The 144,179-nt window shown below is 40.5% G+C and overlaps 2 protein-coding genes and 1 pseudogene across 4 annotated transcripts; 2 read left to right on the top strand and 1 right to left on the bottom strand.

The window, feature by feature from the left end:
- The first annotated feature begins 20,758 nt into the window (after positions 1-20,758).
- Positions 20,759-70,142, top strand: LOC100581461 (zinc finger protein 43). 3 transcript variants are annotated; one of them, XM_030809422.1, is made up of 4 exons: positions 20,759-20,922; positions 55,494-55,620; positions 56,744-56,842; positions 65,268-70,142. In XM_030809422.1, the coding sequence occupies exons 1-4, from the start codon at positions 20,893-20,895 to the stop codon at positions 67,466-67,468; spliced, it is 2,457 nt and encodes an 818-aa protein (XP_030665282.1). In that variant the 5' UTR covers positions 20,759-20,892; the 3' UTR covers positions 67,469-70,142. The 3 variants fall into 3 exon arrangements, with proteins under 3 accessions (XP_030665282.1, XP_030665284.1, XP_030665283.1); XM_030809424.1 differs by lacking the exon at positions 20,759-20,922 and adding an exon at positions 36,858-37,107; XM_030809423.1 differs by lacking the exons at positions 20,759-20,922; positions 55,494-55,620 and adding an exon at positions 36,957-37,107.
- An 11,315-nt stretch (positions 70,143-81,457) lies between these two features.
- ZNF100 (zinc finger protein 100) lies at positions 81,458-138,185 on the top strand. The gene is made up of 5 exons (XM_030809433.1): positions 81,458-81,641; positions 83,301-83,393; positions 108,314-108,440; positions 109,269-109,367; positions 135,068-138,185. The coding sequence occupies exons 1-5, from the start codon at positions 81,639-81,641 to the stop codon at positions 136,372-136,374; spliced, it is 1,629 nt and encodes a 542-aa protein (XP_030665293.1). The 5' UTR covers positions 81,458-81,638; the 3' UTR covers positions 136,375-138,185.
- LOC101176736 lies at positions 101,795-102,863 on the bottom strand (annotated as a pseudogene).
- Positions 138,186-144,179: the final 5,994 nt, after the last annotated feature.

The following is a 144,179-nucleotide window of genomic DNA, read 5'->3' as shown; positions in this document are numbered from 1 at the left end:
TAAATGGGCTAAATGCTCCAATCAAAAGACACAGACTGGCAAATTGGATAAGGAGTCAGGACCCATCAGTATGCTGTATTCAGGAAACCCATCTCACGTGCAGAGACACACATAGACTCAAAATAAAGGGATGGAGGAAGATCTATCAAGCAACTGGAAAACAAAAAAAGGCAGGGGTTGCAATCCTAGTCTCTGATAAAATAGACTTTAAACCAACAAAGATCAAAAGAGACAAAGAAGGCCATTACATAATGGTAAAGGGATCAATTCAACAAGAAGAGCTAACTATCCTAAATATATATGCACCCAACACAGGAGCACCCAGACTCATAAAGCAAGTCCTGAGTGACCTACAAAGGGACTTAAACTCCCACACAATAATAATGGGAGATTTTAACACCCCACTGTCAGCATTAGACAGATCAACGAGACAGAAAGTTAACAAGGATATCCAGGAATTGAACTCAGCTCTACATAAAGTGGACCTAATAGACATCTACAGAACTCTCCACCCCAAGTCAACAGAATATACATTTTTTTCAGCACCACACCACACCTATTCCAAAATTGACCACATAGTTGGAAGTAAAGCTCTCCTCAGCAAATGTAAAAGAACAGAAATTATAACAAACTGTCTCTCAGACCACAGTGCAATCAAACTAGAACTCAGGATTAAGAAACTCACTCAAAACCGCTCTACTACATGGAAACTGAACAACCTGCTCCTGAATGACTATTGGGTACATAATGAAATGAAGGCAGAAATAAAGATGTTCTTTGAAACCAACGAGAACAAAGACACAACATACCAGAATCTCTGGGACACATTCAAAGCAGTGTGTAGAGGGAAATTTATAGCACTAAATGCCCACAAGAGAAAGCAGGAAAGATCCAAAATTGACTCCCTAACATCACAATTAAAAGAACTAGAAAAGCAAGAGCAAACACATTCAAAAGCTAGCAGAAGGCTAGAAATAACTAAAATCAGAGCAGAACTGAAGGAAATAGAGACACAAAAAACCCTTCAAAAAATTAATGAATCCAGGAGCTGGTTTTTTGAAAAGATCAACAAAATTGATGGACTGCTAGCAAGACTAATAAAGAAGAAAAGAGAGAAGAATCAAATAGATGCAATAAAAAATGAAAAAGGGGATATCACCACCGATCCCACAGAAATACATTCTACCATCAGAGAATACTACAAACACCTCTATGCAAATAAACTAGAAAATCTAGAAGAAATGGATAAATTCCTCGACAAATACACCCTCCCAAGACTAAACCAGGAAGAAGTTGAATCTCTGAATAGACCAATAACAGGTTCTGAAATTGTGGCAATAATCAATAGCTTACCAACCAAAAAGAGTCCAGGACCTGATGGATTCACAGCTGAATTCTACCAGAGGTACAAGGAGGAACTGGTACCATTCCTTCTGAAACTATTCCAATCGATAGAAAAAGAGGGAATCCTCCCTAACACATTTTATGAAGCCAGCATCGTCCTGATACCAAAGGCTGGCAGAGACATAACCAAAAAAGAGAATTTCAGACCAATATCCTTGATGAACATTGATGCAAAAATCCTCAATAAAATACTGGCAAACCGAATCCAGCAGCACATCAAAAAGCTTATCCACCATGATCAAGTGGGCTTCATCCCTGGGATGCAACGCTGGTTCAACATACGCAAATCAATAAATGTAATCCAGCATATAAACAGAACCAAAGACAAAAACCACATGATTATCTCAATAGATTCAGAAAAGGCCTTTGACAAAATTCAACAACCCTTCATGCTAAAAACTCTCAATAAATTAGGTATTGATGGGACGTATCTCAAAATAATAAGAGCTATCTACGACAAACCCACAGCCAATATCATACTGAATGGGCAAAAACTGGAAGCATTCCCTCTGAAAACTGGCACAAGACAGGGATGCCCTCTCTCACCGCTCCTATTCAACATAGTGCTGGAAGTTCTGGCCAGAGCAATCAGGCAGGAGAAGGAAATAAAAGGTATTCAATTAGGAAAAGAGGAAGTCAAATTGTCCCTGTTTGCAGATGACATGATTGTATATCTAGAAAACCCCATTGTCTCAGCCCAAAATCTCCTTAAGCTGATTAGCAACTTCAGCGAAGTCTCAGGATACAAAATTAATGTACAAAAATCACAAGCATTCTTGTACACCAATAACAGACAAACAGAGAGCCAAATCATGAGTGAACTCCCATTCACAATTGCTTCAAACAGAATCAAATACCTAGGAATCCAACTTACAAGGGATGTGAAGGACCTCTTCAAGGAGAACTACAAACCACTGCTCAATGAAATAAAAGAGGATACAAACAAATGGAAGAACATTCCATGCTCATGGGTTGGAAGAATCAATATCGTGAAAATGGCCATACTGCCCAAGGTAATTTATAGATTCAATGCCATCCCCATCAAGCTACCAATGACTTTCTTCACAGAATTGGAAAAAACTACTTTAAAGTTCATATGGAACCAAAAAAGAGCCCGCATCGCCAAGTCAATCCTAAGCCAAAAGAACAAAGCTGGAGATATCATGCTACCTGACTTTAAACTATACTACAAGGCTACAGTAACCAAAACAGCATGGTACTGGTACCACAACAGAGACATAGATCAATGGAACAGAACAGAGCCCTCAGAAATGATGCCGCATAGCTACAACTATCTGATCTTTGACAAACCTGACAAAAACAAGAAATGGGGAAAGGATTCCCTATTTAATAAATGGTGCTGGGAAAACTGGCTAGCCATATGTAGAAAGCTGAAACTGGATCCCTTCCTTACACCTTATACAAAAATTAATTCAAGATGGATTAAAGACTTATATGTTAGACCTAAAACCATTAAAATCCTACAAGAAAACCTAGGCAATAGCATTCAGGACATAGGTGTGGGCAAGGACTTCATGTCTAAAACACCAAAAGCAATGGCAACAAAAGCCAAAATCGACAAATGGGATCTCATTAAACTAAAGAGCTTCTGCACAGCAAAAGAAACTATCATCAGAATGAACAGGCAACCCACAGAATGGGAGAAAATTTTTGCAACCTACTCATCTGACAAAGGGCTAATATCCAGAATCTACAATGAACTCAAACAAATTTACAAGAAAAAAACAAACAACCCCATCAAAAAGTGGGCAGAGGACATGAACAGACACTTCTCAAAAGAAGACATTTATGCAGCCAGAAAACACATGAAGAAATGCTCATCATCACTGGCCATCAGAGAAATGCAAATCAAAACCACAGTGAGATACCATCTCACACCAGTTAGAATGGCCATCATTAAAAAATCAGGAAACAACAGGTGCTGGAGAGGATGTGGAGAAATAGGAACACTTTTACACTGTTGGTGGGACTGTAAACTAGTTCAACCATTGTGGAAGTCAGTGTGGCGATTCCTCAGGGATCTCGAACTAGAAATACCATTTGACCCAGCCATCCCATTACTGGGTATATACCCAAAGGACTATAAATCATGCTGCTATAAAGACACATGCACACGTATGTTTATTGCGGCACTATTCACAATAGCAAAGAGTTGGAACCAACCCAAATGTCCAACAACGATAGACTGGATTAAGAAAATGTGGCACATATACACCATGGAATACTATGCAGCCATAAAAAATGATGAGTTCGTGTCCTTTGTAGGGACATGGATGAAACTGGAAAACATCATTCTCAGTAAACTATCGCAAGGACAAAAAACCAAACACCGCATGTTCTCTCTCATAGGTGGGAATTGAACAATGAGAACTCATGGACACAGGAAGGGGAACATCACACTCCGGGGACTGTTGTGGGGTGGGGGGAGGGGGGAGGGACAGCATTAGGAGATACACCTAATGCTAAATGACGAGTTAATGGGTGCAGGAAATCAACATGGCACATGGATACATATGTAACAAACCTGCACATTGTGCACATGTACCCTAAAACCCTAAAGTATAATAAAAAAAAAAAAAAAAACCAAAAAAAAAAAAAAAAAAAAAAAAAAAAAAGAAAAAAAAGCTAAAAAAAAAAAAAAAAATATGATGTAGAAATGAAGAAGCTCAACAAACAGACTAGGATACACACAAAGATACTAATTTTTTGAAACCGAGTTGTGCCCTTATTGCCCAGGCTGGAGTGCAGTGGCACGATCTCCACTCACCGCAACCTCCACTTCCTGGGTTCAAGCGATTTTCCTGCCTCTTCCTGAGTAGCTGGGATTACAGGCATGCGCCAGCAGGGCCGGCTAATTTATATATGTATATATTTTTAGTAGAGACAGGGTTTCTCCATTTCGGTCAGGCTGGTCTCTACCTCCCGAACTCAGATGATCAGCCCACCTTGGCCTCCCAAAGTGATGGGATTACAGGCTGAGCCACCGCACCCAGCCACATAAAGATATTTCTAACAAACACATATATAGGCACAATTTTTTTTTTTTTGAGACAGAATCTTGCTCTGTTGCCCAGGCTGGGGTGCAGTGGCTCAATCTCGGCTCACTGCAAGCTCCGCCTCCCGGGTTCACGCCATTCTCCTGCCTCAGCCTCCCGAGTAGCTGGGACTACAGGCGCCCACCACCACGCTGGGCTAATTTTTTTGTATTTTTAGTAGAGACCGGGTTTCACTGCGTTAGCCAGGATGGTCTCGATATCCTGACCTCGTGATCCGCCCACCTCGGACTCCCAAAGTGCTGGGATTACAGGCTTGAGCCATCACGCCCGGCCCAATAGGCACAATTTTTAAAGTCACAGACAATGAGAGAATCTTGAGAGCTTCAAGTAAAAGTGATGTGTCATTCAAAAGCATAGTCTGATGAGATAAACAGTAAATTTGTCGATAAAAATTTTGCAGGCTAGAAGGAACCTGTGTGATGTAGTCAAAGTCCTAAAGAAAATAGTTGTCAAGTGAGAATAATACTATCAGCAAAACTGTCCTAACAAATAAAAAGAAAAAGACCTTGCAAAGTAACCAAATTCAGAAAAAGTATATTGGCACTGCATATGCCCTACATATTAAAGATGCTGAAAGGAGTTCCTTCCACTGAAAAGAACATGATGAAGGAGAATAACACATAATTTTATAAAAATACGTAACTTTCTGAAAAACTTACGCACATACACAAAACCGAATTCCTTAGCATTATCAAAATGGTGGAAAAATCATTTTCAATTATTCTACAAAATGGGAAAGATAAAAGCATAGAAATTATGATAAACACCTGTTAATGAATATGCAACATAAAAAGATAATTAGCAACATTAATAACAAGGTTGAGGGCACAAGTAATGAGGAAGAAATTTTACATGCAACTGAAGTTAATTTTTTACTAGATTATATATATATTTTTGTATCTTTTGAAGGTTTTATGTAATTCCCAAGGTACCATAGAAAAAACCTGTATAGGGCTGGGCGCGGTGGCTCACGCTTGTAATCCCAACACTTTGGGAGGCCGAGGCGGGTGGATCACGAGGTCAGGAGATCGAGACCATCCTGGCTAACACGGTGAAATCTCGTCTCTACTAAAAATACAAAAATTAGCTGGGCGTGGTGGCAGGCGTCTGTAGTCCCAACTACTCGGGAGGCTGAGGCAGGAGAATGGCGTGAACCCAGGAGGCGGAGCTTGCAGTGAGCCGAGATTGAGCCACTGCACTCCAGCCTGGGTGACAGCGAGACTCCGTCTCAAAAAAAAAAAACAAAAAACAAAAAAAAAAAAAAAAGAAAAAACCTGTATAGACACACAAAAAAATAAGAAAGAAGTGAAAGTATATTAATACAAAAATAAAGCAGACACAAAGACAAAAACAGAGAAAATGAGAGACAAAGATACAAGAATCAACTAATTTAATTAATAAAATAACACTAGTCAGTGTTTCTCTTTCAGAAAATTATTTAAATATATATAAAACTAACTTTCCAATCAAGAAACATATTTCTTTGTATTTTTTAAATTTTCTTATTTTATGAGACATACTTTCAATAAAATAATTTATTAAAAAAATTAAAAACCAAGATCCAACTTGCCTTTCCACAAGAGTTAGTTGAGATTAAATGATAAAAGAAGACTAAACGTGGCAAGAGTGTTCGGCTTTCCCTGCTAAAAGTGGCAAGAGTGAAGTAGGCATTCCATGTAAACACTAACCTTATGAGAGCAGGAGAGGTCAAAATAATATCATATAAGCTACATCTTAAGTAAAAAACTGTCATATTTTACAAAATGTACTTTAAGTCAAAAGTTAAAGGAGACAAGTAGGACATTCAACAATAATAGGTTTGTTTTTTGTTGTTTTTTTTTCCTAAGACGGAGTCTCACTTTGTCGCCCAGGCTGGAGTGCAGTGGCACAATCTCAGCTCACTGCAACCTCCACCTCCTGGGTCCAAGTGATTTTCCTACTTCAGCCTCCCGAGTAGCTGGGACTACAGGCTCATGCCACCACGCCCAGCTACTTTTTTTTTTCTATTTTTAGTAGAGACGGGGTTTCACCGTGTTAGCCAGGATGATCTGGATCTCCTCACCTTGTGATCTGCCCGCCTCTGCCTCCCAAAGTGCTGAGATTACAGGTGTGAGCCACCGTGCCCGGCCAACGATAATAGATTTCTGCACTGGGAACCTATGACAAATTTTTACGTAAGTTTGTGTGTGTCTGTGTGTGTGTGTGTGTGTGTGTGTCTCACATTATGCTTCCGAATATAAAAAGCAAATATTGAAAGAACTGATGAAACATATAGAAAGCAATATAATTACAGTAAGATATTTCAATACCCTATGTTCAGTGATAAAAATAAAACAAAGCAGAATGTTAGTAAGGGAACATAAGATTTGCAGGAAGTATAAAACAATGATTCCTGGCCGGTCGAGGTGGCTCACGCTTGTAATCCCAGCACATTGGGAGGCTGAGGCCGGCAGATCACGAGGTCAGGAGATCGAGACCACGGTGAAACCTCGTCTCTACTAAAAATACAAAAAAATTAGCCGGACGTGGTGGCAGGCGCCTGTAGTCCCAGCTACTCAGAGACGCTGAGGCAGGAGAATGCCATGAACCCGGGAGGCGGAGCTTGCAGTGAGCCGAGATTGCGCCACTGCACTCCAGCCTGGGCAACAGAGCGAGACTCCGTCTCAAAAAAAAAAAAAAAAAAAAAAATGATTCCTAAGAAAGATATAGAGAATACTCCTCAACAACATAAAGACACACATCCTTTGCAGTAGCTCATAACATTCTCTTTGATAGACCACCTGTTAGGCCAAAAAAGAAGTCTTAACAAATTTTTAAAACTAAAATTGTATGGATTACTTTTTATAAGCAAAATTGAATAAGAATATATAAACAATAGAAGAAACCTGAAAAATTCACAATTATCTACAAACTAAACAATACTCTTGAGCATGCTCCTGGTGAAAAGTTGAAATAATTAATATTGTGAAGATGTTCATACTGCTCAATATAATCTACAGATTTAATGCAATGATTTTAAAATTTCTCATTGCATTTTTAAAGAAATAAAAACAGTAAATGCAAAATTATATGAAATTGCAAGAAACAATAAAGTACCAAAAAATATTCAAAAAAAAAGAACAAGTTGGAGGTATTACAGTTCCTGATTTCAAAACACATTATAAAACTAAAGAATTCAAATAATTTGGTATGAATATAAAGGTTAAAAAGTAGACTAATAAAATAAAATGAAACACATAAACTTTCACATATGTGGAAATACAAAGAGTTAGTTGCATACCCATAATTATTGCAGCATTGTTATTGTAAGCCAATAGGAGAAAACAATGCAAATTTCTGTCATCAAATCATTCAGTAGCTATAATTCTAAATATAAATATATTGAAAATTCACTGTTTTCAAAAATAAGGAAATATTCTAACAAACAAAAAGATAAGTTTTTTTTTGGTTTTTTTTTGAGACGGAGTCTTGCTCTGTCACCCAGGCTGGAGTGCAGTGGCGCGATCTCGGCTCACTGCAAGCCCCGCCTCCCAGGTTCACGCCATTCTCCTGCCTCAGCCTCTCCGAGTAGCTGGGACTACAGGTGCCCGCCACCACGCCCGGCTAATTTTTTGTATTTTTAATAGAGACGGGGTTTCACCATGGTCTCGATCTCCCGACCTCGTGATCCGCCCGCCTCGGCCTCCCAGAGTGCCGGGATTACAAGCGTGAGCCACCGCGCCCAGCCATAAAAGATAAGTCTTGATGACATTATGCAAAATGAAATAAATCAGCCACAAAAAGATAATGTATGAGATATATAAAGCAGTTACGCTCTTAGAAACAGAAAACAGAGTGACGTTTGAAAAGTGCCAGAAAATAAAAAAAGTTAGTTGTTTAATATGTATTGAGATTTAGCTTTGCACGATAAAAAGACTGTAGAGATATGCTGCATAACAATATCAATATAATTAATATAACTAAACTAAATATTTAAAAATATTTTATTGTAAATTTTGTTATGTGATTTTGGCAAGTAAAAATGAATAATACTTAAAAGAGATACAGAGTTATGGTAGTTTTAAAATTACCTTCAAATCCAATAGCATGTCTCTCACACAAAAATAATACAGGTTCACATATAAATAGGCTGTTGAAATTAGAATAATTTTTATGACTACTCACCTACAGAGGATTAAACAACCATTCACAACAAACCTACACCACAAATGTACAAGTTATAGGCCGGTCACGGTTGCTCACGCCTGTAATCCCAGCACTTTGGGAGGCCGAGGTGAGTGGATCACGAGGTCAGGAGTTCAAGACCAGCCTGGCCAAGATGGTGAAGCCTCGTCTCTACTAAAATTACAAAAAAATTAGCAGGGCGCAGTGTCTGGCGCCTATAATCTCAGCTACTCGGGAGGCTGAGGCAGGAGAATCTCTTGAACTCAGAGGACGGAGGTTGAAGTGAGCCGAGATTGCGCCACTGCACTCCAGCCTGGGCGACAGAGCAAGACTCCATCTCAAAAAAGAAAAAAAAAAAGCTGAGAACTTCCCAAATTTTGATGTAATAAAATAAAAAATATTCTTAACCAGTAATACCTGATTAGGAATTATTATATTTTAAAACAAGAAAAAATAAAGACTTTCCACAATCAAAGGTAACAGTGTTCATCAGCACTAACACAGTTCTAAAAGAAATGCTGGCTGGGCGCGGTGGCCCATGCCTGTAATCCCAGCACTTTGGGAGGCCAAGGAGGGTGGATCACTTGAGGTCAGGAGTTCAAGACCAGCCTGGCCAACACGGTGAAACCCCGTCTCTACTAAAAATACAAAAAATTAGCCGGGCGTGGTGGCACGCACCTGTAGTCCCAGCTACTTGGGATGCTGAGGCAGGAGAATCACTTGAACTTGGGAGGCAGAGATTGCGGTGAGCTGAGACTGCGCCACTGCACTCCAGCCTGGAAGAAAAAGCAAGACTCCGTATCAAAAAGAAAAACAAAAAAAGCTACATGGTACCGAGGCACAGTGGCTCATGCCTGTAACCCTACACCTTTAGGAGGCCAAGGCAGTCAGCCTTTAAATTGAAAAATAAAACGATGCTGGACAGCATCATAAGACCATATATAAATATAAAGCCCTCTATTAAATGTAAAATTTTATCTATTTATTTATTTTGAGATGGAGTCTCGCTCTGTCGCCCAGGTTGGAGTGCAGTAGCACAATCTTGGCTCACTGCAACCTCTGCCTCCCGGGTTCAAGCAATTCTCCTGCCTCACCCTCCCGAGTAGTGCGACTACAGGCCGGTGCCACCAAGCCCGGCTAATTTTTTATATTTTTAGTAGAGATGGGTTTTCACCCTGTTAGCCAGGATGGTCTCCATCTCCTGACCTCATGATCCGCCCACCTCGGCCTCCCAAAGTGCTGGGATTACACACATGAGCCACTGTGCCAGGCCTATTAAATGTAAACATACAGAGACATATAGAATTCTTTACTATCATAATGGTGGTGCATAAAACCCTTAAAATTTTTCTATAGAATATAAAAAACAAAATATAAATCTGCATAAATCTGTGGATACACAATATAAAATAGTATGCTTTGTAATATTAAAACATTAATAAAACTAGAAAATATAGAGGTATAGTTTTTGTATTCAATTGAAGTTATGAGATTAAAACATATTGTTTTAAGATGTTTTATATAATGTCCATTTTTCAAGATGTTTACAAACTTTTGTTTGTTTTGTTTTGTTTTGTTTTTTTTGAGACGGAGTCTTGCTGCTGTCTCCCAGGCTGGAGTGCAGTGGCGCGATCTCGGCTCACTGCAAGCTCCGCCTCCCAGGTTCATGCCATTCTCCTGCCTCAGCCTCCCGAGTAGCTGGGACTACAGGCACCCACCACCGCGCCCAGCTAATTTTTTTTATTTTTAGTAGAGACGGGGTTTCACCGTGGTCTCGATCTCCTGACCTCATGATCTACCCGCCTCGGCCTCCCAAAGTGCTGGGATTACAGGCGTGAGCCACTGCGCCCGGCCGTTTTGTTTTGTTTTTGAGATGAAGTCTCACTCTGTTGCCTGGGCTGGAGTGCAGTGATGAGATCTCAGCTCAATGCTCACTGCAACCTCCTCATCCCAGGTTCAAGCAATTCACCTCAGCCTCCCGAGTAGCTGAGACTACAAGCACATGCCGCAACTACCAGATAATTTTTTGTGTTTAAGACGGGGTTTCACCGTGTTGCCCAGGCTTGATCTCAAACTCCTGAGCTCAGGCAATCTGCCTGCCTCCGCCTCCCAAAATGCTAGGATTACAGGCATGAGCCACTGTGACCTGCTGATTACAAACATTTTGTAGAAACTGTGCAAAATAAAATGAAGGAACAAGCAAAGCATGTCGCCACAAAATTAAACAAAAATATAGCAATATAGCAGGAAATGAGAAAAAACTTATCTACAAAAAACACAAAACAATAACAATAAACCTGGAAATAGTAACTTCATTTTTTTAAGAAATAATTTTAAATAAAAATTAATTAAACAACTTAATAAAATGAAATGTAATCACAGGACTTTGGGAGGCCAAGGTGGGCTGATCACTTGATCCCAGGAGTTTAAAACCAACCTGGGCAACTTGAAAAAACTCAGTCTCTACAGAAAACTAGCTGGGCATGGTGGCACATGCCTGTAACCCAGCTACTTGAGAGGCTGAAATGAGAGGATAATCTGAGTTTGAGAGGTTGAGGCTGCAGCTCACAGCCATGTTCACACTATTGCAAACCAGCCTGGTTGATAGAGTGAAACCCTATTTTATAAATTAATTAATTAAAAGGAAAAGAAATAAGATGCTTGAGTGGCTTCAGAATAAAACCATACAATATGTTCTCTATAAGAGACCCATTTTAGCACTTAGTCAACTAGGCTGTAAGTAACGGAATAAAAAAATCTGTATTTCATGCAAATAGCCACAATTTGGTGAAGTGGTCATAATTATGTTGGACACTATATGCTTTAAGTCAAGTACTAGTATGAAACAAAGATTGATATTATATAATGGTAAAATGGGTCAATTTACCAGGAATTTATTTATTTATTTATTTATTTATTTTTTGGGAGTATGTCTTTTTTTTTTTATTATTATACTTTAGGGTTTTAGGGTACATGTGCACAATGTGCAGGTTTGTTACATATGTATCCATGTGCCATGTTGATTTCCTGCACCCATTAACTCGTCATTTAGCATTAGGTGTATCTCCTAATGCTGTCCCTTACCAGGAATTTATAACTATTATATCCATCTATCTATCTATATATATATATATATATTTTTTTTTTTTTTTTTTTTTTTTTGAGACGGAGTTCCGCTCTGTCACCCAGGCTGGAGTGCAGTGGCGCGATCTCTGCTCACTGCAACCTCCGCCTCCCGGGTTCACACCATTCTCCTTCCTCAGCCTTCTGAGTAGCTGGGACTACAGGCGCCCGCCACCACGCGCGGCTAATTTTTTTGTATTTTTAGTAGAGACGGGGTTTCACTGCGTTAGCCAGGATGGTCTCAATCTCCTGACCTCGTGATCCGCCCGCCTCGGCCTCCCAAAGTGCTGGGATTACAGTCATGAGCCACCACGCCCGGCTATTATATCTATTTATATGTATATCTATGCATAAAAACGGTTCTCCAAAATATATAAATATTGACAAAGGTGAAGCAAGAAATAAATTGCAACATAAAAGTTGTAGACATCAAGACCCCATTTTCAATAAATAGAAACTTCAGATAAAAGATTAATAAGAAAACAGAAAATGTGGACAACATTATAGACTTTATTAATTGTTTTGCATATAGAGAAATACCTGAGAGTGGATAATTTATAAAGAAAAAAGGTTTATTTGGCTCACAGTTTGGCAGACTGTATAAGAAGTGTGTGCCATTGTCTGCTTCTAGTGAGGGTCTCAGGAGGCTTACAATCATGGTGGAAGGCAAGAGGAACTGAACATATCACATGGTAAGAGAGCAATTGTTAAGGTGAAGAAGCCAGTTTGTTTTTTTTAACATAGAGTTTCTCAAAACTATGCAGATATTTATGTATCCCCAATAACAATGGAAAAGCAGTCAGATTGTGCAGCTTCTTCTATGCCATGAAGACATCTTTGGCTGTCACTGTAAAGTTGAAGAAAGATCATTGAAGGGAAAGTAGAACCCCTGACCTCAGGTGATCCACCCGCCTCCTACCAGCAATTTCTTCTACAATAATGGTAATATGAGCCACACTGACCTGTCCCTACCTAATCCAAACAAAATAAACCCTGTGACCACCCTTTAGTGCAAAGATGAAACTTAACACTTAACATGTATCTTGAACCCCTCATACTTGATTCTGACATCACCTTAGAGTAACATGAAGCCTTTAATTAAAAAAAAAGAATACTTCCAGAGCAATAAATAGAGCCTGTGGGGAGGGCAGAAGTAGAGATTTCTGCAAATTGGCTATGTAATCCTAATTAGAAACCAGAGCTGATAAGCACTTAGCTAAGCACTGCCTCTGAAGCTTTAATGAGCTTCTAAATCACTTGGTGATTTTGGCCCTACTATATGTAATATGAATCTGCGGGTCAGGAAAGGGTCCGTGAATGGGTGTTTTAAATAAGTTTATTGACAATGCTAATGCTGATGTTGTTCTCCTGGGCTTATTATCAGCATTACTTAGAGAAAGCAGGCACAGCACAGAGTCCCTTACACTCAGCACTTTTGTCACAACACAAACATTTTTGGTACAAATGAAGACAATCTCTATCCAAAAGTATCACATTTTTTCTGGTTCTTTAAAGTTTACAGAGAAAACAGAAGGCAGTAATGTCGAAGAAGTCTGTATTAATCCTAGCATTTTTGAGGCAGAGGTAGGCGGATCACCTGAAGTCAGAAGTTCAAGACCAGCCTGACCAATATGATGAAATCCCATCTCTACTAAAAATACAAAAATTAGCCAGGCATGGTGGCATGTGCCTGTTATCCCAGCTTCTTGGGAAGCTGAGATGGTTGAACAGCTTGAACCCAGGAGCGGGAGGTTGCAGTGAGCCGAGATCGCGCCACTGCACTCCAGCCCGGGTGGCAAGAACAAAACTCCATCTCAAATAAATAAATAAAGTAATGGCTCTGTACTCCCTAAGCACTGATCTAAAGAACTCCTGCTTGCCCTCTCCTGATGGCTAGTGTCTTCTCTTGACTCCTACTACATGCCACTGAGTAACAGCCCACATCACACAGCTCACAGCTGGCAGCTCACTTCTTACATGAACCCCAATTGCCACAGCAGCACTTCAGTGCCACATCAGAGTGAGGCCTGAGCTGCAGGAGGAGAGCCTGCAGGCCTCCTGGGTAGAATTGTACTTTCACAATAATGGGACTGGGTGCAGTGTTTCAGCCTCAGTTTCTATGTATAATAGTAACATTAAAATATACTGCTGAATTTCCAGCATGAGTCCAGATAGACATGGCTCTAGGAGTTATCATTGTGTCGGTCCACCTCATTCAAACAAACCACGGGATACTAATAAGACTTCTGAAACAGACATATAAAGCTTTGAAAAGAAAAATGGCTCTGTCTGAGCAAGATTATATTGAGAGAAAAAAAGAAGTTAGGCCGGGCGCGGTGGCTCACGCTTGTAATCCCAGCACTTTGGGAGGCCGAGGCGGGCGAATCACGAGGTCAGGAGATCGAGACCACGGTGAAACTCCATCTCTACCAAAAAAATACAAAAAATTAGCCGGGCGTGGTGGCGGGCGCCTGTAGTCCCAGCTACTCGGAGAGGCTGAGGCAGGAGAATGGCGTGAACCCGGGAGGCGGAGCTTACACTGAGCCGAGATGGCGCCACTGCACTCCAGCCTGGGCGGCAGAGCGAGACTCCGTCTCAAAAAAAAAAAAAAAAGAGAAAAAAAGAAGTTAAAGGCATCTTACGAAAAAACTCAGATAAAGATTGATGAAGTCAGCAAAATAAATATTCCCTTTAAAAGAATTTCTTGGCCAGGCACGGTGGCTCACGCCTGTAATCCCAACACTTTGGGAGGCTGAGGCGGGCAGATCACCTGAGGTCAGGAGTTCGAGACCAGCCTGCCCAACATGCAGAAACCTCGTCTCTACTAAAAATACAAAACGTAGCCAGATGTGGTGGTGGGCGCCTGTCATCCTAGCTACTCAGGAAGCTGAGGCAGGAGAATTGCTTGAACTGGGAGGCGGAGGTTGCAGTGAGCCAAGATCTCACCACTGCACTCTAGCCTGGGTGACAAGAGTGAAACTCCATCTCAAAAAAAAAAAAAAAGTGTCTGGGCGCCGTGGCTCAGGGCTGCAATCCCAGCACTTTGGGAGGCCAAGGCGGGTGGAACACGAGGTCAGGAGATCGAGACCATCCTGGCTAACACAGTGAAACTCCATCTCTACTAAAAATACAAAAACAAAATTAGCCAGGACTGGTGGCGGGTGCCTGTAATCCCAGCTGCTCAGGAGGATGAAGCGGGAGAATGGCGTGAACCCGGGAGGTCGAGCTTGCAGTGAGCAGAGATCGCGCCACTGCACTCCAGCCTGGGCGACAGAGCAAGACTCTGTCTCAAAAAAAAAAAAAAAAAAAAATTTATCTGGACCGGGCGCAGTGGCTCACACCTGTAATCTCAGCACTTCAGGAGGCCAAGGTGGGCAGATCACCTGAGGCCTTGAATTCGAGATCAGCCTGACCCACGTGGAGAAACCCCAACTCTACTAAAAATACAAAATTAGCCAGGCATAGTGGCTCATGCCTGTAATCCCAGCTACTCTGGAGGCTGAGGCAGGAGAATTGCTTGAACCTGGGAGGCAGAGGTTGCAGTGAGCCAAGATCATGCCATTGCACTCCAGCCTGGGCAACAGCGTGGGCAACAAGAGCAAAACTTCGCCTCAAAAAAAATAAAAAAGTTTCCTCTGGAAACACTCAAACAGCAAACCTACTCTCAGCGTGAGAAACATGAATGTTATGAAGAAAGTGCAGAATTTTAGGTTTCTCCTCCATCTCTTTTGCTCTCTCATCTCCTAGCCATTGAATGAGAAATCTACGTTGAAATACATCTAACAACTTCCACCAGCACTTTCTGATAAAGTATTGGAATCTGACTTTGTTCATATAGTGAAATATATTTGAGTTTGCAACATAGCTAACATAAAAACTGTTATGGTTTTGGGGTGGCCACATCACCTTTGTTTATTTGTCCTGTAATAGCAGCATTCCAATTTAGTGACATGAAAGACACAAATCGGCCAGGTGCGGTGGCTCACGCTTGTAATCCCAGCACTTTGGGAGGCCGAGGCGGGCGGATCACGAGGTCAGGAGATCGAGACCACAGTGAAACCCCGTCTCTACTAAAAATACAAAAAAAAATTAGCCGGGCGTGGTGGCGGGCGCCTGTAGTCCCAGCTACTCGGAGAGGCTGAGGCAGGAGAATGGCGTGAACCCAGGAGGCGGAGCTTGCAGTGAGCCGAGATTGCGCCATTGCACTCCAGCCTGGGCGATAGAGCAAGACTCTGTCTTAAAAAAAAAAAAAAAAAAAAAAAGAAAGACACAAATTATGCTTACATATAATTATCCCTATTGGATTAATTAATAAACATATCAGAGTAATATCTATTGTAACAATTTAGTAGTCTTTTTTATGTTAGCTGGAAATATCTAAGTATAAATAATTTCAATTTACTAGTCATAAAGCACATAGGATTAAAAAAAGTCTGTAACCATAATTCAGTTAAAATACTTTATTTATTTATTTATTTATTTTGAGAAAGAGTCTCACTCTGTTGCCCAGGCTGGAGTGCAGTGGCACAATCTTGGCTCAGTGCAACCTCCACCTCCCGAGTTCAAGCAATTCTCCTGCCTCAGTCTCCTGAGTAGCTGGGACTACAACCGCCCACCATCATGCCTGGCTAATTTTATTTTACTTTTTTGTAGTTTTAGTAGAGACAGGGTTTTGCCATGTTGGCCAGGCTGGTCTCGAATGCCTGACCTCATGATCCACCCGTCTTAGCCCCCAAAGTGCTGGGATTACAGGCATGAGCCACCGTACTCAGCCTAAAATACTTTATATTACCAAAGTATGAATAACAATATTAAAATGATTTAAGATATTAATTTAATATAAATATTGTGGCCTTATATTTATACTATTGTAAAAAATACTGTTTAACTTATATGAATATGGGTTGTCTACGAAACACTACAGATAGCTATGTTAATTGTTTTGAACTAATAAATAGAAACCAAAATACAACTACAGACCCCCTGGTTCAGTTTATACACTGAACCTTGCTTTTGCAGTGTAAGTACTTCGGCCTGCAAATGTTAGATAATTACCTTGGATAATTAGTTTTCTGTCAAAAAAAAAATACTCAGTATTTTCTAGGCTTCATCATTCTGTATTGTGAAATTTAATCCCACTTTTGTCCTCAACATTTGTGTGCTCTCAAAATGAGCTTAAATCTAATCAAATCTGTTTCTACATTAAAAGACTAAAAGTCAAAGGCTAGGCATGGTGGCTCACACCTGTAATCCCAGCACTTTGGGAGGCTGAGGCAGGCGGATCACAAGGTCAAGAGTTCAAGACCAGCCTGGCCAAGAGACCAGCCTGGCCAATATGGTGAAACTAAAAGTACAAAAAAAAACTCTACTAAAAATACAAAAAAAAATTAGCCAGGCATGGTGGCAGGCACCTGTAATTCCAGCTACTCAGGAGGCTGAGGGAGGATAATTGCTTGAACCTGGGAGGCAAAGTTTGCAATGAGCCAAAGATCACGCAATTGCACTCCAGCCTGGGCGACAGAGTGAGACTACAACTCAAAATAAATAAATAAATAAGACTAAAAGTCAAAAAGAAAAGAAAAACCTTTGCCAAAGCAAAAAAAAAAAAGCAATAAATCTGAGGTCCTAGATAAAGACAATCCTGAGTCAAAAATAATGACAAAAGGTTTATTTAGCTATTAATATCATATACATGTGTTTCAAAACAACAAAGAAAAAATATACATATAATCTAAATGCCTTAAGGAAAAATAGAAAAATGCCCTCTTTTATTTTCAGGTGGGAGAATTAAGCCTCTTATTTGTTATTTATATTTTATCCTACAACAACTAGGCCTCTGGACATGTTCTTAAACTTTTGGACATTTGATTTTCAGTAGACAGTGGATTCAGGAATCTAAGGTGTAGCCTTGGGCATACTGTGTGCACTTGGAAGATTGTTTATGAAAAAAAAACCAACAAAGAAGAAACATGTTATAAAAATCCATGGTGCACATGAATAAAGCAAGTTCTTAGAGACCAATGAAGAAACTTAGATTCTTGCCACTCACAGTGGCTCACATCTATAATTTCAAAACTTTGGGAGGCCAAGGCGGGCAGTTCACTTAAGTTCAGGAGATCAAGACCAGCCTGGCCAACATAGTGAAATCCTGTCTCCAATAAAAATACAAAAATTAGGCCGGACATGGTGGCTCATGCCTGTAATCCCAGCACTTTGGGAGGTCAAGGCAGGCAGATCATTTGAGGTCAGGAGTTTGAGACCAGCGGGGCCAACATGGTGAAACCCCACCTCTACTAAAAATACAAAAATTAGCCAGGCGTGGTAGTGCACACCTGTAGTCCCAGCTGCTCAAGAAGCTGAGGCAAGAGAATCACTTGAACTTGGGAGGTGGACGTTGCAGTGAGCCAAGATTTTTCCACTGCACTCCAGCCTGGGTGACAGAGCAAGACATCTCAAAAAAAAAAAAAAAAAAAAAATTAACCAGGCCTGGTGGCATGCACCTGTAATCCTATCTACTTTGGAAGCTGAGGCAAAACAATCACTTGAACCTGGGAGGCAGAGGTTGCAGTTAGCTGAGATCGTGCCACTGCACTCAAACCTGGGTGACAGAGTGAGACTATGTCTCAAAAAAAAAAAAAAAAAAGAGATAGTTAGATTCTAACACAATAAGAGTGGGAGACTACAACATTCTACAGACACTATTATATCAGTGAGGCAGAAAATTAACAAGACATCAGAACCTAAACTCAACACTTGACCAAATAGTCCTAACAGACATCTACAGGACTCTCCATCTAAAAACAACATAATATACACTCTTCTCATCACCACGTGGCAAATACTCTAAAACTGACCACACAATCAGAAATCAAACAATACTCAACAAATTCAAAAATCTCCAAATTATCTCAATCACACTCAGACCACAGCTTGATAAAAATATAATTCAAATGAAGAAAATAACCTGACAACATGTACTTACGTGGAAATTAAACAACATGGACCTGAATGACTTTTGGGAAAACAACAAAATTAATGCAGAAATCAAGGGGTTCTTTGAAACAAATAAGAACAAAAATACAACATACTGAATCTCTGCAACACAGCGAAGGCAGTGTTAAAAGTAAAATTACAGCACTAAATGCTTACATCAGAAAATTAGAAAGATCTCAATTTAACAACCTAAATTATAAATAAAAGGACAAGATAAGCGAGAGGAAGCCAACCTTTAAGATAGCAAAAGGCAAGAAATAACCAAAATCAGATCTGAACTGAAGATTTAGACATGATAAACTATAAAATAGATCAAGAAATCTAGAAGTTAAATCTTTAAAAAACTAAATAAGATAAACAAACTACTAGCTAGATTCATGAAGAAAGAAGAGAATAACCAAATAAACACAATTAGAAATGACAAAAGGGCAAGAAATCGAGACCATCCTGGCCAACATTGTGAAACCCTGTCTCTACTAAAAATACAAAAATTAGCTGGGCGTGGTGGTGCGCACCTGCAGTCCCAGCTACTTGGGAGACTGAGGCAGGAGAATCGCTTGAACCCAGGAGGCAGAGGTTGCAGTGAGCTGGTATCGCACCACTGCACTCCAGCGTGGTGACAGAGCTAAACTCTGTCTCAAGAAAAAAAAAAATGACAAAAGGGACATTACCAGTGACCCCCACAAAAGTACAAATAACACTTGAAGTCTACTATGAACATCTCTATGCACAGAAACTAGAAAATCTAATAGAAAGAGATGTATAGAAAAGATCAATATTATTAAAATGGTCATACTGTCCAAAGAAATTTACAAATCTAATGCTACACCTATCAAACTACCAAAAACATTCTTTTTTTTTTTTGAGACGGAGTCTCGCTCTGTGGCCCAGGCTGGAGTGCAGTGGCACAATCTCGGCTCACTGCAAGCTCCGCCTCCCAGGTTCAAGCAATTCTCCTGCCTCAGCTTTTCCAAGTAGCTGGGACTACAGGCGCCCGCCACCACGCCCGGCTAATTTTTTTGTATTTTTAGTAGAGACGGGGTTTCACCGTGGTCTCGATCTCCTGACCTTGTGATCCGCCCGCCCCGGCCTCCCAAAGTGCTGGGATTACAAGCGTGAGCCACCGTGCCGGCAACAAAAGTGAACTTCTAAGGTTGTGTCATCTGTTTCCCCTCTCTGCCCTCCAAGCTATCACTGTTAAATATAATGGGTATTGAGAAAACTGTTAGATATTATTAAGGAATTCCTATATATCCTCCAGTTGAGTTAGGTGTTCTGATACAGCTCAAGTATTTTCTTGTCCCTACGTCCAGGGTCTAAACTAGCAAATCACATCAGGACACCTACAGAGGACAATTGGTGATTTTCCAATAGACAGTGGAATAACCCCGTTAATGAGAGTAATGCAGTAATTTTTAAAAAGAGAAGTCAGATTGAGATGTAGCACAGTCAGGGCACAATCACCCTGATAATAGCCACTTCACACAGATTGGTTTAGATGTTTTTCTAAAATGAGCAAATTTAGGCAACATAATTCATGTTTATCTATCCCCAGCCCCAGCTTCTTCCACATTCCTACTGGTCATCCCAAGTTGTGTACAGCAGTGTGGTACAGCACGGTGAGAGAGAGCCTCAGGGATGGGATGAGGGTCTTTGCTGCATTGTCAAAATAACTAAAAAGTTGTTTAAAGGGTATCCAAATGTTCTGTTTCTTCCCCTTAAGTAGCCACTAAGATGCACTATACAAGCTGACCCAGGTAAGGAAAAGAGCAAGTGCATTTCAAGGCTCAGATCACTTGAGCTTACAGCTAATCAAGCTGTAATTCCCTGGGCATGTGACCCCGCCTACTTGAGCCCGTTCCCCTGTCCATAAAATGCGCAAATGCTGGGGAGGGTGGGTCCTGGAGCTTTATCCAATCAGTGGCGCTGGCGTGGGAACCACCCAATCAGACGCGCAGTTGGAGAGGGGGCCGTGGCTTCCGGCTTTTGGCGGGGCCTTTGTCTCCGGCTCCCGCCAGAGCTTGGGACCCGCCTCTGCTTTTCCGCGTCCTCCAACTCGGGAGCCCCCGGTGACTTTGTCTCAGCCTCCGTTACCTTGTGATCTGCAGGTCCTGGGAGACGCACAGCTAAGATGCCCGGACATCCTGGAAGCTGGGAAATGGTGAGTGTGCGGGGTTAGGCATCCCGAGAGGGAAGAGCGGGCTGTAAAAGTGGCGGGACCGGCCTCCTCACAGTCGGCTCCTGAGTCCTGGTCGCTGGCGCAGTTCCGCCCCAGGCCCCTCTGGCCGCAAGATGGCGGCTGGGCCCGCCGCCGAGACTCCCGCGTCCCGCCCCATTCCTGCGCGGTACCCTGTCTGGAGCTCTCTGGTCAGCTCTGCACCGGCAGCCCCGAGTATTTCCCAGATTTTTCAGGGATGCCCGGCGGATGATCGGGGCAGAATCCCGACTCGGTGTGTGCGCAGGAAGGGCTGCGGCCCTGGGGTCTTCAGTTTCTGTTGTTAATTTTTTTTTTTTTTTGAGAGGGAATCTTGCTATGACGCCCAGGCTGGAGTGTAGTGGCGCGATCTCGGCTCACTGCAACCTCACCTCCAGGTTTAAGCGATTCTCCTGCCTCAGCCTTCCGAGTAGCTGGGATTACAGGTGCGCACCACCAGGCCTGGCTAATTTTTATTTATTTATTTTTTATTTTTACTAGAGATGGGGTTTCACCATGTTGGCCAGGCTGATCTCGAACTCCAGACCTCAGGTGATCCGCCCGCCTCGGCCTCCCAAAAGTCCTGGGATTACAGGCGTGAGCCACCGCGCCCGGCCTCTTAGGAACATTTCTGAATCTCACACTCGGAGGCTGTCAAAAGTTGGATAATTGACTCTCATATGTGGGCCTGGTCCACAGGTGGATTGGTTACTCTCAGACCAAGATTCAGTACACATGTGAGGCTGTGACTGCACTGAAAAGCACAGTCCGCAGACAAAATTGTGGCTCTCTTGCAATACTGTCAACCATTGAGATTGTGACTCACGTACTTAGACCCAACATACAGGAGGTGTTGACCCTCATACCTGGAACCTGGACGTGTGTGGAATTTCTAATCTCATTCCTGGACTTTCCTGCAGGTAAGATTGTATGCCTCTACTAAGCACCTTAGTGATTTGACTCTCCTGCCTTGGCCCAGCCCACAGATGGAGATTGTGACATATCGCTTGACTTTGCACCTTGAAGATGTGACTTTTTTCCAGCTTTGGTGATGCCCACAGATGGCATTGTGACACACAGCTGGGCCTTTCACTGAGGTGATGGGAGTCTTTTTTCTTGCCTTGGCACTGTCCACAAGGTGCATTGTTACATATTGCTAAGCCCTGCACTCAGGTTATGTGACTCTCTCCTTTTTTCCCTAGTCCCTGAATATTTTGGACGTTAGGACATGTTACTAGGTCCAACACCTATAAAATAAGAGGCTCCCGCCCAGGCCCTTTCTTTTTCTTTTTTCTTTCTTTTTTTTTTTTTTTGTTTGTTTGTTTGTTTGAGACAGAGTCTCTCCTTGTCTCCCAGGCTGGAGTGCAGTGGTGCGATCTCGGCTCACTGCAACTTACGCCTCCCAGGTTCAAATGATTCTCCTGCCTCAGCCTCCTGAGGTGCTGGGATTACAGGTGCCTGCCACCATGCCTGGCTAATTTTTGTATTTTTAGTGGAGACGGGATTTCACCATGTTGGCCAGGCTGGTCTGAACTCCTGACCTCGTGATCCTCCCTCCTCGGCCTCCCAAAGTGCTGGGATTACAGGTGTGAGCCACCGTGTCTGGCCCTGCCCAGGCCCTTTCTACAGAGGGCCTTGTGACGTATCTCTGCATCAATCACCTAGGAGAGTGACTCTCCATTTTTGCCTGCACTCTGCCTACAGGAAAAATTGTGACTTATCACTAGACTCAGGTAATGTGTCTCCCCTGCCTGGGCCTGGACCACAGAGAGCATTGTTATCCATTGCTGGGCTCAGCACCCAGGTGATGTGACTGCTGCCTATGTCCTGCTTTCAGGGGAAGTTTGTAACATATTCCTGGCTAAATATTCAGGTGAGGGCCGGGCGCGGTAGCTCACGCTTGTAATCCCAGCACTTTGGGAGGCCGAGGCGGGCAGATCACGAGGTCAGGAAATCGAGACCACGGTGAAACCCCGTCTCTACTAAAAATACAAAAAATTAGCCGGGCGTGGTGGCAGGCGCCTGTAGTCCCAGCTACTTGGAGAGGCTGAGGCAGGAGAATGGCGTGAACCCGGGAGGCGGAGCTTGCAGTGAGCCGAGATTGCACCACTGCACTCCAGCCTGGGCGACAGAGCGAGACTGTCTCAAAAAAAAAAAAAAAAAAATTCAGGTGATGTGATACTCCTGTCTGGTCTCTGCCCTCAGAAAAGACTGTGACATATTCCTGGCCCAAAACCCACGTGATGCGACTCCTCTCTCCCTGTTCACAGGTGGGATTGTGAAATATAGCTTGGCCCAGTTCGCAGGTGCAATTATGACTCTTCTACTTTCAATCTGCCAGTAAGAGAGATGCTGCCTCTTATAGCTAAGCTTAGGGTTATGAGTATTATTCTGGGTCTCTTTCTTGTACAAATGTCATAGAGGATTACTTTTTTTTTTTCTTTTTTTTGAGGCGGAGCTTCGTTCATGTTGCCCAGGCTGGAGTGTAGTGGTGCAGTCTCGGCTCACTGCATCCTCCACCTCCTGGGTAATTTTTATATTTTTAGTAGAGATAGGATTTTGCCATGTTGGCCAGGCTGCTCTTGAACTCCTGACCTTAGGTGATCCACCCACCTTGGCCTCCCAAGGTGTTGGGATTACAGGCATGAGCTACCACGCCCAACTGAGAATTACCACTTTTTTTTTTTTTTTTTTTTTTGGGGGACAGGGTTTCGCCCTTGTCGCCCAAGGCTGGAGTACAATGGCGAGATCTTGGCTCATTGCAGCTTCCGCCTCCTGGGTTCAAGTGATTGTCCTGCCTCAGTCTCCTGAGTAGCTGGGATTACAGGCATGTGCCACCATACCTGGCTAATTTTGTATTTTCAGTAGAGACGGGGTTTCTCAGTGTTGGTCAGGCTAGTCTAGAACTCCCGACCTCAGGTGATCCGCCTGCCTCGGCCTCCCAAAGTGCTGGGGTTACAGGCGCCAGCCACCATGCCCAGCCAAATTACCACTGTTTTGAATACTATGTAAATCTCTCGTGGTACAGAGAGTGTCATTGTAGAGTTCAGCAAGCAGGTAAGATTGTGTTTCTTCTTTGCCCACCTCACCAACTGTTAAAATTGTCACCCTCACACAGTGATGGAGCCCACTGGTGAGGTCCTGAATCTCATGCACAGACACAGTCCACAGTTAAAATTGTGGCTGTTATATGTGAACATTCTGCAGGAGTTTGAATAATGACTTATTTCTAAATCTAATTCATAGGTGAGAATTTTTCAATCTGAACCAATGAGAAGTCTACTGACTTCCTGAGGACATGTTGACTCATACCTGGGCTGAGTGCCAGAGCGAACACAGCTCACAAGAGAGATGGAGGCTCTTATGCACAGGTTCAGTTCGTTGGTGAAATTGTCACTAGCATACTTAGACCCAACATAGAGAACGTGGTGACTCTCATACCTAGAACTGGGACCTGTACGGGATTAATTCGTCACTGGACCTTCCTGCAGGTGTGGTTGTGACATTGGCCAGCACCTGAGTGATAGCAGTTTCCTGTCTGGTCCCAGCCCAAAGGTAAAATTGTAATATATCAGTGGTCCCGGCACCTAGGTGATATGACTCTCCTCTTTTTATGGGACCCTACAAGTTTTGGGTATTGTAAAATATTACTGAATCCTGCACACATGTTATGTGACTCTCCCACCTGTGCCCTACATGTTGTGCCATATTATGGCACAATATGTCACATTAGAAATTGTTACATATGGCTGGGCATGGTGGCTCATGCCTGTAATCCCAGCACTCTGGGAGGCTGAGATGAGCAGATCACTTGAGGTCAGGAGTTCAAGACCAGCCTGGCCAACATGGTGAATCCCCATCTCTACTAAAACAATAAAAAAATTAGCCTCGTGTGGTGGTACATGCCTGTAATCCCAGCTACTTGGGAGGCTGAGGCAAGAGAATCACTTGAATCCAGGAGGCAATGGTTGCAGTGAGCCGACATCACACCACTGCACTGCAGCCTGGGCAACAGAGCAAGACTGTCTCAAAAACAACAACGACAACAACAAATTGTTACATATAAGGCCGGGCACAGTGGCCTCACGCCTGTAATGCCATCAGTTTGGAAGGCTGAGGCGGGTGCATCACCTGAGGTCAGGAGTTCAAGACCAGTCTGATCAATATGGTGAAACGTCTCTACTAAAAATACAAAAATTAGCCGGGCATGGTGACGTGCGCCTGTAGTCCCAGTGACTCGGGAGGCTGAGACAGGAGAATTGCAGGACATGGAGGTTGCAGAGCCAAGATGCGCCACTACACTCCAGCCTGGGCAACAGAGCGAGACTCTGTCTCAAAAAATAAAAACAAAAAAGAAATTGTTCCATATTGTTGGTTCCAACACCCAGGGGATGTAACACCTTTTCTCTGGACCCTGCCTACATGGAGCTTTGTGACGTAACTCAATGATGCCCGTCACCATGGTGATGTTACTATCTTTTTTTTTTTTTTCCGGAGACAGAGTCTCGCTCTGTTGCACAGGCTGGAGTGCAATGGTGTGATCTTGGCTCATTGCAACCTCCACCTCCCAGGTTCAAGCGATTCTTCTGCATTGGCCTCCTGAGTAGCTGGGACTACAGGCATATGCCACCACACCCAGCTAATTTTTGTATTTTTAGTAGAGATGGGGTTTCAGCATGTTGGCCAGGCTGGTCTCGAATTCCTGGCTTCAAGTGATCCACCCTCCTCAGCCTCCCAAAGTGTTGGGATTACAGGTGTGAGCCACTGCGCCCGGCCAATAATATTACTTTCTTCTCTTGCCTGGTCTCTGCTCACAGAGACCTAGCATCAAGGTGATGTGACTCTTATTTTTCTTAGGCCCTTCATATTTGTGTATTGTGACATACTGCTCAGCTGAACACCTAAAGGTTGGGAGTCTCCTACCTGGGCCCTTCCTACAGGGAGCATTGTGACATGTCCCTGCATTCATCATCTAGGAGATGTGACTCTCCTCTTCTGCCTGCACCCTGCCTACAGGGAAAATTGAGGCACATTGCTGTGGCCAGCAACCAGATGCTGTGTTTTTTCTGCGTGGGTCTTTATTACAGAAATGATGGTTGACATATCGCTGGGCCCAGCATCCAGGTGATGTGACAGTCTTCTTCTGTCTGGTCCCTGCTTACAGGAACATTGTAGCATATTGCTACGCCCAGCACCTACCTGATGGGATTTTTCCCTGGTTTTAGGTTTTGCCTGCAGCAGACACTGAAATATTGCTAGGCCCTGCACTGACATGTGAGTCTTCTGCCTATGATTTGGCCACTTGGGCCATTGTGACATATTGCTGGGTCCAACAGCCAGGTGATATAACTTTTATGCCTGGACCGTGCCTACGGGTGGCATTTTGAAATGTCTTCGCACCAGTCACACAGGTGATTTGACTCTCTTGTCTTACCTGGTTTCTGCTCACAGGAAGTTTTGCGACATTTTGCAGCACATAACTGATTCGATTTTTTTTGTCTTAGTTTTTCCTCCAGGGAAGATTGTGAAATATTGATGAACCCAGCACCAAAGTGATGTTACTCTATTTTTTTCTTGGCCCTGCTCACATAAGACATTGTGACATGTTGCTGGGTTTTACACCCAAGTGATGTGAGTTTCCTGCCTGGACCGTGCTTACAGAAAAAATTTTAACACATCTAAGCTCATCAACTATTTTATGTGACTCTCCTCTTTTATCTGGGCTTTGTCCATAGGTCAGATTGTAATATATCTTTGATCCTGCGTTGTGCTAACAGAAAAGAGAGTGACTTATTGTTTGGCCCAGCACGCAGGTGATGTGATTCTTATGCTTGGTCCCTGTTAAAGTGGTCATTGTGACATAACTTTGGGCCAATCACCTAAATAATAGGTCTCATTTTTATTTCTGCATCTGTCCACAGTAAGAAATGTGAGACATTGCTTGGCCCAGGACCCATGTGATGTGACTCTCCTCTCATGCCTAGGCCCTGCCCACTGTAGTGATTGTGCTACCAGCTCCTACGTTATCTGACTCTTGCCTTCTTCCTGAGCCCTGCAAACAGGTAGCACTAGGAAATATCCCTGGGCCTTTCACCTAGGTGATGTGACTTTTCTGCCTGGGCTCCCCTTATCCGGGTATTGTGACATGTTGCTGGATGCAGAATTTAGGTAATGTGACTTCTTCTCTATTGCTTGGACTCTGAACAAAAAAAGATTTAGATGTATCACTGGGCCCAGCACCTACATGATTGGACTCTTCTCTTGTCTGGGCCCTGCATACTTTTTTTTTTTTTTTTCTTGAGACGGAGTTCAGCTCTTGTTGCCCAGACTGTAGTGCAATGGCATAATCTTGGCTCATCGCAACCTCCGCCTCCCGGGTTCAAGCGACTGTCCTGCCTCAGCCTCCTGAGTAGCTGGGATTACAGGCAAGCACCACCACACCCGGCTAATTTTGTATTTTTAGTAGAGACAGGGTTTCTCCATGTTGGGCAGGCTGGTCACAAACTCCCGACCTTAGGTGATCTGCCCACCTCAGCCTCCCAAAGTGCTGAGATTACAGGCGTGAGCCACTGCGCCTGGCCCCTGCATACATATTGTGACATGTACCTGGGTCTGTCACCAAGGAGTCTCCTACATAAGCCCTGGTCACGAGAGTATTATGACATATCTTTTCATTCATCACCTACGTGATGTGACTGTTCTTCAGCCTGCACCCTGCCAAAAGAGGATTGTGATATATCACTGGACCCAGCACCTAGATGATGTAACTCTCATCTTTTGCCTGGACCTTGCATATTTTGTGTATTGTTACATATTACTGGGTCTGACATTAGGGGATGGGAGGTCCCTGCCTGGGCCTGCCCACAGGGGGCCCTGTGACATATTTTGACATCCATCAATTATAATATGTGACTTTTCTCACCTACATGCACCATGCCCCCCAAAAACATTGTAACATACCACTGGGATCAGCAACCAGATAATGTGTCTCACCTCTCAGGGTGTTGCTCATAGAGAGCACTGTAACATATTGTTGGGCCCTGCACCCATGTGATGTAACTTGCTGCCTGTGCCCATCTTACAGGAAGAGATGTTAAGGCATCCCTGGCCAAGCACCCAGGTGATGTGACTCTCCTGTCTCGTCCTTGCCCTCAAAAAAGATTGTGACATATTTCTAGACCAGCCCTAGGTGATGTGACTCTCCTGCTCACTCCTTACCCATAGGTGTAATTGTAACATTGTAACATATATATATATATATATATATATATATATTTTTTTTTTTTTTTTTTTTTTTTTTTTTTTTTTTGAGATGGAATCTTGCTCTGTCGCCCAGGCTGGAGTGCAGTGGAGCAATCTCAGCTCACTGCAAGCTCCGCCTGCCGGGTTCATGCCATTCTCCTGCCTCAGCCTCCCAAGTAGCTGGGACTACAGGTGTCTGCCACCATGCCCGGCTAGTTTTTTGTATTTTTAGTAGAGTCGGGGTTTCACCGTGTTAGCCAGGATGGCCTCGATCTCCTGACCTCATGATCTGCCTGCCTCAGTCTCCCAAAGTGCTGGGATTACAGGTGTAAGCCACCTTCCCGGCCCTTGTCACATATATTTTGCCTGAGCTTACGAATTACTATGATGATTCTCATACCTTGAACCAGGCAATAAAAGAGATACACCTTGCCTAGCTAGGCTTGGGAAAACAAACATGATTCTAAGTTTCCTTTTTTTTGCAAAGGTCATGGAGAATTACCACTCTTTCAGGTATTATAAAAACCTCTCAGGTGGCACAGAGAGTGTCATCACAAGCCAAAAACACAGATGAGATTGTGTTTTGTGTATCTTTTTTTTTTTTGAGACAGTCTCCCTTTGTCACCCAGGCTGGTGGAGTACAGTGGCACGATCTCAGCTTACTGCAACCTCCACCTCCCAGGTTCAAGTGATTCTCCTGCCTCAGCCTTCTAAGCAGCTGGGATACACCCGGCTTTTTTGTATTTTTAGTAGAGATGAGGGTTTACCATGTTGGTCAGGCTGGTCTCGAACTACTGACCTCATGATACACCTGCCCCAGTCTGGGCCTAGGGCCACAGGTACAATCATGGGTTTATACAATGACAAAGATCTCAGAGTGGATTTGACTCTCCTGTATATTGTATAAAGCCCTCGGGTAATACACTGAATGCTTTTACATGGCCCAGCACACACGTGACATTGTTATATGCGCAACCAGCCAACAGTAAATATTGTCATCCCTTAACATAAACATAACCTACTTCTGAAGTTCTGAATGTCACACCTGGAGGCAGTGGAAAATTGCAAAATTGACTCTTATAGGGGAATCTGGTCCACAGGTGGATTGGTGACTCAGGTCAAGATTCAGCACACCTGTGAGGCTGTTTTTTTTGGTTTGTTTTTTGTTTGTTTGTTTGTTTTTGAGACCGAGTTTCGCGCTTGTTGCCCAGGCCGGAGTGCAATGGCATGATCTCGGCTCACTCCGCCTCCCGGGTTCAAGTGATTCTCCTGCCTCAGCCTCCCAAGTAGCTGGGATTACAGGTGCCTGCCACCATATCCGGCTAATTTTTGTATTTTGAGTAGAGATGAGATTTTGCCATGTTAGCCAGGCTGGTCTCTACTCCTGACCTCAAGTGATCCACCTGCATTGGCCTCCCAAAGTGCTGGGGTTACAGGTGTGAGGCACCGAGGCTGTGATTTTACTGAAGAGACAGTCTGCAGAAGAGATTGAGGCTGTTATGCATGGATTCATCTACATTGAGATGGTGACTTGTGTACTGAGACCCAATATCCAAATGGTATTGACTCATACCTAGAATGAAGACGTGAAGAATTGTTTTATCTCATTTCTGGGTCTTTCTGCAGGTGTGATTGTGACACATACCTCTGCTCAGAATGTGAGCGATTTGACTCTCCTGCCTGGGCCCACTACACAGATGGGATTGTGACATATCGCTGGACCCAGCATGTAAATCATGTGATCCTATACTCTTGCCTTGGTGCTGTCACAGAGGGCATTGTGACATATCACTGGTCCCTGCACCCAGGTAATGTGTTTCTCTTTTCTGTGCACTGCCCAAATGGGCTATTGTAACATATTACTGGGTCTAACACCCAGATGATAATGAATCTCCTACCTAGACCCTGGCTTCAGGGGACATTTTGCCATATTTCTGGACCCATCTATTTGATGTTACTCTCCACCTTTACGTGGGCTTTTCCCTAGGAGATGTTGTAACATATCTGTGCCAAGCACCTACATGATCTCACTCTTCTTTCCTGCCTGGGCCCTGACCACAGAAGAGGGGATGACGTATCACTAGGCCCTGACCACAGGTTATGTGATTTTTCTGCCTGGTCCCTGTCCAGAGAGGACATTATGACATTTGCCTGGGCCCATAAACTAGATTATATGACTCTCCTTTTGTCTCTGAAACTTGTCCACAGTGGGGATTTTGACATATCACTTGTCTCAGGATCTGCATAATGTGAATTTTGTTCCATGCCTCAGTCCTGCCCACTGGGGTGATTGTGCCATATAACTAGTCTCAATTCCTAGGTTATGTGACTCTTCTTTATGAGCCTTACCCACATAGGGCATTTTGACATATCTCTGGAGCACTCTCTTAGATGAGGTGACTCTGCTGCATGGGCCCCTTTTTTTCAGAAAATAGTGTGCCACATTTTTGGATCTAGTAACAAGGTGATGTGACCCTCGTCTACTGCTTGGTTTCTGCCCAAGGCGGGATTGTGATTTTATTTTATTTTTTTTTTTTGAGATGGAGTCTCACTTTGTTACCAGGCTGGAATGCAGTGGCACGATCTCAGCTCACTGCAACCTCTGCCTCCCGGGTTCAAGCAATTCTTCTGCCTCAGCCTCCCAAGTAGCTGGGGCTACAGGCACACACCACCCATACCCAGCTAATTTTTGTATTTTTAGTAGAGACGGGATTTCACCATGTTGTCCAGGATGCTCTCGTTCTCTTGACCTGGTGAACTGCCAGCCTCTGCCTCCCAAAGTGCTGAGATTACAGGTGTGAGCCACCGCGCCTGGCCAGGGATTGTGATTTATCACTGGGCTTAGCACCTTGGTGATGTGACTCTCCTCTCCTACTACAGGTTTCAGGTAGAAAAGGAGAGTCACATCACTTAGGTGATAAACAGAAAGATAATGCCATAATTCTCCTATTAGCAGGGCCCATGCAGGAGAGTCACATCACCTAGTCGTTGGACCCTGCCATATTTCAATATAGACAATCCATTTCACCTAGGTGTTGGTGAATTGTGTATTGTATATATTAAAATACGGCTAGTCCAACACCTAGGTGATGGGACTCTCTCCACCTGCTAATAGAGGAATTATGACATGTCATTTGTTTATCACCTAAGTGATGTAACTCTTCTACCTGAACCCTATAAAGGGGGAGGATTGTAACATATCACTGGACTCTGCATCTAGGTGATATCACTCTCTTTAACCTGGGCCCCTTGTATTTTGGGTATTATGACACATCGCTGGGTCAAACCAAATGGGTAAAGAGCTCTTGCATGGGCCCTGTCTATGGGAAGCACCTTGTGACATATCTGTGCATCCATTACTTTGGAGGTGTGACTCTCCTCTTCCATCTGCACCATGCCCACAGAAAGATTGTGTCGCATCTCTGGGTTCAGTAACCAGGTGCTGTGTTTTTGTGCCCAGGCCTTGCCTGCAGAGAGAATTGTGACATAGCTGGGTCCGGTATCCAAGTAACGTGACTTTATTGTCTGTGCCTTGCTTTCGATAAGGAATTGTAACATAACCCTGGACAGGCAACCAGGTGATAGACTCTCCTGCTTGGTCCTTGTCCTGAAAAATTGTGACATATTCCCGACTCAGCATGCAGGTGATGTTACTCTCCCGTTTGTTTTCTACTCACAGGTTAGATTGTGACATACACTTTAGCCCAGTTCACAGTTGCGATGATGATACTCATACCACAAACCAGTCCGTAGCAGAGATGCTGGTGCTGGTAGCTAGACTTAGAGAAACAGGTAAAGTCCTGGATTACCATTCTTTCACATTTTGTTTAGTCTTTGGATGGTACAGAGAGTGTTATCATAGGGCCAAGCACACAGGTGAGACTGTTTCTCAAATGCACAACCTACCAAATGTTGGCATTGTCACCCTCACAGATGGACAGACCCCACTGGAGAGATCCTGAATTTCACACATGAATGGAGTCCACCTAAAAATTGTGACTGTCATATGTAATCATGTGATAACAGTTAAGATGGTGACTCATTTCTAAACCCAGCTCATAGGCAGGTGAGAACTCTTTTCTCTAGACCCAGCCAATTGGAGAGGTGTTGACTGTAATGCATGAGCCTAGGTCCACAGGTATGATTATGAGTTTGTATTAGAAAAAAAAGTCTCAGAGCAAGTTGTGACTATCATGGATATTGTATAAAGCCCTCAGGTAGTACAGAGAGTTCTATAACGGCCTAGCACACAGGTGACATTTTGACACTCGGTATGCAAACCCAGCCAACAGTAAAAATTGACAACTTTCCACATGAACACAGCTCACTGTTGAAGTTCTGAATCTCACACCTGGAGGTGGTTGGAAAATTGACTCTCAAATGTGGATTCGGTTCACACGTGGGCTGGTGACTCTCAAACCAAGATTCAGCATACCTGTGAGGCTGTGACTCCACTAAGGGGACACAGTCCACAGCAAAGATTGAGGCTCTGATGGATGTATCCAGTCCACCATTGAGATTGAGACTCGTGTACTTGGACTCAACATACAACATGTGTTGACTCTAATACTTAGAAATGGGATGTGTGAGATTGTTCATTCCTACATTTTTTTGCGACTGTGATTGTAACATACACCTTTGCCCAGCACCTGAGTGATTTGACTCTCCTGCCTGGTGCCTAGTGCACAGATCGGATTGTGACACATTGCTGAATCCAACACCTAGGTGGTGTGACTCTGTACTTTTGCCTCAGCACTGCCCACAGGGGGGCATTGTGACATATCACTGGACCCCACACCCTTGTTATGTGACTCTCCTGCCTGTGCCCTGTCTTCATGGGCCACTGTGACATTGCTATGTGCAACATCCAGGTGATGTAACTTTCCTTGCTGGGTCCTGCTTGCAGGAAGCATTATAATCTGTCTGTGCATCCATCACCCAAGTAATGTGACTCTCTCTCTACCAGGATGCTGCTTACAGAAAGAATTGTTACCTATCACTGGGCCAGCACCTAGCTGTTGTGATGCTTCTTTTTCTACCTACATTCGGCTCACAATGTAGATTTTGACATACTGCAGGGCTAAACACCAAAAATGAAGTTACATTTTTCCTCAGCATTTTCCTCATCAGGCATCGTGACATATTGTTTGGCCCAGAACTAAGGTAATGTGAGCCTCCTGCCTGAACCCTGCCCATAGTGGGCATAGTGACATATTTGTGAACCCATCATCCATATAATGTGACTTTCTTACTTGGCTTTTCCCTATAGGAGAGATTGTGACATATATTTGAGCCCAGAACCCAAAAATTTGACCCTTCTTTCCTGCTATGGCCATGCTCCCATAAAAGAGAGTGACTTATCACTGCGATTAGCACACAGGCTATGTGATTCTTCTGCCTGGTTCCTCTCCACAGGGGTTACTTTGACATATCTCTGGGCCCATTACTTAGATGATGTGACTCTTATTCCTGGGATGTGTTCACAGTTTGGATTGTAACATACTGCTTAGTCAAGCACTTATGTGATGTGACTCTTTTCTCATGCTTTGGCCTTGTCCACTGGGGTGCTTGTGATATGTAGCTGGGCCCAGCTCTTAGGTTATGTGATCTCTGGTTTTTTTTTGTTTTTTTTTTGTTTTTTTTTTGCCTGACCTCTGCATATATTTTGTATTGTGATATATATGGCTGGGTCCAACACCTAGATATGAGTCTCCTGAATGGGCTCTGTTCAGAAATGTGTTATGACATACTCTTTTTTCTCCTTTTTTGACTAGAACCTGCTACAAAGGATAATTGTAAAATATCACTGGACCCAGCACCTAGGTGATGTGACTCCTTTTTTCCTGGGTCTCACATAATTTTGGTATTGTGATATATTGCTGAGACCAACATCTAGGGGATTGGAAGCTCCTTTCTTGACCCTAACCACAGGAGCTTTGTGACATATCGCTGCATCCATGACCTAAATATGTGATTCTATGTTTCTGCCTGCACCCTGCTAACAGAGAAGATTATGACAAATTGCTAAGTGCAATGCATCTTGTTTATCTTGTGCTGACCTCCTATCTCATCCTGTGACTAAGAATGCCTAACTTGGGGAGGCAGCCAAGAAGGTTTCAGCATATTTCACACAGCTGCTATTCAAGATTAAGTTGCTCTGGTTTGAATGCCTCCAACATTAAGATCCACTATAAAATTATGAAAAAAGTCTATAGTAAATGAGAATTAAATTAGGATGGGCTATTCTAGCCTGGGTGCAGTGGCTTACTCCTGTAATCCCAGCACGTTGGGAGGCCCAGGCGGGTGAATCACCTGAGGTCAGGAGTTTGAGACCAGCCTGGCCAACATTGGGAAACCCCGTCTCTACTAAAAATACAAAACTTACCCAGGCGTGGTAGCACACATCTGTAATCCCAGCTACTCGGGAGGCTGAGGCAGGGGAATTGCTTGAAACCAGGAGGCGGAGGTTGCAGTGAGCTGAGATTGCACCACTGCACTCCAGCCTGGGTAACACAGCGAGATTGTATCTCCAAAAAAAAAAATTTAGAATGGGCTATTCTGAAAGATGTAGCAATAATTATATTTGTGTTTATGAGTTTTTTTTATTAACCTCTATACTTGATAATGAAAGAGGTTTCCACTGTTAAAGGAAAATAAGTCTCTTGATGCCAAAATTAGTAAGCCACTAGAAAAGTCAAGTTGGGAACTATGTCAGGCAAACCTGCCTCCCATTTTATTTCTAAATAAGATAACTACAAAGATAAAAAAGCTACATACTTTATGATTAGCCAACAAGGAAATTCCTTGAGAACAAAAGACAGAACTCAGGGTCATTTCTCTGAGCCTTGCCTGAGACAAATGCACATCTGATTGCTTCCTCTGCACTGCTGTTAATTTAGATATGCAGATTCACTGAGCCAGACTAAATTGTGTATTCAGTTGAATGCTTATCAAGGACTCAAAATAATCCAGACTTATCTCTTATTTACTTATGATCTGGAAGCCCTCAACTCAAGTTGTCCTGCATTACTGGATCAAACCAAGAAAGAAAGAGAGAGAGGGAGGAAGGAGGAGGAAGAGGAGTAAAAAGGGAGGGAAGGAAGGTCTTATACATATTGATTGATGTCTCATGCTTTCCTAAAATGTTTAAAAGCTGCTGGGCACGGTAGCTCATGCCTGTAATCCCAGCACTTTGGGAGGCCGAGTCGGGCAGTTCACCAGGTCAGGAGAAATCCTGGCTAGCAGGGTGAAACCCTGTCTCTACTAAAAATACAAAAAATTAGCTGGTATTCTTAGAAAATATAATTCTTAATTATTGAGTAATCTGAATAAATGGATATATCATAAAAAAAAAATTAGCTGGGCGTGGGGGGCATGTGCCTGTAGTCCCAGCTACTCGGTAGGCTGAGTCAGGAGAATCGCTTGAACCCGGGAGGTGGAGGTTGCAGTGAGCCAAGATCATGCCACTGCACTCCAGCCTGGTAGACAGAGCAACACTCCGTCTCAAAAAAAAAAAAAAAAAAAAAAAATATATATATATATATATATATAAGTAAGTAGGCAAATGTAGATGCAAATACATATCTGTTTAGACAAATTTCTACTTTCAAAATCACAGAGAATGGTCGCTTTTTAGCCTTTTTGTGAATAAAATCCTGGATTCCATTATTATTCTATTAGAACTTCTGCAGCTGTTTTGAAACTTGAGATTAAATTGTCTTTTGCTGAGTTTACCCAGTTTATATTTCAAGTAACGCTATAGCATGGGAACACGTTAGCGATTTTCTATATTTTTATGTTTTGCATCAGTTTCTAAAACCTGGAAATTATCTTGTTTTGAATTTCTTATGAAAATAGAATACTGTCCACTAAGAATATTCCATTAGCATACTGCAACATAAAGTCAGGAGATCTAAACTTTTTCTGGTAATATTACCTATATAATTAGCTTTTTAAAAATTTTTCTCTCTTTTTGTATATGCTTTTTAATTTACTTTTAAAAATGTGCATAACATATCCTTGAATTCTATCAATGGACCTCAATGCTTTAAAAAATTTTTTTGATAAAAAACTCAGTGTGAATGTGATGGTTCATGCCTATAATCCCACTACTTTGGGAGGCTGACTTTGTAGGATTCATTGAGCTCAAGAGTTTGAGACCATTCTGGGCTATCTAGTTAGGCTTCATCTCTACAAATAAAAATATGATAACAAATTAGCTGAGCATGGGGGCACATGCTAGTGGTCCCAGCTACTCAGAAGGCTGAGACAGGTAAATTGCTGAGGCTGCAGTGAGCTGCAGTCATGACACTGCACTCCAGCCTGGGTAACAGAGAGAGGGTCCCTCTCAAGAATAAGAAAAACAAACCCCACAGAGGATAAATAATAAAATATTCAATGTTTGTAATACTTGCTACTCAAAGGACCAGAAGCCAAGAAGGTCATAAAAGGTGAAATTTAAAAACAATTATTTTCATTTTTTACTAGCCATATAGTATAAGTGCAGATGACCTTATACACAAGGTTAAAGGCAAATACCCTCTGGGTTGGGCCTGCTCAGCTCAGGGAGGAAGCCCTGCCTGAAAAGGCTGCTGCTGTCACTCTTTCTTCTTTCAGCCCAGCGTCTGATCACATCTTTCACTCAAGGTTTGCGGGGGCAGGACCTTAGAAGTTATCCAATCAGGGACGCTGGGCTGGAAACCGTCCAATCAGGCACGGGGCAGGAGAGGACAGGGCGGCTTCCGGGATGTGGCGGGGCCTTTGTCTCTGGCTGCAGTTGGAGATTCGCGTCTCGTTTCCACTCTTCTGTGTCCTCTGCTGCTAGAGGTCCAGCCTCTGTGGCTCTGTGACCTGCAGGTATTAGGGGATCCAACAGCTAAGATGCCAGGACCCCCCGGAAGCCTAGAAATGGTGAGAGTGCCGGTCCGACATCCCGAGAGGGGGAAGGGGCTGTGGCGTGACTCAGGCCTTCCCGCAGTCAGCTCCACAATTTTCGCGTGCCGGAGGTCTTGCCCAGCTCGGCCTCAGTTCCTTCAGTCATAAGATGGCGGCTGCGCTGGCAGCCGGCCCCGGGCGTCCTGTCTCTTCTCTGCGCAGTGACTGCGTCCCGGCCTGGAGCCCTCTGTAGGCAGCTCTGCAGCCGCAACGCGGCGTCTCTCTGAAATTGTGCAGGGGCCACAGGAGGGTCGTCAGGGGAGAATCCTGACTCGTGATGCAGTTTCATGAATAGGAAGAGCTTTGGTCTGTGGCATTTCCAGTCCCTCTTTTGGTCTATTAGTAACTTAGGAGAGTCGGCCGGGCGCGGTGGGTCACGCCTTTAATCCCAGCACTTTGGGAGGTCGAGGCGGGCGGATGACGAGGTCAGGAGTTCGAGAGCAGCCTGGCTAATATGGTGGACCCCGTCTCTACTAAAAATACAAAAATTAGCTGGGCGTGGTGGGCGCCTGTAATCCCACCTGCTCGGGAGGCTGAGACTGGAGAATCGCTTGAACCCAGGAGGCGGAGGATGCAGTGAGCCGAGATCGCGCCATTGCACTCCAGCCTGGACATCGTAGTGAGACTCCGTCTCAAAAAACAAAAAAAAATGAGAGTCACCACAAAAATATTAATCAAAGAGTAATTTAAGACTGTAAGGTTTGTACTTTGGGGTCCATGGGGAATGAAGGAATTTTTTTTTTTTTTTTTTTTTTGAGACGGAGTCTCGCTTTCTGTCGTCCAGGCTAGAGTACAGTGGTGCAATCGGGTCACTGCAGCCTCCCTCTCCCAGGTTCAAGTAATTCTCCTGCTTCAGCCTCCTGAGTAGCTTGGAAATACAGGCGCGCACCACCACGCCTACCTAATTTTTTCTGTTTATTAGTAGAGACCGGATTTCACCGTGTTGCCCAGGCTGGCCTCGAACTCCTGAGCTCCGGCAGTCCGCCTGCCTCGGCCTCCCGAAGTGCTAGGATTACAGGCGTGAGTCACTGCGTCCGGCCGGGAAAGACTTTTAGAAGGCGCATGATGAAGAAAACCAAATTCAGTACTTTGTTAGGTAGAGTTATATAGTTTTTTAATTTGTACGATTAAGGTGGAAATTTCCTGGTTATATAATCGGGTTAATTGGCAGTTTATAGTTGTTTAAAGGCTGAATTTGTTTTCCTCAGTGTAGCAATTTACAAAATGTACATTTGAGTTAGATTTTTATAAGGTAGAAACCCTAGCATTAGAGTGAGCTCAGTCTAATTGCCTGCCACTTAATTATTTTCACACTCCACAAAAGAGTGATTTTCCTCTGCATTTTTCTCATATGTTTCAAGCAGGGTCTGAAGTCTACACCCGACTCCCCATTCCTCCAGCCTAATGGGTTTGAGTAAAATACTAAATTTTCAGTCCAGGCACGGTGGCTCCCGCCTGTAATCCCAGCACTTTGAGAGGCCAAGGTGGGTGGATCACGAGGTGAGGAGTTCGAGACCAGCCTGGCCAACATAGTGAAACCCCGTCTCTACTAAAAATACAAAAATTAGCTGGGCATGGTGGTGCGTGCCTGTAGTCCTAGCTGCTCGGGAGGCTAAGGCAGGAGAATCTCTTGAACCTAGGAGGCAGAAGTTGCAGTGAGCCAAGATTGCACCACTGCACTCCAGCCTGGGCAACAGAGCGAGACTCTGTCTCCAAAAACAAAAAAAATTAGCAAGGTGTGGTGGCGGGCACCTGTAATCCCAGCTACTTGGGAGGCAGGAGAATCACTTGATCTCGGGACGCGGAGGTTGCAGTGAGTCGAGACTGCACCACTACACTCCAGCCTGGGCCACAGAGCGAAACTCCCTCTGGAAAAAAAAAACAAACAAAAAAAAACTAAATTAAATTTTCCTTTATTTCTGACGTTCCCAAATGCCACCTTCTTCTCTGCAATTCACGTTATCAACTATTTTTTTTGTTTTTTTGTTTTTTTGTTTTTTTGTGATAGAGTTTCGCTTTTGCTGCCCAGGCTGGAGTGCAATGGTGCTATCTCGGCTCCCTGCAACCACCATCTCCCGGATTCAAGCGATTTTCCTGCCTCAGCCTCCTTAGTAGCTGGGATTACAGGTGCCTGCCACCACGCCCAGCTAATTTTTTTATATTTTTAGTAAAGATGGGATTTCACTATATTGGCCAGGTGGTCTCGAACTCCTGAGCTCAGATGATCCACCCACCTCAGCCTCCCAAAGTGCTAGGATTACAGCACTTAAAAATAGCCACCGTGCCAGGCTATTTTTTTTGTGTGTATGTGTACATTTTAGATGCAGAGATACATTTTAGATAAAGATATTTCAGATATCTGTACCTTTTTGATACAAATATTTTAATCATTTTTTGAAAAATCATTGGATGGACTTAAATTTTCCTTCCTTCTTTCCTTCTTTCTTTCCTTCCTTCCTTCCATCCTTCCTTCCATCCTTTCTCTCACTTTGTTTCCTAGGCTGGAGTGCAATGGTGCAATCTCAGCTCATTGCAACCTCCTGGGTTCAACCGATTCTCCTGCCTCAGCCTCCCAAGTAGCTGGAATTACAGGCACCTGCCACCGTGCCCGGCCAATTTTTTTGTATTTTTAGTTGAGACAGGGTTTCACCTTGTTGGCCAAGCTGGTTTCGAACTGCTGACCTCGTGATCCACCTGCCTTGGCCTCCCAAAGTGCAAGGATTACAGGCGTGAGCCACCGAGTCCGGCATAAATTTTGTTTTCTATTTGAAAATATTTTCCATATTGAAAAAGCAAAAAATAATCCCCTTACACTCTGTAAAAAATAAAAATCTCTGTGCCTCTTTTCCTTTTCTTTACTTCTTTACTTTTTTTTTTTTTTTTGAGACAATGTTGCTTTGCTTCCCAGTCTGGAGTGCAGTGATGTGATCTCCGCTCACTGCAACCTCTCCCTCCCTGGTTCAAGCGATTCTTTTGCTTCAGCCACTCCAGTGGCTGGAACTACCGGCACCTACCACCATTCCCAGCTAATTTTTGTATTTTTGTTAGAGACAAGGTTTTTCCATGTTGACCAGGCTGGTCTCGAACTCCTAACCTCAAATGATCCACCTGCCTCCGCCACCATGCCTGGCCTCTTTTTTCGTTTTGTTTTCCCTAGGCACAGGACTGTTTTTTTTTCCCCCCTCTTGAGATGAAGTTTAGCTCTTGTTGCCCAGGCTTGACTGCAGTGAAGCCATCTCAGCTCACTGCAACCTCTGCCTCCTGGGTTCAAGCGATTCTGCTGACTCAGCCTCCTGAGTAGCTGGGACTACAGGGATGCACCACCATGCCTGGATAATTTTGTATTTTTAGTAGAGACGGGGTTTCTCCATGTTGGTCACGCCGTTCTCAAACTGCCCACCTCAGGTGATCCACCCGCCTCGGCCTCCCAAAGTGCTGAGATTATAGGCATGAGCCACCACGCCCAGCCAGAGACTTTCTCAGAATGTTTTTAGGTCAAGTTTTTCCTTTCGAAAAATGTGGGTGATTTTTCCTCAGCCACACATCATTTTGTTGTTGTTGTTTTTTTCTGGTCCTGGGTTTCAGTACTGTCTAGGGATAAACCAAGATAACCACAATGGCTATGTGTGCTACAGTGTCACAGGCCAGGTGCAGTGGCTCATGCCTGTAATCCTAACACTTTGGGAGGCCGAGGTAGGTGAATCACCCGAGGTCAGGAGTTCGAGACCAGCCTGACCAACATGGTGAAACCCCGTCTCAACTAAAAATACAAAAAAATTAGCTGGGTGCAGGGGCAGGCGCCTGTAATCCCAGCTACTTCGGAAGGCTGAGGCAGGAGAATCACTTGAACCTGGGAGGCGGAGGTTGCAGTGAGCCGAGATTGCGTGAGCCAAGATCGCGCCATTGTACTCAGCCTGGGTGACAACAGGGAAACTCTGTTTAAAAAATAAACAAATAAAATTAAAAAAATTTATCATTTACCTTTCTGTTTCCCAGAGTTTAGGAATCTTCTCAGGTGTGTTTTATTTTACGGCTGGATGATTTTCAACAGAATTCCAAGGCTTAGCTTTTAGAATGCTACCAAGGAAAAGAATAGGGAAAATCTCTTTTATTTGGCTGTACAAAATTAATACATTTTTATAAGAAAACGTGGTATATAAGTGGTGAGTTACACAGATTCATAAAAACATCAGTTACTCTTTTTGCGGGGTAAATTTGTAAAGGTGATTATCTGTATTCTATATCCTGTCATCTTGATTTCTCAGTTTAATGCTAAATTTTATGAGATGAAACTTGGTACCTCCTAGAAGTGTTTTCATATGACTAATTGTTTACCACATAATTTTTTTTTTTTAATTGAGACGGAGTCTCACTCTGTTGCCCCGCTAGAGTACAGTGGCACAATCTCGGCTCACTGCACCCTCCATCTCCCAGGTTCAAGCAATTCTCCTGCCTCAGCCTCTCGAGTAGCTGGGATTACAGGCGTGTGCCACCACGCCCAGCTAATTTTTGTATTTTTAGTAGAGATGGGGTTTCACCATATTGGCCAGGCTGGTCTCGAACTCCTGACCTTGTTATCTGCCTGCCTTGGCCTCCCAAAGTGCTGGGATTACAGGCATGAGCCACCGCGCCTGGCTGGTTGTCTGGTTTAGTTAGTCTGTTCATAGTTTTCTTTGCTATGCAGAAGCTCTGTAGTTTAATTAGGTCCCATTTGTCAATTTTTCCTTTTGTTGCAATTGCTTTTGGTATCTCTATCATGAAATCTTCTGGTTCTTATATCTAGGATGATTTCCTAGGTTACCTTCCAAAGTTTTTTTTTTAAATGATTTTACATTCTAAGTTTAAGACTTTAATTCACTCTGAGTTGATTTTTGTATATGGTGTAAGAAAAGGGTCCAGTTTCAGTTTTCTACATAGTAGTAGCTAGTTATTTTAGCAAATTTATTAAATAGAAATTTTTTTTTACATTTCTCTTGTAAGCTTTGTTGAAGATTAGATGGTTGTAGGTGTGTGGCATTATTTCTGGGCTCTCTATTCTGTTGCATTGGTCTATGAGTTTGTTTCTATAATAGTACCATGCTGCTTTGGTTACTGTAGCCCTTTGGTATAGTTTGAAGTCAGGTAATGTAATGCTTCCAGTTTTGTTCTTTTTGTTTAGGAATGCCTTGGGTATTTAGGCTCTTTTTTAGTTCCACATTTATTTTAAAATAGTTATTTTTAGTCCCGTTAAGAATGTTTTTGCTTGTTTGGTAGAAACAGAATGAAGTCTGTACATTTCTTTGGGCAGTTTGGCCATTTTAATGATACCTTTTCTATTCATGAGCATAAAAGGGTTTTCCATTTGTTTGTGTCATCTCTTACTTTTTGAAGCAGTTTTAAAATTCTTGTCATAGAGATCTTTCACCTCCCTGGTTAGCTGTATTTCTGGATATTTGATTCTTTTTGTGGCAAATAGGATTGTGTTTTTGATTTGGCTTTTGTCTTCAATATTGTTGATGTACAGAGATGTTACTGATTTTTGTGCATTTATTTTGTATTCTAAAACTTTGCTGAAGTTGTTTGTCAGTTTAAAAGCTTTTCTGGGGCCGGGCGTGGTGGCTCATGCCTGTAATCCCAGCAATTTTGGGAGGCTGAGGTGGGCGGATCACAAGGTCAGGAATTCGAGGTCAGGCTAGCCAACATGGTGAAACCCCGTCTCTATTAAAATTACAAAAATTAGCTGGGCGTAGTTGTGTGGCCTGTAATCCCAGCTACTCAGGAGGCTGAGGCTGGAGAATTGCTTGAAACTGAGAGGTGGAGGTTTCAGTGAGCCGAGATTGTGCCACTGCACTCCAGCCTGGGTGACAGAGCAAGACACCATCTCAAAATATAAAATAAAAATTAAAAAAAAAAAATTTCCGTTGAGGCTATAGGGTTTTCTAGGTGTAGAATCATGCCACCTGCAAACAAGAGTAGTCTGACTTTCTTTCTCTTTCTCTTGCCTGATTGCTCTGGCCAGTACTTCCAATGCTATGTTGAATAGGAGTGATGAGAGAAGGCATCTTTGTCTTGTGCCAGTTTTCAAATAGAAATGCTTCCAACTTGTGTGTGTCCATTCAGTATGTTGGCTTTGAGTTTGTGACAGTAACTCATTATTTTGAAGTATGTACCTTCAATGCCTAGTTCGCTGAGGGTTTTAACATGAAGAATGTTAAATTTTCTTGAAAGATTTTCCTGCATCTATTGAGATAATCTTGTGGTTTTGGTCTTTAGTTCTGTTTATGTGATTAATCACATTTATTGATCTGTGTATGTTGAAATAACCTTGCATCCCACAGATATAGGCTACTTGATCATAGTAGATTAGCTTTTTGATGTACTGCTGGATTCGGTTTGCCAGTATTTTGTTGAGAATTTTTCCATCATTTTATATTAAGATCATTGGCATGAAGTTTTCTTTTTCTGCTTTATACCAGGTGTTGGTATCAGGATAATGCTATTATATAATGATTTGGGGAAGAGTTCCTTCTCAATTTTTTGGAATGGCTCTAGTAAGAATGGTATCAGCTTTTTTTTGTACATCTGGTAGAATTCTTCTGTGAATATGTCTGGTCCTGAGTTTTTATTGGTTTCTAGGCTATTTATTATACTTCAATTTTGAATCTTGTTAGTCTCTTCAGGGATACTTTTTTTTTTTTTTTTCAGTCTTTGGAGGATGTATGTGTCTAGGAATCGATCTATTCTAGATTTTCCAGTTTGTTTACATAAGGGTGTTCGTTACAGACTTGAATAATTATTTTGTTGTTGTTGGGTCAGTGTTAATGGCCATTGTCATTTCTAATCATGTTTATTTGGATCTTTTCTTCATTAATCTCTCTAGAGCGCTATTTTTTTTTTTTTTTTTTTTTTTTTTTGAGCAGGTCTCGCTTCCCACTGGAGTAGTGGCGATCTCCTCACTCAGCTCCCCCCCGTTCACGCCATTCTCTCTCAGCTCGGAGTACTGATACGCCCCATGCCTAATTTTTTGTTTTTTTTTTTTTTTTAGAGACGGTTTACTGTTTACCATGGTCTCACCTCCTGACCTCGTATCCCCCCTTGCCTCCAAGTGCTGGTTCCGTGAGCCCCGCCCGCTATTTATCTTATTAATTCTTTCAAAGATTTTACTCCTGGATTTCTCCTTTTTTTTTGTTTTGTTTTGTTTCATTTTGTTTTTGAAACAGAATCTCGCTCTATTGCCCAGGCTGGAGTGCAGTGGCACAACCTTGCCTCACTGCAACCTCTGCCTCCCTGGTTCAAGCAATTCTCCTCCCTCAGCCTCCCGAGTAGCTGGGATTACAGGTGCCCACCACTACACATGGTCAATTTTTGTATTTTTAGTAGAGACCGGGTTTCACTATTTGGCCAGGCTGGTCTCGAACTCCAGACCTCAAGTGATCTGCCCACCTCGGCCTCCCAAAGTGCTAGGATTACAGGGGTGAGCCACTGTGCCCAGCCTTCTCCATATTTTTATAATTTTTTGTCTAACTCTCCAGTTCAGATCTGATTTTCATTATTTCTTGTCCTCTGTTAGCTTAGAGGTCAGTTTGCTTTTTCTTCCCTTGTTCTTTTATGATGTCAGGTTTTGTGTTTTTTTGTTTTTTGAGACGGAGCTCAATGAATCCAATGTCTACTGAAATTCAGATGTTCAAGAGTTCAATATGTCCAGAGACCTGGCTGTTGTAAAAGAAAATATAAATTATAAATCAGAGCCTTTATTATCCTCCCTGAAAATAAGAGAGAATATCTTGTTCAACTTTTTTCTTAAAGCATTTAGATTATATGGAGATATTTTTGTTGCTTTTCTGAAATATATTTAAATCATATTAACATCCAAATAAACCTTTTGGCTTCGTTTTGACTCATGATTGTCTTTATTTAAGACCTCAGATTCATTGCTTAACCTTGATTTGGGAAAATTTAATTTTTTTTTAGTCTTTTAAAATAGACACAGATTTGTTTAGATTAAAGCTCATTTTAAGAGCACACAGAAGTTTAGTATGAAGAAAGAATTAAATTTACAAATACAGAATGATAAAAACTAAAAAATACTGAATAAATTTCTTTGACAGAAAACTGATAATCCAAGATAATTATCTAATATTTGCAGGCTGAAGTACTTGCACTGCAAAAGCAAGAACAGTTCAGTGTGTAAACTCAACCGTGGAGTCTGTGTAGTTTTTTTTGTGTGTGTGGTGTTTTTTTTGTTTTTTTTTTTTGAGATGGAGTCTCACTCTGTCGCCCAGGCTGGAGTGCAGTGGCACGATCTTGGTTCACTGTGACCTCTGCCTCCCAGGTTCAAGCGATTCTCCTGCCTTAGCCTCCTGAGTAGCTGGGACTACAGGCATGTGCCACCACGTCCAGCTAATTTTTTGTATTTTATTTTTTGTTTTTTGAGACAGAGTCTCACTCTTTCACCCAGGCTAGAGTGCAGTGGCGCTATCTTGGCTCACTGCAATCTCCGCCTCCTGGGTTCACGCCATTCTCCTGGCTCAGCCTCTCAAGTAGCTGGGACTATAGGCGCCCGCCACGGCGCCCGGCTAATTTTTTGTATTTTTAGTAGAGACAGGGTTTCATCGTGTTAGCCAGGATGGTCTCAATCTCCTGACCTCGTGATCCACCCGCCTCAGCCTCCCAAAGTGCTGGGATTACAGGCGTGAGCCACAGTGCCCGGCTGTATTTTTTTTTTTCCTTAAATTTACTTTTTTTGAAACGGAGTTTCACTCCTGTTGCCCAGGCTGGAGTACAATCGCACAGTCTCAGCTTACTGCAACCTCCGCCTCCTGGGTTCAGGTGATTCTGCTGCCTCAGCCTCCTGAGTAGCTGGGAGTACAGGCATGCACGACCATGCCTGGCTAAATTTTGTACTTTTAGAGTAGAGACAGGGTTTCTCCATGTTGGTCCGGCTGGTCTCGAACTCCTGACCTCAGGTGATCCACCCGCCTCAGCCTCCCAAAGTATTGGGATTACAGGCATGAGCCACTGCGCCTGGCCTAATTTTTTGTATTTTTATAAGAGATGGGGTTTCACCATGTTAGTCAGGGTGGTCTCAATCTCCTGACCTTGTGATCTGCCCACCTTGGCCTCCCAAAGTGCTGGGATTACAGGCATGAGCCACCATGCCTGGCCTAAATAGTTATTTTAATATTCTTACTCATACTTTGAAATATAAAGTGGTTTTAACTGAAATATGGTTACAGACAATTTTTTAAAAATACTACATACATTATGACTAGTACATTAAAGTTGGTTATACTTAGATATTTATATCTAATATCCAAAGAAAAGTCACTACCAAATTGTTACAATAGATGTTAGTCTGACATGCTTATTAATTTATCCAATTGGATAATTACAGGGAAGCTTAATTTTAGTGTATTTCATTTAACTAAATTGGAATGCTGCTATTACAGGACAAATAAAAACAGGTCAGGTGGCCACTCAAAAAACATAGTAGCTCTTCAGAGGCTGGGTACGGTGCCTTACACCTGTAATCCCAGCACTTTGGGAACCTGAGGCAGGTGGATCACCTGAGGTCAGGATTTCAAGGCCAGTCTGACCAACATGGAGAAACTCCATCTCTACCAAAAATACAAAATTAGCCAGACATGGTGGTGCATGCCTGTAATCCCAGCTACTTGGTAGGCTGAGACAGGAGAATTGCTTGAACCTGGGAGGCGGAGGTTGCAGTGAGCCAAGATCGCACCATTGCACTCCAGCCTGGGCAACAAGAGGGAAACTCCATCTCAAAAAAAAAAACCCTCATAGTAGCTCTTCAGTTAGCAGTGTTTGCAAACTTGAGTATATTACACTATATGAATAAACTCAAGATTTCAATACTTCATCGAAAGGTGCATGTGGAAATTGTGAGATGTATTCCAATATGGAACTACCATCCAATGGCTAGGAGATGAGACAGCAGCAGACATGGAAGAGAAACCTTAGAAAATTCTGCTGAGAATATATATATGTTTTTCATAATGCTCATGTTTCTTGTGCTGAGAGTAGCTGTGCACTTCGTTTAGAGAGAAATTTCTTTAAGGGGAATTTTTTGGCTGACTTGATCAATCTTATATCTAATCTGAGTTTTTTCTTAAGATGCTTTGAACTTCTTTTTTTTTTTTTTTTTCTCAATACAGTGTTACTCAAATGGAGAGCTGTTTCTCTTTCTAATGCTTTGGGTGTCTGTTTCAGAAGCTCTGTTAGTGTCCCGTGGTGCCTGTGAATGTGCGATGAAAACTCTTGGAGTTACCATCATCTGAATTCATGCTGAAAACCCAAGCTTTTTGTTGTTGTTGTTGTTGTTGTTGTTGTTGTTGTTGTTTGAGACAGAGTCTCACTCTGTCACCAGGCTGAAGTGCAGTGGCATGATCTCAGCTCACTGCAACCTCCGCCTCCTGGTGTCAAGTGATTCCCCTGCCTCAGCCTCCTTAGTAGCTTGGAGTACAGGCATGCACCACCACACCCAGCTAATTTATGTATTTTTAGTATAGATGGGGTTTCACCATGTTGGCCAGGATGGTCTCGATCTCTTGACCTAGTGATCTGCCCGCCTCCTTCCCAAAGTGCTGGGATTATAGGTGTAAGCCACTGCACTCAGCCAAACCCAGCAGTATTTTTTCCATGTCACCATTGTAAGTAGAAACTGAGCCTGAATCACTGCCCAGGCTTAGTGAGCCTGCTGAACTGTCTTTTGGTCTTTGCAATCTCTTAAGCAGATTTACTGTGATGTCGCTCACATTCTGGTTTAATTGTGTAATAAACAATTTTATTTCTGTTCTATCATTTTGGAGTTTCTCTGGGGCTGTAGAAATTTTTTTTAAATTCCATTTCCAGACACTGTCTTGAATTACCAGACATAATATAAACACATAAGGTGCCAACCAAGCTTTAATCTAGAGGAAACTTTTCCTTTCAGGCTTCCAGTCTATTCACAATTGTGCTGCAAAGTGTATGATGTCCCCTAAATATGCAGGTGGAATTGTTTTTTTGCCTATTTGGTATATGTAATTAACTGTAGTCACTTCTAGAAAGGATAGACAAGATTTCTACAAACTTCACAGAGAAGGAACCAACCATTCTACCTCTTTATTTATTATTTTTTTGAGATGGAGTCTTGCTCTGTTGCCCAGGCTGGAGTGTAGTGGCACCATCTTGGCCCACTGCAACCTCTGCCTCTTGGGTTTAAGCGATTCTTCTGCCTCAGCCTCCCAAGTAGCTGGGACTACAGGTGAGTTCCACCATGCCCAGCTAATTTTTGTATTTTTAGTAGACGAAGTTTCACCATATTGGCCAGATTGGTCTTGATCTCTTGACCTCCTGATCTGCCTGCCTTGGCTTCCCACAGTGCTGGGATTACAGGTGTGAGCCACTGCCCCAGGCTGTTTTACCTTTTTCAATGACTCTTGTATCCTCATACCTGAAAGTGATTCACAGACCATGGGGCCCAGAAACCCAATCAAAGTAATGTGTGCATTGAGTAGACATGTGGATATGAGGATCTCCACTTTCACTTTCTTCCTCTTGCTAAAAATACCCTAAACTGTGTAGGTGAAACCTGCTGCCACTACACCAGATTTAGCTCCACTAAATCTGTGCCCCAAATTCTGATTCTGGGTTTTGAGATTTGAGAAATTAAAAAAAACCTTAATCTGAGGAATGCAAGTCCTTTTTTCAAACTCAGAGACATTAAAATGAGAACACAATTATTTCTCCTCCCTTTGAACTATATATTTATCTCTTGAAACTATTTGCTATTGCCACAAGTAGCTATAAACTAAACTAATAATGCCACACTGGACACTATAACCCATACCTTAAACCTTAACAGTGTATATCCAATCAATAATCAGTGTTATTTCTGTAAATAAATAAGACTTCCTGACAACTTTTTTTTTTTTTTTTGGTTGGTTGGGTTGTTTGATTTTTTGAGACAGTTTCGCTCTTGTTGCCCAGGCTGGAGTACAATGGTGCAATCTAGGCTCACTGCAACCTCCACCTCCCGGGTTCAAGCAGTTCTCCTGCCTTAGCCTCCCGAGTAGCTGGGATTACAAGCATATGCCAACATGCCCAGCTAATTTTTTGTATTAGTAGAAACAGGGTTTTACCATGTTGGCCAGGCTGGTCTCAAACTCAGGTTATCCAGCTGCCTTGGCTTCCCAAAGTGCTAGTATTACAGGCATGAGCCACCGTGCCCAGCCTAAGTGGACCTGACAAACAACTTTGTACCAGTCCACTCTCTGCCCCTCTTTTTTGCCTTTACAAATCTACTTGTAACTGCTGCTAAAGTTTACATTCCAGACAACTTGAATCATTGCTCCCAGGTTATAATCCTCAAGCTTGGCCCAAATAAATGATTTACTTATATTCATGTTGCCTCAGATTTCTTCTTTCTTTCTTTCTTTTTTTTTTTAGGTAAACATATTATTTAAAATGTGCTACAGCAGCCTCTATGAGGGGATTTCTCTTTTGATTATACCCTGCTTGCTTTAACACCCAAGAATGCAGAGCCAGGTTGATCCAACATAGAATCTGCACATATGGTTTGGCCTCTGCCTGGGATTCACAAGACAGGGCCAGGTTTTGGATTGAGAATGTACAGAAAATCAGCAAGAGACATTTTCTGCATTGTGAGAAATCAACATAGACATCTTAAAGACCCCTTTGAGAGTGTGGCTTTTTGAACTTTTCAGATTTTGTTCAGTGACCTGCTAACACTTACGTGAGAGGATCCAGGTATAAATAGAATCTAATGGCAGAATCTGTAAGTGTGAACAAGCATCTTAGGATTGAGAGATCAAGACCATAAAATGTCCAGAGATATGACCACAGCTATACCTACCCATAAAATACGATACTGGAGTAGAGTATTTTTGTCTTTTTTCTTACCTAAGAGCTAGCTAATCAGGACAGGTGATGCAGGTTGTGGCGCTCTACCAGGGCAGTTCTATTTTCTTTTTTTGAGACAGAGTCTCACTGTCACTCAGGCTGGAGTGCAGTGGCATGATCTCAGCGCATGCACGGCAAGCTCCCACCTCCCGGGTTCATGTCATTCTCCCTCAGCCTCCAGAGTAGCTAGGACTACAGGCACCCGCCATCACGCCTGGCTGATTTTTTTTTTTTTTTTTTTTTGTATTTTTAGTAGAAACGGGGTTTCACCGTGTTAGCCAGGATGGTCTCGATCTCCTGACCTCGTGATCCACCCGCTTCAGCCTCCCCAAATGCTGGGATTACAGGCGTGAGCCACCGCATCCGGCCAGGCAGTTCTATTTTCTATTTAGAATCAGCCTGAGGCTGGGTGCGGTGGCTCACACCTGTAATCCCAGCACTTTGGGAGGCCGAGATGGGTGGATCACCTAAGGTTAGGAGTTCGAGATCAGCCTGACCAACATGGTGTAACCCCATCTCTACTAAATACAAAAAAAATTAGCCAGGTGTGGTGGCACATACCTGTAATCCCAGCTGCTTGGGAGGCTGAGGCAGGAGAATCACTTGGAGGTTGCAGTGAGCTGAGATTATGCCATTGCACTCCAGCCTGGGCAACAAGAGCGAAACTCCATCTCACAAAAAAAAAAAAAAAAAAAAAAAAAGGCCTGATTCTTTCTTGCCCAGCTTTTCATTGGGCAGTCAGCTCTGGGTCACTGGGAATCCTCTCACAATCAACTAGACATCTTTGCGACATTTGAAAATGTCCAGAACAGAATTGTGTCAGGCTGACAAGAATGGTTAATTCTGCTCTGTCTCAGTCCAAGATAAATTAGTCATGCTGTTCTTGTTTCTCATCTTATAAAGTTGGTACCCAGATGAGAGTTTTTCCAGTTTTCTTGTCATTGAGTGAAAAACAGGAGATCTGGAGACTCAAACAGATAAACTAATTTCTACCATTTCATATGGCCACTAAAAAAATAGATGAAGCAGTCGTCCCTATCATCCGGGAATTTTTAGTCTAGGCAAGCAGCTGGATACATGGTTGAATTTAGCATTATATGGTTGGTACAATGAGTAAATGTGTGCAAAAAAAAACTTGGGCTTTATTTGTCCACTTTCTTTGTATTGTTCTGACTTCTGATATCATGGCTTAAAGGAATGTTTATTGAAAAAAGTTAATATTACTGTTTCTATTCATCTTACCTTACTAAGAATACATATTTATCTTACAATAATAAATTCCTCTAGAAAACCTTAAGGGATTTGTTTAAATCGCTTATTGGTATATGTTATGAAATTGACAGGGCAGTGGCTAAAAAAGATTAAAATTACACAAACTCTGCAAACTCTGGAATTTAATTTTGTCTTAGGTAAGCTTAGGAAATACCGAACAGGAAATATCCCAGTGACATAGGGAACAGAATTTTTTTTTTTTTTTTTTTTCTGAGATGGAGTCTTGCTCTGTCGCCCAGGCTGGAGTGCAGTGGTGGGATCTCGGCTCATAAGCTCCGCCTCCTGGCTTCACGTCATTCTCCCACCTCAGCCTCTCCAGTAGCTGAGACTACAGGTGCCCACCACCGCGCCTGGCTAAGTTTTTGTATTTTTAGTAGAGACAGAGTTTCACCCTGTTAGCCAGGATGTCTCCTGACCTTGCGATCTGCCCGCCTCGGCCTCCCAAAGTGCTGGGTTTACAGGCGTGAGCTACCGCGCCCGGCCAGGGAACGGAATTCTGCATAGTTCGTCTCTCTGCTTTTTTCTGTTCAGATTCACCCCTTTTGGAGGCCTTATTTAGGTCAGGCCTGCTTATTGTTCTGTTTATAGTTTGGTTCAGATTCTGGGTGGAAGCATCCATGTTGTTTTAATTAAGTGCCTCATGTGACTCTAAAATGAGGCTAGAATCAAGTATAAAAGGTTCAAGATACACAAGAGTTAAGTTTGACTTTTGCACTAAAGGGTGGTTACAGGGCTTGTTCTGTTTGGGTTTGGTAGAGACAGGACAGTGTGGCCCATATTTCCATTACTGTAGCAAAAATTGCTGGTGTCCATGGCAGAGGAGGGCACCTGAGGATAGAAAAGGTGAAACTCATATTAGTATCTCCATGGAGCAGTTCATTCTTGCTGAATCTCTTCTGTTATAAAGGACAAAAATAGGTGAACTTTTTCTGCAGGTCTTGGTCGTTCTGCCTGTGGGTGTGGTCGTAGTAGGCAAACAGTGGTGCTGACAGCTTTAAAGGCATATTCTCAAGATGCAGGTGTAATTTGTCCAAAGAATCTCATCTGGAAAGGATTCCCGGAGATAGAGAAAAAAATGGCTTTTTTTCAACTAAATATGTCTCAGATCAAGAGCTGTGTCCACTCTGCTTCCTGGAATGCCATGTGTTTGGTACTTGCAAACCTGTACTTCGCTACTTTTGTGTTTTTCCTCCCTAATGAGTTTGTTTTAACTGCTTTTTAAATTTTTATGATAGTCAAGGGTCTCTGCAAAATATTTCTTTTCTATATAACAGAGCCTTCTCTACATTCTTTACGTCATGGCTTCTAATATGCCATGCAGAATTCTCACCATGACTTTATGAACTGCAATATTAAAAATGATCCTTTCATGGTTATTGAACATGGGAAAGTGTGGATACTCAAGATTTCTATTGGGGAAAACTGGGGTCCTTACTAAAAATGGAGAATATGTAATGTTGAGTTTCAGTCTGTGTTTTTCATTAGCTCTATGCAGAACAGGATTCAGAAAATGCTTGTTTAAACAAGAAGACATTTATAAAGCAGAAAGTTCTGAAAAATATTATCAGGATATACTTGCTTTATGGGTGCTAGAGGTAGACTACTAAAAATTACTATTAAAAATTACAGCCAGGTTGGCTGGGCGCGGTGGCTCACGCCTGTAATCCCAGCACGTTGGGAGGCCGAGACGGGTGGATCACGAGGTCAGGAGATCGAGACTATTCTGGCTAACACGGTGAAATCCCATCTCTACTAAAAAAAATACAAAAAAAATTAGCCGGGCATAGTGCTGGGTGCCTGTAGTCCCAGCTACTCGGGAGGCTGAGGCAGGAGAATGGCATGAACCCGGGAGGTGGAGCTTGCAGTGAGCCAAGATTCGCGCCACTGCACTCCAGCCTGGGCGACTGAGCGAGACTCCATCTTTAAAAAAAAAAATTACGGCCGGGTGTGGTGGCTCATGCCTGTAATCCCACCACTTTGAGAGGCCAAGGTGGGTGGATCACTGGAGGTCAGGAGTTTGAGACCAGCCTAACCAACAGTGAAACCCATCTCTACTAAAAACACAAGAAAATTAGTCAGGTATGGTGGCACATGCCTGTAATCCTAGCTACTCAGGAGGCTGAGGCAGGAAAATTGCTTGAACCTGGGAGGCAGAGGTTACAGTGGGCCGAGATCGTACCATTGCACTCCAGCCTGGGCAACAAAAGCGAAACTTCATCTCAAAAAAAAAAAAAAAAAAAAGAAATTACAGAGCATGGGAGACATCTGTATCTTGAATTTTGCATAAAACTGATATTTCTTTATGGTTAAATTTAGATTATAATTTACTTTTTGGGGGCAGTATCACAGCAGTGATGCTGTGTCTTTTTGCATGCATCAGCACATCTTAAAATTTGTTCTAGTGCATTTTATGTTAATTATTCACTTGATTATCAAGGGCTCTCTGACAGACTGTTTCCCTAAATAGTTATTTTCCTTTTTTCTTTCTTTTTTTTTTTCTTTTTGAGACAGAGTCTTTCTCTGTCACCCAGGCTATAGTGCAGTGGTGCCATCTTGGCTCACTGCAACCTCTGCCTCCTGGGTTCAAGCAAATCTCCTGCCTCAGCCACCCGAGTAGCTGGGATTACAGGCGCCCGCCACCGGACCCGGCTAATTTTTGTATTTTTAGTACAAACGGGGTTTCACCATCTTGGCCAGGCTTGTCTCGAACTCCTAACCTCATAATCTGCCCACCTTGACCTCCCAAAGTGCTGGGATTATAGGCGTGATCCACCATGCCCCGCCATTTTTCTTTTTATTTTATATATATATATTTATTATATATATATATTTATTATATATATATATTTATTATATATATATATATATTTTTTTTTTTTTTTTTTTTTTGAGATGGATTCTTGCTCTTTGACCCAGGCTGGAATGCAATGATGTGATCTCAGCTCACTGCAACCTCCATCTCTCAGGTTCAAGCGATTCTCTTGCCTTAGCCTCTTAAGTAACTGGGACTACAGGCATGTGCCACCACGCCTGGCTAATTTTTGCATTTTTAGTAGAGATGGGTTTTCTCCATGTTGGCCAGGCTAGTCTCAAACTCCTGACCTCAGGTGATCCACCCGCCTCAGCCTCCCAAAGTGCTGGGATTACAGGTGTGAGCCACCACGCCCGGCCATATTATTAAGAATCTTTATGCAACTGATGTACGTAAACCATCACATTTAATCTGGCAGCTGCTCTTCTTTCTTAGGATTTCTTTGCATTTATCTGTCTTTTGAAAATGAAAGCTCTTAGGCCGGGCACGGTGGCTCAAGCCTGTAATCCCAGCACTTTGGGAGGCCGAGGCGGGCGGATCACGAGGTCAGGAGATCGAGACCATCCTGGCTAACAGGGTGAAACCCCGTCTCTACTAAAAATACAAAAAATTAGCCGGGCGAGGTGGCGGGCGCCTATAATCCCAGCTACTCGGAGAGGCTGAGGCAGGAGAATAGCGTGAACCCCGGGGGGCGGAGCCTGCAGTGAGCCGAGATCGCGCCACTGCACTCCAGCCTGGGCGACAGCGAGACTCTGTCTCAAAAAAAAAAAAAAAAAAGAAAATGAAAGCTCTAATCTTTGTTTACTGGACAGAAAACTAGAAAAAAAAAAACCAGACTTTTCCATTTACTGGATGTTTGACAAAATAGTCTTTCTGGGCCAAAATCATTGTCATTACTGGTAAGCTTGTTAGAAACTTAGAAACTCAGACTTTATTCCAGATCTTCTGAAAAAATAATCTGCATTAACAGGATCCTCAGTTTATTGTACACCTTAATATTTTAAAGGTCCCTTCTAACTCAACATGTCTTTATCTGAAAAATATTCACAACTGATTCTGTATGATGCAAATGGAGAACTCAAAAATTTACATGTTTGTGTTCATGCCCTTAATTTTACAGTTTATCATCCAGAAAAGTATTATCTATACACTGATGTTGTGGATCTTACACCACGTTATTTTCTCAGGGGTAGAAAATACATGGAGAATATTTCCATTTAAAGAATTATTTTATTGGATAATTTCAGTCTCTTCTATAAGTCAGAACCTGTTCTCCTTACTCTCTCATTTTACCTTGAGTCAAATTATAAATTCTGCCTGTGGCCACTTGGTAAATGTGTGTGTTTGTGTGTGTGTGTGTGTGTGTGTTTTTTAGGGACCATTGACATTTATGGATGTGGCCATAGAATTCTGTCTGGAGGAGTGGCAATGCCTGGACACTGCACAGCAAAATTTATATAGGACTGTGATGTTAGAGAACTACAGAAACCTGGTCTTCCTGGGTGAGCATAACTTCAATACTCAATTCCTAATATGCCCTAAAGATTTCATTTTTGTTTTCTGTAGACTGTTTTTTGGTAATTTGTACTTTGCATTCATGAGTTTCAGATTCCTCTTTTCAAAAAAATTGAGGGGATTTGTTGGTGCACTAAAGAAATTTTTTCAAGATGTTTCATCTTGACCTGAACTTTCCACATTTCTGAGCTGATCTGTGTCTTTCACTCCAGATTAGTAGTAATTCCAGAAATTAAGTGGCATAAAATATTGTTGCCCACAACTTAAAATCTAATTGCCAACACTAATTTTTGATTCAGTATTACCAGGTAGTGAAATTAAGAACCTACAAAATAAGATATTTTCTAAATATATACAAATTTTTGTTAAAGGCCAGGCATGGTGGCTCACTCCTGTAATCCCAGTACTCTGGGAGGCTGAGGCAGGCAGATACCTGAGGTCAGGAGTTTGAGACCAGCCTGACCAACATGGCAAAACCGCATCTCTGCTAAAAATGCAAAAATTAGCCGGATGTGGTGGTTCACTCTGGTAATCCCAGCTACTCAGGAGCCTGAGGCAGGAGAATGGCTTGAACCCAGGAGGTGGAGGTTGCAGTGAGCCGAGGTTGTGCCACTGCACTCCAGCCTGGGCAACAGAGTGAGACTCTGTCTCAAACAAGAAGAAATTTTTGTTAAAAATTAGTATTTTGGGGCCAGGTATGGTGGCTCATGCCTATAATCCCAGCACTTTGGGAGGCCAAGGCAGGTGGATCACCCTGAGGTTAGGAGTTTGAGACCAGTCTGACCAACATGGCAAAACCCTGTCTCTACTAAAAATACAAAAATTAATCAGGCATGGTGGCACACGCTTGTAATCCCAGCTACTTGGGAGGCTGAGGCATTGGAATTGCTTGAACCCCAGAGGTGGAGATTGCAGTGAGCCGAGATTGCACCACTGTACTTCAGCCTTGGTGACAGATTGAGACTCCATCTCCAAAAAAAAAAAAAAAAATTAGTATTTTGGGATTAATGATTAGGATATTCTATCACACCCTTAATACTTGACACATTACTAGGTTAATAATCGGAGAATATGAGCAAGATTCATGTAATTTATTTTTTATTGAAACAGGTATTGCTGTCTCTAAGCCAGACCTGATCACCTGTCTAGAGCAAGAAAAAGAGCCTTGGGAGCCTATGAGGAGACATGAAATGGTAGCCAAACCCCCAGGTAGGTGAGAGTGAAAGTGAATACAACAAATACAGATGAGAAGTCCAGAGGTTAAGGGGAAAGCCAGTCCTTAAAATGTGACTTGGGAAGCTATGTTCCAAAGGAAACAGTTTCTGGGAAGCCTGAGTTTTTTCATTTTGCTTTCACATGGGTATCTTTTGTCTTATGCTTTTACATTCTCTCAGGATTCTTATTTCCCTTTGGTGATCTTCCTTCAAGTTTACCGTGAGAGCCAAAGTCCTCTTCATGACATTTAAGAGACTGAACAATCTGACTGCTTTTCCATTCTTTTGGGGGACACATAAATATCTGCATACTTTTGAGAAACTCTATATTAAACTATTTTTTAAGTTCTTTCTTTGCATCGTGTCTGAAATGTGTGAGTAGTGCTTTCTGTTCCATTGGATTTCTTTGTATATTTTCTGCACAGTTCATCCTGTTTTTATTACTATAACCTTTAAATAATTTGAAATTATGAATTATGATGTTTCTTTGCTTTGTTCTTTTTCCTCAAGATGGCTTTGTTCAAAGTTTATTCTAGTTTCATGTATATTTTAGAATTGCATTGTCCATTACTGTGAAAAAAGTCCCACTGGAATTTTGATAGAAAGTTTATTAAAGTTATAGATCACTTTGGATACCATGGCTTTTTTTTTTTTTTTTTTTTTTTTTTAAACACAGAAGTTTGCTCTGTCACCAGGCTGGAGTACAGTGGCACGATCTCAGCTCACTGCAACCTCTGCCTCCTCTCTCAGCCTCCTGAGTAGATGGGATTACAGGCCCGTGCCACCATGCCTGGCTAATTTTTGTGTTTTTAGTAGAGACAGGGTTTCGCCGTGTTTGACCAGGTTGGTCCCAAACTCCTGACCTCAGGTGATCTGTCTGCCTTGGCCTCCCAAACTTTTGGGATTACAGGCATGAGCCACCACACCTGGCCTGTAGTGGAGAGGGGTCGTAGCTTGGTCACAAGGCTGTTGGTTCTGCACTAGGGTCCACTTTTAGTTGGCTTGTTACAAGGGGCTTGGGTAGTTGTAATTTCCATTTTATTTTTGGAGTTTCCTCTGTAGGGCAGAACACTAGGGCAGTTTTTTGCAGTCGGGTCTGCATATGGTGGGCTTTATATCAGGTTGTGGATGAGTGCGGCTTTCACTGAGTACCAGAGAGGATTTCCCCAGGTAACTGTGTGGGTTTCTAGTTAGGCAGAACTGGCCATAAACCGTGGCTCAGGAAGCTGAAACAGTCATTTAAATGCTTCAGGGTCCACAGTAAAGGCCTGCATCGCTATAAACCAGTATCTTCCTCCAGGCCTTTTGAAGAACAGGACCTCTCCCAGACTGTGGCTGGAAGCAGTTTGGGATGGTTACAGAGTAAGTTCAGAATTTTCTGTGGGACCAAGTTGGGTAGGCCATTTTCTGGTCCGTAGTTAAGAACAGGGGTCCCGTAGTTTGCCACCTGAATGAGAGCCTGCCTTCTGAAAAGGAAAACTCCTTAATCTTGGGCTTTATGAGAGTTTTACAACTGCCTCCCTGGATCTCAAAGCTCTTTTAAAGGAACTTATTTTTGAGATGGGGTCTTGCTACATAACCCAGCCTGATCTTAAAATCCTGGCCTGAAGCAATTCTACCTCAACGTACCACGTAGCTGTCATTCCAAGTGTGAGCCATGATACCTGGCTCTCATAAAGGCATTTTTGTCTAGGATGGCTGACAAATTTTCTTGCTCTGCGGGAATAAGCAAGTAGGGCACCTTTTATTTTTCCATCTTACTGTTGTCACTCTCCCTATACGTTTTTAGTTTTTATTTTATTTTTATTTTTTTGAGTCAGAGTCTCACTCTGTTGCCCAGGCTGGAGTGCAATGGCACAGTGTCGGCTCATTGCAACCTCCACTTCCCATTTTCAACCGATTCTGCTGCCTCAGCCTCCCAAGTACCTGAGGTTACAGGTGTCCCCCATCACACCTGGCTAATTTTTTTGTATTTTAAGTAGAGATGGGATTTCACCATGTTGGTCAGGTTGGTTTAAAACTTCTGACCTCAAATGATCCACCCATCTCAGCCTCTCAAAGTGCTGGGATTACAGGCATGAGCCACCGTGCCTGATCCAGTTTCTATTTTTTATTTCCAAATTTGTCTGTAATTTTGGATTCAGACATTTAGAGCAATTATACTAGAATTTACATATTATGTCTGAAGTAAATTAGATAATTAGCACTCCATATTTACTAATATAGTTATAAATTTAAGTTTGCTGTAGGTAAAAGAGAATGATAAGATTTGTACCTACTTTTGTACCCTAATTCTAAATAATATAATTTATTCCCAAATACTTGTTTTATATATCAGAGGCTCTAACCGTATTCTGCAATATATATATATGTAATTTAGTTGTAAGGCTATTCTTTGCCTCTAAAGTTGGATTGCAGCAGTTTCACTTTTTGTAAGTATAGCATCTATTTAAAATATAAAAATTATCTGTAGTTTCTTTTAAATGTTTATTAAAAGTTTCTCATTAGAATCTTGTATTTATGATTATACTGCATTTCCTCTAAAATTTTACTGCTGTACAGTTCATGCCAATGATGCAAAAGTACAAAGTTACTGTCAAATATTGTAGTTATCTAAACAAATTCTTCTTTAATGGTGCATCAATGTTGCATACCAGATTTTTTTTTTTTTTTTTTGAAATGGAGTTTCACTCTTGTTGCCCAGGCTGGAGTGCAATGGCATGATCTCGGCTCACTGCAACCTCTGCCCCTCCAGGTTCCAGCGATTCTCCTGTCTCAGCCTCCTGAGTAGCTGGGATTATAGGCCGTTTGCCATCATGCCCAGCTAATTTTTGTATTTTTAGTAGAGACGGGGTTTCATCATATTGGTCAGGCTGGTCTTGAATTTCTGACCTCAGGTGATCCACCTGCCTCGGCCTCCCAAAGTGCTGGGATTACAGGCATGAGCCACTATGCCTGGCCTTGCATACCAGATTTTATGAGTAAACATTTCTCTTATTATTGTTTTCCAGTTTCATATTAGTGTATTTCTTCAGTGTAGGTTTCTTAACATCAGTTTATTGTGTTTTTTGGTTTTACCTATGTATTATAATTTCAGACAATTTTCAATTCTGTACGCTTTAAGTCAATATGGGATTTAATTAAGAGATAAATCACTGGCCGGGCATGGTGGCTCACGCCCGCAATCCCAGCACTTTGAGAGGCTGAGGCAGGTGGATCACAAGGTCAGGAGATGAGACCATCCTGGCTAACACGGTGAAACCCTGTCTCTACTAAAAATACAAAAAAATTAGCCGGGCGTGGTGGTACATACTTGTAGTCCCAGCTACTCGGGAGGCTGAAGCAGGAGAATCACTCAAACCCGGGAAGCAGAGATTGCAGTGAGCCAGATCATGCCGTTGCACTCCAGCCTGGGCGACAGATCAAGATTCCATCTCAGGAAAGAAAAAAAAAAAAAAAAGATCAATCACCAAATGTCTATCACAATCATATTATATGTGTGTGTGTGTTTATAAATATATGACCCCAATTTTGGTTAAAGCTTATCTTGTATATATTATTTTTTAGCTAATTTTTAATGGTCGTTTTATCTTCTCTAAGTGAGTAGTCATGGAAATAGTCTATTTTCACCATGTGTTTAATGATGAATGTATATTTTCTTTGTATGAGAGAAACACTTTTGTAATTTGAGGGTAATTTTTAAAAAGGTTTATAATGCTGTATTTTTTTGAGTTTTTTTTAATGTTAGGGTGGTAAAAACACGTAACATGAAATTTACCATCTTAAATCTATTGAAGTGTACATTTCAGGCATGGTGGTGACTCACATCTGTAATCCCAGGATTTTGGGAGGCCAAGACAGATGGATTGCTTCAGGCCAAAGTTTGAGACTAGTCTGGGCAATATATGGAGATTCCCTCTCTACAAATAATTTTTGAAAATAGCCAGGCATGGTGGTGTGCACCCATGGTACAAGCTTTTTGGGAGATTGAGGGGGAAGGATTACATGAGCTTTGAAGTTAGAGTCTACAGCAAGCCATAATTGCACCACTGTACTTCAGCTTGGGTGACAAAGTGAGACCCTGTCTTAAAAAAAAAAAAAATGTACATTTCAGGCATGATAAAAATATTTACATTGTTATTCAAAAAACTTCTAGAAATTTTACACCTGTGAAACTAAATACACATTAAGTAACAAGTGCTCATTTTGCCCTCTTTTCAGCCCTTGAGAAACACCCTTTTACTTGCTGATTTTATGAGTGTGACTACTTAAGATATCTCAAATAAGTTGAGTCATATGGTATCTATAATTTTGTTACTTGCTAATTTCAGGTGACATAATATTCTCAAAATTTATCTTAAAATGAGGCAAGATTTTCTATTTGAAGGCTGAATAATATTACATTGTAGGTATATGTTACATTTTTTGATGTATTTATAAAAATCAAGGGACATCTAAGTTTCTTCAGCCTTTTGGCTTTTGTGCATACTGATACAAAAAATATGGATGTTCATATGTCATTCAGGTCCTGCATTTTCTGTTATGAATATAGATTCATAAATGAGATTTTTGTATTTGATGATTTCATTTTTAATTATTTGAGAAACATTTATAACTTTTTTTTTTTTGACACAGAGTTTCGCTCTTGTCGCCCAGGCTGGAGTCCAATGGCATGATCTCAGTTCACTGCAACCTCTGCCTCCTGGGTTCAAGCGATTCTTCTGCCTCAGCTTCCTGAGTAGCTGGGATTACAGGCATCTGCCACCATGCCTGGTTAATTTTGTATTTTTAGTAGAGATGGAGTTATTCCATGTTGGTCAGGCTGGTCTCGAACTTCCGACCTCAGGCGATCTGCCTGCCTCGGCCTCCTTGTTTTCCACCAACAGTCAACATAGTTTTTTTTTTTTTTTAATTTGTAGTTTTTTATTCTTATTTTTTTTTTGAGATGGAGTCTCACTCTGTCACCTAGACTGAAGTGCAGTGATTTGTTCTCGTGTCCCAGGTTCAAACAATTCTCCTGCCTCAGTCTCAGGGTAGCTGAGATTACAGGCACCCACCACTATGCCCGGCTAATTTTTGTGTTTTTAGTAGAGATGGGGTTTTGCCATATTGGCCAGGCTGAGCTCGAACTCCTGACCTATGGTGATTCACCTGTCTCAGCATCCCAAAGCACTGGGATTAAAGATGTGAGCCAATGTACCCACCTGGATGGTTTTATTTTTATTGCATCATCAACTGATTTTGTATTTTTAAAAATTTTATAGTAGCCATTCTAAATGGGTGTAAGGTGATTTTGTTTTTCATTGTGATTTTTACGCATTTTTCTACAAATTGTAATTTCGTGTCTTTTTAAATGCTTCTTCCTATTTGTGTATATTTTTGGTAAAAATTTAGTTCAATTATTTGTCCATTTCCAAATCAGATTATTCAACTTTATTGTTAGTTTTAAGAGTTGTTTATAGGCCAGGCGCAGTGGCTCACGCCTATAATTCCAGCATTTTGGGAGGCTGAGGCAGGTGGATCACGAGGTCAGGAGATTGAGACCATGGTGAAACCCTGTCTCTACTAAAAATATAAAAAATTAGCCGGGTGTGGTGGTACGCGCCTGTAATCCCAGCTACTCGGGAGGCCAAGAAGAAGAATGGTGTGAACCCGGGAGACAGAGTGTGCAGTGAGCCGAGAACGTGCCGCAGCTACTAGGGAGGCTGAGGCAGGAGAATTGCTAGAACCCAAGGCAGAGCTTTCAGTGAGCCAAGATTGTGCCACTGCACTCCAGCCTGGGCGACAGAGTGAGACTCCGTCTCAGAAAAAAAGTTGTTTATATATTATGAATATTAATGAATATCACATGTGATTTACAAATACTTTCACTCATTTTCTAGGAGGCATTGTCTCTCTATTGAATGTTCTTTGATGTACAGAAGTTTCGAGGTATAGTGTAGTTAAATTTTTCTGTTCTTTTCTTTGTTGTTCATGCATTTAAGGTTGTATCTAAGAAAATGGTGCCAAGACCAGTGTCATGTCTTTTCTCCATATTTCTTTTTAAAAGATTTGTTAGTTCCTTTTTTCTGTATATGTGTTTGATTTAAAATATTTGTATATATAATTCAAGAAAATTATCCAGCTTTATTAGTGTTGGTATCCACGTTTCAACATCTTTTTTTTTCTTTTTTTTTGAGACGGAGTCTTGCTCTGTCACACAGGCTGGAGTGCAGTGGCACGATCTTGGCTCACTGCAAGCTCTGCCTCCTGGGTTCACGCCATTCTCCTGCCTCAGCCTCTCCGAGTAGCTGGGACTACAGGCGCCCGCCACCACGCCCGGCTAATTTTTTGTATTTTTAGTAGAGACGGGGTTTCACTGTGGTCTCGATCTCCTGACCTCGTGATCCGCCCGCCTCGGCCTCCCAAAGTGCTGGGATTACAAGCATGAGCCACCATGCCCGGCCTCAACATCATTTTTTGAAGAGATTTTTTTTTTTCTATTGCTTATTCATGGCAACTTTGTAGAAGTTCATTTGATCATATACAGAAGGGTTCATTTTAGGGCTCTTTATTCTGTTCTTTCATCTACTTATCTGTCTTTGTGTCAGTACCACATTGTTATTGTAGCTTTTAATATGTTTTGAAATCAGAAAGTATAATGCCTCTTTATTGTTTTCATATGCTTGGCTATAGTTTTTTTTTTTTGGAGACAGAGTCTCGCTCTGTTGCCCAGGCTGGAGTGCAGTGGCACGATCTTGGCTCACTGAAAGCTCTGCCTCTCGGGTTCTAGTAATTCTCCTGCCTCAGCCTCCCGAGTAGCTGGGATTACAGGCACACACAGCCATGCCCAGCTAATTTTTTGTATTTTAGTAGAGACAGGGTTTCACCATGTTGCCCAGGCTGGTCTCAAACTCCTGAGCTCAGCAGGAAATCCACCCGCCTTGGCCTCCCAAAGTGCTAAGATTACAAGTGTGAGCCACCGTGCCTGGCTTGGCTATAGTTTTTAATCAAATTTTAAAATTGTGAAGCATATTTAAATTGTATTATTGAATTTTATGTAGCGATTATATTGAATTAGTTCACCACTGTAGCTTGTATTGACAACTTTGGAGAAGTTAAATTCTTCAGTCCTTGAGCAAGAATATGTTGAAGAGTGTGTTTTATTTTGATATATTTTTGGATTTGCCAGTTTTGCTTTTAATTCCTAGTTTTATGCAATTTTGGTCGAAAAACACAGTGTATAATTTTGGTCTTCTTAAATGTATTTGTCGTCGTTGTTGTTATTGTTGTTGTTTTGAGACAGGATCTTATTCTTGCCCAGGCTGGAGTGCAGTGACATGATTTAGGCTCACTGCTGCCTCAACTTCCTGGGCTCAAGTCAACCTTAGCCCCTTAAGTAGCTGGGTGTACAGACATGCCCTACCATCCCTGGCTCATTTTTTATTATTATTTGTAGAGACAGTGTCTCACTATGTTGCCCTGGCTGGTCTCAAACTTGTAGCCCCAAGTGATCCTCCTACTTTTGTTTCCAAAATTTTAGGATTATAGGCATAAGCAACTGCACCCAGCTGGTATTCTTAAATTTAATAAGACCTGGTATTTATCCTAGCAGAATACACAAGGTGCAAAGAAGAATATTGTATATTCTCTTGCTTTTTACTGGAAAGGTTTGTATGAGTCTGTTAAGTCTACTTTGTCTGTGATATGGTTTGGATGTCCATGTTTCCAAACCTCATGCTGCAATGTAATCTTCAGTGTTGGATGTGGGACCTGGAAAGAGGTATTTTTGTCATGGAGGTGAATTCCTCATGAATGACTTGGCACCATCGTCTTCGTAATAAGAAAGTTTACACTCTGTTAATTCAAAAGAGAGCTGGTTCATTAAAGGAACCTGGCTCCTTCACCTCACACTTTCTCTGTCTATTACCATGTGATATTTCCAGTTACTCTTTGCCTTCTACCATAACAGTAAGCTTCCTGAGACTCTCACCAGAAACAGATGCTGGCATACACTTCTTGTACAGTCTGCCAAACTGTGAGCAAAGTATGCCTTTTTTCTTTATAAATTATCCACTCTCAGGTATTCCGCTATATGCGAAATAATTGGAGTTGGCAATTTACTTCTAAAGGCACTATGTTATGTTGGAGAGCAGAAAAAGCTGTGTTGGGTAAATGTAACCAATTTATATTTTCCTTCTATGTGGCTTTTTGCATTGGGCTCACCTGGGGCACTGCACACACTTATTTATAAATTTTTCACTGATGCATTTTGATCAGTATGTTTTTGTTACATTTATATGTCTGTAAATAAATTAGGGCCTGTGGTATTTTTCTGTGACATCTTGCTTATGTAGCTTGTGTGATTTTATATGTTATGTAAAGTATATTTATCTCTGAGTCTAGCAAGTGGAATAATTTGTTATTTTTATTTTTTTCAGTTATGTGTTCTCATTTTACCCAAGACTTTTGGCCAGAGAAGCATATAAAAGATCATTGCCAAAAAGTGACACTGAGAAGATATAAAAACTGTGAACATAAAAATGTACATTTAAAAAAAGACCATAAAAGTGTGGATAAGTGTAAGGTGCACAGAGGAGGTTATAATGGATTTAACCAATGTTTGCCAGCTACCCAGAGCAAAATATTTCTATTTGATAAATGTGTGAAAGCCTTTCATAAATTTTCAAATTCAAACAGACATAAGATAAGCCATACTGAAAAAAAACTTTTCAAATGCAAAGAATGTGGCAAATCATTTTGCATGCTTCCACATCTAGCTCAACATAAAATAATTCATACCAGAGTGAATTTCTGCAAATGTGAAAAATGTGGAAAAGCTTTTAACTGCCCTTCAATCATCACTAAACACAAGAGAATTAATACTGGAGAGAAACCCTACACATGTGAAGAATGTGGCAAAGTCTTTAACTGGTCCTCATGCCTTACTACACATAAAAAATTTTATACTGGATACAAACTCTACAAATGTCAGGAATGTGGCAAAGTTTTTAACAAGTCCTCAATCCTTACTACCCATAAGATAATTTGCACTGGAGAGAAATTCTACAAATGTAAAGAATGTGCCAAAGCTTTTAACCAATCCTCAAACCTTACTGAACATAAGAAAATTCATCCTGGAGAGAAACCTTACAAATGTGAAGAATGTGGCAAAGCTTTTAACTGGCCCTCAACTCTTACTAAACATAAGAGAATTCATACTGGAGAGAAACCCTACAAATGTGAAGAATGTGGCAAAGCCTTTAACCAGTTCTCAAACCTTACTACACATAAGAGAATCCATACTGCAGAGAAATTCTATAAATGTACAGAATGTGGTGAAGCTTTTAGCCGGTCCTCAAACCTTACTAAACATAAGAAAATTCATACTGAAAAGAAACCCTACAAATGTGAAGAATGTGGCAAAGCTTTTAGATGGTCCTCAAAGCTTACTGAACATAAGTTAACTCATACTGGAGAGAAACCCTACAAATGTGAAGAATGTGGCAAAGCCTTTAACTGGCCCTCAACCCTTACTAAACATAACAGAATTCATACTGGAGAGAAGCCCTACAAATGTGAAGTATGTGGCAAAGCCTTTAACCAGTTCTCAAACCTTACTACACATAAGAGAATTCATACTGCAGAGAAACCCTACAAATGTGAAGAATGTGGCAAAGCTTTTAGCCGGTCCTCAAACCTTACTAAGCATAAGAAAATTCACATTGAAAAGAAACCCTACAAATGTGAAGAATGTGGCAAAGCTTTTAAGTGGTCCTCAAAGCTTACTGAACATAAGATAACTCATACTGGAGAGAAACCCTACAAATGTGAAGAATGCGGCAAAGCTTTTAACCATTTCTCAATCCTTACCAAACATAAGAGGATTCATACTGGAGAGAAACCCTACAAGTGTGAAGAATGTGGCAGAGCTTTTACCCAATCCTCAAACCTTACTACACATAAGAAAATTCATACTGGAGAGAAATTCTACAAATGTGAAGAATGTGGCAAAGCTTTTACCCAATCTTCAAACCTTACTACACATAAAAAAATTCATACTGGAGGAAAACCCTACAAATGTGAAGAATGTGGCAAAGCTTTTAACCAGTTCTCAACTCTTACTAAACATAAGATAATTCACACTGAGGAGAAACCCTACAAATGTGAAAAATGTGGCAAAGCCTTTAAGTGGTCCTCAACCCTTACTAAACATAAGATAATTCATACTGGAGAGAAACCCTACAAATGTGAAGAATGTGGCAAAGCTTTTAAACTGTCCTCAACCCTTTCTACACATAAGATTATTCATACTGGAGAGAAACCCTACAAATGTGAAAAATGTGGCAAAGCTTTTAACCGATCCTCAAACCTTATTGAACATAAGAAAATTCATACTGGAGAGCAACCCTACAAATGTGAAGAATGTGGCAAAGCATTTAACTATTCCTCACACCTTAATACACATAAGAGAATTCATACTAAAGAGCAACCCTACAAATGTAAAGAATGTGGCAAAGCTTTCAACCAATATTCAAACCTTACTACCCATAACAAAATTCATACTGGAGAGAAACTCTACAAACCTGAAGATGTAACAGTGATTTTGACAACACCTCAAACTTTTTCAAACATAAAATAAATTATACTGGTGAGAAATTCTAGAAATGTAAAGAATGTGACAAAGGCTTTACATGGTTGTCACACTTGATTATAGATAAGATAATTTATATTGGAGTAAACTTCTACAAGTATGAAGAATGTGGCAAAACTTTTAATTAATGCTCATACCTTATTGCACAGGAAAGAATTTTTACTTGGAAAAAACGTGTATACACAAAGAATGTGGAAAAGCCATTAATATGTGCTCATATCTTACTCAACATCAGAGAGTCTGTACTTAATAAAACCATTATAGATGCAACTAGTGTCAAAATATCTTTCAGAAAATAGAAGCCTTTAAAGTGAAGAAGATAATTCATTCTGAAGACAAACATTACAAATATTAAGAGGGTTGTAGTACCATTACTTGCATCGCAGATCTTATTGTACACATTTTGTACTAAAGAAAACCTTGAAGCAGTTGCTCAAATACTGTTCAACATCAGAAAATTTATATTAGAAAAAAACCCTGGAAAATGTAATAAATTTGTAAAAACAGTTTTGAAAAACTACAGCTTGTAAAACATGAGGGTCTATAATACTCGGTTGATAGTACAAAGTTTGTTCAACATCAGGGAATTTATATTGGAGAAAAACCCTACAAATGTAATCAGTTTGGAAAAACATTTTTTTAAAAACCACAGCATAGAAAACACCAGAGTGTTCATATTAAAATATGTTTTCGCAGATGCAGTAAAAATGAAAAAAATTTAATCCGAAATTAAGTTTATGTAAATATCTGAGAATACACAGTAGAAATATCTAAGGCACGGACACTTCAGACATTACACTAAATCAGTGCTAAGTACAGAAAACAACACTAAATAAAACTTGGTGGATAAATTATTTGTATATAACATTAAAAGAAGTAGAAGATTTTCAGAGTTATTACAATTAAAGTATACTTTTATCTTGAAAAAATTACTGATTTTTAAATTAGTGAATAATGATGTAATTAAACTCACATAACTTTATGCTCTTTTTTCATTCCTGCTATATTCACATGTGAAAGCATGTGACCAATTGTTGCTGCATCAAAGATGTGAGAGATTCTTTTATTAGGTGGGCATTATTTAAAACATTTTTTATGGAACAATAAGGATATTAAAGTGTAAGATGCAGCCAGGCATGGTGGCTCATGCCTATAATCCCAGCACTTTGGGAGGCTGAAGCCGGTGGATCACCTGAGGTCAGGAGTTTGAGACCAGCCTGACTAACATGGTGAAACCCTGTCTTTACTAAAAATACAAAAATTTGCCAGGCACCTATAATCCCAGCTACTTCAAAGGCTGGAGCAGGAGAATCACTTGAACCTGGGAAGTGGAGGTCTCAGCCGAAATCATACCCTTGCACTCCAACCTGGGCAACAAAAGTCAAACTCCATCTCAAAAAAAAAAAAAAAAAAAGTAAGATGCATGATGAAAATATAACTGGAGAGGCTCTTTGTGGTTAACTTATAAAGGAGTGATGCAGGAGGTAGGTTTTCAGAGTAATATTCTTCTGCATTATAGTGAGAAAACAAGTTTTTTATTTTAGTTAAAATTGGTTAAATTAGGAAGTCATTTTACTTATTGTAATTTTATGTAATTAAATAAAGTACATTACATTTTTAAATTTTTAGATTACATGGAAACATAACTTTTAAAAAATGTGTTAAGACCATTGTACATTCAATGAAGCATTATTAGGCTTCTAACTTTAACCTATTCCACCTTACTCAAGGGTGTATGTAAAAGATAGTAACAGTATACTATTTGGTAACATAATGGACTAACATTTCTAGTAATCTATTTCACCAGTGGCTTTCAACTGCAAATAAGTTAAAGAATATTTTTCTATAGGTTAAATATTCCTTTTTGTCTTATTTAAACTTACTGTTTTTAATTTCTGTGGGTACATAGTATGATTTTAATTATTTTATTCTTTGTGCTATTCATAATTTTTTTTGTTTGTTTTTTTTTTTGTTTTTTTTTTTTTTTTTTGAGACTGAGTCTCACTCTCGCCCAGGCTGGAGTGCAGTGGCACGATCTCGGCTCATGGCAAGCTCTGCCTCCCAGGTTCACGCCATTCTCCTGCCTCAGCCTCCCAGGTAGCTGGGACTACAGGTGCCCAGTACTTGTTTGGGTTTTTCTTTTGGAGACGGATTCTGGCTCTGTCACCCAGGCTGGAGTACAGTGGCATGATCTCGGCTCACTGCAACCTCCACCTCCCCGGTTCAAGTGATTCTCCTGCCTCAGCCTCCCAAATAGCTGAGATTACAGGTGTCCACCATCACACCAGGCTAATTTTTGTATTTTTAGTAGAGACGGAGTTTCACCATGTTGGCCAGGATGGTCTCGATCTTCTGACCTCGTGATCTGCCTGCCTCGGCCTCTCAGAGTTCTGGAACCACAGGCATGAGCCACTGCACCTGGCCAAATGTGTATATATTTATGCAGTATATGACATGTTTTGATACAGGCATATAACATGTATTAGTCACATCAGGATAAATAAAGTATCCATTACCTTCAGCATTTATCCTTTGTATTACAAGCCAATTCTACACTTAATTATTTTAATGTACAATGATATTGTTATTGGCTACAGGGTCATTTTAATTATAAAAATTATATAGAAGTATAAATAAAATCCATACATTCCTGAGTCATGAATAAACATTGTTATATATTTTTCTTTGAATATGTGGCCACTCTGCCTGAAACACATAGTTTTAGTTTCGACTTACATAGGGTTAAATATACATTACTCTAAAGATAAACCTTAGGTGTAAGAAAATTATGGAGTAAGTAACTGTTCTTGTGAGTATGAGTTTGTACCTATTTTAGGAATAAAAAATCAATATTGAAGCAAAACAAGTAATTTTAATAAGGTGACTAATTTACTAGAAAACTAAAAACCTCAAAAATGCTGAAAGGAAATCTATACTGTCTGCTTTCTATTGAATTCATTGCTGTAAGATCTTATGGTTTGTGGTTCAGAATCTCGCCATGCAAACTTTTTTTTTACTTGCTTGGTACTCATGCTAGACCCATAATTTTTTATTTTTTCTTTTATAGTTCATGAGGTATTAGGTAAGCTCACTGGGGATTATAAGAATGATTTTTATGAAATTTAGTTGTGCACACAAAATAATTTTTAGGTGAAATTCCACAATTAGTGTTTTAAGTTACATTTAGTTAGGACATTCAATTTTGTTTATTTAATTGGAGACTTCTATATAAACCTACTTTAGTTATTGTTCATTTCACTTTCTATAATTGACATATGTAAATTTATTGCGCTAATTAGTTCAGGTAAATACTAGGGAGGCTTCATAAGTTCTGAAGTTTTTTTGTTCCGTTTTGTTTTGAGACAGAGTCTCGCTCTGTCGCCCAGACTGGAGTGCAGTGGCATGATCTCGGCTCACTGCAACCTCCGCCTCCCAGGTTCAAGCAATTCTCCTGCCTCAGCCTCCTGAGTAGCTGAGACTACAGGCACATACCACCATGCCCAGCTAATTTTGTTTTGTATTTTTAGTAGAGATGAGGTTTCATCGTGTTAGCCAGGATGGTCTCTATCTCCTGACCTTGTGATATGCCCACCTCAGCCTCTCAAAGTGCTAGGATTACAGCCATGAGCCACTGCGCCTGGCCTTATGAGGATGTTTCTATACATAAATGTAGCGAACAAGCATGACAGTGCTTGCTGTGTAACAGATTGTCCATAGTAAGCCAAAAATATTTCTGCTGGAGTTAGTTTGTAACTTCAAGTCAGAGACAGAAAATATCAGTGATGAAATAACACTGATTCTTCCTGTGGAGAGAACATTTTCCTCATCTTTAGTAAAAATACAAAAATTAGCTGGTCATGGTGGCACGTGCCTGTAATCCCAGCTACTCAGGAGGCTGAGGCAGGAGAATCACTTGAACCCCAGAGGGAGAGGTTGCAGTGAGCCGAGATCACGCCATTGCACTCCAGTCTGGGCGACAGAGTGAGACTCCATCTCAGAAAAAAACAAAAAACTGAAGTTTTGTAAGCATCCTCAAAGAAATCTACACCTGTTTCCCAAATACTTGCAATTCAAAATTAAATTTCACAGAATCTTTTCACAAGAGTGGGTAGACAGCTGTTTTCTTCAAACTGAGACCTGGACTATAAGGTCTTGATTCTAGCAGATCTGGCAGGACTACCTACAAACCTTCATGCAGGGCTGTGTGAGTGGCTGGTGGAGCACATTGGTGGGCTGAGAAGGGCCATGGAGACATTTATGATCACCAGATGCCTTCAAAGCTGCATTATGCAAATGCTGGGCTTCACTTCCTAATGAGTTCTAGCAGACTAGTGTTTCCACCAGTCCCTGACCCATGCCTTCTGAATCTCCCTTGCCCAGGGTGCCATATTCTAGTTGAACTAATTTGATATTTGTTACAGAAAAAAAGGCAGCAGGTGGATTCCCCTTTCCAGGGCATTAATAATTTGATGCTTGGTGTCTCAGGGTTTATTCTAACCAAGATGACTGACAGTAATGGACACAGTTTTACCTTTGCCCAAAAAAGTTTATTTCAAGTGAAACATTTTTTGTAAGTTTACTTTATTAAATATAACTCTAAGAATATAGAGGTTTTTTTTAATGACTTCTCAAGAACAGGTGTTGGCAAACTTTTTATAAGAAAGCAGAGAGTAAATAATGTATACTGCGCCATGTGGCATTTGCCACATCCACTTACTCAGCCCTGAAGCTCTAAGAGGCTGGAATAAATGAAGGCAGTGAAGGGGTAGCCAGTGGGGCCTCAGCCAGCAGGCCCATGGCTGCTGCTGGTCCCTGATATGGGGGGAGCCACAAGAGAACACAGCAGGTTATGCAGGACACAGACCCTTGAGTTTGCTGAAGTTTCCCATGGGACCAGGCTCTGCCCCAGAAATGCCACTAACAGTACCCACTCATTGTGAGGGCTGTATGCACATCTTTTGCCTGCTCCCACTCTTTGCCCAGACTGGGGCCTGCTGCTGCCACTGCCAGGGGAACATGGCCACCTGCAGATGAGGTCAGGCAGAGGAAACAGTGTAAGAGTCAGGATTTCAGCAGCTCCCCATATTTCTACAGGCAGCTTCTTTTTCCAGGAACAGGGTCCTGTTTCCAAGCTAGCATCTGGGATTGTGAGGGTTCTTATGTGCTGCCTCGAAGGTGCTCTTGGCTGCAATTTTGGGCAAGGGTTTTGGGAGGTCTTCAAAGGCACAGGTCTAAACTTCCAAACATAGCAGCTGTGCCTTGGGGTCTTCATGTCACCATTCTGACTGTGGACATGATAAGATTTCACATTTTTATAACTTTAAAGAATTTTTATTTTTAATTAAAACTTCCATGCCTTCTGTAATATTTTCAGATACTACATTTGAGGCTATCCTGTAAATGTCTTATACTTGTATCTTTTTGTGGCTGTTTGCATGTTGCAATAGTGATGTTTTTATTACTGTAAACATTTTAAGTTTGTGTTTTAGGAGACTTTGACCTATTTGGGGCCTCTTTTTGAGACTCATGTTTATTGTAGAAAGAGGAATCACAGAGATCCATGTTTGAGTCAGATCAATCTCCTTTTGCCATCAAGGATTTAACATCAGAGGCTCCAAAAATGTAAAAGCTGATTTAATCTTGAACAAAAAGTGTATGTATTATTAATACGACACAGTAAAATATTTTTGTTCATATTTTCAATAAATTGAAAAGGAAAAAGAAAAAATAGGATTTTTCTCATACTGGCTTTTTCAGGTCTTTTGATTGAAAAACAGAATCTCCTGTATCAAACAATAAAAGATTATTTCTTTTATTTTATTTTTTTCTGAGGTGGGAGTCTCACTCTGTCACCCAGGCTGGAGTGCAGTAGTGCAATCTCCACCTCCCAGGTTCAAGCAATTTTCCTGCCTCAGCCTCCCAAGTAGCTGGGATTACAGGTGCCCACCACCACGGCTGGCTAATTTTTGGTATTTTTAGTAGAGATGGGGTTTCACCATATTGGCCAGGCTGGTCTCAAACTCCTGACCTTGTGGTCCACCTGCCTTGGCCTCCCAAAGTACTGGGATTACAGGCGTGAACCACTGTGCCCAGCCCAAGATTTTGGTGTTTTTTAAAAAATCTTTTAATTATCACTTTGGCTAAATAAGTGACCATTATTTTATGAGAACTTGGGATTCTGTTTCGGTCAAGTGTTTTAACCCTTTGACATATTTGACAGGCTTTCCAGAATGAAATTTCAGCTTAATAATTGTCTTTTCTTTGACCCTTAACTTTTAGATGTTGCAGAGGGCTAATGCAACATCCAGAAGAGTAATCATCAGAATTATTTGATATGTTAAATTACATGGAAAGCATCATAAAATTAAAAATGATGTCTGACCTTCTTCAACTTATATTTTAATAAATGCTATTAGCATTTATTTGAAAATTGTGTGAAATTTCTGAGTATATGCTATTAGTCATAATTATGGTTATTATGATAGGTTATTGTAGGACACAGATAAAATCAATTTTTTCATTTGTTTATTTTATTTCCACAGTTAATGAATTAATTTTAGCATAGTTTTATGGAAAGATGGAAAGGACTCAGACAAGTTGAGTACAAGTTTCTGATAATTTTACAATCAAACTGTTTAGACTGGGTAAGAAGTGTGAGAATTCTAATGAAGAGAATGACTCTTATGAAACTACTAATCCAGGCAAAACAAAAATTAATTGAACATCATGAAAATACTCTACCACATTTTTATACTAAATTAGCCAGTACTAAAATTGTTTTAGATATGCCATTTGAATAAACTTTGTGGTCCAAGTCAAATTATGTATGATAACTTAGTTATCCGTGCTATGCACCTGAATTGAAGAAACAAACCAGATATTGAAGAGGACGTAAATTTAATGTTATGTGTGGACTCATGGAGAACCTAGACAGCCAACAGCCACTTGTTCATTTCTGAGTTCTTAAAGCTTCCTCTATCAAAATCACTGCATTTAATTACTCATCACAGAAGAGATAAAAAATAAGTTAAATAGAGAGAGAGAGAGAGAGAGTGTGTGTGTGTGTGTGTGTGTGTGTGTGTGTGGTGACTATTCTAATTACTAAAATAGGTTAGGACCAATTTTTTTTTTGTCAAACAGAATCCTGAGAAGACAATCAAAACTTCATGTACATTTCTGCTACCCGATGGGCTATTTAAACATTTGTGAAGAAATTTTAGGCCGGGTGCAGTGGCTCACTCCTGTAATCCCAGCACCTTGGGAGGCAGAGGTGAGTAGATCTCTTGAGGTCAGGAGTTTGAGACCAGCCTGGCCAACATGGTGAAACTCTGTCTCTACTAAAAATACAAAATAGCTGGACATGTTGGCACTCACCTGTAATCCCAGCTACTCAGGAGGCTGAGGCAGGAGAATCGCTTGAACCCAGGAGGCGGAGGTTGCAGTGAGCCGAGATTGTGCCACTGCACTGCAGCTTGGGCAACAGATTGAGGTTCCGCTTTTAAAAAAAAAAAAGGAATTTTATTTGTCATTTTTAATTCATGTCTCTAGAATAAAAGTTTTCTCAGGCCGGGCGTGGTGGCTCACACCTGTAATCCCAGTACTTTGGGAAGCCGAGGCGGGTGGATCACCTGAGGTCGGGAGTTCAAGACCAGACTGACCAACATAGAGAAACCCTGTCTCTACTAAAAATACAAAATTAGCTGGGCATGATGGCACATACCTGTAATCCCAGTTACTTGGGAGACTGAGGCAGGAGAATCGCTTGAACCCAGGAGGCAGAGGTTGTGGTGAGCCAAGATCATGCCATTGCACTCCAGCCTGGGCAACAAGAGTGAAACTTCATCTCAAAAAAAAAAAAAAAAGTTTTCTCATGCAAAAAGTTTGATGTTATAACAGTAGTCAAAATAATATTAGGAAATATGTTTTGCTCATGAAACATTTCTGAAAAAGTCTCCAATAATAAAGATACTTATTTTACTAGACACGTTATAAAACTGTTAAATAAGGTATTACAGAAACAGTAATATTGAGCAAAGCTAACTAAATTGACTGAATTGCTTTTGTAATTGCAGATTGATTACAATCAGGTTAACTGAGAGTGAAAAAATATTATAAAATAGTCTTTGGAAGGCTTATGCACCTGATAATAGAACCGCATGTATCTTCTGCTACTGAAGTCTAATATGACTAAATGCAGCAAAGCTTTAATGCATTATGGCAAAGCATATTTTCACTAGGTAAAGAATACTTTTAATGGTCTACTGATGGAACACTATAAAACCCTTTATAATCTAGAAACCAGAGATTGAGTCTGCCTGCCATCTACATTGCAGCAAGACTTCAGGACTTTAAACCTTGGGTTGATAATCTCATGACTCAGAAGGGCCCCTCCAAACTTGCAATTGTATACCCATCGGAGATCTTAAGGTAAAGCTAACCAGGGAAGCTTCTCCTCAAAAGCAGATGGTAACATTGACATAGATAACTTTTTTTTAACAAGATAAAAAAATCAAGAAAGACATCTCTGCTATCATGACACTCTTAGTCCACTGTTTTTTTCTTATGGCTCTCCATAAATAAAAAAGGGGTCACTTGTGTGCATTCATGAGCTACACTTTCATATGAAAATGATTTTGCAGCCAACCTTCTATATGGACAAACTTACGCCTTGATAGGTAAAAGATGAAGGGCCAATGTGGGTGAGATTTTTTTTTTTTTTTCAGATGGAGTCTCACTCTGTTGCCCAGGCTGGAGTGCAGTGGTGCGATCTCAGCTCACTGCAACCTCCGACTCCGTGGTCCAAATGATTCTCCTGCCTCAGCCTCCCGAATAGCTGGGATTACAGGCACATGCCATCACGCCCAGCTAAGTTTTGTATTTTTAGTAGAGACAGGATTTCACCATATTGGTCATGATGGTCTCTATCTCCTGACCTCGTGATCTGCCCACCTCAGCCTCCCAAATTGCTGGGATTACAGGTGTGAGCCACTGCCCCCGGCCTGGTGAGAATTTTTAATAGGACATCTGTTGCTTCATAATATCAAAAACAGAATATTTGTCCACTGCTCTTCACCTACTTTATAAGTTAAAGAGAACTTGTTCAGAATAGATTATAGAGTGTTGCCAGGAGGCCATTACTCTTCTTAATGGGTATCATTTGTTAGGTCTTCTTTTTCCCCATGGTTTAGAGTAAATGAGGCAATGGTTAAAAATTTATTCCCTATGCTGTGTGCAGTGTCTCATGCCTGTAATCCCAGCACTTTGGGAGGCCGAGGCAGGCAGATCACGAGGTCAGGAGTTCGAGACCAGCCTGGCCAACATGGTGAAACTCCATCTGTACTAAAAATACACAAATTAATAGGGCATGGTGGCATGTGCCTGTAATGCCAGCTACTGGGAAGGCTGAGGCAGAAGAATCGCTTGAACCTTGGAGGCAGAGGTTGCAGTGAGCTAAGATCATACCACTGCACTCCAGCCTGGGCAACAGAGTGAGACTCTGTCTCAGAAAAAAAGAAAAAAAGAAATTTATTCCCCATAATAGGGCTCTATAGCAAATTCTATTGTAAAGGCTATGGTTACACAACAGACTTTAATTTTTCTTAGTAAAATTGTGCTAAATAATAGAATTTCTCTAGATTATTTACTGGATAAACAGAGAAGTATCTGTGAAGTTGCTAATACTTATAGTTGCACATAGAGAAATTCACCAGGTATTACAGAGATTCAGTTGTAGGAGATTAGTGAATAGACTGCTTGTTTGAAATGAGGAGAACATTTATGTAGCTAATTATTTGATCTATTTAATTTTAGTTGGTGGGTTCATGGGACCCTGACTAAAAAGCATACTTGAAACTTTTGATATTATCCCCCGGATAGTCAAAATAGTAGACTCCCTACTGCACTGTATTCTCTCAAAAATTATTGAAGTTTGCATGCAGTTATCTCTAGAATGTCAAATGGTCTCTCTTTAACTGGAACCACAAAAAGTCAAATACATATGTGACCATGAGGACACCATAACCTATGAATGACCTGATAAAAACAAAAACCAAAAATAATGGAACCTGAGAGTGACACTAAGACCCTGAGTTTTAGTCACACTCTGACCTATTTGAGAACTTAACCAAAAGGGGGAAAATTTTTAAACAAAATTATTGGAGGCCATTATTCTGGACTGACCTTGTGCACTAGGCCCAAACAGACCAAATCAAAGTAAATGGAGTCACTCATGCTAAATGCGAAATAATCAAATTAAAAATTTAAGTAAATAGGTAGATTGTAAAACAGGCCAGGTTTTATTTTTATTTTGGAAACAGGAGATTTCAATATAAGATGGTCCCCTCTACTGTAATCCTAAAAAACAAATAACGTGAAGCCCTTGTTTCCACTTTTAAAACCCACAGTTCTGCTATTTCACAGTGGGATTTGAGACTAAATAAGTACACTTTTGATGGTGACAGAGTAATATCAATGTCTAAAGTTTTGGTCTATCTCTCAAAATTGAGAACGTGACCAAAAGGGAGAAATTGTTAAATTAATTATCTCTAAAGCTGCCCCCTTTCCTGTTTAACTTTGGTCACTAGGTTTTTTTGTACACAGTAAACTGAAACCCAACTGGATATATAAATAGACTGTAACCCATTATTGTACCAACCACTGTGCTTTTGCCAATAAAAGAACATCAAGTGTTCAAATCATGATTAAATAAGGCAAATCCCAACCTGTAATCAATCTGGCTGTTTCTGTACCTCACTTTCATTTTCTGTATGTCACGTTGCTTTTGCTGTCTATAAATCTGTTTTCATCATGTGGTTGTGCTAGAGTCTCTCTGCGCCTACCCTGGATCCACAGGCTACCCAATTTGCAAATCATTCCATGCTCAATTGAACTGTTGCTCATGCCTGTAATCCCGCACTTTGGGAGGACGAGGCGGGCAGATCACGAAGTCAGGAATTCGAGAGCAGCCTGACTAACATGGTACAACCCCGTCTCTACTAAAAATACAAAAATTAGCTGGTCGTGGTGGTGCATGCCTATAATCCAGGTACTCAGGAGGCTGAGGCAGGAGAATTGCTTGAACTGGGGAGGCGGAGGTTGCACTGAGCCAAGATCACACTGCTGCACTCCAGCCTGGGTGACAGAACAAGACTCCATCTCAAAAATAAAAAATAAATTAAAAAAATTAATTTCTCTAAAGATTTTTTCTTTTAATGGATTTCAACTATTTTCTATGATGAAAAATAAATAATTGCTGTTGGTCTTTGATTTTCTAAACTCATCCCTCAGCTATTTCCCCAAATTATTTTATATCTTTTCAAAATGCTTCTCCAATTTTTTTCTTTTTCTTTTTCTTTTTTTTGAGACAGGGTCTCACTCTGTCACCCAGTCTTTTTTTTTTTTTTTTTTTTTGAGACAGAATCTTGCTCTGTCACCCAGGCTGGAGTGCAGTGGTGCAATCTTGGCTCACTGCAAGCTCTGCCTCCCGGGTTCATGCCATTCTCCTGCCTCAGCCTCCCGAGTAGCTGGGACTACAGGTGACTGCCACCACGCCCGGCTAATTTTTTTGTATTTTTAGTAGAGACAGGGTTTCACCGTGTTAGCCAGGATGGTCTTGATCTCCTGACCTCATGATCCACCTGCCTCAGCCTCCCAAAGTGCTGGGATTACAGGCGTGAGCCACTGCACCTGGCCCTTGTCACCCAGTCTTGATTGCAGTGGTGTAACTACTCATAGCTCACTGCAGCCTTGACCTTCCAGGCTTAAGCAATCCTCCTGCCTCTGCCATCTAAGTAGCTGGGACTATAGGCATGCACCACCATGGGTGGCTAATTTCTTCATTTTTGTCATGGAAACAGAATCTTATTATGTTGCTCAGGCTGCATTGGAACTCCTAAGCTCACATAAATCTCCCATCTCAGCGTTCCAAAGTGCTAAAAATACAGGTGAGAGCCACCGTGTGTTTCTGCAATTTTTGTGAGGATTATTCCCAATGATAAAAAGTACTCTATGAGCACAAATCTAAAAGGAATCTGACTTCTACTATGGAAATGTCACTCTCCGGGATTTCAATAGTCTAGGGCAGGGCAGCTACTTTAGTTGTGTGATCTATGGAGGTGCATGGGCTTTGGAGTCAGATAAAGTTGATCCTGAGTCTCAGCCCAGCCACTTAGTAGCCTTAGGACTTCGCACAAATTTCTTGATGTGGAAGAGTTCTATATACCACATATGCAAAAAAGGTAGAATGATAGTGATTGCAAAATGACATTTTTTCATCCCTCTTGTATCTATGCCCATAGCCAGGTGCTTTTACAGCTGTTTCCATCAAGATCCGGAATCTGTTTTCGAAACCCTATATCTGGCTGCCCTTATTTGCTCAGGTCAATAGAAACCTGTATACATGACAGTGGGCTAGCTTGGGGCCTAGGCTCAAATGGTATTGAGTGGTTCTGTTTTTCTTTTAGAATGCTGCCATCTCCATGAATAATGCCCATGTTAGCCAGCTGGAAAATAAGATACCATGTGGAGGAGAAGCAAGGTGCCCCTGTTGACAGACCCAGAAGCAGAAGCTCACCCCCAGATTCACAGCTGTCTAGTCAAAAAGCAGGTGATGATACATGTCTGAAGGAGCTCAGCTGAGACCAGAAGAATGGCCCCACTCAGCTTGGCCTAAATGGCTGACCATTTCAATTATAAACTAATAAGTTTTGGATGATTTGTTATGCTGCAATAGCCAACTAATACATGCACCCAGTACAGATAGGATGCCAGGATTCAGTGACAGGTTGACTAAGAGTTGGTTTCTAACAGTGGGCACCCTCTAGGTACTGATTTCTTCCCGTGATTTAAAGTTCAATGTTTTGTAAGAGAATTTTGGGTAATGCAGAAATACTTGTAGACGTGTATGCATGTGATTGGTGCTTAGACTCACATAGTCCCCCACACCACAGGAGAAAACAGATAAACAGAGCCTGACCATTAGGGCCAAGACCATATAGCAAACTATGTTTGTTTTTAATCTATTTTCTCCATCTCTAAAATACTGGAGTTCAAGTGTGTGGACAGAACTGAAGACATGGTTGTTTTTTCTCCTGTGGCCCCATCATCCTTTGTTCACTATCTGGTCTCTAAAAGAAAGGTGGGCAACAGGTGGCCAGCAGTTGTTTACCTGTGGCTATTTTATTCCTACTGCCCTCAGCTCTTTCTGTGGGCACTATCTGGTCCACCCTAGGAACCAAAGAGAGATGTTTGTAGGGAGAGTCTCTTCTTTCACTCTGGCGGAAAAGAGATGTTCAGGCCCTTCACACCGCTGACATCAGAGCTGCACTTCAATGTGACAGCTATTGTCCATGTGTGGCTACTGGGTTCCTACAATGTGCCTAGTCTGAAATGCGATATGCTAGAAAGGTAAAATACAAATTCAGTTTCAAAGATTTAGTTCCAAATATTTATATACTTCATCAATAATTACATATTTCTCACAAATTAAAATGATAATATTTTGAATATAATGGGTTAATTACATTGTTAACAATCAGTTCAACTTGTTTCTTTTTAAAGTTTGGCTACTAGAAAATTTAAAATCCACATGTGGTTTACATTCATTTTAGATGATTTTCTCTTTTCTAAAATCTCAGGCTGCCTCCTCAAAGGGCCAGAAGCCAGGAAGGTCATAAAAGCTGAAATTTTAAAATAATTGTTATATTCTTTTCTTTTGTGTATAGCTATATAATGTATTATTTATTTATGCATATGACCTTATACACAAATTTAAAGGCAAATACTCTCTGGGATGGGCCTGGCTCAGCTGAGGGAGGAAGCCCTGTCAGAAGAGAGGGCAGCCTAGGCTGTCACTCTTTCTTCATTGAGCCCAGCATCTGATCATATCTTCTGTCACTCAAAGCCTGACGGGGCGGGGATTTAAGCATTATCCAACCAGGGACGCTGGGCTGGAAACCGTCCAATCAGGCATGCAGCTGGAGCGGAGTGGACGGCTTCCGGGTTTGGCGGGGCCTTTGTCTCTCGCTGTAGCGGGAGTTCCAGGTTTCGTCCTCATTTCTCTGTGTCTTCTGCTCCTAGGGGCCCAGCCTCTGTGGCCCTGTGACCTGCAGATATTGGGAGATCCACAGCTAAGACGCCAGGACCCCCTAGAAGCCTAGAAATGGTGAGAGTGCCCGGTCCGACATCCCGAGAGACGGCGAAGGGGCTGGTTGGAACTGGTGGGAAGTAGCTGTGGCGGGACTCAGGCCTCTTCGCAGTCAGCTTCACAATCTGCGCCCCGAGTTCTCCTTGCCCAGCTCGGCCTCCGCCCCCTTCAGCCAGAAGATGGCGGCTGCGCTGACAGCCGGGACCCCAGGCGTCCTGTCTCTTCCCTGCGTAGTGACTGTGCCCTGGCCTGGAGCCCTCTCTCGGCAGCTCTGCACCCCGCAGCGCCGAGTCTCTCTCAGATTGTGCAGGGACCACGGGAGGATCGTCAGGGGAAAATCCTGACTCGGGGTGCGGGTTCATGAATGGGAAGAGTTTTGGTTCGTGGCTTTCCCAGTTCCTCTTTTCTCCTATTTAAAAATGTATGGGAGTCACTGCACAAATATTAAAGATTTTTTTTTTTTTTTTTTTTTTGAGACGGAGTCGCTCTGTCGCCCCGGCTAGGGTTCAGTGGCGCGATCTCCCCTCACTGCAACCTCCGCCTTCCGGGTTCTGGAGATCTCCTGGCTCAGCCTCCCGAGTAGCTGGGATTACAGGCGCCTGTCACTGGGCCGGCCTAATTTTTTTGTATTTTTAGTAGAGACAGGGTTTCACCTCGTTGGCCAGGCTGGTCTTGAACTCCTGACCTCGTGATCCGCCCGCCTTGGCCTCCTAAAGTGCTGGGATTACAGGCGTGAGCCAATGCGCCTGGCCTAAAGAATTTAATCAAACAGTGATTCAAGAATCATAGAGTATCCAGCTATGGTTTGTAGTTTGTTGTCTATGGGAGAGGCTTGAAGGAAAATCTTTTATAAAATGCATGATGAAGAAAACTAAATTTAGTAATTGGTTAGTTACAGTAACGTAGTTTCTTAATTTGTACAATACAGGTGAAGATTTCCTGGTTGTGTAATCAGAGGTTAATTAACAGTTTATAGTTGTTTAAGCCTACATTTTCTCTGAATGTAGTAATTTAAAAAAATGCACCTGAGTTAGATTTTTTTTTTTTTTTAAGTAGGAACACAGGGACTAGAGACACCTCAGTCTAATTGCCTGTCACTTAATTATTTTCACACTCCACGGGGAACTGATTTTCTGCTGCATTTTTCACCTGTGCCCCAAGCAGGTTCTTAAGTCTAACCCCCGTCCTCCATTTCTCCAGCCTCACTCTGGCTTGCAGTAAGATACTAAATTTCCAATTTCTTCTGGCATTCCCAAATGCCAACTTTTCCTCCCTAATTCACATTATCACCTATTTGTCTTTTAATGTACTTGTTTATATCATTTTTTAATTGTTTTTGACAAAACATTAAATGGCACTTTTAAGAAGATTTGTTATCCGTTTGTAAGTATTTTCCATGAAAAGGCAACAAAGACTAATCCTCTGACACTGTATTGTAGAAAATCTCTGTGTCTCTTTTCCTTTTACCTTCTCTAGGCACAGAGATCTTATCAGAATGTTTTTGGGTCAAGGTTTTGGTTTGGAAAAATCTGTGCGGTGATGTGTCCTCAGCCACCCTTTAGTTTTTTCCTGGTCCTGGGTTTCAGTACTATCTGTGGATAAACGAAGATAACTGCCATGGTTCTGTCAGCTAGAGTGCCTAGTGAATGTCAGCTTCTGGTTTATTTTCTCCCATAGGATGACCTGAGGTATGGAATGTGCCCTCTCAAGGGAGCAAGTGGATGCCCTGGGGCTGAGAGGAGTCTTCTGGTGCAGTCTTCTTTTGAAAAGGTAAGCCCTTGAGACATTAAAATTGTCTTCACCCAACCCAGCTTTCATTTCTTGGAGACACGTTGCTGGTCACCCAATCAGATGCTGGTATTGAGGGGAAAACACAAAAATAATTTCTGCTCCCTGGATCATCTAAGAGGGGGGCAGAAAAATAGTGAAATAAACATAAAGAAAAATATTGGGATAAAAAGTGAAAATTTTGTTACCAAAAAGTATTCCAAAAGACAGACAACAACAACAGAACTGACCCCAGTGAGATGGTGTAAGAGCTTGCAAAGTAAAATGCACCTGGGGCAGTCACTGGGGCATAGTGCAGTGTCTTCTGAGTGGGTGGTTCTTGAGCACATAAGTGAGCAGGGTGGGTGGAAGAATCTCTCCAGTGATTGAATGACCTGACTTGAAACATGAGTCAGATACATCTATTATTTAATCAGCACTGCCACTACCTAGGTTTGTCACCTTGAAGATATTTATCACTTATTTTGACCTCAGTTTTTTAGCTGTAAATTGCATTATATTAGTAGGGCTTGAAAGGTAGAAAAATATTTACAAATGTCATAAAAGAGGTGGGTTTCAGAAAAAAATATCTGATCATATATTTCATTTGTTAAAAATTTGTTACAAATTCTCATTTACCTTTTTTCCCAGAGTGAGTTAGGAATTTTCTCAGGTGTGTGTTTTTTTTTTTTTTAAAGGCTGGGTGATTTCAAACAGAATTTCAAGGCTTAGCTTTTAGAATGCTACTCCCAGGCAAAATCTCTCCATTTTAGCTGTAGAAAATGAATACATTTCCACAAGAAAATGTGGTGGATAATCGGTGAGTTACATAGATTCATTAAAACATCAGTTTCTTTTTTTTCAGGGTAAATTTGTGACAGTGAATATCTGTGTTCAGATCCTGTTACATTGATTTTTGAGTTTCATGCTAAATTTTATGAGATGAAACTTGGTACTGTCTAGAAGTGCTCCCATATGACTCATTGCTTACAAAATAATTTTAAATGGAATTAATAAAGTAATACATTTATTGTCTGGAAGAAATAGATACTTTTGCTTTTTTTTTTTTTTTTCTTCCTCACACGGAGTCTGGTTCTGTCACCCAGGCTGGAGTGCAATGGCACCATCTTGGCTCACTGCAACCTCCGCCTCCCGGATTCAAGTGATTCTCCTGCCTCAGCCTCCTGAATAGCTGGGATTAGAGGTGCACCACTATGCCTGGCTAATTTTTGTACTTTTAGTAGAGACAGGGTTTCACTATGTTGGTCAGGCTGGTCTCGAACTCCTAACCTCGTGATCCACCCGCCTCGACCTCCCGAAGTGCTGGGATTACAAGCATGAGCTACCACACCTGGCCTGATACTTTTGCTTTTCTTATTGAGGTATAAAATGTAAGCACCTTAAAATTTCCTTCCCTTATATGAACACTGTTTGAATAATTTTGCTGGATTTTTCAGACACTTAGTTTCAACAAGTGAATAACTCTTAACATGGAAATTAGAGCTTGGTCCCAGTGACTCAGAGCTAAGGCTAATATTGAGCCTGCAGAAGGAGTTTATTAATGGCCTTGTTAGTTTTTTCTGGGGAGTCTCTCCTGCAGATGTCCCAGCCTTCTCACTGCAGCCATGGAAGAAGCCTGCTGAGAGAAGCTACAGAGTCCTGGAAAGCTGCGGGCCCACAGGCAGATGCAGTTAAGGTTAACATAAAAGGGGATTGGGAGCGTCTCGCTGATGATGAAGTTGTTATTGTTTTAAGGCAGTTTCTAGACTTTGTAATATATAACCAAGTTTGATTTATTTAAAAAATTTGAATTCCAAAAAAGTATTGGAACAGGAGGAATACCAACTATAAAAACTTTAAGAATTGCCAAGTTTAGGCAGACAAGGGCTTTCTTTCATACAGTGGAGCAAACAAGATTAGAGAGAAGGTGGGAAGGGAATGGCAGTTGGAGATTGAAAAGGTTTGATTTTAGATTAGAGAATGTTTTACCCTGAAGTCAGCATGTTCTTAGGAGGGGCAGAGAATGAAGTTGTAAGTTGGCTCAGATTGAGGGTAGCTCAAAGTTCAGGAGCCCATGTAAAATTTTATTTAGACCACTGAAGATAAATTTAGCTGATTTTTTCCCCCCCGGGATGGAGTCTCACTCTGTCGCCAGGCTGAAGTGCAGTGGCGCAATCTCGGCTCACTACAACCTCCGCCTCCCAGGTTCAAGCGATTCCTTTGCCTCAGCCTCCCAAGTAGCTGGGAATACAGGTGCATGCCACCACACCCAGCTAATTTTTGTGTGTTTTTAGTAGAGACAGGGTTTCACCATGTTAGCCAGGATGGTCTCAATCTTCTTGTGATCTGCCCACCTCGGTCTCCCAAAGTGCTGGGATTACAGGCGTGAGCCACCACGCTCGGCCTTAGCCAATTTTTTTCATGAGAAAAAGAAAAAAATATATGCAGAGATTTTACTGAAAAGGGTCCCAATCCAAACCCCAAGAGAGGGTCCTTGGATTTCACTCAAGAATCAAGGTGTGTCCACAAAGTGAAAGCAAGTTTATTAACAAGAAATAAAAGAATGGCTTACTCTTCAGGCAGAGCAGCCCTGAGGACTGCTGGTTGCCCATTTTTATGGTTATTTCTTGATTATTTGCTAAACAAGGAGTGGAGTATTTATGCCTCCCCATTTTAGACCCTAAAGGGTAACTTCCTGATGTTTCCATGGCATTTGTAAGCTGTCATGGCACTGATGGGAGTATAGCAGTGAGGATGACCAGAGATCACACTCATCACCATCTTGGTTTTGGGGGGTTTTATCCCACTTCTTTACTGCAAGTTGTTTTATCAGCCAGGTCTTTATGGCCTGTATTTTGTGCTGATCTCCTGTCTCATCCTGTGACTTAGAATGGTTAACTATCTGGGAATGCAGGCCAGTAGATCTCAGCCCTGTTTTACCCAGGCCCTATTCAAAATGGATTTGCTTTGGTTCAATATGCCTCTGACATTTTCCCCCTCTATTATTATTTTTTTTAAACAAGGAAACCCTTAATCCTAAGGGTTGTAGTGGGACGAAGATCAATCTTCTGTTACTACTTTCTGCTGAGTAGAGGTGATGATATTCTTGCCTAACTATTAGGGTCTTTTGTATTTGAGGTAGAGAGGAGCTCAATCAGAAAGCATCAGTATGAGGAGGGCCATTCCTAACTCCTAGTTCCAACAATAGGTGATATCTGGAAGATTAGTAAGTGTTCACTTTAAGAAAACACCCAATAAGTTTATTCTGCATTTCTACACAAGGAATACAATGGCAATATATTCTACAACAGTAAAGCAAAATAAGCAAAATTATTCCAAGTAAACTTAAGAAAGCTTTTCATGAACTGGGCATTTGTTGGAACCGAGCTGATAGGAAGTTGGTGGCTGACTGTAATGTCTTCAGAATTCAAACAGTGATCCAGATTTTTACATAACCCATCTTATGACACTATTAGTAGTAGAAAGAGAAAAGCTAAGCTTTGTGACTGTTTTGTTTAGTAGTGCTTTGTTTTTCTTATTTTGAGACATAGTCTTGCTTTGTTCCCCAGGCTGGAGTGCAGTGGCATGATCTTGGCTTACTGCAACCTCTGCCTCCTGAGTTCAAGTGATTCTCCTGCCTCAGCCTCCTGAGTAGCTGAGATTACAAGTGCACACCACCATGCCCAGCTGATTTTGTATTTTCACTAACTCTTAACCTCAAGTGATCTGCCTGCCTTGGCCTTCCAAGTGCTGGTGAGCCACTGTGCTTGGCCTACTGATGCTATTTTAAAAATATCTTTCAGATTCATGCTTTCTGACCAGCTCTAGCCACAGACTGAACTCTGTGAACTGTATTGTCTCCAAGACGTGAGCAAAGCAAGATCAGCAGGATGTAGGTTGGGAGTGGGTGGTAGATATTACCTGTTGTGTTAGCCACCAAATTAACATGAAGAAGTGAACTGCTATGGCTGGAAGGTATGCCATCTTCAAGTTCAAAAATAACTGCAAATAAACATAAGACAATGTGAAGTGTGAACATAAAAAAAAAAAAGTTTTAGTCTTATACTTGGCCCGATTATTTCTATGAAGTGTAGCAAGAATAATTATTTTTCACATAGGCCTTTTAAATTGGCTTTGATGGAACCTTGTTTCATAAAAGGAATCTCAAGATAAGAAATTTTTTTTATTTACAACTAGCCAGGAACCCTGTACAGGGGCTGTGTAGACAAGGTATGATACCAGTTTTCCCATGGAGCTTTATTGGTTCTACAAGTCAGGTTTAGTTCATTAAAGCAAAGTATGTCATTCTAGTCAAAAGCCTTGGTAAAATAACAAGTTTCTCTAATTGTGTCCTGTTGTGAAAGAAAACAGTTTCTTATTGCACTTATATAAATAACTAAATTGTTGTTAAGTTCAGAATACTCACAAATATTTTCCAAATTTTTTTCACAGATGTATACTTTACTCAATTGTTAAAAGGTGTGAATAGTTCAAAAGAATAGTTTTTTTTGACTCTGAAAAACAAAACAAAGGATCAGTGATGTTTTAGGCAAAGTCAAAAAATATTACTTCAGTCTTCTATTAGTTCAGTCCACTCAGTTAATTCCTGTTCTGTTTGATAGTTATGACCATTTTAGTTCTCCATTAGTATTGAAAGTTCTTCCTCAGGCCGGGCACGGTTGCTCACCCCTGTAATCTCAGCACTTTGGGAAGCTGAAGCAGGCAGATCACGAAGTCAGGAGATTGAGACTATCCTGTTTAACATGGTGAAACCCTGTCTCTACTAAAAATACAAAAAAAAATTAGTGGGGCATGGTCGCGGGCACCCGTAATCCCAGCTACTTGGGAGGCTGAGGAAGGAGAGTAGCATGAACCTGGGAAGTGGAGCTTGCAGTGAGCCAAGATCACACCACTGCACTCCAGCCTGGGTGACAGAGTGAGATTCCATCTCAAAAAAAAAAAAAAAGAACTTCCTCTATTCTAATGTCACAATTTCTAATGTTATCAGAAACTTGCATTTAAGAACATCTATCAGTGTCTTATAGTGGACTACAAATCATCTTTTGAAGAGGATCAACACAAGATGATTGTCTGGATGGCAAAGTCTTAGGGCAGTTACGGTAAAAAAAAGATTGACAAGGAAATTTGGTTAGCTTTGTGGCATACAATGATTTTAGGTAACAATTGTAATTATTATTATTATTATTATTTTTTGAGATGGAGTCTTGCTGTGTCCCCTAGGCTGGAGTGTAGTGGCGCAATCTTGGCTCACTGCAACCTCCACCTCTCGGGTTCAAGTGATTCTCCCGCCTCAGCTTCCCAACTAGCTAGGACTACAGGCACCTGTCATCACGCCAGGCTAAGTTTTGTATTTTTAATAGAGACGGGGTTTCACCATGTTGGACAGGCTGGTCTTGAACTCCTGACCTCAGGTGACTCACTAGCCTCAGCCTCCCAAAGTGTAATTATTAATAACATACACTTAGTCATATTAGAATTATAGCAATTTCCTTTTTTTTTTTTTTTTGAGACGGAGTCTCATTCTTTTGCTCAAGCTGGAGTGCAGTGGTGTGATCTTGGCTCACTGCAACCTCTGCCTCTTGGGTTCCAGCGATTCTCCTGCCTCAGCCTCCTGAGCAGCTGGGACTACAGGTGCATGCTACCATGCCTGGTAATTTTTGTATTTTTAGTAGACATGGGGGTTTCACCATGTTGGCCAGGCAGGTCTTGAACTCTTGACCTCAAGCGATCCGCCCATCTTGGCAACCCAAAGTGCTGGGATTACAGACATCAGCCATATTGCCCAGCCGTATAATTTTGAAACACATACCAATAGCATATTTATACAAATATAGTCCAGAAAGAGTAAAACATGATTTCACATTTGACAATGTTTCCTGTATGATTTTTATACTAAATAATCCAAATTTCACCATTATATTTGTGTATTAGTGATGTGAAACCCAGTGGCTTGATCTCGGCTCACTGCAACCTCTGCCACCCACGTTCAAGTGACTCTCCTGCCTCAGCCTCCTGAGTAGCTGGTATTACAGGTGCCTGCCACTCCGCCTGGCTAATTTTTGTATTTTTGGTAGAGACAGGGTTTCACCATCTTGGCCAGGCTGGTCTTGAACTCCTGACCTCGTGATCCACCCGCCTCAGCCTCCGAAAGTGCTGGGATTACAGATGTGAGCCACTGCCCCTGGCCTTAATGAATCTTCAGACAAATTTATCCAGTTTTAATGTTTGACCATAAGGTAATATTCTCATAAAACTTTTATAACTATTTACAGATTTTTTGTTGTTAAAGGGTTGATCAGTGCTTTAAGAGAACGTTGTCATTTTTATCTCAGTGTTCAATATATATTAAAACTGGATAATACCCCTTTAACTTTAGTCAATACGCTCACAGAATCTCTTTTACAATTAAATGTTCAAAAATTATCCACAATTTGTTAAAACTTTCAGTTTTATTCTATCTAATTTAAAACAACCTTTTAATCTAGACAAAGAAATCTACATTTCTATTTTTTATAAACTTTTTATCAAAAACACATTTCATTTTCTTTGCATACCTTGCATGTAAAATTGTTTTATAGTAGTCAAAATTACATGTTACAATGTTAATTCTTAGTAATTTTTACCTATGGTGAAAACCTTGATAAGTAAGGGATTTTAGTCATGTACTAGGTATGGAGTCTAGGACCCAGGCACAAGTGTAGATAAGGTCTGACTCCAGTGTATTAATAGTTAGAGGGTGTAGCTAATTCCATGTGCCCCAGGCCTTACCTAGCTGTCAAGCTGGCAGGTCTTAGTGGCATTTTATGAAGTATTCAGAAGGTCTAATCACCTTTAAATTGTACAACATTTCTTGTATAAAATCCCTTTCATGAATGCTTTCATTTCTTATACAGACTACCTACAATACGTTTGGACTTTCTGATTTGTCCTAAACATCCGTCCTTTTTAAATAACCAGTCATTTTATTTTAGGAAAATAATTTGCTATACAAGATTTTTTTTTAAATATATAACCTTTTTTCTTTATAACCTTCTTTGTATAGTTAGGGGTCATGACTAATTCCATATGTCCCCAGGCCTTATTTAGAATCTAATGGCTTCAAGATAGGAAAATTGAACAATTTTTAAAAGTCAAAGAAGCAGTTTATGACCTTAAAGTATTTGGTAAACCTAATATCTGACCTGTATAATTTTGATCAAATTATATTTTGAAGACATTTTTCCAGTAATCTTTAAAACTGCTTAATTCCCAAAAGATTACTTGTCACATGTACTAAAAGGCATTACACTTTTTACTTTTCTGACAAAATATTTAAGTTCTTATTTTTTTAAACCAATTAATCAGAGCTCTTTTGTATCACACACACAACACAGAAATATACAGACAAAAGATTCAGTAGTTGTAAGGTTTTTCCTTTGTTATTTTCTTTTTTTTTTTTTTTTTTTTTTTGAGACGGACTCTAGCTCTGTTGCCCAGGCTGGAGTGCAGTGGCGCAATCTCGGTTCACTGCAAGCTCCGCTTCCCGGGTTCACACCATTCTCCTGCCTCAGCCTCTCCGAGTAGCTGGGACTACAGGCGCCCGCCACCACGCCCGGCTAATTTTTTGTATTTTTAGTAGAGACGGGGTTTCACCGTGGTCTCGATCTCCTTACCTCGTGATCCGCCCGCCTCGGCCTCCCAAAGTGCTGGGATTACAAGCGTGAGCCACCGCGCCCGGCCCTTTGTTATTTTCTTAATTGAATTACTAGCTTCAGAGTGGATTCCAGGGCCAGGAAAACATGTAGTTCTTACAGCCTAAAAAGTAAACACAGCTGGAAGGCAAAACAGATCCTCTAAAACTAAGGGTTCCATTTTAAAATCAGATCATGGATCCAAAAAAGAATCAGTTCATTCCCATGGAAATCTAATTTCTCAGTTGGGTGTGGGGACATCCCCATACTTTTTATGTGGTCAAGGGTATGTTTCTTTTATCCAAACATGAAGAGCTATTTCCCCATAACTGCTATTAGCCATCCTCAAAGGTATAATTCTTCCCCCTTATTATATACCAAAGTTCTTTCATATGTGAAATAATTTCTGATAACCCCAAAAGTAAAAAATGTGAGATAATGAATGCAAAACACAACAGAAACTCAGATGTTGAGAGAGATCTATCCACTTTCAATTCCTGGGGTTTCATGAGGAGAAAAGGGTGTTTCCCAAACAGGGTCTGTGATACCTCCTCTGTTTTTCCCAAGGAATGTTAGGTCAAACACAATAAAATGGAAGATATTCAATCTTTTTGATGTTTTACTGCATAATAAAATTATCATGCAGTAAAAAGGGGACTTTTGGGGGGCGTCCAGTTCTATGAATTCTAACATATCTGCAGGTTTGTGTAATCCACGATATAATCAGGATGCTCAACGGTTCCAACAGTCCCCACAACAGCCCCAGCCATCCCATCTTGCCATGCTCCCCTCCCCCGACAGGCTGTTAGAGCTTGAATATCTGCTTTTAATTAAGACTGACTTTTAAGCATAGTGCTCTTTTAAATTTCTTATTACCAGACTTTAGTCAGGTCAAACGGCCAATATCTCTGGCTTTTGAACTTACCAAAAGCAACCTCACAGGTATTCTGAGAAAGGAGAACTTAAGAGGGTTCCTAGAAAGAAAGAGAATCTACAAATGGTAAAGGTCACTGAAATATCAAACAAGAAAGTACTCATTCCCTAAGTTGGAAATTGAACCCTGAACCTGGGCCACCATTGTGATGGTGTAGACCAAGAGAAAGTACTGTCACATGGTTACAACGTCAAGCTTCCAAGGACATGACTGACCAGCTTGCTGGGCCATCTTAAACCTATGAGGTCCTAGGCCAGCATTCTATCCTGAGGTACCCGCTCTTAATGACAGAACCATACAGAAAGACATAGCACAAAGTACAACAGATTTGTTATATCTTAACTAGTATCACAAATGCATTTTCCAATTAAAACTTTACAGAGGAGATAAACAGTGACTTTTGCCATTCATTCAATCAGTTTGCATGTATATAGACAGGCCAGAATTTTGTTTGGTGAGAAATTTGTACCCTTCTGCCAGCATGCCAAGCTTCTGGCTTCCTTTTGCCTGAGTGGCCCTAGTGACATGGCTGGCTGCACCACAGCACTGGGGGCCAAGCCACAACACAAAGGAAAATTATCTTTTTTCATTTTGGCCAGAGCAAAATATGTGTGACAAAACATAAATTTTTTGATATTGATTGCCTCTCTACTTAGCAATCAATGTCAAACTGGCACGCCTTAAACTTGCCCCGGGTTGGGCCCTGTTATCATTAATTCAACCTCCACTCAGGAGTTTGAACTTGTGGTCTCTGGGCAAGATGGTCATCCTGAGTAATAGAAAAGATAATAAAGGGAAAGGAGAGAAAAAAGCATTGCCTGTGGCAGGGTAGGGAAGGCAAACAGCTCAGGGAGGCCAGAGAAAGACCCACCAATTGCAGCGACAATGAGAAGTTCATGTGGCTGCTTGTCAGTAGGAAAAGGATTATTTCCACCAGCAATCCCATCAGCTCTCAAGTTTTTCCTTTTGGAGAGGAAAAAAGCTCCCCGTGTTCCATGGTCCTGTAGATGCCTAATTCTGTCACCTGTAGCTACCAGCAAAGAGTACAAGACAGCTTAATAAAAAAAGAATAGCAATTAACATCCCATAGTACCAAACCAGTTCTTAGCTGAGAGGGACTTTACTGAGAGAGGTGTCTAACCTACATCTTAGGAAGGCCTATAACCTTCCTAAGTTGGGCCTCAAATCCAAGTTCAGTCAAGCATCCTTGCCTTTTATTAAGAGGAGCCTTTAACCCACTCTGTCTTAGGAGAGACTGTAACTCCCCTAAGTTGGGCCCCTAACCCAATCCCATCCTTTACCCAGGTGTATGCACGCTACTCACTCAGAGTCAGCCATTAGTGCACACAGATGGTTTTCCTTTGGGTCAGAGGTCTTTTCAATATAGTCCCTTTGTAGTTACTGGAAAAATGTTACCAGAAAGAAGTCCTGACCCATACCCCAAGAGAGGGTTCCTGGATCTTAAGAAAGAATTCAGGGTGAGTCCACAAAGTGAAAGCAAATTTATTTATTTTTTTTGAGATAGAGTTTTGCTCTTGTTGCCCAGGCTAGAGTACAATGGCGCGATCTCGGCTCACTGCAACCTCTGCCTCCCGGGTTCAAGCGATTCTCCTGCCTCAGCCTCCCGAGTAGCTGGGATTGCAGGTATGCGCCACCACACCCAGCTAATTTTATATTTTTAGTAGAGATGGGGTTTCTCCATGTTGGTCAGGCTGGTCTCAAACTCCCAACCTCAGGTGATCCACCTGTCTTGGCCTCCCAAAGTGCTGGGATTACAGGCGTGAGCCACTGCACCTGGCCTGTAAATTTATTAAGAAAGTGAAGATATAAGAGAGTAGCTTTCTCCATAGGCTGGTTGTCCATTTTTATGGTTATTTCTTAATTTTATGGTAAACAAGGGGTGGAATATTTATGCCTCTCCTGTTTAGACCATTATGGTGTAACTTCCTGATGTTGCCATGGCATTTGTAAACTGTCATGGCACCGGTGGGAGTGTAGCAGTGACGATGACCAGAGGACACTCTCATCACCATCTTGGTTTTGGTGGGTTTTATCCCACTTCTTTACTGCACGCTGTTTTATCAGCCAGCTCTTTATGACCTGTATCTTGTGCTGACCTCTAGTCTCATCTTGTGACTTAGAATGCCTAACCATCTGGGAATGCAGTCCAGTGGTCGCAGCCTTATTTTACTCAGCCCCTATTCAAAATCGAGTTGCTCTAGTTCAATAGTCTGTGGCTATGTGATAAAAAAGAAAAGAGAGCACCATGTAAGTCATAATGGAAGAGTGTTTCTTTCCATAAACTGTTCCTGGAGAACACAAAGGATGAAAAATTTTATTAATCACAGCTATTTACCAGGGTTATCTATATGTTTCATCTTTCCCCACCTCTTCTTTTTGTTCTATACATTTCTTCTATTTGATTTTTCCTGGGTTGTATCTTTTATAATTGGTGAACATAGCTGCAGTGTTTTGCTGAGTTCTGTGAGTAGCTCCATCAAATTATTGAACTTGAGGAAGGTTGCAGGAGTCCTCAGTCTTTAAACAGTAGCTCAGAAGCATAGATGGGCCTATGGGGTTTGTGACTGGCAACTGCAAAGAGGGCAATGTTATGAGACTAAGCCCTGAATCAGGGTCTTTGCTGACTCTGCGTGGTGTCAGAATTCAAATGTTAGACATTGAGTTGGTGCTAGAGAATTGCTTGGTGTTCAGCAAACTCTGCAGTTTTGGTGCATGGAGATATCATGGAGACCTGGCCTGGATTGGAACTCTTGTTGTCTTGGAATGGGAGACTCTGTTCTCCTCTGTCTAAAGGAGAACAGAGCCTTTCATTGTCGTGTGATTCCAGATCTCCTAGGGTAAGACAGGATGAAAACTTAGAGGAAAGGAACTCTGATGACAGACCCCCTTGTTCCACAGCTATCACCACAGGATTCTGACCCACTCACAAACATACCCACTAGACATTGATGTGTCCACACCCCTCCCAGGACTAGTCATCACCCTTGGGAATTTCACCACAGCATTGTGGATCCTAGTATTTCTTGCCAAAAACACACAAAAGTGTCTACAAGTCTCCTGGCATATGCCAACCCCCAGACAATGAATCTGCAGCAGCAACCTGTTTTCTCCACCAGCCTAGGGTCCTGGACCACCTGTTCATAATCTTCTCTGCCTGCATGGACCCAGAAATAAATCAGAGTACAGCGCCACCTGAGCCACTACCTGTAGAACAAACAATCCAGTTACATTGCATTCTTCCCCATGCATGGGTTTTCTTTTTCTACACGTGTACATGTGCAGAGTTATTATATGGGTAAAATTGTGTCATGGGGGTTTGGTGTAGATTGTTTTGTCACTGAGGTACTAAGCATAGCACCAAAGAGGTATTTTTTTCTGATCCTCTTTGTCCTTTCATCCTCCATTCTCAACTAGGCCCCGTGACTGTTCCTCCTTTGTGTCCATGTGTTATTATTTAGCTCTTACTTACAAATGATACCATGCATTTGGTTTTGTGTGCTGCATGAGTTTTCTAAGGCTAATGGTCTCCAGTGCCATCCGTGTTGCAGCAGAGATCTTAATCTTAGTGGTGTTTGTTTTGTGGCCACATAGTCTTCCATGATGCTTATGTACCATATTTTGTTTTTATTAAATCTTTTCTTTATTTTTTTTAAGACAGTGTCTCACTGTGTCACACAGGCTGAAGCGCAGTAGTGCAGTCGTGGCTCACTTCAGCCTCAACCTCCAAGGCTCAAGGCGTCCTCCTACCTCAGCCCATTAAGTAGTTGGGACTACAGGCACACACTGCCATGTCCACCTAATTATTTTTATTTTTTGTAGAGATGGGGTTTTGCCATGCTGCCCAGGCTCGTCTTGAACTCTTGAGCTAAGGCAGTCCACCTACCTTGGCCTCCCAAAGTGCTGGGATTACAAGAATGAGCTCTGTCATCTGACCATACCATATTTTTTTCAATCTAGGCTACCATTGATAGGCATTTAGGTTTATTCCATGTCTTTGTTATTGTAAACAGTGCTGAAATGAACATGCATGTGCATGTGACTTTATGGTAGAATAATTTATATTTCTTTGAATGTATACCCAATTAAGAGGTTGCTGGGTCCAATGATAATTCTGTTTTTAGTTCTGTGAGGAATCGCCACACTGCTTTTCACAATGGTTGAACTAATTTACACTCCCACCAACAGTGTATAAGCATTCCCTTTTCTCTGAAACCTTGCCAGTATCTGTTAGTGACTATTTTTTTCTTTTGAGACAGGGTCTCACTCTGACCAAGGCTGGAGTTCAGTGGCACATCTTGGCTCACTACAACCTCTGCCTCATGGGTTCAAGCAGTTCTCATGCCTCAGCTTCTTGAGTAGCTGGAACTACAGACATGCACCACCATGCCCTGCTAATTCTTGTATTTTTAGTAGAGATGAAGTTTCGCTGTATTGGCCAGGCTGGCCTGAAACTCCTGATCTCAAGTGATCCACCTGCCTTGGGCTCCCAAAGTGCTAGAATTATAGGCATGTGCCACCGTGCCCAGCTAATTTTTGTATTTTTAGTGGAGACAGGGTTTCACCACGTTGGCCAGGCTGGTATCGCACTCCTTACCTCAAGTGATCCACCCGCCTCGGCCTCCCAAAGTGCTGGAATTACAGGGGTGAGCCACTGCTCCTAGCTTATTCCAGCACCATTCATGAAATAGGGAATTCTTTCCTCATTCCTCTTGTCAGCTTTGTCAAAGATCAAATAGTTGGAGGTGTGTGGCATTATTTCTGGGCTCTCTATTCTGTTGCATTTTTCTATGCATCTCTTTTTGTATCAATATTATGCTGCTTTGGTTACTGTAGCCCAGTAGTGTAGTTTGAAGAGGGGTGATGTAATAATGCCTTCAGCTTTGTTCTTTTTGCTTAAAATTGGCTTGGCTATTCAGGCTCATTTTAGTTCCATATAAATTTTAAAATAGTTAATTTTTAGTTCTGTTAACAATGTTTTTGGTAGTTTGATAGGAATAGCATTAAGTCAGTAAATTTCTTTGGGTAGTTTTGACATTTTAATGATATTAATCTTTTCTATCCATAAGCATAAAATGGTTTTTCATTTGTTTGTGTCATCTCTCACTTTAAGCAGTGTTTGATCATCTTGTCATAGAGATCTTTCACATTCCTGGTTAGCTGTATTCCTAGATAGGGGTGTGTGTGTGTGTGTGTGTGTGTGTGTGTGTGTGTGTGTGTGTGGCAATTGTGGATGGCATTATGTTTTTGATTTGGCTTTTGGCTTGGATGTTGTTGATGTACAGGGATGCTACTGATTTAGTATCCTGAAACTTTGCAGAAGTTGCTTATCAGTTTAAAGAGCTTCTCTGCTGAGACTGTACCAATTCTGTGTCGAACAGGAGTTTTGAGGGAAGGCATCCTTGTCTTGTGCCAGTTTTCAAGGAGGAATGCTTCCCACTTGTGTCCATTTAGTATGTTGGCTGTAAGTTTGTGAAAGATGACTCATTATTTTGAAGTATGTACCTTCAATGCCTAGTTTGTTGAGGGTTTTAAACATGAAGGATCTTAAATTATAGTGAAGGCTTTTTTAGCATCTATTGAAATAATCGTGTGGTTTTTGTCTTTAGTTTTGGTTTATGTGATGAGTAACATTTTTTTCCTCTTTTAAAAAATTTCTTCAAAAAAGCAGGGAGATACACGTGCAGAACATGCAGGTTTGTTACATAGGGATGTGTGCCATGGTGGTTTGGTGCACCTGTTCACCCATCCTCTATGTTCTGTCTCCTCACCATTCACCCCTCAACAGGCCCTGGTGTGTGTAGTTTCCCTCTCTGTGTCCATGTTTTCTCATTGCTCAGCTCCCACTTATGAGTGAGAACATGCAATGTTTTGTTTTCTGTTCCTGTGTCAGTTTGCTGAGGATGCTGGCTTCCAGCTTCATTCATGTTCCTGCAGAAGACATGATCTCATTCCTTTTGATGGCTGCATAGTATTCCATGGCATATATGTACCACATTTTCTTTATCCAGTCTATCATTGATGGGCATTTGGGTTGGTTCCATGTCTTTGTTGTTGTAAATAGTGCTGCAGTGAACATACGCGTGCATGTGTCTGTATCGTAGAGTGGTTTATATTCCTTTGGGTATATACCCAGTAATGGGATTGCTGGATCAAATGGTAATTCTGGTCTAGATCCTTGAAGAATGACCATACTGTCTTCCACAATGGTTAGACTAATTTGCCTTCCCACCAACAGTGTAAAAGTGTTCCTATTTCTCCACAGCCTCACCAGCATCTGTTTCTTGACTTTTTAATAATGACCATTCTGACTGATGTGATATGTATCTCATTGTGGTTTTGATTTGCCTTTCCCTGACGATCAGTGATGTTGAATTTTTTTTTTCTTTTTTTCTTTTTTTTTTTGAGACGGACTTTCACTGTTACTGGCCAGGCTGGAGTGCAATGGTGTGATCTTGGCTCACTGCAACGTCCGCCTCCTGGGTTCAAGTGACTCTCCTGTCTTAGCCTCCTGAATAGCTGGGATTACAGTCATGTGCCACCACGCCTGGCTAATTTTGTATTTTTAGTAGAGACAGGTTTCTCCATGTTGGCCAGGCTGGTCTTGAACTCCCGATCTCAGGTGATCCAGCAGCCGCCTCCCAAAGTGCTGGGATTACAGGCGTGAGCCTGGCCGAGTGTTTTTCATGTTTGTTGGCCATGTAAATGTCTTCTTTTGAGAAGTTATCTGTTCATGTGTTGCCCACTTTTTGATGGGGTTTTCTTTTAAATTTGTATAAGTTCCTTATAAATTCTGGATATTAGACCTTTGGTCAGATGGGTAGATTGCAAAAACTTTCTCCTGTAGGTTGTCTGTTCACTCTGATGATAGTTTTCTTTTGCTGTACAGAAGCTCTTTAGTTTAATTAGATCCCATTTGTCAAATTTTGGCTTTTGTTGCAATTCCTTTTGGTGTTTTTGTCATGAAGTCTTTCCCATGCCTTTGTCCTGAATGGTACTGCCTAGGTTTTCATTTAGGGTTTTTATGGTTAAACATTTAAGTGTTTAACCTATCTTGAGTTACTTTTTGTATAAGTTAATTTTTGTATAATTTTGTAAGGAAAGGGTCCAGTTTCGGTTTTCTGCATATGGCTAGCCAGTTTCCCCAGCACCATTTACTTAATAGAAGATCCTTTCCCCATTGGTTTTGTCAGGTTTGTCAAAGGTCAGATGGTTGTAAATGTGTGGTGGTATTTCTGAGGTCTCTGTTCTGTTCCATTGGTTTTTAACATGAAGGGATGCTGAATTTTATCAAAGGCTTTTTTCTATTGAAATAATTACGTGTTTTTAATTAAGAGTTTATTAGCTTTTAATATAAACATGAGAAATAAATAAATTGTAACATTCTTTTTAAAATAAAACAGCTATCAATACTTGAATCTCCAAGTTGTGAACTCCATAAACAATTTTTTTTTGAGGTGGTAGATTGTAATATTTTTATACCATTATTTGTCACTTATTTCTGTGTCCTTTAAAAATGATGGAAATTGCAGCACAATATGATGTGAAACATTGCTATAGTAGAGGAAGTATTCCTGGCCCAGGAATGCTTTGCTTATAAGCAAGATTCCTAGGATTAGATTTGAGAAAGTAGGAGAAATAGATTTCACATAATTGAGAACACTAATCTCCTTTTAGTTTTTCAAATTTAGATGGCATTATCAGTCTCCTAAAATTATTTGTTCCTTGCCTTTTAAAGCCTGAAGTAAGTGTTCCTAAGGGTTATGTAAGTTATTTCTTAAATAGCAGGACTTAATGGGACACCTACAGGTTGGTAGCATGTAGGATGATAAAACAGCTGTTCATATCACCTTCTATCATTAGTGTCCAGTTCCTTTCATTACATGTTAATTAACACTGCTCTTCAAAATCTTCCTTTACATTAAAGAAACTTTGGTGATCAATGCATATAGAGCACAGCTCTGCAAGTAACTCCTTTTAAAAAGAGAAGGGCATTTTATGGAGATACAAGATATTCCAAAGGTTTAATGTAATTTTAAGCTATGATACTTGTAGAAGTGTAAATGCTACAAACCTTCATAAAACCTTGCCTGAATGTTTTTCTTTTCCTTCTTTTGAGACAGGGTCTGGATGTCACCCAGGCTGGAGTGCAGTGGCATGATCATGGCCCACTGCAGCCTTGACCCCCCAGGCTCAAGTGATCCTCCCACTTCAGCCTCCAGAGTAGCTGGGACTACAGACACATGCCACCATATCCAGCTAATTATTTTTATTTATTATTATTTTTTACAGACAGGGTCTCACTGTGTGGACTAGGCTGGTCTTGAACTGCTGTGCTGAAGTAATCCTCCCACCTCAGCCTCCCAAAGTACTGAGATTATAGGCATGAATCACTATGCCCAGTGCATTTCTTTTGCATTTTGCATTTTTCTAAGAGATGGGGTCCCGATATGTTGTCCAGGTTGAAGTGCAGTAACTATTTCTATAGGCACCATCACAATACACTGCAGCCTCCAATACCTGACCCCAAGCAATCCTCTAGCCACCCAAGTAGCTGGAACCTCAGGCATGCACCACCACACCCAGCTTCATTTTGAGAATTTTGAATATAAAGCTTTAATTTTTTGCTTCAGTCAAGAGTGACTTCAAGAGTGACTGAAACAAAAAATCAAAAGCCTAACATTCAGGAGACAAATGCCGGGTGCACCTGCAGTCCCAGCCATTCATGTGGCCAAGGATAGAGGATGGCCCAAAGCCAGGAAGTTCTAGGCTGCAGTGCACCATGACTGCACCCGTGAACAGCCACCACACTCCAGCCTGGACAACACAGCAAGACCCCCATCTCCTAAAGAAAAAAAACGAAACTCTCAAACGATGTTTTTCAAAGGTTTATAGCATTCATACTCATGCTGCAGTGCCTTGGAGGGCCCAAACTATATTAAAGCTTAAAACTGCTTTACTTTTTTTTCACTGTCACTGAACCACCATGTTGGTTGGCATTATGAAAATATCTTCTAATACATTTATTTAATAAGATGAAAATTATCAGAAAATGAGAAGTACCATTTATAGTTCACAAGAAATGCAACATGGACCCCAGTAGAAGTAGATATCAATAACTGATACTTGCTCTGTTTATGACCCCAGACATGCTAAAATAATGCTTGCAAAGAATATGAATGACAAACATTATCCATCAGCTTTTTGGCTTAAAATGATTGCCAATGACTAGCAGCTTCAATGGTAACAGTAGGGAGGAAGAACCCTTCAATACCTAACAATGCTGCAGTCTGCTCCTAAGTGGCTTTAGTTAGAGTCCCTTGTTTTAAGGGTAATACTGCATTGATTCTAAAGGCATATGCAGCAAAATGAGCAGGGGGAGAAAAACTGGAAGAAACATAAAAGTTACATGGTTAGTGTCTTTAAAGTCTAAAAATTTAAACTATTGTTTAAAAAAACTAACATAGTTCAGTTATCGGCCCATATAAGCAAATATCTGTGTGTGCAATGGGACCCTTCACTTTGGAATGGTTTTTGTAACTCTGTTTACATTAAAAAGAACAGAAGAGTGTTTTGTTGCATTGACAAGGTCTCATTCTTTTCTATGGAGTATGATCCTTGTTGTCTATGCGTCTCTTGAATTTGAGATCTTTCCTTTTGATGAAAACACTAATTTTGCTGGTTTTTAAGCAGGAAAGGTGGTATTTCTCCAGTCTTTGTAGATGAAGGTTCCGTGACATTATAACCCCTCATTTCTCCCTTTAAGAGAGAATGGCTTTAGAGTGCTGAATAGCAATGAAGTTATCAGCGCTGAAAGACCTTCTTATAGCTGCTCCACACAAGGCTTTGTCTTCACATAATCTATAAATAGCCTCTAGGTTCTGTGCTCTTTCTTTGCTAAGAGGAGCAAATAGAAAATTCAGGTTGTCATCATCTGCTAAGGAGAGAAGGTCAAGGTAGTGCTTGGCATAAACACTGGCAGGAACATTAATATTAAACTGAAGAAGCTCCGAAAAATGCCTTTCCATTTCATTCATGTCCTCAACTGTAATGTCCTTGAGGATCTGGCAATAGTCCACATTCCATACAGCCTGATCATCCCAAACCTTGGAGGTAAGAAGAATGGCTCCCAGAACAATCCTTTTCCAGTTAGTGGGACAAATGTTGATTTCAGCGTAAGTTGAAAGCCTTTCTAAGTAAACCAAAGTTACTGTTGCACATTCAGCTGTTAGCTGTGCAGCACTCAAAAGAGTACGAACAAATCTATAAATAAATTTGTGCTCAGGATCATGCTTTAAGTATTCCTGTGGAACTTTTTCTCGTGTAAGGGGATGTGATCTCTCATCAAAAATACCCAGGGATCTATTTGCATCTCTGTTCTTTATGTGGTAATATATTTCTAAGGTCACACATTTTACTGTGGTTCTAAGATTAGGCTGGCTGACTGTTCTGTTGTCTAGAAATATTGTTGAGCCTGAGCTATGCTTTTTAGTAAGCTGCCCTGGAGATACGTGATTTAAATGGTTGCTCTTCCTCTTTTCTCACATATCGGTTTGAGATTTGCTCAGGAAAATTGTGCTTGCCCTTGGATGGTCAGAAGGGTTTGACTCCAAAGCTAAATCTTAGGGCATCTCATGGTCGCTGATGTGCTGCAGGTGGTGGCCCTCGCCCGCTCCCAAATCCAACTTGGCAGGCTCCACAGAAGCGGGTGCTACCGCCACCGCATCCCTGGATGCCGCCTAGTAGATGTCGGTTGCGCAGTACAGCTCCGGCCCCGCGCACCGGCCCAGCTTGAGGCTGGTACTAGGGGGACACGCAATAGGTCAGCGTGTTCCCTTGGGGCGTCTCTGCTCCTCTCGGCCGCGGCTGGCACCTTCTCTAGCCCCTACTCCGCCGCCCTCAGCAGCCGCCCCTCCCCCAACAATGGCGCGGCCCAGGCTGCGCGCAAGCAGATGCCTCCTCTCCCGCAGTTCGCCCCCCGCATCCCGCGACCCTCCCCGGGCAAGGCTCGGGCCTCCCCGTATGCTCGCAGCGCTGCCGCCGCCTCCCCAAGCTGACTCGTCTGGAGATAATTATGTGTTTTTGTCTTTCGTTCTGTTTATGTGATGGATTACATTTATTGATTTGCATGTGTTGAACCAGCCTTGCATCCCAGGGATGAAGCCCACTTGATAGAGGTGGATAAGTTTTTTTGATGTGCTGCTGGATTCGGTTCTCCAGTATTTTATTGAGGTTTTTCACATCAGTGCTCCTCAGGGATATTGGCCTGAACTTTTCTTTTTTTATTGTGTCTCTTCCCAGTTTTGGTATCAGAATGATGCTGTTTTTATATAATGAGTTGAAAAAGAAGTCCCTTTTTCTCAATATTTTGAAATAATATTAGAAGTGGTACCAGCTCTTCTTTGTACATCTGGTAGAATTCATCTGTAAATTTGTCTGGTTCTTTGCTATTTTTGATTGGTTGGCCATTTAAGACCAATTCAATTTTGGCACTTGTTACTGGTCTATTCAGGGATTCAATTTCTTATTTGTTCAGTCTTTGGAAGATGTATCTTTGCTCCAAGGTTATAGTCCTCAAGCTTGGCCCAGATGAACTCTCTACTTATATTCATGTTGCCTCAGTTTTTTCTTTTAGTTAGACATATTATTTAGAATGTGCCAGAGCAGCCTCTATGAGGGGAGCTCTCCTTTGTTTGTACTCTGTTTGCTGTAACACCCAAGGATGCAGAGTCAGATTGATCCCACCTAGAATCTGCACATAAGGTCTGGCCTCTGCCTGGGATTTACAAAACAGGGCCAGAAGACTTTGGATTGAGAATGTACTGAAAACCAACAGAAGGCATCTTCTGTATTGTGAGATGTCAGCGTAGAAATCTTAAAGCCCCCATTTGAGAGTGTGGCTCTTTAAGCTTTTCAGATCTTGTTCAGTGACCTGCTACAGTTACGTGAGAGACTCCAGGTGTAAATAGAATTTGATGACAGATCTGTAAGTGTAAACAAGCATCTTAAGAGTGAGAGATCAAGGCCACAAAGTATCCAGAGCCATGATCACAACTATACCTACCTGTAAAAACTGGAGTAGAGTATTCTTGTCCTTCTCACCCAAAAGCTAGCAAATCAGGATAGGTGATCCAGGTTCTGGAGCTCCACCATAGCAGTTCCATTTTCTATTTAGAATCAGCATGAATCTCTCTCAACCTGGCTTATCATTGGGCCATCAGCCCAGGGTCAGTGAGAACCTTCTCACAATCACCTAGATGTCTTTGAGACATGTGAGGATATCCAGGGCAGAATTGTGTGAGGCTGATGAGTGGTTAATTCTGCTTCTGTCTCGGTGTAAGAGAAATGGGTCATTCTGTGTTTTTTTTCTCCCTTCATACTCATACAAGAGATAACTTTGGTTGGTACCCAGATGAGAGTTTCTCTAGTTTGCCCTTACTTTGGTGAAACACAAAGAGGAGGTCTGGTGACTCAAAAGATAACTAATTGCTTCCATTTCATAAGGTCATTCAAAAAAAAAATAGATGAAGCAGTCACGGTCCCTACCATCTAGAAACTTTTGCTCTAGACTACCAACTGGATACATGGTTGAATTAAACATCATATGGTTGGTACGGTGAATAGATGTGTGCAAAGCAAAACAAAACTTTGGCCTCTTCAGCCAGGTGCAGTGGCTCACGCCTGTAATCCCAGCACTTTGGGAGGCCGAGGCAGGCGGATCACCTGAGGTTGGGAGTTCGAGATCAACCTGATCAACATGGAGAAACCCCGTCTCTGCTAAAAATACAAAAAAATTAGCGAGGCGTGGTGGTGCATGCCTGTAATTCCAGCTACTCGGGAGGCTGAGGCAGGATAATCACTTGAACCCAGGAGGTAGAGGTTACGTTGAGCCAAGATTGTGCCATTGCACTCCAGCCTGGGTGACAAGAATGAAACTCCATCTCAAAAAACAAAACAAAACAAAAAAACTTGGGCCACTTCTTTTTATATTGTTGTGTCTTCCTAGGTTATCACCTGAAGGAATATTTATGGACTAAAGAGTTGTTATTATTATTTGTGTATCTTTTACTTTGTTGAGAATACATACTTATCTTCTAACAGAATTATTCCAGAAAACTTTAAAAGAGTCATTTAAATTGCTTGTTAGTATAGTTATAAAATTGACAGAGCAGTGGCAAAAACAGATTAAAGTTACATAAACTCTGGGATTTACGTTTTTCTTAGGTAAGCTTAGGAAAAACAGAACTGGAAATACCCCAGTGGCATAGAGAACAGAATTCTACATAGGGTCCTTTCCCTGCCCCATTTCTTTTAGATTCACCCTTTTTGAAGGCCTTCTTTAGGTCTGGCCCACTTTGGAGTCTTGCCTTACAGAACTGATTTATAAAGGTCAGAGTTTTGGCCGGTAAATCCTTCTGCCTTTCTAGAGCTGGTGCTTACAATTTCCTGCAACCCAAAAGCAGATAAATAAGAAAAATAAACTATACATTTTAACATCTTATTTTTTTTTAAATTTTGTAGTAAAACCAGTGCTTACAGAAACATTCCATTTAGCAACTTGTTTTCTATTCTTGCAGATCCAGTAGTTGCTCCACAAAGTCACAGACAAGTAAATATAAATAGAAAAAAATTTCTTAAACTCTTTCTATGCCCCCTCCTCTGTCTATATTTAGCCTTATTCTATACATTTTTTAAAAAAATCAATAACAGAGAAACAGAGGAAGAAGTAATAATGCTGGGCCCTTTATCTAAATCCTGAGAATTGCTGAACACTTAGTATCAACTTCCAGTGTGTTTATGGGGATTAAATCACATAATGTGTTATGCCCAGCACAGTGCTCTGTATTGTACTCTTGAGCACATAGTACCTGCTTAATAATTATTGCATTAGTGCATGTGTACATATTGTTTTCCAAATGTAGACTTATTCCAACATTGCTGCCTTCTGTTTCCTCTGTAAACTTTAAAGAGCCAGCAAATAATATAAAACTTCAGGATGGAGTGTGGTTGTCTTCATTTGTACCAGAAGTATTTGTGTTGTGACAAGAGTGCTGAATGTCAGGGACTCTGTGCAGTGCCTGCTTTCTCTAACTAATGCTAATGATGAGCCTGGGGGAACAACATCAGCATTGGTAGGGGACTTGTTTGAAACACCCATTCATGAACCCTTTCCAAACCTGCAGAATCACATTACATAAAGTGGGACCAACATTACCAAGTGATTTTTAAGTTCATTAAATCTTGAGAGGCAATGCTTAGCTAAGTGGTTATCAGCCCAGGCTTCTCATTAGGATCACATGGCCAATTTGCTGAAATCTCTTGTGCCCTCCCCACAGCTTCTGTTTATTGTTCTGGGTGGAAGCATCCATGTTATTTTAATGAAGTGCCTCATGTGACTCTAAGGTGAGGCCAGAATCAAGTATGAGGGCTTCAAGATACATTCATGAGAGTTAAGTGCCACCTTTGCACTAAAGGGTGGTTACAAGACCTGTTCTATTTGGGTTTGGTAGGGACAGGGCAGTGTGGCCCATATTTTCATTACTGTAGCAGAAATTGCTGGTGTTTGTGGCAGGGGAGGGCACCTGAGACAGGAAAGGAGAAACTTACATTTTTACATCCATGGAGCAGCACATTGTTCCTGAATTTCTTCTGTTATGAAGGAGAGATATGGGTGGACTTTTTGGTCTTGGTCCTTCTGTCTGCGGGTGTGGTGCTAGCAGGTAAGAAGGTGGTGCTGACACATTTAAGGCAGTTTTCTCAAGATGCAGATGTTACTTCTGTAGAGAATTTCATCTGAAAAGGATTCCAAGAGAAGAAGGAGAAAGAGGAAAAATGGTGTTTTGTTTTTTTTTTTTCAGCTAAATAAGTCTCAGATCAAGAGCTTTGTCCACTCTCTTCTAGAGTCTCACTCATTTAGTATTTGCAAACCTTTACTTCTCTACTTGTGTTTTTCCTTACTAATGAGTTTCACTACTTTTTAAAATTCTAATGATAGTCAAGGGTCTATGCAAAATATTTCTTTCCTATGTACTAGAGCCTTCTCTACATTCTCAATATCATGGCTTCTTATATGCCATGCAGAATTCCTACCATGAATTTATGATCTGCACTATTAAAAATGTTCCCATTGTGGCTGTTGAACATAGAAGGATGTGGATACTCAAGATTGGGGAAAGCTGGGGTTTACATGGAGGATATGTAATGTTGAGGTTCCATCTGTGTTCTCCATTAGCTCTATGCAGAACAGGATTAAGAAAATGCTTATTTAAATAGGATGGCATTTATTACCCAGAAAGTTCTGAAAAAAAAAATTGAGAGATACCTGCTATATAGGGTGCTGAAGAAAGACTACTTAAAATCATTATTGAAAATTACAGAACATTGGAGATACCTGTATCTTGAACTTTGCATAAAACTGATGTTTCTGTATGATTGAATTCAGAATATAATTTACTTTTTGAGGGGCAATGTCTAGGCAATGATGCTATGTTCTTCTGTATGCATCAGCACACCATAAAAATTTGTCCTAGTGTGGTGGATATTAATAATTTACTTTGTTAAAAAGCTCTCTGATATTTCGTTCACTACAGAGTTAACCATTTTTCTTCTCATTATTAGATATCTTTATGCAGCTAATGTGCATAAGCCATCACATTGAATCTGGCAGCTGCCCTTTTTTCTTATGTTTTCTTTGCATATATCTGTCTTTGGAAAATGAAGGCTCTTTGTTTACAGGCCAGAAAAATCAGGTAAAACAGGCTTTTCCACTTACTGGATGTTTCACAGAATTTTCTTTTGGGGCCAAAAACATTGGCATTACCAGTGAGCTCGTTAGAAAATCAGAAACTCAGACTTCATTCCAGATCTTCTGAAAAAAAATCTGCACAAGATTTCCAGTTTATTGTACACATTAAAATTCAGGAGGTGCCTTGTAACTCACCATCTCTTTTTTGTCTGAAAAATACACACAACTCATTCTTTATGATATAAATATAGCACTCAAAAATGTATATGTTTGTGTTTATGCTCTTAATTTTATACTTTATCTAGAAAAGTATCATATGTACACTGGTGTTGTGGATCTTATGCCATTCTCTTCTCTCAGAATTAGAGAATATTTTAGAGAATATTTCTGTGTTAAAAATTATTGGAAAATTTCAGTCATTTCTATTAATCAGAACCAATTCTCTTTGCTCTGTCATTTCATTTTAATTCAAATAATAAATTCTGCCCATGGCCACTTGGTAAATATATGTGTGTCTGTGTGTTGTGTTTTTCAGGGGCCATTGACGTTTAGGGATGTGGCCATAGAATTCTCTCTGGAGGAGTGGCAATGCCTGGACACTGCTCAGCAGGGTTTGTATAGGAAAGTGATGTTAGAGAACTACAGAAACCTGGTCTTCTTGGGTGAGAATAACTTTAATACACAATTTCTAATATACCCTAAAGGTTTCTCTTTTTTTGTGGAATGATTTTTCGTAATTTATGCTTTGCATAAATGAGTTTCTGATCTGTTTTTTCAAGAAAATCTTGAGGCTGTGTGTGAAAAAGAATGTATTCAAGATGTTTAATCTTGACCTGAACTTTCCACGTTCCTGAGCTGATCTGTATCCTTCACTCTAGATTAGTGGTAATTCCAGAAATTTAGTGTCATAAAATATTGTTGCCCATGTTTTTAGGCCGGGCACAGTGGCTCACTCTTGTAATACCACCACTTTGGGAGGCTGAGGTGGGCGGGTCACAAGGTTAGGAGTTTAAGACCAGCCTTGCCAACAAAGTGAAACCCTGTTTCTACTAAAAGTAAGCCGGGCATGGTGGCACGCGCCTGTAGTCCCAGCTACTCAGGAGGCTGAGGCAGGAGAATTGCTTGAACCCAGGAGGCGGAGGTTGTAGTTAGCTAAGATCATGCCACTGCACTCCAGCCTGGGCAATAGAGCGAGACTCTGTCTCAAAAATAAAATAAAATATATATATATATATATATATATATATATATTTGCCCATATTTTAAAATCCATTCATCACCAGCAATGTTTTGATTTATGAGTACCGGGTAGTGAAATTAAGAACCTACAAATTTAAAATATTTTCTAAATATTTAGAAATTTCTCTCATTAATTAGTATTTTAGGATTAATTTTCTAGAATATTCTATCACTTCCTGTTCACTAAGCATACTACTAGGTTGGTAATTGGAGAATATGAGAAAGATTCATGTTATTTATTTCTAATAAAGCAGGTATTGCTGTCACTAAGCCAGACCTGATCACCTGTCTGGAGCAAGGGAAAGAGCCCTGGAATATGAAGAGACATGAGATGGTAGCCAAACCCCCAGGTAGGTGAGAGTGAACACAACAGATGACACAGATGAGAAGTCCAAAGGTCAAAAAGAAAGCTGGTCCTTAAAATGTGATTTGGAAAGCTGTGTTCCAAAGGAAATAGTTTCTGGGATGCCTGAGTGTTTTTTTGTTTTTTTTTTTTTTGCTGTCATGTAGGGGCATCTTCTGTCTTATGCTTTTGAATTGTTTAAAGATTCTACTTTCCTTTTGGTGATCTTCCTTCAGGTTTACAGTGAGAGCCAGAGTCCTTTTCATGGCATATAAAAGACTGTACAATCTGCCTGCTTTTCCATTATTTGGGGGGACACACAGATATCTGCATAATTTTGGGAAACTCTATGTTAAACTATTTTTTAGTTTTCTTTTTTCATCATGTCTGAAATGTGTGAAAGTAGTGTTTTCTGTTCCATTGTTTTGTTAATCTTTTTGCACATTCCTTCCTGTTTTTATTACTATATTCTTGAAATACAGTTAGAAATTATAAAGTATAATACCCCTCTGCTTTGTTCTTTTGCCTCAAAAGTTTTTTGGCTATTTGAAGTTTATTGCAGTTTCTTGTAAATTTTAGAATTGTATTTTTTATTACGGTGGAAAAAAATGCTACTGGAATTTTAATAGGAAGTTTATTGAAGCTATAGATTAGATAATATGATACTTTAGCAATATTTATTCTTTCAATCCATGGACATGAAATATTTTAAAATTTGTGTCTTCAATAATTTATTTCATTGATATATCTTTTTTGTTTTATTTTGTTTTGTTTTTTGAGACAGAGTCTCACTCTGTCGCCAAGTTGAAGTGCAGTGGCGCAATCTCGGTTCACTGCAACCTCCACCTCCTGGGTTCAAGCAATCTTCCTGCCTCAGCCTCCTGAGTAGCTGGCACTACAGGCACATGCCACCACGCCAAGCTAATTTTTTGTATTTTTAGTAGAGACGTGGTTTCACCATGTGGGCCAGATGATCATGATCTCTTGACCTCGTGATCTGCCCGCCTCGGCCTCCCAAAGTGTTGGGATTACAGTCGTGAGCCACCGTGCCTGGTCTATCTTATATCTTTTATTGTAAAGATTTTTTTACCTTCTTGGTTAAATTTCCTCTCAGAAATTTATTATTTTAATGCAATTGTAAATAAGATTGTTTTCTTTATTGTATCAAATGGTTTAAATGTATGGAATAGTAATTTATACTAGTATGTTAATTTTATATTTTGCTAATTTACTGAGTGTATTTATTACTTTAGACAAATTTCAATGTAGTGTTTATGGTTTTTTTATATATAAGATCATATGATCCACAAACAGTAACTTATTTGTCTTCAATTTCAGTGGCTTTTTTTTTTTTTTTTTTTTTTTTGAGACAGAGTCTCGCTCTGCCACCCAGGCACCCAGGCTGGAATGCAGTGGCGCAATCTCGGCTCACTGCAAGCTCCACCTCCCGGGGTCACGCCATTCTGTTGCCTCAGCCTCTCCGAGTAGCTGGGACTACAGGCGCCCGCCACCACGCCCGGCTAATTTTTTGTATTTTTAGTAGAGACGGGGTTTCACCGTGGTCTGGATCTCCTGACCTCGTGATCCGCCCGCCTCGGCCTCCCAAAGTGCTGGGATTACAAGCGTGAGCCACCGCGCCCGGCCCAATTTCAGTGGCTTTTTAAAAATGTTTTTGATTCATCATTCTGCCACTTACTTCCAGTCCTACGTTAAAATAGAAGCATTGACAATGGGCACAATATAGTTTTGCATTGGTGTCTGTGAATTTGATGGAAGAAACACCTCTTCAACTTTTGGTTTTTTTTTTTTTTTTTTTGAGACAGCGTTTCACTGTTGTTGCCCAGGCTGGGGTGCAATAGCACAATCTCAGCTCACTGCAACCTCTGCCTCCAGGGTTCAAGCAATTCTCTGTCTCAAAAAAAAAAAAAAAAAGAAAAATTAATGATTGTAAAAACACGTAACATGAAATTTACCATCTTAAATCTTTTTTTTTTTTTTTTTTTTTGAGACAGAGTCTCGCTCTGTCGCCCAGGCTGGAGTGCAATAGTGTGATCTCAGCTCACTGCAGCCCCCGCCTCCTGGGTTCAAGCAATTCTCTTGCCTCAGCCTCCCGAGTAGCTGGGATATAGGTCCCTGCCACCACACCTGGGTAATTTTTTCTATTGTTAGAAGAGAGAGGGTTTCACCATGTTTGCCAGGCTAGTCTTGAATTCCTGACCTCAAGTGATCACTCCGCCTCAGCCTCCCAAAGTGCTGGGATTACAGGCATGAGCCACCGTGCCCAGCCTACCATCTTAAATTTCTTTAAGTGTACATTTCAGGGCCAGACATGGTGGTGCCTCACAACTGTAATCCCAGGATTTTGGGAGGTCAAGAAAGGAGGATCACTTGAGCCCAAAATTTGAGACCAGCCAGGGCAACACAGAGAGATTCCCTCTCCACAAAATTATTTAAAAAATTGCCAGGCATGGTGGTATGCACATGTGGTTTCAGCTACTTGGGAAATTCAGAGAAGAGAATTACTTGAGCCTGCAAGTTTGAGGCTGAAGTGAGCCATAATTGTGCCACTGCACTCCAGCTTGGGTGACAGAGTGAGATTGTCTCAAAAAAAAAAGTTTTACATGCCAGGCGTGGTGGCTCATGCCTGTAATCCCAGCACTTTGGGAGGCTGAGGTGGGCAGACCACCTGAGGTCAGGAGTTCAAGACCAGCCTGACCAACATGGTGAAACCCCATCTCTACTAAAAATACAAAAATTAGCAGGGCCGGCCGGGCGCGGTGGCTCACGCTTGTAATCCCAGCACTTTGGGAGGCCGAGGCGGGCGGATCACGAGGTCAGAATATCGAGACCACGATGAAACCTCGTCTCTACTAAAAACACACACACAAAAAATTAGCCGGGCGTGGTGGCGGGCGCCTGTAGTCCCAGCTACTCAGAGAGGCTGAGGCAGGAGAATGGCGTGAACCCGGGAGGCGGAGCTTGCAGTGAGCCAAGATTGCGCCACTGCACTCCAGCCTGGGTGACAGAGCAGACTCTGTCTCAAAAAAAAAAAAAAAAAAAAAAAAAATTGGCGGGGCCTTGTGACAGGTGCCTGTAATCCCAGCTACTCGGGAGGCTGAGGCAGGAGAAGTCCTTGAACCTGGGAGCTGGAGGTTGCAGTGAGCCAAGATTGCCCCATTGCACTTCAGCCTGGGCAACAAGAGCAAAACACCGTCTCAAAAAATAATAATAATAATAATAATTGCATTTTAGCCATGTTAAGTATATTCACATTGTTATGCAAAAGACTTACAGAAATTTTACATCTTGTGAAACTAAAACTAAATACCCATTAAGTAACAACAATCCATTTTACCCTCTCCCCAGCCCTTGACAAACACCCTTCCACTTTGTTTTTATGAGTGTGACTATTTAAGATATATATATAAGTAGAATAATAGTGTCCATCATCTTGTTTCTGGCTTATTTCAGATGACATAATATTCTCAAAGTTTATCTTAAAATTGACAAGATTTTCTTCTTTAAGTCTGTATAATATTCCATTTTATGTATATGTTACATTTTTGATGTGTTCATAAATCAAGAGACACCTAGGTTGCCTCAGCCTTTTGACTTTTGTGAGTACTGGTACAATAATCATAGATGTTCAAATATGTCTTCTGGGTCTTTTGTTGCATATTTTGAATATAGATTCATTAATGGAGTTGCTGTATTTGATAATAATTCCATTTTTAATTATTTGAGAAATGTAACATTTTAAAATAATGACTGCGTCTTTGTTTTCTACCAACCATCAACAGAGGTTTCATTTTCGTTGCATCATCAACAGATTTGGCATCTTTAAAAAATTTATAGTGGCCATTGTAATGGATGTGAGGTGATTTCATTTTTCATTTTTATTTTTACGCGTTTCTCTACAAATTATTAATTTGTAATTTGGTCAGGCTGGTCTTGAACTCCTGACCTCAGGTGATCTACCCACCTCAGCCTCCAAAGTGCTGGGATTACAGCTGTGAACCACTGCACCTGGCCCGAATATTAACTCTTATCACTTGTGACTTGCAAATATTTTCACCCATTTCTAATGAGGCATTTTCACACAGTGGAATGTTTTTTTTTTCTAATGTGGAGAAATTTTGAAGTAGAGTGTAAATTTTTCTGTTTTTCTGTTGTTGCTCATGCATTTAATGTTGTATCTAAGAAAATGGTGCCAAGGCCCATGTCATGACTTTTTTCTATTTTGTTCTAAGAGATTTTAGTTTTTTTTTTTATGAGTGTAAGTATTTTATTGAAAACATTTTTTATATATGGTTCAAGGAAATGATCCAACTTTATCAGTGTTAATATTTACTTCTTAACATTATTTTTTGAAAAGATTATCTTTTCTCTATTGTGTGTTCATGGCAGCTTTGTGGAAGATCATTTCATCATATACACAAGTGTTCATTTCTGAACTCTCTATTCTGCTCTTTCATCTGTTTATCTGTCTTTGTATCAGTACCATACTGTTTTTGTTATTGTAGCTTTTAATGTTTTAAAATCAGGAAGTATAATGCCTCTTTGTTCTTTTCATGGGTGTTTGATTAGTTATAGTTCACAATCAAATTTAAAAATTTTAAAGAATATTTCTGTAATAACTTGTGCTATTGAGATTTTTATAGAGATTGTACTGAATTTGTTCACCTCTGTAGGTTGTATTGGCATCTTAACAAAATTAAAATTTTTGACCCTCGAGCAGGAATATGTTGAAGAATGTTTTATTTTATTTTAATTTTATTTTATTTATTAGAGACAGAATCTTCCTATGTTGCCTAGGCTAGTTTCTAACACCCGTGCTCAAGCAGTTCTCTTGCCTCAGCCTCCCAAAATGGTAGTATTACGGTGTGAGCCATTGCACTCAGCCCATGTGTTTTATTTTTAGATATTGTTGGATTTGCCAGTTTTACTTTTGCTTTTAATTCCTAGTTTTATTCGGTTTTGGTCAGATACCATGCAGTGCATGATTTTGGTGTCTTCTTAAATTTATTTGTTGTTGTCGTTTTCAGACATGATCAGACTGCATCACCCAGGCTGGCGTATAGTGTCATAATTTTGGCTCACTGCAACCTCAGCCTCCTTGACTCAAGTGATCTTTACACCTCAGCCTCCTGACTAGCTGAGACTATGGACATGCACTACCATGCCTGGCTAATTTTTTGATTATTTCTAGGGACAGGGTCTCACTGTATTACTGACACTGGTCTTATACTTGTGGTCCCAAGGGATCCTCTCACTTTTGTCTTCCAAATTTTTGAAATTATAGGTATCAGCCACTACACCCAGCTGGTATTCTTTAATAAGACTTGTTTTGTGTTCTAAGAGAATACATCAGGTGCAAATAAGAATAATGTGTATTATTTTGCTTTTAACTGAGAAATTTTGTACATGTCTGTTAAGCCTAGTTTGTGATATGGTTTGGATGAACATGTTCTGCAAACCTCACGCTGCGACGTAATCCCCAATGTTGGATGTGGAACCTGGTAGGGAGGTGTTTAGGTCGTGGGGGCGAATTTCTCAAAATGCCTTGGCACCAGCCTTTTGATAATCAGCAAGTTTACACTTCATTAATTCAAATGAGAGCTGGTTCATTAAAAGAACTGGCCTTTTTTATTTTTTTGAGATGGAGTTTCACTCTGTACTCTAGGCTGCATTGCAATGGCATCATCACAGCTCACTGCAACCTCCGCCTCCCTGGTTCAAGCAATTCTCTTTCTTCAGCCTCCCAAGTAGCTGGGATTACAGGCAGCCTCCACCATGCCCAGCTAATTTTTGTAGTTTTTTAGTAGAGATGGGATTTCACCATGTTGGTCAGGCTGGTCTCAAACTCCTGACCTCATCGACCTCCCAAAGTGCTTGGATTACAGGCATGAGTCTCTGTGCCTGGCCTGAACCTGGCTTTTTCACCTCACACTTGCTCTTTTTCTTACCACATCCAGTTTCCACTCTCTGCATATGGCTAGCCAGTTCTCCCAGAATCATTTATTAAATAGGGAGTTCTTTCCTTATGGCTTGTTTTTGTCAGATTTTTCAAAGATCAGGCAGTTGTAGATATACAGTCTTATTTCTGAGTTCTCTATTCTGTTTCATGGGTCTATGTGTCTGTTTTTATACCAGTGCTGGGCTGTTTTGGTTACTACAGCCTTGTAGTATAGTTTGAAGTTGGATAGCATGATGCCTCCAGCTTTGTTCTTTTTGCCTAAGGTTGTCTTGGCTATATGGGGTCTTTTTGGGTTCCATATTAATTTCAAAATAGTTTTCTCATTCTCCATCAAATTTTTTTTCTTTTTTCTTTTTTTTTTTTTGACATAGTGTCACTCTATCGCCCAGGCTGGAGTGCAGTGGCACAGTCTCAGCTCATTGCAACCTCCACCTCCCAGGTTCAAGCAGTTATCCTGACTCAGTTTCCTGAGTAGCTGGGATCACAGGCGTGTGCCACCACACCCAGCTAATTTTTGTTTTTTTAATAGGGATGGGGTTTCACCATGTTGGCTGGTCTTGAACGCCTAACCTCAACGGATCTGCTCGCCTCGGCCTCTCAAAGTGCTGGGATTACAGGCGAGAGCCACTGTGCCTGACCTGCGTCGATATTTATCAGGGATATTGGTTTTAAGTTTTTGTTTTTGTTGTTTTTATATCTCTGCCAGGTTGGGTATCAGAATGATGCTGATCTTATAAAATGAGTTAGGGAGGAGTTCCTACTTTTCTTTCATTTAAAATTGTTTCAGAAGAAGTGGTACCAACTCTTCTTTGTACCTCTGGTAGAATTCAGCTGTAAATCCATCTGGTCCTGGGGTTTTTTGTTTGGTAGCCTATTTATTACATCTCAATTTCAGAACTTGGTCTATTCAGGGATTCAACTTCTTCCTGGTTCAGTCTTGGGAGGGTGTATGTGTCCAGTAATTTATCCATTTCTTCTAGATTTTCCAATTTATGTACATAGAGGTGTTTATAGTATTTTCCGATGATTTTTTTTTTTTTGAAGCTAAAAATGGACTTTTATTCAAAGTAAAAATATATGAGGAGCTTCAGATCTAATTAAACAAAGAACCCTTGATCCAATTGTACATATGCAGTGTCTACAGTTCTGGTACTGAAGACTAACGCTTTGCAGGCCCATGTAAATAATTTTAAATGCTTCCACTAGCATCTCACATCAATCAAGTCTCCCCCAGTACCTTGTAAAACTCTCCCCGGGGCTGTGCTCAAGCTACACTGACATTTTCTTGGTTGTGAGCACCACCCAGGTGTTCTCATTTCCAACCCTGGCTACAGGCACTTTCTTTTTTTTTTTTTTTTTTTATTATACTTTAGGTTTTAGGGTACATGTGCACAATGTGCAGGTTTGTTACATATGTATCCATGTGCCATGTTGATTTCCTGCACCCATTAACTCGTCATTTAGCATTAGATATATCTCCTAATGCTGTCCCTCCCCCCTCCCCCAACCCCACAACAGTCCCCGGAGTGTGATGTTCCCCTTCCTGTGTCCATGAGTTCTCATTGTTCAATTCCCACCTATGAGTGAGAACATGCGGTGTTTGGTTTTTTGTCCTTGCGATAGTTTACTGAGAATGATGTTTTCCAGTTTCATCCATGTCCCTACAAAGGACATGAACTCATCATTTTTTATGGCTGCATAGTATTCCATGGTATATATGTGCCACATTTTCTTAATCCAGTCTATCATTTTTGGACATTTGGGTTGGTTCCAACTCTTTGCTATTGTGAATAGTGCCGCAATAAACATACGTGTGCATGTGTCTTTATAGCAGCATGATTTATAGTCCTTTGGGTATATACCCAGTAATGGGAGGCTGGGTCAAATGGTATTTCTAGTTCGAGATCCCTGAGGAATCGCCACACTGACTTCCACAATGGTTGAACTAGTTTACAGTCCCACCAACAGTGTAAAAGTGTTCCTATTCTCCACATCCTCTCCAGCACCTGTTGTTTCCTGCTTTTTTAATGATGGCCATTCTAACTGGTGTGAGATGGTATCTCACTGTGGTTTTGATTTGCATTTCTCTGATGGCCAGTGATGATGAGCATTTCTTCATGTGTTTTTTGGCTGCATAAATGTCTTCTTTTGAGAAGTGTCTGTTCATGTCCTTTGCCCACTTTTTGATGGGGTTGTTTGTTTTTTTCTTGTAAATTTGTTTGAGTTCATTGTAGATTCTGGATATTAGCCCTTTGTCAGATGAGTAGGTTGTAAAAATTTTCTCCCATTCTGTAGGTTGCCTGTTCACTCTGATGGTAGTTTCTTTTGCCGTGCAGAAGCTCTTTAGTTTAATTAGATCCCATTTGTCAATTTTGGCTTTTGTTGCCATTGCTTTTGGTGTTTTAGACATGAAGTCCTTGCCCACGCCTATGTCCTGAATGGTATTGCCTAGGTTTTCTTGTAGGATTTTAATGGTTTTCGGTCTAACATTTAAGTCTTTAATCCATCTTGAATTAATTTTTGTATAAGGTGTAAGGAAGGGATCCAGTTTCAGCTTTCTATATATGGCTAGCCAGTTTTCCCAGCACCATTTATTAAATAGGGAATCCTTTCCCCATTTCTTGTTTTTGTCAGGTTTGTCAAAGATCAGATAGTTGTAGATATGCGGCATCATTTCTGAGGGCTCTGTTCTGTTCCATTGATCTATGTCTCTGTTGTGGTACCAGTACCATGCTGTTTTGGTCACTGTAGCCCTGTAGTATATAGTTTGAAGTCAGGTGGCGTGATGCCTCCAGCTTTGTTCTTTTGGCTTAGGATTGACTTGGCGATGCGGGCTCTTTTTTGGTTCCATATGAACTTGAAAGTAGTTTTTTCCAATTCTGTGAAGAAAGTCATTGGTAGCTTGATGGGGATGGTATTGAATCTATAAATTACCTTGGGCAGTATGGCCATTTTCATGATATTGATTCTTCCAACCCATGAGCATGGAATGTTCTTCCATTTGTTTGTATCCTTTTTTATTTCATTGAGCAGTGGTTTGTAGTTCTCCTTGAAAAGGTCCTTCACATCCCTTTTAAGTTGGATTCCTAGGTATTTTATCCTCTTTGAAGCAATTGTGAATGGGAGTTCACTCATGATTTGGCTCTCTGTTTGTCTGTGATTGGTGTACAAGAATGCTTGTGATTTTTGTACATTGATTTTGTATCCTGAGACTTTGCTGGAATTGCTAATCAGCTTAAGGAGATTTTGGGCTGAGACAATGGGGTTTTCTAGATATACAATCATGTCATCTGCAAACAGGGACAATTTGACTTCCTCTTTTCCTAATTGAATACCCTTTATTTCCTTCTCCTGCCTGATTGCTCTGGCCAGAACTTCCAGCACTATGTTGAATAGGAGCAGTGAGAGAGGGCATCCCTGTCTTGTGCCAGTTTTCAGAGGGAATGCTTCCAGTTTTTGCCCATTCAGTATGATATTGGCTGTGGGTTTGTCGTAGATAGCTCTTATTATTTTGAGATACGTCCCATCAATACCTAATTTATTGAGAGTTTTTAGCATGAAGGATTGTTGAATTTTGTCAAAGGCCTTTTCTGCATCTATTGAGATAATCATGTGGTTTTTGTCTTTGGTTCTGTTTATATGCTGGATTACATTTATTGATTTGTGTATGTTGAACCAGCCTTGCATCCCAGGGATGAAGCCCACTTGATTATGGTGGATAAGCTTTTTGATGTGCTGCTGGATTCGGTTTGCCAGTATTTTATTGAGGATTTTTGCATCAATGTTCATCAAGGATATTGGTCTGAAATTCTCTTTTTTGGTTATGTCTCTGCCAGCCTTTGGTATCAGGACGATGCTGGCTTCATAAAATGTGTTAGGGAGGATTCCCTCTTTTTCTATCGATTGGAATAGTTTCAGAAGGAATGGTACCAGTTCCTCCTTGTACCTCTGGTAGAATTCGGCTGTGAATCCATCAGGTCCTGGACTCTTTTTGGTTGGTAAGCTATTGATTATTGCCACAATTTCAGAACCTGTTATTGGTCTATTCAGAGATTCAACTTCTTCCAGATTTAGTATTGGGAGGGTGTATTTGTCGAGGAATTTATCCATTTCTTCTAGATTTTCTAGTTTATTTGCATAGAGGTGTTTGTAGTATTCTCTGATGGTAGATTGTATTTCTGTGGGATCGGTGGTGATATCCCCTTTTTCATTTTTTATTGCGTCTATTTGATTCTTCTCTCTTTTGTTCTTTATTAGTCTTGCTAGCGGTCCATCAATTTTGTTGATCTTTTCAAAAAACCAGCTCCTGGATTCATTAATTTTTTGAAGGGTTTTTTGTGTCTCTATTTCCTTCAGTTCTGCTCTGATTTTAGTTATTTCTTGCCTTCTGCTAGCTTTTGAATGTGTTTGCTCTTGCTTTTCTAGTTCTTTTAATTGTGATGTTAGGGTGTCAATTTTGGATCTTTCCTGCTTTCTCTTGTGGGCATTTAGTGCTATAAATTTCCCTCTACACACTGCTTTGAACGTGTCCCAGAGATTCTGGTATGTTGTGTCTTTGTTCTCGTTGGTTTCAAAGAACATCTTTATTTCTGCCTTCATTTCATTATGTACCCAATAGTCATTCAGGAGCAGGTTGTTCAGTTTCCATGTAGTTGAGCGGTTTTGAGTGAGTTTTTTAATCCTGAGTTCTAGTTTGATTGCACTGTGGTCTGAGAGACAGTTTGTTATAATTTCTGTTCTTTTACATTTGCTGAGGAGAGCTTTACTTCCAACTATGTGGTCAATTTTGGAATAGGTGTGGTGTGGTGCTGAAAAAAATGTATATTCTGTTGATTTGGGGTGGAGAGTTCTGTAGATGTCTATTAGGTCCACTTTGTTTAGAGCTGAGTTCAATTCCTGGATATCCTTGTTAACTTTCTGTCTCAATGATCTGTCTAATGTTGACAGTGGAGTGTTAAAATCTCCCATTATTATTGTGGGGGCGTTTAAGTCCCTTTGTAGGTCACTCAGGACTTGCTTTATGAATCTGGGTGCTCCTGTGTTGGCTGCATGTATATTTAGGATAGTTAGCTCTTCTTGTTGAATTGATCCCTTTACCATTATGTAATGGCCTTCTTTGTCTCTTTTGATCTTTGTTGGTTTAAAGTCTATTTTATCAGAGACTAGGATTGCAACCCCTGCCCTTTTTTGTTTTCCATTTGCTTGATAGATCTTCCTCCATCCCTTTATTCTGAGTCTATGTGTGTCTCTGCACGTGAGATGGGTTTCCTGAATACAGCACACTGATGGGTCCTGACTCCTTATCCAGTTTGCCAGTCTGTGTCTTTTAATTGGAGCATTTAGCCCATTTACATTTAAAGTTAATATTGTTATGTGTGAATCTGATCCTGTCATTATGATGTTAGTTGGTTATTTTGCTCGTTAGTTGATGCAGTTTCTTCCTAGCCTCGATGGTCTTTACAATTTGGCATGTTTTTGCAGTGGCTGGTACCGGTTGTTCCTTTCCATGTTTAGTGCTTCCTTCAGGAGCTCTTTTAGGGCAGGCCTGGTGGTGACAAAATCACTCAGCGTTTGCTTGTCTGTAAAGTATTTTATTTCTCCTTCACTTATGAAGCTTAGTTTGGCTGGATATGAAATTCTGGGTTGAAAATTCTTTTCTTTAAGAATGTTGAATATCAGCCCCCACTCTCCTCTGGCTTGTAAGTTTCTGCCGAGAGATCAGCTGTTAGTCTGATGGGCTTCCCTTTGTGGGTAACCCAACCTTTCTCTCTGGCTGCCCTTAACATTTTTTCCTTCATTTCAACTTTGGTGAATCTGACAATTATGTGTCTTGGAGTTGCTCTTCTTGAGGAGTATCTTTGTGGCATTCTCTGTATTTCCTGAATCTGAATGTTGGCCTGCCTTGCTAGATTGGGGAAGTTCTCCTGGATAATATCTTGCAGAGTGTTTTCCAACTTGGTTCCATTCTCCCCGTCATTTTCAGGTACACCAATCAGACGTAGGTTTGGTCTTTTCACATAGTCCCAAATTTCTTGGAGGCTTTGTTCATTTCTTTTTATTCTTTTTTCTCTAAACTTCCCTTCTCGCTTCATTTCATTCATTTCATCTTCCATCAGCAATACCCTTTCTTCCAGTTGATCACATCTGCTACTGAGGCTTCTGCAATCTTCGCGTAGTTCTCGAAACTTGGCTTTCAGCTCCATCAGCTCCTTTAAGCCCTTCTCTCCATTGGTTATTCTAGTTATCCATTCTTCTAATTTTTTTTCAAAGTTTTTAACTTCTTTGCTATTGTTTTGAATTTCCTCCCGTAGCTCAGAGTAGTTTGATCGTCTGAAGCCTTCTTCTCTCAACTCGTCAAAGTCATCCTCCATCCAGCTTTGTTCTGTTGCTAGTGAGGAACTGCGTTCCTTTGGAGGAGGAGAGGTGCTCTGCTTTTTAGAGTTTCCAGTTTTTCTGCTCTGTTTTTTCCCCATCTTTGTGGTTTTATCTACTTTTGGTCTTTGATGATGGTGATGTACAGATGGGTTTTTGGTGTGGATGTCCTTTCTGTTTGTTAGTTTTCCTTCTACCAGACAGGACCCTCAGCTGCAGGTCTGTTGGAGTTTACTAGAGGTCCACTCCAGACCCTGTTTGGCTGGTGTCAGCAGCGGTGGCTGCAGAACAGCAGATTTTCGTGAGACCACAAATTCAGCTGTCTGATAGTTCCTCTGGAAGTTTTGTCTCAGAGGAGTACCCGGCTGAGTGAGGTGTCAGTCTGTCCCTACTTGGGGGGTGCCTCCCAGTTAGGCTGCTCAGGGGTGAGGGACCCACTTTAGGAGGCAGTCTTTCCGTTCTCAGATCTCCAGCTGCGTGCTGGGAGAACCACTACTCTCTTCAAAGCTGTCAGTCAGACAGGGACATTTAATTCTGAGGAGGTTCCTGCTGACTTTTTGTTTGTCTGTGCCCTGCCCCCAGAGGTGGAGCCTACAGAGGCAGGCAGGTCTCCTTGAGCTGTGGTGGGCTCCACCCAGTTTGAGCTTCCTGGCTGCTTTGTTTACCTAAGCAAGCCTGGGCAATGGCGGGCGCCCCTCCCCCAGGCTCGCTTCCGCCTTGCAGCTTGATCTCAGACTGCTGTGCTAGCAATCAGTGAGACTCCGTGGGCATAGGACCCTCTGAGCCAGGTGCGGGACACAATCTCCTAGTGTGCCGTTTTCCAGGCCCGTTGGAAAAGCGCAGTATTAGGGCGGGACTGACCCGATATTCCAGGTGCGGTCTGTTACCCCTTTTTTTGACTAGGAAAGGGAACTCCCTGACCCCTTGCGCTTCCCGAGGGAGGCAATGCCTTGCCCTGCTTCGGCTCGCGCACAGTGCGCTTCACCGACTGTCCTGCACCCACTGTTTGGCACTCCCTAGTGAGATGAAACCGGTACCTCAAGCAGAAATGCAGAAATCACCCGTCTTCTGTGTCGCTCAGGCTGGGAGCTGGAGACCAGAGCTGTTCCTATTTGGCCATCTTGGCTCCACCTCCCTCTGATGATTTTATTTCTTTTTTTTTTTTTTTTTTTCTGGAATGAAGTCTCGCTCTTGTCCCCCCAGGCTGGAGTGTGATGGTGTGATCTTGGCTCACTGCCATCTCCGCCTCCTGGGTTCAAGTGATTCTCCTGCCTTGGCCCGCTGAGTAGCTGGGATTATAAGCGCCAGCCACCATGCCCAGCTAATTATTTTTTTTTTTTTAGTATAGACAGGGTTTCACTTTGTTGGCCAGGCTGCTCTAGAATTCCTGACCTCAGGTGATCCACCCACTTCACCCTCTCAAAGTGCTGGGATTACAGGCATGATCCACCACGCCCAGCCCTGATGATTGTATTATGCTGATATCTGCTTTATCATTTTTTATTGTGTCTATTTTATTCTTTTCTCTTTTCTTTATTAATCTAGCTAGTGGTCTTTTTTTTTTTTTAAACAACTCCTGGATTTATTGATTTTTTTGAAGGGTTTTTTTGTGTCTCTATCTCCTATGGTTCCACTCTGATCCTCGTTATTTTTTGTCTTCTGCTGGCTTTGGGATTTGTGCGCTCTATCAGGTCCACTTGACCTAGAGCTGAGTTTAAGTCCTGAATATCCTTGTTACTTTTCTTTCCCAGAGATCTGTCTAGTATTGGCAGTGGGGTGTTAAAGTCTCCCACTGTCATTGTTTGGGAGTCTAAGTCTCTGTAGGTATCTAAGTATGTTTTATAAATCTGAGTGCTGGATGGACGTGTGGCTCATGCCTGTAATGCCAGCACTTTGGGAGGCCAAGGCAGGCAGATCCCCTGAGGTCAGGAGTTTGAGACCAGCCTAGCCAACATGGTAAAACCTTGTCTCTATTAAAAATACAAAAATTAGCTGGGCATAATGGTTGGTGCCTGTAATCACACCTACTCAGGAAGCTGAGGCAGGAGAATCACTTGAACCTGCGAAGTGAAGGTTGCAGTGAGCCAAGATCGCACCATTGCACTCTAGTGGGGGCGACAGAATGAGATTCCATCTCAAAAAATAAATCAATAGGGGCCGGGCACGGTGGCTCATGGTGCTGGCTTGTAATCCCAGCACTTTGGGAGGCCAAGGCGGGCGGATCACGAGGTCAGGAGATCGAGACCATGGTGAAACCCCATCTCTACTAAAAATACAAAAAATTAGCCGGGCGTGGTGGCGGGCGCTTGTAGTCCCAGCTACTCGGAGAGGCTGAGGCAGGAGAATGGCATGAACCCGGGAGGCGGAGAGCTTGCAGTGAGCCGAGATTGCACCACTGCACTCCAGCCTGGGTGAAAGAGTGAGACTCCGTCTCAAAAAAAAAAATAAAAAATAAAAAAATAAATAAAATAAATCAATAAGGCTGGGCGCGGTGGCTCACACCTGTAATGCCAGCACTTTTTTAGGCTGAGGCTGGCAGATCATGAGCTCAGGAGATCAAGACCATCCTGGCTAACAAGGTGAAACCCTGTCTCTACTAAAAATACAAAATATTAGCTGAGTGTGGTGGCGGGTGCCTGTAGTCCCAGCTGCTCAGGAGGCTGAGGCAGGAGAACGGTGTGAACCCAGGAGGCAGAGCTTGCAGTGAGCCAAGATCATGCCACTGTACTCCAGCCTGGGTGACAGAGCGAGACTCTGTCTCAAAAAAAATCAATCAAGCAATAAAAACAAATCTGGGTGCTCCTTGAATTGATCCCTTTACCATTATGTAGTGTCCTTCCTTGTCTTTTTTGATCTTTCTTGGTTTAAAGTCTGTTTTATCAGAAACTACAATTGCAACCTCTGCTTTTTTTCTGATTTTATTTGCTTGGTAAATTTTTCTCCCTTTATTTTGAGGCTATGTGTATCTTTGCATGTGAGATGGGTCTCTTGAATACAGCACACCAGTGGGTTGACTCTTTAACCAGCTTGCCATTCTGTGCCTTTTTTTTTTTTTTTTTTTTTGAGACAGAATCTTGCACTGTTGCCCAGGCTGGAGTCTGGAGTGCAGTGGCACAATCTTGGCTCACTGCCAGCTCTGCCTCCCGAGTTCACGCCATTCTCCTGCCTCAGCCTCCCAAGTAGCTGGGACTAGAGGTGCCCGCCACCATGCCCTCTAATTTTTTGTATTTTTAGTACAGATGGGGTTTCACCATGTTAGGGTGGTCTCGATCTCCTGACCTCATGATCCACCCACCTCTGCCGCCCGAAGTGCTGGGATTAATTGGGGCATTTAGTCCATTTAAATTTAAGGTTAATATTGTTATGTGTGAATTTGATCTTGTTCTCATGGTGCTAGCTGGTTATTTTGCAGACCTGTTGACGTAGTTGTTTCATAGTGTCATTGGTCTTTGTACTTCAGTGTGTTTTGCATTTGCTGGTAGTGGTTTCTTCTTTTTCATATTTAGTGCTTCTTTCAGGAGCTCTTGCAAGGCAGGCCTAGTGGTGATGAATTCCCTCAGCATTTGTTTGTCTGAAAATGATTTCTTTTCTCCTTCACTTATGAAGCTTAGTTTTGCTGGATATTCTGGGTTAGAAATTCATTTTTTTAAGAATGCTGAATATTGGCCCCCAATGTCTTCTGGCTTGTAGGGTGTCTTTTTAGAGGTCCACTTTTACTCTGATGGGCTTCCCTTTCTGGGTGACCTGGCTTTCCCTTTGGCTGTCCTTATCATTTTTTCCTGAAGTTTAACCTTGAAGAGTCTGATAATTATGTGTCTTGAGGTTGATCTCATGGAATATCTTACTGGGGTTCTCTGGATTTTCTGAATTTGAATGATGGCCTGTCTTGTTAGGTTGGAAAAGTTCTTCTGGATGATATCCTGAAGTATGTTTTCCAACTTGGTTCTATTCTTTCCATCTCTTTAGGGTACTGCAATCAGTTGTAAGTTTCTTTTTACATAATCCAATAGTTCTCGAAGATTTTTTTCATTCCTTTTTATTTTTATTTTTTCAATCTTACCTGCCTTTTTTCAGCGAGATAGTCTTCAAGCTCTGAAATTCTTTTCCCTGTTTGGTCTACTCAGTTATTGATACTTGTGGTTGCATTGTGAAGTTCTCTTGTTGTGTTTTTCAGTTGCATCAGGTCATTTATGTTCCTCTCTAAACTGGTTATTCGGGTTAACAGCTCCTGTAATGTTTTTCATGGTTCTTAGCTTGTTTGCATTGGGTTAGAACATGCTTCGTTAGCTCACCGAAGTTCATTGTTGCCTACCTTCTGAAGCCTACTTCTGTCAATTTATCCATCTCAGCCTTCTCCCGGTTCTGTGCTCTTGCTGGAGATATGTTTTGATTATTTGGAGGAGTAGAGACACTCTGGCTTTTTGAATTTTCAGCATTTTTTTGTTGATTCTTCTCATTGTCTTTGGTCTTTGAGGCTGCTGACCTTTGGATGGGGTTTTTGTGGGGACATTTTTGTTGGTGCTGCTGTTGTTGCTTTCTATTTTTCCTTTAGCAGTCAGGCCTCTCTTCTGTAGGGCTGCCGTGATTTGCTTGGGATCCACTTCAGATCCTATTTGCCTGGGTTTCTCCCACACCTGGAGTTGTCACCAGTGGAGTGTGTAGAACAGCAGAGAGAACTGCCTGCTCCTTCATCTGTAAGCTTTATCCCAGATGGCCACTGAGCTGATGACAGTGGGAATACGTCTTTATAAGTTGTCTTACAATGCCTGTTGTGGGGAGTCTCAGTCAGGATGTACAAGATTCAGGAACCACTTAACAAGGCACTCTGGCTGCTTCTTGGTGAAGTGGGTGTGCTTCACTGGGGGAAATTCCATACATCTGGACTGCCCAGATTCCTCAGCCAGCAGGGGGAAAGACTAAGTCTGCTGATCTGCAGAAATCACCTCATTGTTACTATTTTATGTGTTTCTTGTAGATATGTCTTTTCTCATTTCCTGTATTACTACCTTAATTTTTGTTTGTTTTAATTTTGTTGTGACACGCTTTATTTTTTGTTTTGCATACTTTCCATTAGTATAATGTAATCATCTTGAAATACAATGTAACCATATTGAAAAACAGATTACATAAAACATCTTAAAGTTAAAACAATGTATTTTAATCTCATCACACCTTCAATTAAGTACAAAACCTCTCTTGTTATATTTTCCAATTTGTTATTAATATTAAAAACCATATTATCTTACATTGTATATCTATTAACAGATTTATGCAGACTTGTATCTTTTTTTATATCTGAAGAAGAACTGTAAAGGTTTTATGTGCATCATTATGATAGTAAAAAAATTCTATATGTGTCTGTATTTACATTTAGTAGAGAGCTTTATATTTATATATATTTTTTGATACTTCTAGCATCATTTTGTTTTTCAACATAATAGACTCATTTTAGCATTTCTTTTTGGTTATATGCAGAGTCTCACTATGTTTCTCTGGCTGATCTTGAGCTACTGGTCTCAAGTGATCTATCTGCCTTGGCTTCCTAAAGATGCAAAATTACAGGCCTGAGCCACTGTGCCTGGCCACCATGTAACATTTTATGTAGGACTGTGGTAGTTGTAATAAACGCCCTGAATTTTTATTTTGGAAAGTCTTTATTTTCATCTTGTTTTTGACGTAAATAATTTTGAATTAAGTATTGGTTAGAAATTTTTTTATTACATCAAAATTTGGGAAGTTCTCAGCCTTTTTTGTCTTCAAGTTACCTCTGTATTACTCCCTATATTCTTCTAAGATTCATTTCATGAATATATTGATCTACTTGATGGTGTCCAATATGTTTTACATTCCATATTTTAATTTTGTGTTATATATTTTATATTATATATATTATATATATGTTTTATATTGTGTTATATATTTTAAGGTATGACACCTAACACCAGTTGCTTGTGTTTCGGTGTTTTATTTTATATCATCATTGTGTATGACAGTGTTTAACTCTGTACAATTTAAGACAGTGTCTGGCAAAATCAAATATAAATCAGCCATATGTCTACTGCCAATATAATTACCTCTGTGTTTGTTTGCCTCTATAAATATCATCTCTGCTTATTTTATGACTTGTATATTTGTTGTGTAGGTTTGTTGTAAATGGTCGTTCAATGTTGGCTAGGTGACCAGTTATAAAAATTCTCCTAATTTCAATATCTGTTGTGAATCTACATTACTTCTATGTGGGAGAAACACTTTGGGATTTGAAGATAATATCAAAACTATTATAACTGCATCTTTTTTGGTGTTAATTGTTCATTTTTACTTGTCAAAAAACACGTAAAATATTATCAATTTTTTTTTTTTGAGACGGAGTCTCGCTCTGTCGCCAAGGCTGGGGTGTAGTGATGGGATCTTGGCTCACTGCAACCTCCACCTCCTGGGTTCAAGTGATTCCTTTGCCTCACTGTGTAGGCCAGGCTGGTCTCAAACTCCTGATCTTGTGATCTGCCCACCTTGGCCTCCCAAAGTGCTGGGATTACAGACATGAGTCACTGCACCCAGCCCATTATCAAATATTTTTTAATATTCTGTTTAGTCCTATTAATTATATTGATAATGTTATGCAACATACCCCTAGAATGGTTTTTCTTGCAAAGCTAAATCTCAATGCACAACAACAACCAATTAGTCTGATTTTCTGGCACTTTGCAAACACCACTTTGTTTTCTATTTCTAAGAATGTGACTGCCTCATATGTCTCATACAATCTCTGTCTTATTGTGGCTAGCTCATTTTATTTTGCATAATGTCATCAAGCTTTATTTTTTAGAGTTATTAGAATATTTCCTGCTTTTGAAATCCTGGGTGATATTCCAGTATTTTTATATTGCAAGTTACATGTATTGGATAATTTGGTGACAGAAAGTTGCATTGCTGCCGGGTGCAGTGGCTCATGCCTGTAATCCCAGCACTTTGAGAGGCTGAGGCAGGTGGATATCAAGGTCAATAGATCGAGACCATCCTGGCCAACATGATGAAATGCTGTCTCTGCTAAAAATACAAAAATTAGCTGGGCACGGTGGCACACACCTGTAGTCCCAGCTACTCAAGAGGCTGAGACAGGAGTATCTCTTGAACCCGGGAGGTGGTGGTTGCAGTGAGATGAGATCGTGCCACTGCACTCCAGCCTGGGCAACAGTGCAAGACTCTGTCTCAAAAAAAAAAAAAATTTTTGCATTGCTTTTACCTATTGGTAAAAACTGCTGCAGTAATTATGGATATGAAAATAACTCTTCATATAACCATATATGTGAAAGTTTCTATAGGTGCGGCATTCTGTTTTATTAGTCAACTTTTTAACCATTATACTCATACCAAATTGTTTTAATTCTGTAGCTTTGTAATGTGTTTTTAAATCAGGAACTATAATGCCTTCAACATTTTCTTTTTTTTTTTGAAGACTCTTGGGTACTTTATTGTCTCTTGACATTTTATATACTGTTGGGGTTTTTGTTTCTATTTCCTCAAAAATGCAATGAGAAATTTTTAACAACATTGCATTAAATCTGTAGATTACTTTGAAAAGTATGGACATTTTCAAAATATCAATTATTTCTATCTTTGAACAGGAGCATGCTCAAGAGTGTGTTGTTTAATTTCCATATATTTGTAAATTTTTAATTCTTTTTCTATTATTGTTTTATACTCCCATTTTGTTCATATAATCCATACAATTCCAGTCTTAACAAATGTGTTAAGACTTCTTTTTTGGCCTGACATGTGGTCTATTAAGGAAAATGTTGTATGAGCAATTGAGAAGCATGTGTGTCCAGATATTGTTGAGGAGTCTTCTCTATACCTCTGTTAGAAATAATTATTTTATACTGCCTTCAAGTCCTCTCTTCACTTACAAATATTCTGTTTTGTTTTATTTTTATTATGGAAAGTAAGTTATTGAAATGTCCTACTATAATATTGCTGTCTAGGTGTTTCTTCCATTCTGTCAATATTTGCTTTATGTATTTGGAACCTTAATGTGAGATACACACACACACACACATTTGACTTAGGTTGTCAGTAAATGAATCTATTATTGTTTAATGCCCTTCTTTGTCTCTTTGCAGTTTTGACTTATAGTACATTTTATAAAATATGAAAGTTTTTCACTTAAGATGTAGCTTATGTAATATTATTTTGACCTCTTCTCTCATTTGGTTAATACTTACATGCAATATCTACATCCATTTCACCACTTTCAGTTTTTTTAATCAATAGATCTCAGCTTACTCTCGTAGAAAGGCAAGTTGGATCTCAGTTTTTAAAATATTTAAATAAATCTCTTCATTGAAAGTATGTCTCTTGATTGGAAAGTTAAAGATATATATTTAAATAATTTTCTGAAACAAAGACATACTAATGTTATTTTATTAATTGTTTGATTCTTATATCTTGGTCACTCATTTTCTCTCTGTCTTTGTATCTTTTTATTTTTATATTGATATGCTTTTTTTTTTTTTTATTATACTTCAGGTTTTAGGGTACATGTGCACAATGTGCAGGTTTGTTACATATGTATCCATGTGCCATGTTGATTTCCTGCACCCATTAACTCGTCATTTAGCATTAGGTATATCTCCTAATGCTGTCCCTCCCCCATCCCCCCACCCCACAACAGTCCCCGGAGTGTGATGTTCCCCTTCCTGTGTCCATGAGTTCTCATTGTTCAATTCCCACCTATGAGTGAGAACATGCGGTGTTTGGTTTTTTGTCCTTGCGATAGTTTACTGAGAATGATGTTTTCCAGTTTCATCCATGTCCCTACAAAGGACACGAACTCATCATTTTTTATGGCTGCATAGTATTCCATGGTGTATATGTGCCACATTTTCTTAATCCAGTCTATTGTTGTTGGACATTTGGGTTGGTTCCAACTCTTTGCTATTGTGAATAGTGCCGCAATAAACATACGTGTGCATGTGTCTTTATAGCAGCATGATTTATAGTCCTTTGGGTATATACCCAGTAATGGGATGGCTGGGTCAAATGGTATTTCTAGTTCGAGATCCCTGAGGAATCGCCACACTGACTTCCACAATGGTTGAACTAGTTTACAGTCCCACCAACAGTGTAAAAGTGTTCCTATTTCTCCACATCCTCTCCAGCACCTGTTGTTTCCTGCTTTTTTAATGATGGCCATTCTAACTGGTGTGAGATGGTATCTCATTGTGGTTTTGATTTGCATTTCTCTGATGGCCGGTGATGATGAGCATTTCTTCATGTGTTTTTTGGCTGCATAAATGTCTTCTTTTGAGAAGTGTCTGTTCATGTCCTTTGCCCACTTTTTGATGGGGTTGTTTTTTTCTTGTAAATTTGTTTGAGTTCATTGTAGATTCTGGATATTAGCCCTTTGTCAGATGAGTAGGTTGCAAAAATTTTCTCCCATTCTGTAGGTTGCCTATTCACTCTGATGGTAGTTTCTTTTGCTGTGCAGAAGCTCTTTAGTTTATTGAGATCCCATTTGTCAATTTTGGCTTTTGTTGCCATTGCTTTTGGTGTTTTAGACATGAAGTCTTTGCCCACGCCTATGTCCTGAATGGTATTGCCTAGGTTTTCTTGTAGGATTTTAATGGTTTTAGGTCTAACATGTAAGTCTTTAATCCATCTTGAATTAATTTTTGTATAAGGTGTAAGGAAGGGATCCAGTTTCAGCTTTCTACATATGGCTAGCCAGTTTTCCCAGCACCATTTATTAAATAGGGAATCCTTTCCCCATTTCTTGTTTTTGTCAGGTTTGTCAAAGATCAGATAGTTGTAGATATGCAGCATCATTTCTGAGGGCTCTGTTCTGTTCCATTGATCTATGTCTCTGTTGTGGTACCAGTACCATGCTGTTTTGGTTACTGTAGCCTTGTAGTATAGTTTGAAGTCAGGTGGCGTGATGCCTCCAGCTTTGTTCTTTTGGCTTAGGATTGACTTGGTGATGCGGGCTCTTTTTTGGTTCCATATGAACTTGAAAGTAGTTTTTTCCAATTCTGTGAAGAAAGTCATTGGTAGCTTGATGGGGATGGCATTGAATCTATAAATTACCTTGGGCAGTGTGGCCGTTTTCATGATATTGATTCTTCCAACCCATGAGCATGGAATGTTCTTCCATTTGTTTGTATCCTTTTTTATTTCATTGAGCAGTGGTTTGTAGTTCTCCTTGAAAAGGTCCTTCACATCCCTTGTAAGTTGGATTCCTAGGTATTTTATTCTCTTTGAAGCAATTGTGAATGGGAGTTCACTCATGATTTGGCTCTCTGTTTGTCTGTGATTGGTGTACCAGAATGCTTGTGATTTTTGTACATTGATTTTGTATCCTGAGACTTTGCTGAAGTTGCTAATCAGCTTAAGGAGATTTTGGGCTGAGACAATGGGGTTTTCTAGATATACAATCATGTCATCTGCAAACAGGGACAATTTGACTTCCTCTTTTCCTAATTAAATACCCTTTATTTCTTTCTCCTGCCTGATGGCTCTGGCCAGAACTTCCAGCACTATGTTGAATAGGAGCGGTGAGAGAGGGCATCCCTGTCTTGTGCCAGTTTTCAGAGGGAATGCTTCCAATTTTTGCCTATTCAGTATGATATTGGCTGTGGGTTTGTCGTAGATAGCTCTTATTATTTTGAGATACGTCCCATCAATACCTAATTTATTGAGAGTTTTTAGCATGAAGGATTGTTGAATTTTGTCAAAGGCCTTTTCTGCATCTATTGAGATAATCATGTGGTTTTTGTCTTTGGTTCTGTTTATATGCTGGATTACATTTATTGATTTGTGTATGTTGAACCAGCCTTGCATCCCAGGGATGAAGCCCACTTGATTATGGTGGATAAGCTTTTTGATGTGCTGCTGGATTCAGTTTGCCAGCATTTTATTGAGGATTTTTGCATCAATGTTCATCAAGGATATTGGTCTGAAATTCTCTTTTTTGGTTATGTCTCTGCCAGCCTTTGGTATCAGGACGATGCTGGCTTCATAAAATGTGTTAGGGAGGATTCCCTCTTTTTCTATCGATTGGAATAGTTTCAGAAGGAATGGTACCAGTTCCTCCTTATACCTCTGGTAGAATTCGGCTGTGAATCCATCAGGTCCTGGACTCTTTTTGGTTGGTAAGCTATTGATTATTGCCACAATTTCAGAACCTGTTATTGGTCTATTCAGAGATTCAGCTTCTTCCTGATTTAGTCTTGGGAGGGTGTATTTGTCAAGGAATTTATCCATTTCTTCTAGATTTTCTAGTTTATTTGCATAGAGGTGTTTGTAGTATTCTCTGATGGTAGATTGTATTTCTGTTGATATGCTTTTACTTCTTTCTTATTTTGTTTTGGGTGTCTATACACATATGTTCTTTTTGGGACCTTGGGGATTACATAAACCTCTAAAAGATATAACAGTATATTTCAATCTGGTAAAAAGAAACCTCAGTTGCATGCACATTTTTTTCTCATTACATCTCCCCTCTAATTTGTCATTGATTTTGCTAATTATGTCTTTTTATGTTGTATATTTATTAACATGTTTATAATGATTTCTCTGATTTTCACTTTCAAATTTTAGAGAATAATTAAAAATGTTTTCTGCACCATTATGATAATGCTAAGGAATTCCATTTTGGTGTATGTTCATATACTTAGAAGTAAACGTATATATGTGCATATAATCTTTCCCAGAAAGTAATGTATTTTTTTGTTGTTGTTTTTTGTTTTTGTTTTGTTTTTATTTTATTTTTTCTTTTATTATTATACTTTATAGGGTACATGTGCACAATGTGCAGGTTTGTTACATATGTATACATGTGCCATGTTGGTGTGCTGTACCCATTAACTCGTCATTTACATTAAGTATTTCTCCTAATTCTATCCCTCCCCCCTCCTGAAAGTAATGTATTTTTATTTGACTATGTGTTGTTTTTGTTGAATCATGTTATTTTCAATAGGAGCAACTGCTTTCAGTACATTTTATATGTAGGGTTTATCGAGTTCCAATATACTTTTCAGAATTTTGTTACTTTTGAAAGTTTTTTTCTTTTTATTTGGCAGGACAGATTTGCTGATGGTATTATGCTTATTTGATCACTGTATTTTTCAGGAGTTTGACTTTATTACACACTTCCCTTCTGGTCTGCAAAATTTTTGTTGACAGTTCACTGGCTGTCTCATAAGACTATGCTTGCAAATGACACATCACTTTTATCTTGCAGCTTCCAAGATTCTCTTCTTGTCTATGACTTTTGAAATTTTGCTTATATATGTGTTTGTTATAAATACCTTTGTGTGTTTCCTAGTTTGTTTGTTGAGCTTCTTCACTTTTACATCATTGTTTCTTTCAAGATTTTTCAGCTATTCTTTTTTATATTTATTACCTCCACAATTTGTTTTTTTGATATTCTAAATATTTTTGTTCTTCATTTTTTTGATTTTCTATAGTTCTCTGTCTTCCTATTTCACTCAGTGAGTATTATTTAATTTATTTTCAATTTTTAAAATCAGTGTATATACATCTTTATGGTTTCTTTTTGAAAATTTTATATTTTTATGGAACCATATTGCCTTATTTTGTATACATTGTAATCTTTGATTGAAATTTGGACATTAAAAAAGGCTACCTGTCACAATCATTATAATGTAGCTTTGTCCTGGCATAGTCTGAACAATCGTCTTGGTTAGAGATTCTAGGAGTCTCTCAAACATGTTCTTAGAATGTGTCTTGTCAGAAATTTTGCCTTTCTTTTTTAGTTAAAGGAGTTTATTCATGTTTCTTCTTAATAATAATCACATCCTACACCTGTTTTCTGTCTGTGGTACAGCAGTCTCTCTGTTGCTGAAATATTTACCTTTGGTCTCAGCAAACTTAAACTGTCACTCCAAAGTATACCACCGTTTCTTTCAGCATTATATTTCATGAGAGACACAAACCAGTGCCTGGAAAGGGTCCTAAAAGCAAGTAATAAAGATAAATGTGCCAGTATTTTACTTGTCATTAAAAAAAAGTTGGCAATTTACTTCTAAAGACACTATGTTATATTGGGGAGCAGAAAGAGCTGTGTTGGGTAAATGTAACAGACTTTTACTTTAAGTGGCTCTTTGCATTGTTCTCACCGGGGCACTTCACACACTTAACTCATTTATAAATTTTTTTCAGATGTAATTTGGTTGGTATGTTTATTTTTACATTTATATGTCTATAAAGGAATGAGGGCCTTTGGTATTTTCCTATGCCATCTTATTTATGTAGTTTGTATAATATTATAGGTTAGATTTGTAAACTATATTTATCTATGTCTAGTAAGTAAAGTAATTTGTTATTTTTATTTCTTTCAGTTATATGTTCTCATTTTCCCCAAGACCTTTGGCCAGAGCAGGATATTAAAGATTCTTTTCAAGAAGCGATTCTGAAAAAATATGGAAAATATGGACATGACAATTTACAGTTACAAAAAGGCTGTAAAAGTGTGGATGAGTGTAAGGTGCACAAAGAACATGATAACAAATTAAACCAGTGTTTGATAACTACCCAGAGCAACATACTTCAATGTGATCCATCTGCAAAAGTCTTTCATACATCTTCAAATTCAAACAGACATAAGATAAGACATACTGGAAAGAAACCTTTCAAATGTAAAAAATGTGAAAAATCATTTTGCATGCTCTTACACCTAACTCAACATAAAGGATTTCATATTACAGAGAATTCCTACCAATGTAAAGATTGTGGCAAAGCCTTCAACTGGTCCTCAACTCTTACTACACACAGGAGAATTCATACTGGAGAGAAACCCTACAAATGTGAAGAATGTGGGAAAGCATTTAACCGGTCCTCACACCTTACTACACATAAGATAATTCATACTGGAGAGAAACCATACAGATGTGAAGAATGTGGGAAAGCCTTTAACCGGTCTTCACACCTCACTACACACAAAAGAATTCATACTGGAGTGAAACCCTACAAATGTACAGAATGTGGCAAAGCTTTTAACCGGTCCTCACACCTTACTACACACAGGATAATTCATACTGGAGAGAAACCCTACAAATGTGAAGAATGTGGCAAAGCCTTTAACCAATCCTCAACCCTAACTACACATAAGATAACTCATGCTGGAGAGAAACCCTACAAATGTGAAGAATGTGGCAAAGCTTTTTACCGATTCTCATACCTCACTAAACATAAGGTAAGTCATACTGGAGAGAAATTCTACAAATGTGAAGAATGTGGCAAAGGCTTTAACTGGTCCTCAGCCCTCACTAAACATAAGAGAATTCATACTGGAGAGAAACCCTACAGATGTGAAGAATGTGGCAAAGCCTTTAATGAGTCCTCAAACCTTACTACACATAAGATGATTCATACTGGAGAGAAACCCTACAGATGTGAGGAATGTGGCAAAGCCTTTAACCGATCCTCACAACTAACTGCACATAAGGTGATTCATACTGGAGAGAAGCCCTTCAAATGTGAGGAATGTGGCAAAGCTTTTAACCGATCCTCAAACCTTACTAAACATAAGATAACTCATACTGGAGAGAAATCTTACAAATGGGAAGAATGTGGTAAAGACTTTAACCAGTCCCTAAGCCTTATTAAACAAAATAACTCATACTGGAGGGACACTCTGCAAATGTGAAGAATGTGGCAAAGCCTTTAACTAGTCCTCAACTCTTACTAAACATAAAAAAATTCATACTGGAGAGAACACCTGTGACTGTGAAGAATACGGCAAAGCCTTTAATAAGTTCTCAATTCCTAACAGACATAAAATAATTCATACTAGAGAGAAACTCTACAAACCAGAAAGATGTGACAGTGCTTTGAAAACACCTCAAACTTTTCGAAACATAAAAGAAATCATAGTGGTGAGATATCCTAGAAATGTGAAGAATTTGATAAAGCTTTTAAATGGTTGTCACACTTGATTGTAGGTCAGATAATTTATACTGGAGAAAACTTCTACATGTGTGAACAATGTGACAAAACTTTTAACTAATGCTCACACCTTACTGCATAGGAAAGCATTTATACTTGAGAAAAATTGTATAAATATAAAGACTGTGAAAAAGCCATTAATATGTGCTCACATCTTAACATCAGAGAGTTCATACTTAATGAAAACATTATAAGTGTAACTACAGTCAAAATATCTTTAAGAAAATTTAAGCCTTTAAAGTGAAGAGTATTTTGAAGAACATTGTAGTAGAATTGTAATATGTTTAACTTGTGTCACAGATCTTATTGTACACATTTTGTATTAGAGGAAACCTCTGAAGCAGTTGCTCAAGCTTTCAATATCGGAATTTATACTGAAAAAAAAAAAAAACCCTGTGAATGTAATATATTTGGAAAAATACTTTTTCAAAAACTACAGCTTAGAAAACACCAGAGAGTTCATACTAAAACATTTTTGCAGATACAGTAAAAATTTTAAAAATTTTTAATCAAAAATTAAGTCTGTGTAAATACCAGAGAATTTACAGTACAAATATATATAAGGCACTGACGCTTCAGGTATTTTACTAAATCAGAGTGCTGAGTATAGAAAATAATCTAAAACTAAAATTGGTAAAATTATTTGTATATAACTTTAAAAGTAGAATTTTTTTGCAGAGTTATTACATTCAAAGTATGCTTAACTTTTTGAAAAAATTAGATTTTTTTGAAAAGTGAATAATGATGTAATTCAACTCTCAAATTATTTCCTGCTGTTTCTTCACTCTTGTTTACATGTGAAAGCATGTGATCAATTGTTGCTGCATCAAAGATATGAGAGATTCTTTTTTATTAGGTGAGCATTATTTATAAACTTTGCTATGAAAAAGTAAGGACATTAAAATATGAAATGTGTGATGATAATCTAAGTGAAGAGACTTGTGGTTAACTTATAATATTGAGCAATGTGTGCATTAGGTGTTCAGAGTAGTAGTATTCTGCTTTGTGAGAGGAAAACATTTTTAATTTCATTTATAAGTAAATTAAAATTAGTATATTATACTAATACTTTTATATAAAATGCAGTATATTTTTTAAATTTCAGATTATACGTGATGTTAATATATTCAACCTTTTTAACATGTTAAATACTATTGTGCATTCAATGAAGTGTTATGCCACAAATGTTAACCTATTCCACCTTACTCAAGGGTGTACATAAAACATGGTAACAGTATACTATTTGGTAACATAATGGATTAACATCTCTAGTAATCTCTTTTGCCAGTGGCTTTGACTGCAAATAAGTTAAAGAATATTATTTCTGTAGGTTAAAATTTTGTTTTTATTTTATTTATTTTTTTGAGAGGGAGTCTTGCTCTGTCACCCAGGCTGGAGTGCAGTGTCACGATCTCGGCTCACTCCAACCTCCACCTCCTGGGTTCACGCAATTCTCCTGCCTCAGCCTCGCAAGTAGCTGGGATTACAGGTGCCCACCACCATTCCCAGCTAATTTTTTTTTTTTTTTGAGACGGAGTCTCGCTCTGTCGCCCAGGCTGGAGTGCAGTGGCGCAATCTCGGCTCACGGCAAGCTCCGCCTCCCGGGTTCACGCCATTCCCCTGCCTCAGCCTCTCCGAGTAGCTGGGACTACAGGCGCCTGCCACCACGCCCGGCTAATTTTTTTTGTATTTTTAGTAGAGACGGGGTTTCACCGTGGTCTCGATCTCCTGACCTCGTGATCCGCCCGCCTCGGCCTCCCAAAGTGCTGGGATTACAAGCGTGAGACACCGCGCCCGGCCCCCCATTCCCAGCTAATTTTTGTATTTTAGTAAAGACACGGTTTCATAATGTAAGTCAAGCTGGTCTCGAACTCCTGACCTCAAATGATCCGCCCGCTTCGGCTTCCCAAAGTTCTGGGATTACAGGCATGAGCCACCGTGCCCAGCCAAATGTTTATTTAAATTTATTTTTCTTAATTATTTGGGGTACATAATATGAGTATATATTCATGCAATATATGGCATATTTTGATACAAGAATACAGTATATAATAATCACATCAGGGTAAATGAGGTATCCATCACCTCTAGTATTTTTCCTTTGTATTACAAACAATCCAGTTTTATACTTTGTTATTTTAAAATGTACAATTAAATTGTTATTGATTACAGTGTTATTTTTATGGTCATAATAAAAGTTATGTAGAAGTATAAATAAAATCCATACATTTCTGAGGCCTGAATATTTTTAAAGTTTTCTAATATTTATTTTTTGAGCATGTTTCCTGTCTGCAAACACATGCAGACATTTAGTTTTGATTTACATAGAGTTAAATATATGTTAGTCTAAAGATAAACCTTAAGTGTAAGAAAATTATAGAGTGAATTTGTGTGTATGAATTTGTATCTATTTTCAGAAGAAAAAAGCAATATTGAACAAAAATCATTTTAACAAGATGACTACTAGAAAACTAAAAACCTCAAAAATGCTGAAAGCAAATGTATTCTCTGCTTTGTATTGAATTTATTACTGTACATTCTATGGCTTATAGTTCTGAATCTCACCATGAAAATTCTGTTTATACTTGCCTGGTACTCATGATAGACCCCTAATTATTTTGTATCTTTTTTCATATAAATATTTTACAGATGATGAAGTATTCATTATGTAAGCTGGTCTGTGATTATAAGAATAATTTTTAGCCGGGCGCGGTGGCTCACGCCTGTAATCCTAGCACTTCGGGAGGCCGAGACGGGCGGATCATGAGGTCAGGAGATCGAGACCATCCTGGTTAACATGGTGAAACCCCGTTTCTACTAAAAGTACAAAAAATGAGCCGGGAGTGGTGGCAGGCGCCTATAGTCCCAGCTACTCGGGAGGCTGAGGCAGGAGAATGGCCTGAACCCGGGAGGCAGAGCTTGCAGTGAGCCGAGATCGTGCCACTGTACTCCAGCCTGGGCTACAGAGCAAGACTCCATCTCAAAAAAAAAAAAAAAGAATAATTTTTATAAAATTTAGTGCATACAAAATTTTTAAATAATTCCACAATTAGTGTATTAAGTTACATTTTATTTAGTTAGAACACTTCATTTTGTTTTTAGTCGGAGAACTCTATAGCCCTTTAGTTATTTTTCTTTTCACTTTTTATAATTGCCAGAAATAAATTTATTTATTGAGTCAGTTTGTTCAGATAAGTACTAGGGAAGCTTTATAAGTCGTGAGGATAGTTTTATATTTAAATGTAGCAACCATACATGACAGTTCTTGCCTTGTAACAGATGCTCAGTAGTAAGCCATAAGTATTCCTGGTAAAGTTAGTTTGTAACTTCAAGTCAGAGATGGAAAACATCAGTGGTGAAGAAATAAAATTGATTCTTCATGTGGAGAGGACATATTTTCCAGGCTGCAATGCTGAATCTTGCTGAATTTAAAGAGGAGTTCTGCATCTTTTATTTCTTAATTATCTTCAGATTTGTCTGTATTTATTATGTGTATCCCAGCTATGTATGCAGCACAACCCTTCTCCTTTTTCTGTTACAGCTTCAGTTTTCTCACTGTTGTCTTAATGCCATTTCATTTCACATGGTACTTTGTAAATTTTGATGAGAAAGTTGGCTTTTTTTTTTTTATTCGGAGTCTCGCTTTGTCACCCAGGCTGGAGTGAAGTGGTGCAATGTGGGCTCACTGCAACCTCCGCCTTCCAGGTTCAAGCAATTATCCTGCCTCAGCCTCCCAAGTAGCTGGGATTACAGGCACCTGCCACCACACCTGGCTGATTTCTTTTTTTTTTTTTTTTTTTTGTATTTTTAGTAGAGACGGGGTTTCACCATGTTGGCCAGGTTGGTTTCAAACTCCTGACCTCATATGATCCACCTGCCTTAGCCTCCCAAAGTGCTTGGATTACAAGCGTAAGCCACCACACCGACCCGAAAGTTGGTATTTTTTAATGCACTGAATAATTGTTTTTAACTGGAGAGTTCGGTTATCAATATAACTTTCAGATTAGTTAAGATAAAAGCATACATTGTCCACAGGTGAGAGGATTAAATCAGCATAGTTGTTCTTTGTTAAAAAAAAAAATTTGATTCTTACACAAAGTGGCAAACAAAATTTGCAAGAAAATATAGAAATTAAGTTTTTAAGAGAGTTAATGGTAAGTGAACAATTTTAAATTTACTTTTTTATTATATAGCACAACTTACATTTCCATGCAGAATCCTCGATTTTTTTTTTTTTTTTTTTTTTTTGAGACGGAGTCTTGCTCTGTTGCCCAGCCTGGAGTGCAGTGGCGCAATCTCGGCTCACTGCAAGCTCCGCCTCCCGGGTTCACGCCATTTTCCTGCCTCAGCCTCCCGAGTAGCTGGGACTACAGGAGCCCGCCACCATGCCCGGCTAATTTTTTTGTACTTTTAGTACAGACGGGGTTTCACCGTGTTAGCCAGGATGGTCTCGATCTCCTGATCTCGTGATCCACCCGCCTCGTTCTCCCAAAGTGCTGGGATTACAGGCTTGAGCCACCGCACCCGGCCAGAATCTTCTATTTTTAAGTGTAGATGTTAAAGGCTGCAAAATAATGAGCTCTGTGAATTTGAAACTTAAAAGAATATTGCTTTTCCATATTGATATTACAATTTGGAGAAATTTCTCATATAATTTTTTAAGTGGGTGAAGTTTAGTCTACAGTTTTTATTTTCTGTCCCCAAAATGCAGCTAACTCCTTGGTCATTTTTTCTGGATAAATTTTGGACATCATGACAGCGTTTGGATTAAGACATTTCCTGTTATTTTGCATGCAAACTAGTTTACTGTGTTCACAGTGGCCAGTCATGGGACCATAAGCGACACCTGCTCTTTGAGTGGCTTTCACACAATTACCATCAGCACCAGAAACTCCAGCTGCCCCAAGCTTGAAGTAAAAATCCCTAGAGTATGTAAGTTTCTCCCATGCAATGTGCTGGGTCCAGAACATGCTGTTAAATATCAGAGATCCTATGGCTATGACTGACAGATGATAAAAACACAAAAACTATATATCTTGATACTATTCAACCAAGAAAAAACTATATATTTTGATAATATTCAACCAAGATTATGACAAAGACACGGACAGTATTTGACACATTATCCTTCTATAAATCTTTAAAAACTTTTTAACTTGACAGATAAAATGTGTACTTTTTCTGTAGAACATAATATTTTGAAGTGTATATACATTGTCAGATGATTAGTTCTAGGTAATTAATACTTCACATAGTTAACATTTTTGTGGTGAAACCACATGACATTGTCGTACCAATTTTCAAAAATACAAAAACATGAGCTATAGTCACCATGCTGTACAAAAAAATCTCTTGAACTTATTTCTTCTATTCAACTCTATGTATTATTTGACAGACATCATTCCAACCCTCCGTTTTTTTGTGGTTTTTTTTTTTTTTTGAGACAGTCTCACTCTGTCACCAGTTGGAGTGCAGTGACACAATCTCGGCTCACTGCAATCCCTGCCTCCCCAGTTCAAGTGATTCTCCTGCCTCAGCCTCCCAGGTAGCTGGGATTACAGGCCTATGCCACCACACTCAGCTAATTTTTGTGTTTTTAGTAGAGATGGGATTTGACCATACTGGCTCCATCTCCTGACCTCGTGATCGGCCTCCCAATGTGCTGGGAGATTACAGGCGTGAGCCACTGTGCCCAGCCATTTTTTCTGAATACATTGGCCTCTGATGGTCATCATTTTACTCTACATCAATGAGATTAAGTTTTTTGGAATCCATGTGTAAGTGAAATCATGAACTATTAACCTTATCTCAAAGTTCTCCAGCTTAATCCATGTGATTAAAAATAATGAATTTTTTTTTTCTTTTTCTTTAGGCCAAGTATGGTGGCTCACACCTGTAATCCCAGCATTCTGGAAGGCCAAGGCAGGTGCACTGTGTGAGCCCAGGAGTTTGAAACCAGCCTGGGCAACATGAAGAAACCCCATCTTTACTAAAAGTACAACAAAAGATTAACTGGGCATGGTGGTGCACACCTGTAATCTCAGCTACTCTGGATGCTGAGGCATGAGAATCCCTTGAACCAGGGATGTGGAGGTTGCAGTGAGCCAAGATTGTATATAGAGAGACTCAGTCTCAAAAAAAAATTCTTTTTTAAATAATAGTATTCCACTATATGTATCTACCACATTGTCTTTATTTACTCATTAGATGCTGAACTGTTGATTTTTTTTTTTTTTTTTGATATGAAGTCTCACTCTGTCACCCTGGCTGGAGTGCAGTGGAGCAATCTTTGCTCACTGCAACCTGCACCTCCTGGGTTTAAGCGATTCTCCCAAGTCAGCCTCCAGAGTGGCTGGGATTACAGGTGCCCATCACCATGCCTGGCTAATTTTTATATTTTTAGTAGAGACAGGGTTTCACCATGTTGGCCAGGCTGGTCTCGAACTCGTGACTTCAAGTGATCAGCCTGCCTTGTCCTCCCAAAGTGCTGGAATTACAGGTGTGAGCCACCACGCCCTGCCTGAACTGTCAATTCTATATTTTGGTTATTGTGAAGAGTGCTGCAAACAACATAGAAGTGTAAGTGTTTCTTCATTCTGATTTGTTTTGGATATATACCCAATAGTGCAACAGCTGTATTACATGGTAGTTTGATTTTAAGTTTTTTGCGAAATCTCTATTTTGTTTTTCATAATGGCCGTCTTCATTTACATTCAAACCAACAGTGTGCGTGCAATGCCTTCTCATCTTTCATAACATTTTTTTCTTTTTCATTTTAATAAGAGTCATTCTAACAGGAGTGAATCAATATCTCATAGTTGTTTTTGGCTTGCCTTTCCCTGATCATAATTAACATTGGGCATATTTAAATATATCTGTTGGCCATAAGTATTTTTCTTGAAAATTATTTAAGTCTTTTGCTCATTTTAATACTTACTTGTTTTTGTTGTATAGTTGAGTTTCATATATATTATATGTATATTTATTTATATATATATACATATATATGTAGTTTTTTTCTTTGAGACTGACTCTTGCCCTGTCGTCCCAGCTGGAGTGCAGTGGTGTGATCTCAGCTCACTTCAACCTCCGCCTCCTGGGTTCAAGCAATTCTCCTGCCTCAGGCTCCCTAGTAGCTGGGATTACAGGCATGCGCCACCATGCCTGGCTAATTTTTGTATTTTTAGTAGAGATGGAGTTTCACCATGTTGGCCAGGCTGGTCTGGAACTCCTGACCTCAGGTGATCTGCCCACGTCAGCCTCCCCAAATGCTGGGATTACAGGTGTGAGCCACCGTGCCCAGCAGAGTTTCTTACGTATTTTTGATATTAACTCCTTGTCACATGTATAATTTGCAAATATTTTCTCTCATCTTTTTAGTTGTCTTGTCGATTGTATCAGATTCTGTGCAGCAGCTTTTTAATATGAAGTAATCTGACTCATCCATTTTTCCTTTTATTTCCTAAGATTTTGAGGTTAAATTAAAAAACTATCCAGGCATGGTGG

This window comes from Nomascus leucogenys, chromosome 3, assembly GCF_006542625.1.
Source record: "Nomascus leucogenys isolate Asia chromosome 3, Asia_NLE_v1, whole genome shotgun sequence".
Lineage (NCBI taxonomy): Eukaryota > Metazoa > Chordata > Mammalia > Primates > Hylobatidae > Nomascus > Nomascus leucogenys.
Note: the sequence above shows the minus strand (reverse complement) of the source record. Positions and strands in the feature narration are given on the sequence as shown.

Coding starts and splice junctions, on each gene's coding strand:
- ZNF100 (XM_030809433.1), top strand. Junction 83,394..108,313: donor TGCAGTCTTCTTTTGAAAAG/GTAAGCCCTTGA, acceptor TGTGTTTTTCAG/GGGCCATTGACGTTTAGGGA. Junction 108,441..109,268: donor CAGAAACCTGGTCTTCTTGG/GTGAGAATAACT, acceptor TTTCTAATAAAG/CAGGTATTGCTGTCACTAAG.
- LOC100581461 (XM_030809422.1), top strand. CDS start 20,893: ATGCCCGGACATCCTGGAAGCTGGGAAATG. Junction 55,621..56,743: donor CAGAAACCTGGTCTTCCTGG/GTGAGCATAACT, acceptor TTATTGAAACAG/GTATTGCTGTCTCTAAGCCA. Junction 56,843..65,267: donor AATGGTAGCCAAACCCCCAG/GTAGGTGAGAGT, acceptor TATTTTTTTCAG/TTATGTGTTCTCATTTTACC.